The 144,179-nt window shown below is 42.2% G+C and overlaps 1 protein-coding gene and 1 pseudogene across 1 annotated transcript; one reads left to right on the forward strand and one right to left on the reverse strand.

The window, feature by feature from the left end:
* Positions 1-2,373: 2,373 nt before the first annotated feature.
* slc30a6 (solute carrier family 30 member 6) lies at positions 2,374-70,604 on the forward strand. Its single transcript, XM_072437262.1, has 12 exons — positions 2,374-2,396; positions 3,594-3,665; positions 8,540-8,605; positions 15,830-15,910; positions 25,312-25,347; positions 35,001-35,095; positions 40,772-40,820; positions 47,655-47,774; positions 49,064-49,166; positions 49,255-49,302; positions 50,560-50,628; positions 69,540-70,604. Exons 1-12 carry the CDS (start codon positions 2,374-2,376, stop codon positions 70,089-70,091), a joined length of 1,314 nt encoding a protein of 437 aa, XP_072293363.1. The 3' UTR covers positions 70,092-70,604.
* LOC140351423 (uncharacterized) lies at positions 57,227-62,665 on the reverse strand (annotated as a pseudogene).
* Positions 70,605-144,179: the final 73,575 nt, after the last annotated feature.

The raw sequence follows: 144,179 nt of genomic DNA on the forward strand, positions 1-144,179 counted from the left end.
TATCACAAAAGACGACAAAGTTATTATAATAAATGCAACGCGCGCATAAAAGAGCACATCTTTTTTCACACTTTTTTATGGAATTGAAATGATCATAACTTTGGTTTTATTTGGCGGATTTGCACGGTGGCAAAGGCGGATAGCGCTCTTGCCTCCCAAGAAGGAGATCATGGGTTCGTTCGATTCCCGGACCAGACCAACATCACATGATCTCTCTGGGTGGAGTCTGCATGTTCTCCCCGTGTTACCGTGGGTTCTCTCCGGGTTCTCCGGCTTCCTCCCACCGTCCAAAGACATGCATGTGTTAGGTAAAATTGGTGACTCTAAATTGGCCCTAGTGAATGAATGTGAGAGTGAACTGTCTGTAATGTCTATGTCTCTGTGTTGGCCCTGCGACAAGTTGGCCACTGTCCAGGGTGTACCCCGCCTAAGGCCCGAAGTCACTGGGATAGGCTCCAGTCACCCGCGACCCCGAAAGGGACCAAGCGGTAGAAAATGGATGGATGGATTTGCATGAAACAATCACTCAAATGTAGCTTCGGGTCTCTACTTCTGCATGACGTCGACTCCGAAGGGCTAGCATGAAGGATGCGGGGGTGGGCGTGGTTTTGGCTCGGGCTCCCATTCATTGAACTCTTGTTCGAACGAGGAAATGAAGAATACGCGTCTTGACCGATTATATCAATCATTTTGTCATTGACATTTAAGTAGCACAAGTCCTACTCATGTCCAGCTTGTCTGTGGAGTCACGCGTTCTCTTCTGATCGCATTGTAAGGACGCTACTTGTCCCGATGATCTGAGCTGTGTGTCCACGACACAAGCATGTGAAAAATTACTACGCCGTTGGATCAAATCATTGTGGCCAAATTTAAGCTAGCTCAATAAGACATTTTCATTCATTGCACACTTTGTGTTCCTGTCAAGACTCAATAAAATATATCAAAGCGACTTGTTTGGTCACGGGATGATTCATTTTCTGAGAAGCTGTCAGTCTGGGACTACTTTCTGTCTGATCACTGTGAGTTCCACCTTCCATTAAACAATTGAAGGTATTTTTGTACACCACAGTATAATAAGAGTCATTTTCAATGTCTTGCATTGATAGCTATAATTATGTAGATAATGTAGAGAGGTGGGAGTAGGGCCTATATTTTAAGAATCCAAGCACATTATTTAGAATAAAAAAATATTTTTAAATTCAACTCCGACTTTTGGATGGTAGAAATGTGATTTGATCATGGGAAAATAAAATTGTATTTTTATTCCTTTTCAGGAGATCAGACATTTTGTGAGCAGAGTTCCTTAAGAAGTCACAAAGGATTGTTCATTAGCAAGGACCACGCAACCACAATATATGCAAATAACAATTATTTAATCAAGTGCAAGCCTTGAAATAATTGTTTTTATGTCCCTGTCAACATGACAGGTACCGATCATTTGGTCCCTGTCAACATGACAGGTACCGATCATTTGGTCCCTGTCAACATGACAGGTACCGATAATTTGGTCCCTGTCAACATGACAGGTACCGATCATTTGGTCCCTGTCAACATGACAGGTACCGATCATTTGGTCCCTGTCAACATGACAGGTACCGATCATTTGGTACCTGTCATGGCTAATTCTGAATCGGTCACAAGGAAAGGAACTTCTAAGAAACTTTTATTAACATGTCTCGTTATCATTTACAGGCTGAGAAATAGATTTTCAAAGTTAGGGGCCAGGGGGGCCCCTACCTAAAAAAGTTAGTGGCCCCCCAGCAATTTCAGGGGCCCACAAGCGCGCGCGGCATCGCTGCGTCATAAGAACAAGATAAATGTGTTGTTTTAACCTGGTTATTAGCATGTCAAACAATTTAAAGTACTTTTATCTGTTATTTGATATAAAGAGCACAAATACTGAATTTCTATAAACCAGAGATCATGATCTTTAAAACTGTTTAATTTAATATAATAATGTTCTTTAGATACAAAATAAATACTGTTTACAGCATTTGACACAAGGAGATCTTGTGGAATATATAAAATCACAGCCTACAAAATAAACTGCTAACAACTCCAAAGGGGGCGGGGCCCTTGGGGCCCTTGGATACTTCCACATTGACATTGTTCCTAATGTGCAAAATTACAGTTTTTGTTGCAAACAACTTTAAAAAGACTGAATTGCGAACTGAGGAGAGATTGACGCCCGCCAACCTCGATATCACTTGTGGCGCAAAATTAGAGCGGCATTTCCGAGTACAACCGAACGCAACCGAACGCAGCGGCCAATCAGATGCCCGCTTTCATCGACATTAGATCACGGACACCGCTCGGCCAGTGAGAAGCGAGAAGACTGTGAAGTGGCATGTCTGTCGAAACGAAACTTAAGCGATGGAAATGCCCGCGCACATGCGGTCTGTAGTATAGCGCGCCCGAGTTTGTGCATAGGAATCGCTTTGGGCATGTTCACCGCGCTGTTTTTGCCTATTAAAAATATATATTACGGCGAAAAATTTGCGTCGGTCATTATGTCCGGAGCCTTGATTTTGGAGTCGGTCAAAACTGATTTTTGCGCCGGTCATTGACCGTGTCCGGCCCATTATTTCGAGGCTTGCAAGTGAGATAGACACTGGTGATCCATGGTAGCTCGAACTGCAGACCGATGGTTGGGATGAGAGACTCCGTGTGGGGGCTCCCTTTGCAGTCTGCCCAGTCGGTTCAGAACATCCCTCTTATGAAGACTGAATGCTGAAAGAAAGCATATTACAAGGGGAGAGAGGGTGGGCCGAGAGAACAGTCAAGCAGTAAATGAGGTGTTAGTATTTTCCGGATTATAAGTCGCTCCAGAGTATAAATTGCACCAGCCAAAAAATGCATAATAGAGAAGAAAAAAACATTTGTCGCACTGAAGTATAAGTTGCATTTTCCGTTCCATTGTTTTGATGGTGGCGAGAACCACCATTGCTGCTTGCGGCTTTTATATTTATATATTCATACTTTTATGTATACTTTTATATTCATATTAATTTACGAAATATATTATTCATAGATGACTTACACACTTTCATTTGCAGATAGACTGTGGAACAAGAACCACTCAGGAGGCTGGTTCATTTGTCAAGCATTCCTCCAGACATGCTTAAACTGGTCTTCTATCAGCTTTCAATCCATCATGTTTTGTCCAGTTAAAGACCTGTTGCTGTTCGCTGTTGTTTTACCTACTCTCGCTATGTATTGTGGTTTATATTGGCACTGTCCACTTCCTTTCAAATTACGTTGTTGGAAATTTTGAGAGCACAACATTTTCAACTGCTGGACATTTGGACAACACCAAAAATGGCGTGACCCTTAAACGGTGCCTATTTAGGGTATAGTGTTGACATTCTGACGCTGGCTTAAGAGTACTTTTCTGTTGCTCGTCACTTTGTTTTCAAATCAAATCAAATCAAATCAATTTATTTTTGTAAGGCCTTCAGGTTTTCAATAAAATGTTTAAATATTGACACTCGTTTTCTGCCCTTTGATATTTTTTCTACCCTGATATATTTCACAATAGCAACATATTGACTGACACTTACTTTCTATATCTGTGTAACTTCACTTGTTACAAGACTGTTATTTATTTTTTATGTCTCCACAGCCTTAACAGCCTACACATATCTCACCATCTTCGACCTGTTCAGGTGAGTACATGCTTTGCCCAGTTAAACTTGGGTCTGTCTGAGTGCCAGCATGCATTGGAACTAAATATACCCGTACCTGTAAAAAGCCTTTAATCAATCAAAACTATTACTTTTATTTGCTATTATTTTCTAAACCCTTCTATCTTGCCTTATATATAAAATAATATAGTAACATAAAATGAAATATTGGAAAAAATTTATTAAACAAATTAAGACTAAACTGGCAGTGGTTTGGCAATGGGTCTTTGGTTATGTATGTAAATAGATCTTTAATTTCATAGTTCATGTTTTTAATTTCAATTTTTTAAAAGCTTTTTTTCATGGCTGAAACTACAAACTACTTTAATTATTTTCTGCACAACTTTTCTTCTTTTCTTCTAAACACTGATTCAATAAAATGTACTTTTCATCCACTCATTGCTTTACTCATGCAGAAAGCAATTAATCTGTTAACAACAGCTAATGCCACAATACAAGCTTATGGGTTTTTAGTTGTTAGTAATAATATTTGCATGGACAAATTAAAACTGGTAAACTGGAAACCTGTAAAAACAACAGCAGCAAACCCTGTAATAGGGCCTTTTTAATAAAATTAAAAAGGCCCTATTATAATCAATAGGACAATTTACCCGTGAAAAACAACAACCTCTTTAAGTCCAAATTATACAAGAACAACAAGTATCAAATGTGATGCCAGGAATCAGACCACCAATGCGACAAATATCCAGAGAAAAGTGAAACCTATGAAAGTGCCAAAAAACCAACATTCCCCCATTATAAGAATTCATAAGTTATTTGTTGTCATCACCATTTTGCATGCTATTGCCTATGCCTGCTTGGGATGTTATGGTAGCATTATAGATCTTTTAAGTATTATATCAGTTATTGGTAAGATGAGCCCCAAGGTAACTCAGGGGAGAGGCTTGAGACTTTGCGAAAGTCACTTTCCTTTGGCTCATGTCAACAACAAGCAGAATAGAACAACATTTACAAGTAGGATTACGCTCTGGTACTACCTGTCTCCTCTGTTCCCCTCTACTCCTCCTTATTTGTGCTGAGTGGCCACTTTGCACTGTCTAGCACTGTCATCGGTGCACAGTCCCTCGCTCTGCCCCATGTAAACTCCATGAAACAGCGGTATAAAACAACTTAAGTTGCACTGACTGTAGGTCGCACAGTTGACTTGCACTAGGGTGGACGGTCGTTCAGCGCGTTTATCCACAGTCGCGTGTACGCCGGACAATCATTATAAACAGATAGGACTGTTGATGCGTTGGGCTCCCCTGCATCCGATACACACGTGTGCGCACGCCGGCCGTAACTTGCACTAGTGTAGACTTCAGTGTGTAACGTACTGGTCGTTCAGTGCGTTGATCCACTCTCGTTGACACGCTGGGCTCCGTCCGACACAAATATATGTGTGCACGTCGCCTATAACTCACGTTGCACCTGGCGTTACTGCAGGTTCCAAAAAAAACACAAATAACCTACCCTGGCCATCATCATCGTCATCGCGGTAATTGAAAAAATATTTTAATCTTGACGTCTTTAACCTGTTATCATCCACCTATTTCGCCCTGTGCACAATGGTTGGACATACCCAAATGGCATTGCTTATTAAAAGAGGATCTTACAGCCCACATGCAAGTGTGATGCATCATTAGAAAGCTTAGGCCTTCTAGTTTCTGCAGATGTGCACATGAACACTGTCAGGGCTTCAGAACTTACACTACAGAAGCCCAAATATAAACAAAACATCCTTTTTTTAGTCTCACCTGAATATTGTCAATTTGTAATGGTCCTGAGCATGACATACTTCATTGTGTGCTTATGCTGCTCACTGCACATGATGTTTATCTTGTTGACAACAACTGTGTAAAGTTTCAGATCTCTGGGAACAGGTATTTTGGTGCTGTTGACCTTTTTGTATCAAAAAGTATATTCAGAACAAGTGATCCAAATATGTGCCAACTGTGCCAAACTGTTTTATTACAATTTTAGCTCCTCTATGATCATAAAACATACATTTTGATGTATACGTGACTAATACCTATTATAACTGCTAAAAACAATGTATGTGAAAATGTATGTGAAAATGTGTAAATATGAGTTTACCCATGAATTTCCCATATAATATTTTTATTTTATTTTTGTATTTGGTATAATAATACATATATCTAACAAAATGCGCGTCCAAAAGGCTAATAAAATCAGAAAACGTTATGCGTAAAATCTAGTCCGCTCCTGCCGAAAAATTTAGGCTCATTACAGCCTTACGCACGAGAATAGAGAGGATTCTCCCCCATTCTAAAGCTATTCTTAGAATAATATGTCAATCAAAGTCTGCCAAGTCACTGCTGACGTTAGCTATGTGGCTAAAAACAAGTTAGCTTCGCGCGTCGGAAGCTGCGCATTTTTTTCCTCCGGAGGCTGTAGAGATGTGGATGGTCTCATTCTGTAGGTAACAGTCTGAGGAAGAGATCGATGCCAAACACCATCTTATAAGTCAAACAGGTAATTTGTTATGGACGGAGAAATGCGCCGGACGAGCCTTAATCCTATCGTCAAAGAAGAAAACTTTGTTTACTTAACAATATCTCGAAATCGGATAACTTTAGGAAAAATACAAGTGGATATCGTTGTTCAATGTTTCCTTACGGACAGACTGAGTACAAGGATGTACAGAATTAAAGCCGTTTCGCCCGTCATAAACAGCAAAGAGGTAGGACATGCATTTGTAAAAGTTGGGACTTTCTCACAAACTATTGGTAATTGCTTATTGGGCGATTTATTCAATGTAAATCAATGAGATATTCGTTTTGTTGAGAAAATATGCTTTAAAATGATGGATGGCTTGCTGGTATTGACCATGGAAATAAAAGTGATGATGTAAGAGAATATTTGAGATATGGAAAATGCGCGCCGGCGCGCAGGTGGATGGTAACAGGTTAATCCCTGCTGTTAGATAGTCATAAAGTCTGTGCCAAATTTTAATTAATTCAAATGGTTAGTATTTACTGTAGAGCCTCCCAAAAAATACAAAATAAAATGGTCGAAAGCTGACCACCCCGACACGCCTTTTACCCCGCCTGACCACCAGCATTGATGTAGATTTTAATTTTGACATGCAGATAATGCCGTGGTTGAATCTAGTTTTGATCACCTCTGGCTTTTGTCTAGACTCAAATCGGTTTTATCTTTTAGCGACCTGGAAACGTGCTTTTATCTCTACACTTTTTGACTACTGTAATGCACTGGTATCAGCCAAGCTAACCTGTCACGCTTACAGTTAGTTCAAAATTCCGCAGTACATATTTTAACTGGCACACGTCGTAGAGAACATATACCTTTCATGTTCACTGCACTGGCTTCTCATTCATTGTAGACTTGATTTTAAAATGTTGTTTGTTTTTAAAGCACTTCAAGGACTGTTCACCGCGTACATTTCAGTCCTCATTGTTCCCAACACTCCTACGCACTCACCGAGGTCTGAGGGCCAGTTCCAATTTCGTCACAGACCGGGCCTTTCCTGTAGTCGGCCCCAGACTTTGGAACGCTCTCCCCCCCACATAAAGACTGCATCTTCAGTTAATACTTTTAAGTCTTGTTTAAATATGCACTTTTATTCACTAACATTTAACCCGGCATGAGAATTGTGTGGTCCTCTGACCATCTTTTATAATTTTGTATATTTTATTTATATTTTATTTTGTTTCAATTTGCTTTGTATGCATTCGTTAATGCGGCTGCTCGAAGCTGTGTTTGCAAGGTCTCGGGTTCCTGTCATTGCGGCAACCCTGAACCCGGGATGCCGTCAGGCTGGAGAAGGAGGCCTATCAGCCCTCTTTGGCTTGTAGGACTCCTGAAGCCGTTGATCGGCAGCCCAGGGGTGCCACAGCTTGTGCTGTTGCAGAGGCAAAAACCCAGGGCTGGGAGGAGTTTGAGGAGGCCATGGTCGGGCTATCGGTCGGCCCTAAAGAAATTCTGTTAAACCGTCCAGTGCCTCAGCAGTGCTTCACCAACACAGTTTACAGTGCGGGTGGAGACCTGCTGACCACGACTTGGGATGTCGTCGGACGGTGGAAGGAATACTTTGAGGATCTCCTTAATTCCACTGTCACGTCTTCCGAAGAGGAAGCACCCATCACCCAGGATGAAGTCACTGTGGTTGTTGGCAAAGTTATAATGGGATGGAATTTTGATACCTTCCATATTTCAAAACATGATAAACCATGGTTTGTGGGCAGCCCTCGCGCTGAAGCGCCCTTCCACAGTCGCAAGGATTGCGAGGGACTTTTATAACGGCTTGCAGTTTTAAATATCATTATTATTTATTTATTTTCTCAGTTAAATAAATAGGAGTTTTGAAAGCCTTAACATGCGTGAAAAGTCTTGAAAATTGGCACAAAATTAGAACTCTGCACAAATTTACGTTCCATGAAGTCGCTAAGAATCTACATTACAAAATGGCTCAATCGCGCCCTGTTGAATATTAAAATACATTATGTTAATTGAGGGGCGGAGCCTATATTTTCATTGTAGACAAATAAAACTTGGCCGATACATAGAGCATCTCAAGATAATAAAAAAAATATATATTTTCAGTGTTGTATCTTGTAGGTAGTTTGAGTATCGAATTTTAGTATTAAATGTATTATTTTTACAACCCAGTGTTTGAGTACATGAGAGGATAGTCTAAATGTTCTTGAATGTGCAGCTGTGTTGAACTTTTACTGACCTGGTGATGTTTGTGTTCCTGATGACTCATTGTCACTCACTGATCTCTTCTTCTCTTTCTGGCCATCAATCTCGCCCTGTCTGCAACCTGTCCGGGGCCTTGTCCACACCTCAACACCTGCATCCGCGTCCCACAGTTTGATCACCTGTCTGATCAGCTCCTGGGTCACCATGAAGAAGCCCAGTCAGGTCTACTCCTTTGGGTGAGTTCTCCTGTCACACTCTGCTGCTCTTCAGGCTCTGACACGGAGTAAACATCTCTCTTGTCCTTGAATGGCTTTCTTTTATTTATTTATTTTTCTCAATAAAATCAGTCAAATCAGATGCCACTGTATGTACTTGTCTTGAATCCGTAGAACATTACCTTTTTCTGGAGATAAAATGGACTCCGTTAAAGTAACAATCTTGATTAAAATGACTATAGAAAAAAGGATAACAAAGTAAGTACGAGCAGTGAGCGTGTTTGGAGAGCAGGGAAAGGTAGCCAAATGTCAATTATATGGTTGGGGGTTTTGAATCTAGAGGTCCACAGCCAATACACTGTCAGTAAAAAAAAATGGTTTGTAACGGAAGTCAGACTTAATTAACCTGGCCAGCCATTTGAATTCTCGCAATATTTGTTTCAAAAACTCTTGAGAATCCATCTGGTCAGGCTCTTGCTGTTAAGCTTGAGTGGCTGACCAATTGCAATGCATTGTAGTTTGGGCAGAAGTCAAAAAGACAAACTCACATACTTTGACCTGATTTAGCAGATTTACGGACAGTTTTTAAAAGCTTTCACATAGAAGCGCTTTGTGTACACTGTACAGTATTTGTAAAATCTATGTATAGGACATGGAAAAAGCTCATCAAAAAATAAATTAAACAAAGTTGCACCGCCCCGAGATTTAAGATTAGGATAACAGAGGGCTTTGATATGTTGAAGGAATCCTTCAATTTGGAAAAACAGAACTTTATAAGGTATTTACAAAGAGTTGTTAAACAGTTATTATAATCCCATGTTTGTAAGGAATTATGTTGTAAGAAAGTGACACGTTTTTTTTTGCCAGTGCTCATTACTAAAAGGGAGGTGCTGAATGTTGGAGAATGGATTGCCAGGAGGCACATTATTATCATGTGTTCTGGGACTGTCCTGTTAAGTATTGGACAGAAAATAACAAACATTGCAGACTGTTTTTGACGCTACCATCCCACAACATTTTATAACTATGTATTTGAGCCTCAAAACCCCTGCCACGGACACAATAAATGGATATCTTTGGAACCATATTGTGTTCATGGCACAATAAATAACTATATAAAAGGGTTAATTTCTTAAGACAGAGCTTCTCACAGTGTGGGCCGTGCCCGTTTGGGGGGGCTTAGAGCCGTGCTAAGCGGAGCGTGAGAAGAGCAACAGAAAAACGCCCAGTACCAGCTAGGGATGCATACCTAAACCCACGTTCGGGTTCAGGTCCAGATTCGAATCCAGAGGTTTAGGTTCAGGTCTGAACCTAATGAGTCCAGACCTAAACCTATGCCATATTTGCATAATGTTATAACAACATAACACAACAGCTAAATTAAACTCAACTTGTCTGGTTTATTCACTGTTTTTTAACAGAAGTTAGTTGACAGTCAGTCTGGGTCAACCGGTCAAGGTTTAATCCAAATCTCCCGAGCAGTTTCAGTAATTCACAAATGGCCGCATGGCAGTGTTTACGTCTTTTCCAGCGCGAATTCTGCGATCTATGGAAGGTTTAAGATGGTCTAGAACGAAAAAGATATATGTAACCGGTATAATAAGTTGATGTAATTAGATTGCTATGTAATGTATACAGTACAGACAAAGTTTGGACACACCTTCTCATTCAAACAGTTTTCTTTATTTTCATGACTATGAAAATTCTAGATTCACACTGAAGGCATCAAAACTATGAATTAACTCATGTGGAATTATATACTTAAAAAAAAGGTTTCTAGGTTCTTCAAACTAGCCACCTTTAGCTTTGATTACTGCTTCGCACACTCTTGACATTTTCTTGATGAGCTTCAAGAGGTAGTTGCCTCAATGGTCTTCCAACAGTCTTGAAGGAGTTCCCAGAGATGCTTATTAGCACTTGTTGGCCCTTTTGCCTTCACTCTGCGGTGTCTGTGTCCAAACATTCTGTACTGTAAGTTGTATATTGTATATTTTATAGCAGATCGTTGGTTGGAATCAGAAGAACATATACGACTCTGAAAGAGAGAAGACGGAGAGTATTAAATTATGTTTTAAAGTGGTATCATATATTAAATATTTAGAGTAGACAAACGGGACAAAACAATTAAACAGAATGGCCATTCACAAAAGTAGCTGTAACAAGAGTGTCACTGATTATTATTATTATATAGTATAAAAGTTTTTTTTTCCTAAGAGCTTTTTCTATAAGAGTGTTTTTTATTATTAAGTTATCTGTTATTCTGTTTTTATTCACTTCTGGGTATTGCCAAGACCCTCGCGATACGATACCTATCCCGATACAGGGGTCACGATACTTGTATATTCCGATACAATTCCCTCATTACGATACGTATCCCAATACATTTTTGAAAAAGGGTCTTAAAAATTTACCAAATGGGTAATGTTTTTACTCTGGATAAGAAAATGTATGAAATTTCAAGTTAATCCACAAAGCACTTATTTATAAATCCATTATGCTCTTATAACTTAACTTATACATCCAACCAACCGATCCAAATATAAATATATGGAACACATCCTAGGTAAGTATTGCATGTTTCTTGCCAAAGAATTGGCATGGTCTGAACATGCTGCAGTAGTATCTTCTGCACAGATCAGCTTATGATCAGGTCCGCAGCTCCTTCTCACCTCGGCAGAGAGGAGCGCAGCACAAACAGTAGATCAACAGTACTAGTCCACCTCGTTTAAAGCCTACGGGCCACAAAAATCTTCAAAAAAAATAAAATAAATATCCATACTGACTCAGACTCTGTATCGATACGCGTATAGTTCGTTATGGACAATCCGTGGTTGGCACAGAAGTCCAATAACTGAACACCGTTCGGGTTCAGATCGGGGAAGCCGTTCTTCCTGGTCACCCCTCTCCTGACTGTCATTGCCCACGTGGTCGTTGACGTCCCCCAGTAGAACAACGAAGTCCCCGGTCGGTGCACTGTCCCAGTACCCCACTCAAGGACTCCAAGAAGGCCGGGTACTCTGCACTGCTGTTCGGCCTGTAGGCTGACACAACAGTGAGAGACCTGTCCCCAACCCGAAGGCGACCCTCCCGTTCACTGGGGTGAACTCCAACACGTAGTGGCTAAGCTGTGGGGCCATAAGCAAGCCCACAGCAGCCCGCCACCTCTCCCCGCGGGCAACAGGAGATGGTTTCCAGAGCCCAAACTGTGCGTGGAGGTGAGGCTGACTATATCTAATCGATACCGCTCAGTACAGCTTGTCCTGCACAAGCTCAGGCTCTTTCAGCGAGGTGATATTCCATGTCCTCAGAGTTAGTTTCCAAAGATCTGGTCGTCGAGGCCCCTGCCGTCGACTGCCGCCCAGATCCTCCTGCAGTTGGTGGGTCCACGGGAGGATGGCCCCACGTCACTCGTTCGGGCTGTGCCCGTGGGGAAAGACCCATGGCTCGCCGTGGCTCTAGGATGGGGCCCCGGTAACGCCAATCTGGGCAACGTAACTGGCCTTGGTGACTCTCTATTCATAAGGGGCTTCCGAACCGCTCTTGGTCTAACCCGTCACCTTGGACCTGTTTGCCTTGGGAGACCCTACCAGGGGCTTAGAGCCCCCGACAACATAGCTTCTGGGATCTGCTGCAAAACTAATACAATCTTTTCTCACCACAGCAAAAACTGCTGTGGGCCCCGCCATGTTTTTTTAAAAGTTTTTTTTTTCCTTTCATGTTGGTCAATTCTCTAACTGACCTTGAGCACCCTCTGGTGGTCATGTACCAGAACACAGCCTTAACATTAGAACATTTTGGAAGTATAAGAAACTACGGTAAAGACGCTTTGAACTGTTACGAAAATGCGAAGCACTCACGAAAATGGAGCCTTTAATTTATTTGTCATTGTGACAAGCCTACTTGGAATAATATTCCAAGTAGGCTTATATATAGCTATATTATAGACAAGGGGTTAGGAGGGCCTGGAGGAGGGTTAGCCACCTGCTTGTCTCCATGGAGATTTAATAACTTTTAATAACTTTTTTAAAGTTATTAACATATTTTCCAGATTACAAGTCGATCCAAGGTATAAGTCGCACCAGCCAAAAAATGCATAATAGTCGCACTAGAGTATAAATCAAATGGGGGATATCAGGGCTCAGATTAAGAATTTTCTCTTTTATAGCTGTGCTGCTAAACAATCCGTTATTTTTTTCAAATTTGTATAACAATTTGATAAGTTGCTTAGTAAAACACGAACCAACCAACCAATATTTTCCATTGATGTAACAAGATTATTTATTTCAAATGTATTTGTAAATATTCTATTTTTTTTTTTAAAACACAACAAATTAACTTTTAAACGCTTACATTTTTTCAAAATAAAACTGAAAACTTGCAAATAAAATTACTTGTTGAACAAATTAATTAACACAGTCAGATGGCCTTCTTTACAACTTTCTTCCATATCATCATCACTCAGATGACTATTTGCATGAGCCACATTTACATATTAATTGTCTTTACACTCACAAGTTGTTGTTGTTGTTGTTGTTTTATGGCGGTTGGCATCCGAGTGTTGCATTACCGCCAGACTTTATTCCTCAGACGTTTCGTAGTCCTCAGACTCTGTCGTAGTCCGTTATATATCACCACCTGACTCCTCATCAGATGACGATGAGCTGTTTGTATCAGAATGAAGCTTGTTCTAGTCTGAAAACGGGAGAGCGGGAGGAGCCACCGGGAGAGCGGGAGGAGAAGGCGAGGGGCTTTGACAAGCGCTGCGTCTCGCTAATCTCGCATAGTTATGTGTTACACATAGTTATTGTGTAACACATAGTTATTGTCATGAGATTAGCGAGACGCGGCGGCGCTCGTCAAAGCCCCTCATCGACCTCTCCTGATGGCTCCTCCCGCTCTCCCGTTTTCAGACGCGGCAATCAGCGGGACCTCGTCTAGTCAACACAGAATCCTACTATCCTATCCTATTGTGTCATGCCGTTGTTGACGATCGATTGACGATCGATTGACGAGTGATCAGTGCTTTTTTAGGCGCTTTGTTTATACAATTGAACACAATTTTTTTTATCGCAAAAGCTGCAAATCAAAAACACTTTTCTGACTAATGCATCGCATTTGAGATAAATTGCGTCGCATTTTGCCATGCTTATTCTGAGCCCTGGATATTGATTTGATAAAATCCAAGACCAAGAACATCTTGAAATGCAATTTAAAATAATAACCGACTAGACAACATGGTGAATAGGTGTACGTATGCTAACGTAACACATTCAGCTACATGATGCACAGACGGACACAGACATTAACAGTGGCAAATTACCCACAGCGGGCCGGCAGCTCCACACTCATTCGGTACCATCGACAAGACAGAGATACTTTACGCAAAGTATGAACCATCAATACTGGAGCACAACAACATGGTAAATGGTGTTAAAAAAGTGTATGTATGCTAATGTAATACCTTCAGCTACATGACGCATAGACAACAAAAGTCGTAAGTGTCTGGTATGTTACCGCAACATATTAACAGTTATTCAGATAACTATAGCATAAAGATCGTGCAAACAAGTTTACCAAAGCATCAGTATTACCCCAAATTCCTCTTCCTCTGTCACTTCTAGTGACACAGAGGAAGAGGAATTTGGGGTAGTGCCCGCATTCTGTTCTTCAACGCCAGACAATAAAAGCACATGTATCGACCGAGTTCAGTTTAGTTGTGCGCTGAAGAAAAAGCTGCTTTCATACCTCATACATCATCCTTGTTGAACACTTTGGTTTGGTCCTCATCTAGTCCTGGTTTAGTCCTTCTCCAGTCCAGGTTTAGTTCCCAGATTAGCCTCGGTTTAATTCCAATTTTGATGCAGTGTTTGCGAAAGTGTGAAGGCAGCCTCAACGTTGTTTTGAGTAGTTTTGACTAGTTCCGATTTTACTTGTACATACATTACTGCGCGTGTTACTCTGCACAATTAATCACAACCTTGGTGTCACTTCTAAACTACTTTGCAAACTCCGGAGGTAGAGGAAGTGCCGGTTCTTCTTCTGCGTTGCTTAGAGCGTTGCTACGTCGCTTTAGAGCCCTCTTGTGGTTGTCATTTGAAATGCGGTTGCCAGTGTGAAAATAACCAATAATATCAGAAATAAGTCTCTCCAGAGTATGTCAGCCAAAACTATGTAAAAAAGTGTGATTTATAATCCGGAAAATACAGTATATCTACCCCTCAACCCATCATTCACCAACATCCTACCCCTTGCTTGCTTTTGGTTTAAAAAACAGAGTCAAGTATAAAGTGAACAAATTGGAACAACTTTTTACAGCCATTCTGCTTATGCTATTCGGGGTTCATGTAACAGGTGGTCACTGTAGAAAGCATGGCACATCTCATCAGTAGTAATCCATAATGCACTTGACATCATTATGCTGCCCATCAGATCACTGACAGTCCACATGGTCTCTAGCCTCTTTATGAGCAGTGAGCTGCTAACACGGCAGCTCCCCCACACCCAGCTATACCACAGCGCCCCTATCTGCTTTAGGCCTAAACATAAACACTCAACTGCAATCTGCACGTGTATGTGTGTGGGACTAACATGTGTTGGATAAGCACTGTTCTTAGAAGGTCATGGGTGCAAGCCAAAAGAGATTAATGGACATATGGGGTTTAAGGCTGAGCAATATGACCAAAAATATTAAACACGCATTTTTTAAAACAAATAAAATGTACTTTCAATGTATATTTTCTGAACAGAAACAATACGGACCTTTATCATTGCACAATTGTCTAATTTCTTCCACCAAAGTGTGTTCTCTGCTCCAAACCAAAGCCTACATATTTGCACTTGACACTATTTCCTAAACCATCGCACAACTCTGTATATTTGCACACCGCTGATCACACTCCAATCGAAAAAAGCAATTATTTAAGTAACTGACTACCCTAGCACTTCATTAAGAGGAGCTGTTTCGCAAAATTGATAATATTGCAATGGTTATTTTGGAGATCTGTGTGTATAATCCAGAAAACATTTACCATTTTCAAAGTTTGATTACAATTATTTTACTTTATAATATGTACTGTGAAGTGAATCTTGGTATGAAAACATCTATCACAAGTCTTCAATTGCAATGCTTCTCTGAAACACTCAGATTTGGGAGAAGTGTTGCGACAGAATTGTCTAAATGTCTTGTGTGTGCGACATTGTGAATATCTCCTGAAACTGTCAAGTATGTGTCATGTGTGTCTGCAGGTTTGAGCGTCTGGAGGTGCTTGCAGTGTTTGCCTCCACTGTACTGGTGCAGCTGGGGGCCTTGTTCATTCTTAAAGAGAGGTGAGCTGCAACACGCTAACGCCTTGTGTACACCGACTCCGGTCAGGGTGCGGTCGAGACCCATGCGGGTTACTTGCAAATTACCTTTTACACCACCTCCAGTCCACTGCAGTCCGTTTTTGAGGAACACCATGCAGATTCATGTGGTTTTGGGCTAGAACTGTTCCTGGACTGGAGTCAGTGTACATCCGGCGTAGGTCAACAGGAACACATTACCCATACACCTCAGAGACTCCCATTATTACAATTATCTTATTGTGCACTTCACCTGAAAGGGAAAGGTCCAAACTACCGGTAGTAAGAAACCTCAATTTTCTTTGAGCTAGATCACTAATTCTCAAAATGTTCTCAACAAGTACATCAAAGCTAATATTTGTCTTTCTGAGTACCACCAGATCAAAGCTCAGACTATATAAGGCCTAAATTAAGCTAAACTAGGTATAAAATTAAACTAAACCATGGATAAGTTTACCTGGGATCCAGAACACACAATTATTTACAAAAAGTGAGTAAAAAAAGAAAAGAAATGATCCCATTTATTGTAGCGCTTTTTTATCATCAAGGCACTCAACGTGTTAGTTTGTTATGTTTCCCTTCTCATGCCTGACAGCTAGGGGGCTCTACACTTCTTATTACACGTGTTACATGTCTGGGTGGAAACCTAGGTAGACGTTGTTGTTGCTGTTCACGTAAACATAGTGGTTGCTGAATAAATCTACCAAATGTAAATGTGGAGTTATCATTTGAACAAACATTGGTAGCAGAGGATGGTTTGTAACTTTGGAGTCCCACCATTGTTTGAAGAGGGAAAACCCTACGGAAGCTGGAAGAATGAAGTCAGTATGAAGGTTAGAGTTACGGATTTAGAGAAAATAAATGAGCCCTTGCTGGGGCTTTGGCGCTATCAGGGAGGGCACGGGAGACTGCGATGGAAATTATGGTGACGATTTAAATAAAGTTACAGGAATTGCCAATTCTGTTGAACTTGAAAGTGTATTCCTAAATTAAGAGAAAATTGGATCTATAAACACAAACTTTGACCGCTTTATGAAAGGCGGAAATGTGCACATGGTGGACTATATTATTTATTTTGAACAGCGATATTCATATAGTTTGGGCGGTGGTCAAACTGTACTTTATGCCAAAGTACGTTTCATTGGGCAAACAATTGTCCAAATTGTTCAAATAACTGAAGAAAAGACAAACATATAAAGAATCGCCAACATATGCAGAATTATTCATGACTGAATGTTTTGGGTCGGCTATAATACACACTGCTTGCACTAGGACAGTGTCAAAAACTTTAAGATACCAGCTAAGATTGGCACCATAAAGTGTAATTTAGAAACTGAAGTGGTCCCCATTAACATCCCCCTTCTTTTGAGTAAGACAAAAGGGCAGGAACAGTCTTGGACATGGAAAATGACTGCTGTGATATTCAATCAACTTATCAATCTGGACTTTACAATTTCGGGACATTACTTTGTGAACATTGTCGACAGTGAAGATAAATGTTCTTTTAATGCTGTTCAGATATGAGAAACAACTGAGGAAGAAGTGCTGACGAGCACAGACAAAATGAACTCAAGTGAGAAGATAAAAGTTTTAGAGAAACTTCATAAACATTTAGGGTTTGCTTCTGCTGACAAACTACAAATTCTTTTAAGTAGTTCTGGAAACAAATACTGCATTGGCTTACTACAAAAGGTTATAGGTCAGTGTGAAGCATGTCAAAAGTACTGTAAGACCAAACCCAAACCTGCAGACCACTGGTTTCAACATATAATGAGACTGTAGCTGTAGATCTGCATAAGTGAGGCTGTGGTACCTACATATCATTGACCAGATCACTCGATTTAGCGTAGGAAGTGTCCTGACCACCAAGAGATCTTCTGAGCTGGTTGAACATTTTATTCATGATTGGATCAGTGTGCACAGCCCACCACAAATTTCCAGTGACAATGGTGGGGAGTTAAATATTGAAAAAGTGAGAGACATGGCCAGAAACGTTAATACTGAAGTAAAGACCACACCAGCATACAGCCCCTTGAGTAATGGGCTGTTAGAACGCCACAAACCAAACTTTAACAGAGACCATACTCAAAGTGAAAACTACTACTAGATATGACTGGAGAACTACAATGGACTGGGCTCTCATGGTGAAGGACTGTATGCAAATTGTCTATGGTTACAGCCCACATCAGCTTGTGTTTGGGCAGAATCCAAACCTACCTTCTGTGTTGATTGACAGACCACCTGCTCTAGAAGGCACCACCAAAAGTGACAAGTTGCCAAACACATTTCAGCTCTGCACACTGCAAAGAAGGCCTTTACAGAAGCAGAATGTTCTGAACAAATATGGAGAGCACTAAAGAAACACTTATGTCAGAACAAGAGGTATGAGCAGGGGAGACGATGTGTGGACTGTCCAGAGTGGAAAAGCCTGCGGTGGTCATTGTTGCAGGACGGTGCTATTGTTTGTTTGGCACGATGGCACCTGTGTCAGAAATCACCGACTAGCTGTGACAAAGAAAACAATGAGGACGAACAACACTCATATGACAGAAATAAGGATACTGAAGAGACAAATGCAGAAAACATATGCAGGGGCAGAGAGACAAGGTGCTGGAAATATAAAGACTGGTCAAATTGTGACATTCAGAAACACAGACAGTGGTGCTTCACGTACAGCTGAAGAGTTAGGGTGTACCGGAACTTCGAGCTGCTTGACCCTGCTGAGGTGGCAGGAAACAATGAAGCAGTGGATCTGTTGCAGCTGGAATATCTTCATGTCCAGGTATAGGCTCCTGGTGATGACCAATGTTCCCTCTAATTTTGTATGTGTCTGGGCAAACACACTAGCTTCCTCGGCACACCAAGGACCACTGTGAGCAACATCAGATGTGCACGCTGTGGCCACGCTTTACTTGTGGGATATAATTGTTTTATGAGCAAACATCTTCCACAAACGTGGCGTGAGTTCAGTGCCAGATTAACTCGGGGGAACTTGCAGCTGTTCAGAGCAGCGACCAAAAAGTGTGGTTTGTCTCCGTGAGCAAACCAGCAAGAACTCATCATAGAGCGGTGTTGCGTTGCCTGTGATAGCACGTGTGAACGCAGTGATTGGAAACATTTGTGGAAACTACAAAACCAAACAATCCCGTGTTCGCTCATTTCCTCATCGGAGCCAGGCCACGGAGTGGATAGAAGCCGAAGCCTTTTGACTCTGTTCCACTAATTATTCACTACACAATTGTTACCCGATTCCTTTTCCATTTGCATAGGTTTAATAGAGTGTTGGGCAGGTTGAGGCCCTGTGATTAGTTAGTGTTTCTTTGAGCATAGAGCTGCATTACACAGGGAAGCACTGAATCTCCATATGACAAACTCTAGATGATACCACCCAGTTCCTTAAATAGTATAAGTTTTGTCTCCTGACAGATGTATCAGTTGTGGTTGTCCAAGAATTCACGTTGTTTCGTTTTGTTCTCCTGTAAAGGCGCTTTACCAACACCTGCCTGTTTATATGTCTGTCCACAAAAATCTATGAACAGCCTTGTCTTGTACTATCCGGGAGCTTGAAAGGGGTGCTGATGGCTTTACTCTTAAAGGGGAGTGAGTGTGAGAAAGGCAGTGTCTCAGGCTGTCCATCACACACAGATACACACAAACATGTAAACACACACACAGAGCTGGAGGGGGTGGTATGGGGTTGTCTTGCGGTCACTTCTCGAGGACAGGAGGGGTGCTTCCACGTACAGGTCAAACAGTCAGTGTGCCACAATAACACATGTTTTCTAGTAGTACTTTAAGCAGCGGAGTGCCAAACTGCTACATTCTACTGTAGAGGTTATGCTAATGATATCACAGCATTCAGAATTTTAGCAGTGAGAAACGAGGTGAGAGAAACGCTTATTTGTTTGCTTATTTAGAATAAACAGAGAGAATAAACAGAGAAGAGAACGCAACACAACCAGAGAGCAAAATAAAAAGGTATAGAAATAGATATCAACCAAGCATCAAATTAAACAAAATCACAGTGCATTTAGATTAAAGTAAAAGTCCCATTTTGTCCAAAGTCAGTCAAATTTGTCCATTTCCAAATTAAGTCTGAATATCTGTTACTGTCAGTTCAGTCCTTGATCATTGGGGAAGTTTGTGTCATCCATTTCCTTGTGATTGCCTTTTTTCCTGTCGCCAGAAGTACGTTCCAAAGGTATCCATTTATTGTATCCATGGTAGTAGTTTTTAGGCCCAAATACATGGTTGAGAGAAATGAGAGGTATGGCATTGTCAAAAATGAGCCGCAGTGCACTGTTCATTTCAGACTTGGAATCAGAAAAGGTTTATTGCCAATGAACAGAATTCACATTACATTACATTCACAAACATTAGTCCAACGGTAAAGAAATTGTTCTTATGGCGGAAGGTTCTGGTCCGGATGGACCGTAGCCTCCTACCTGAGCGGACTGCCTCAAATTGTCCGTGTACAGGGTGAGAAGAAACCTGCACGTCCCAGAGCCCTGTAGACGTACAGGTCCAATATTTTATTTCTCAACCATTTTCATATAGTTAGTAGAGCAGCTGTCCATATTAGCAATGCATTGGTATAATTTTGATATTCCTTCTTCTTGCAACTTCTAAGTTAAGCCTTGATTAAAAAAAAAAAAAATTAGGTTATGATGGTCATTACTTAGTAATGACCATCATAACCTAACCTAGTGAATGAATGTGAGAGTGAACTGTCTGTAATGTCTATGTCTCTGTGTCAGCCCTGCGACAAGTTGGCCACTGTCCAGGGTGTACCCCGCCTAAGGCCCAAAGTCACTGGGATAGGCTCCAGTCACCCGCGACCCCGAAAGGGAACAAGCGGTAGAAAATGGATGGATGGATGGATGGTCATTACTTTGTTTAATTTATTGATTATAAACTCCTTATTTGTAAATACCTATACAAGTCCTGTTTCTCCAAGTGTCAACATATTCAATTTCTTTTTCTTTTTTTTCTTTTTTTTTTACAACTGGTAGAAAACCACCTTTTGCTATCCAGACTTTAAATCTAAAATCTGTGATGTTCGGTGTAAAATTTTGATCATACGCCAACCAGCTTAAGATTTTTACATTTTTGTTTACGTTATATGTTTTGATTAGTTCTTTCCAAGTTGTAAGCATAGATTTTACCCAAGTGGTCCAGCTCCTCCAAGTGACTCAACTGTTTATCTTCTGCCAGTAAGACCTATAGAACTCATTCACGTGTCGTCACACGACCGCCCCCAGGCTTGTTACGCCATATTGTCCGTCAGCTGATCGTGTTTACCACTACAAGCTAATTCAATACGAAACATGGTTCGAAGAGGCCCAAAACCTCATTCATGATATTTTACTATAATCAAAATGGTGAAGGTATGCTTGGCAGTTGGGTGCAGCAACCGGGAAAATAAACTGAGAGATCTGAAGTTCTATCGGATACCGAGAAATCCGGAAAGAAGAGCGCGATGGACAGCTGCGATAAAACGTTCAAACTGGGAACCAAACGACCGTCACAGACTATGTAGTAGTCATTTCATATCTTTTAAGTTACTATTTGTAGTTGAATTGAAATCGTCACTCACTCGTGCGGCGGAGGGAGCTGACAGCTGTTCAGCCCCATGCAGGTGTGCACTCACCGCACCGCTGCCTGCGCTGGAGCTGCGGATATATCAAGTCTATCATTATTGAGCTTGTCATAAGGGGCAAGTGTGACCCGTCACATAGGACTTGTTTGCCAACATAGCTCCTTGGATGATTCAGGTGCTCAAACCCCTCCACCACTTTAAGGCGGTTCACAGTGTCTAAGAAACTTCATTCCCAGGCCTTGTGGTTTGGACGTTGAGGAAGCCCTCCATCTTGTCCCCCTCCTCGACCTCTGGGACCCCCACAAGTGTGAGATTGTTTCTGCCGGACCTGGACTCCAAATCCAGAATCTTGCTTTTCATATTTTTGTTCTTCACCAGGAGTTTAATTGCCTCAGCTTTCCACGGTGTTTAAGTTATGCTTCTCTACAGCACCTTTCAGCTCCAGTATTTCTGCTTCTATTCTGGAGAATCAGGGTTTGTTGTTCACCTCAGCTCTTAATGACACCATGTCACGCTGCATTTCACGCAGCATAAGGGCCACCTGTTGTAAAGTTATGTTGTCATCTCCTGTGTGGGCCCGGGAGTTCACTGCCTGGGCCCACACAGGAGTGGCTTTGTGGTGGCAGGTGGCCCCTCAGGGGGCTGCATTACCATTGATATAGTCCCTCAGTTTTGATTGTTTAGCTCCCATGTCTTCCCACATGGCTGTTTCAGAAATGTGTAGCCACTCACTGCATCAGTCGAGTTTAAATACATGTTGTAACTGAAAGATTATCACCCATGCAGCGATTAGACAGTACGAGACTTGTATCTACTGTATTTACTTGGGGATCTGTATTATATCACTTGTTAAGCTTATACTATGCAAAGTCCACGGTAAAAATAATAAGTTCCTGTTAGTGCCTCCTGGAGGATGGGCTGAAACGGCGTGCTGCGGCACTCATATCATGTGAGTAGGCTCCCAACCGCCATTAAAAGCAACACAACAACAACAAAGACAGCTGCATTGAGGTCCTACGGAACCAGGATTGAGACAATTCAATTACATTTATTTTTTTAATGCCCAAAGTCACAACAGCGGTTGTCTGGGAGGGCGACAGTGAAAAACTGACTAAACAATGTTCATAGGGACTTGGCAATGTCCCAGCATCACTTGTCATAAAATTTCCCAAGCTCCCCTGTCCTTAGATCCTCCTTCTCAGCCAGGAAAAACTACACAACCTCCTTGGGAAAAAGTAGAAACCTGGAGGAGTTCAACAGTGAAGGAGGGATCCAACTCCCTCAGACGGACAGGTGGACACCGAGATAGACAGTGGAGCGGGACCCACTCATAAGGAGAACCAGTTCTTCCAGGCAGATGAAGTACCAGTCCAGGGTCAGAACCCTGCTCTGAACCCTGACTGGAAAACTTAAAATAAATTATTGTCCTGTAGGTGGTGAAAAAGCTAATAAACTACAACTCTTTAAAGGATACTTTTTTAAATAGGTCTGTAGTTTACCAACCGGTCAGGATCAAATTTAGGCTTTTTCAGAGGTCATAAAAAGACTGTGGAACATAACCACTTTCTAATGAGGTATTAATTATATTAAGAATATATTCTATAAATAGGGGGAGAATGTCTTTGAGGAGTCTGCTTGGAATTGGGTCTAGGATACAAGTTGAGGTTTTAGAGGACATAGTGGCTGAAGTTATCTCTGCTTGAGCAACAGCAGTGAACGTTTCTAGTGTTACTGATGGATTTATATGGGACACTAGTTTTACAATTTGGGCTGATATTGTTTTATTTTATATTCGAAAGAATATCAAATTAATCAAACTATCCAATTTGAATAGTATATGGTTTGGGTCTTACTTGCATATATGACAGAATTTCCATGCTTTGCTTATTTGAACGCAGTTCTTTTCCGTACCATGGGGAGGCGTGTTTTTGCCTAATTACCTTTTTTAACTGAGCTGCAACATCAAGAACAAACTTCTGAGAATTCATGGTGGAGTCAAATTGATCACTTACTCGGACTACAGCTGTTCTCAGCAGGATCACATGACATGTCACTGGCTATTGGCTCCATTATTTTTATAAACTTTTCAGATATTGTCCTTTTCATTTTAACTTTATTCTGTGCGGCTGGATAGTCTTTAAATAAAATAAACTGAAACTTAATTTGTGACAGGACGGGCAGGAGCTCAGCAACAACACTCATCTTAAGGCCCGGTCAGGCCACGGTTTCAAAGCGTTCAGTTTAATTCAAAATCTATGTGGACGCGCGTCTTGGGCGTTCAGCGTTTTTGTGGTGCTTTTTGAGCATTTTTGCGGTGCGAATCCTGCGTTTTGAGCTTCGGCCGACGCAGAAAAGTCTGACAAAGCAGATTTTTTTTGCAGAAGACGCAAAGCAGCAACCAACCAGAGATTATGATGTAGTGACGTGCCTATGCACTACCCGGAAGAAGGCCCAAAACAAACCCCTCAATGATTACAAAAAATCCTCAAGATGCAGCTTGGAGCAAATAATGATATTCACTAAACTCTGCTCACCTCTGAAGTATCTGCTGTACCCAGACAAGCCGCCGAGCCAGTCACCTCCGTTTTTGGACTTAATACATTAAATACACCAAAGCCACTTTCTCCACCTGTTCTGCCATCGCACCAAGAGAACAGCAACACTGGGAAACACAACAACTCCTCCAATGCGCACGTGCGCTGAATGCCTAAGATGCTGGTAAGTTTATTTTTTGGACGTCTGCCTTCAAATGGACAGGCGTCCAACTCGGGCATCCGGGGCGAATTTGGACTCAGTGGTTTGAACTCAGCTTTACGTCTTTGCGGCCGGTCTCTCCTCTCCTGGTGGTCACTTTAGACGATCTCTCAAATTCTGAACTAAAAGGGATGTACCCTCCAAAGTCCGATGGATGCCATCCCTGCTTATGAGCATTTCCCCAAAATGCACTTCAGTTGTCAACAAAGACTACATTGTTTTGATAGCACCAACTAGATAACCAGCAGTTGAATGCTGAAAAGTGGCTGTACAGTTCAGCATTGATCCGATTTGGCAGGGGACCAGAACATATTAGTCTCTGACATCGACTTTGCCAATTCACACACTGTACCATGCTTTTAACATCAGTTGAATCAGTTGTTAATGCAATTTATGTTTAAGACTTTATAGTCCTGGTTGAGATTCTGTGGTCCTAGTTCAAGATGTTGTTCAAGCCTGATGTGACCTTCAGTGTTTAGTTCATGTTTAGTCTTGGTTCAGGCCAAGGTCTAGTTCTAGATCTGCTTCTATGCTTTCGTTGTCTTTTCTTAATCCTGCTTTAGTATTGTTTTTATTTCCAGAGCAACTTTATTTTTTTGTATTTAACTTAGTGATACAATCCATTTCTGTTGAATAGTACCATTGCAAGCTGTTTGTGGATATTGGATACAATTGTTTTGCAGTTTTAGTTCGGCCCCCAGACAATAGCCCTCCAAAAACTCTGGCCACATGGAAAATAATATTGAATAGCTCTGCTTATAGATCCTTCCAGGATTGACATGTTTAGAACAGTCTGGTACTGATGTACATTGTCTTTCTATCCCATCATTTTAATGAGCCAGCAAAATAATTTTGTTTGTAGAGGGGTCAGAATAAGTCTATTTGGCTCAGGTAAAATGAGTCTTGCTGCATGAATAGCCGATGACCCTGTGTTTGTTGTGAATGTACTCTCTTTTTGTGTGCTGTGAGCAACTGTGATGAGGGTGAGGAGTCCCACCAGGCCAATTTTTGTTGACCGTGTTTCTGTTTGCAGTGTGGAGCGCTTCATGGAGCAGCCGGAGGTTCACACGTAAGTATTAACATCCACACACCCACGCACGCACTGCCAGCTGTTGTCAGGACGGCGACAATATTTGGGTCAACCCCCTCACAGATGGATACAGAAGAAGCCACTTACAAATATAGACCAAATAACACTTTAGGAGCATCAACAGTGAGAGAGTGAATTAAATTTTTTTTGAATATACATGTTTGTTCAAATGTTTTTAAAGAAAGAAAAGTTTTCTTTTTTGTCAAACTGTTCAAAAGACTAGATAGGAGAAAAAAGTGTTGTTGTATCGCAGCTTTTGCGATACAGAAAATTGTGTTCAATTGTATAACCAAAGCGCCTAAAAAAGCACTGAGTTTTCAGACTTGAACAGGCTTCTGAGAACATGTCCAGGACAAAACCAAGACTTGTTGTGTCTGGAAAAATCCAAACATATATACAAATAAAAAATAAATACAAACATCGTCATCTGATGACGAGTCTGGTGGTGATATGTAACTTGTGAGTGTAAAGACAATGGATATGTAAATGAAACTCATGCAAATAGTCATCTGAGATACATATGGAAGAAAGTTGTAAATCTGACTTGGTGTTAATTAATTTGTTCAACAACTAATTTTATTTGCAAGTTTTCTGTTTTATTTAGAAAAAAATTTAGTATTTAAAAGTTAATTTGTTAAGGTTTTTAAAATAGAATATTTACAAATACATTTGAAATAAACAATCTTGTTACATAAATGGAAAATATTGTTAGTCATTTTCGTGTTTTGCTATGCAACTTATTCCTATACAAGAGAAAATCCTTAATCTGAGCCCTGACGCCCAAAATCACAACAGCGGTTGTCTCAAAGGGCGAGTGTGTTCATGTGTTCAGACTGTTCAAAAGACTGACTAACTTTATCTGACAAGGATGTCCATATAGAGTTTTTTTATTTAGCCCTCCAAGGACTCTTCGGTAAAAATACTCTGAAACCTGAGCAATGATGCATTAAAAAGCGGCATTAATGGGTTGAGTCTATTCTGTTTGAATATGTAAGCAAAAATGTGTTTAATGCCGTTCCAAATAACACGTGGTTGCAGGTTTCCCCCAGGATTTCAGAAGGGCGTAGTGGGATTTTAAAAAGGCCGTGGCTGGAGAGCCGCGGCGCGGTCAAATTGCCGCGCAGTTTCCCTTATCGCCCGTTATAGCCTCATGGCTAACCCTAACCTTAACCCTAACCTTAACCCGGCGCGGTCTAAAACGCGATCAAATAGCGGCGTAGTTTCAGGAGCCGCGGCGCGCGGCCGGCACAAAAATAACATGGCAGTTTCGGCCGCGGCACTGCAGACACTCCCTTTTAAAAAAGGGCAAACCTCCCTACAAAAAGGGCACATAGCTACTCCTTAAAAGAGGCACACAAACAAAGAATAATATAACTTTATCAACAACAATGTATTCATATACATGCTATATTTGTGGTGGGTAGTGCAATAAAAGGTATTTGTATTTCAATTCTTCTTCTTCTTCAAACAGCTTTGTTATAGTAGAACTTATCTGGTTCAGGCCCCTCAACGGTCAGCAAAATCAAATAATTCAATGTTCTCTGGGACATCTGGTTCCTAAGGTCTCTCTCACAGTCTGGAAAAAAGAAATGTAATTGAAATAATGATGCATGAATACTTTTGATCTACTATGATACCTTCTTAGCAGACAACTATATTTGACCAAAAACAAAACATACCAGCAGTGGATGCTGGAATGAGTAGCCCAACTTCTGCCAATCTTGATAATGAAGGAAGGTACCACTCATTTGAATGACTTAGGCCAGTCCATCCAATTAAAACCACTTGTTCTTGTTCTTGCTTTTTTTTTTTTTTGTTTCTGGTGCCTGCGGCTCATTATCTGCTGGTAGTAGTATGTCATCTTCCACAACATCATCTACATCAGAGTTTGGGGCCTCCTGAGAGGATGAGCCAGTTGCTATCATCTTTTTCATTTGCTATTTCACCTGTTGTTTCCCTATAAAATAATAGAAGATTGCATCAAAAGCTTTTTTCACATTATGTCTGAAGAAAAAACTACAAGAAAAGGAGTGATGCTTTAGGGCCACCAGGTGGCATTAATTGTAAACTGATAACCTTGTTTTACTCCGCCACTAGGCAAACATTAGTACCTGCTGTTTGAGAGCCTGGGTAACATGGAGTAGCGCAGTAGTTCTCCCACAATTTTGCAACCAAGTCCTCAGAATCGACAGAGGCTTTGCTTCTAATTAGACTTCAGTCTCAGAAAATATTTGTAAAACATTTTGATAAAGTTACATATCAAAGGCTCCTATGCTTTGATGACAACAGCCCAGACTGACGATTTACGTAATGGAAAACATTGTCAGTGTCACCACGGAAAACACTACCAGTAATCTAAAATGCCCAAAACAAAATGTTTTACTTACCTCTCTGGTTTGAAGTAATCAAACAATGACTTGCTCTTCTTTGCAACTTTTTCAATTCAGTACAAACCCATCCATCCATTTTCTTCCGCTTATCCGGGGCTGAGTCGCGGGGGCACCAGTCTAAGCAGGGACTCCCAGACTTCCTTTTCCCCAGACACTTCCTCCAACTCCTCCGGGGGATCCCGAGGCGTTCCCAGGCCAGCCGAGAGGCATAGTCCCTCCAGCGTGTCCTGGGTCTTCCCCGGGGTCTCTTTCCGGTGGGACATGCCCGGAACACCTCCCCAGGGAGGCGCCCAGGAGGCATCCAGAACAGACGCCCGAGCCACCTCAGCTGGCTCCTCTCAACGTGGAGAGAGGAGCAGCGGCTCTACTCAGAGCTCCCCCCGTGTGGCCGAGCTCCTCACCCTATCTCCAAGGGAGATAGCCGCACGGCGGAGGAAACTAATTTTGACCGCTTGTATCCGCGATCTTGTCCTTTCGGTGATTACCCAAAGCTCATGACCATAGGTGAGGGTATGAACGTAGACCGACCGGTAAATCGAGAGCTTTGCCTTTCGACTCAGCTCCTTTTTACCACAACAGTCCACTGCAGCCGCTGCACCGATCCGCCTGTCAATCTCACGCTCCATCCTTCCCTCACTCGTGAACAAGACCCCGAGATATTTGAATTCCTCCACTTGGGGCAAGGACTCCCCACCCACCTGGAGAGGGCAAGCCACCTTTTTCCGGTTGAGAACCATGGCCTCGGATTTGGAGGTGCTGATTCTCATCCCAGCCGCTTCACACTCGGCAGCAAACCATCCCAGTGCATTCTGCAGGTCTGATGGAGCCATCAGGACAACATTGTCTGCAAACAGCAGAGATGAGATCTTGTGGTCCCCAAACCGGACACCCTCCAACCCTTGACTGCGCCTAGAAATTCTGTCCATAAAAACTGTGAACAGAATCGGTGACAAAGGGTAGCCCTGGCGGAATCCAACATGCATTGGGAACAGGTCTGACTTACTGCCCGCAATGCGAACACAGCTCCTGCTCCGGTCATACAGGGACCGGACAGCCCTGAGCAAAGGGCCCCGGACCCCGTACTCCCGGAGCACCCCCCAAAGTACACCCCGAGGGACACGGTTGAAAGCCTTCTCCAGATCCACAAAGCACATGTGGACTGGTTGGGCAAACTCCCATGAACACTCGAGCACCCGATGGAGAGTATAGAGCTGGTCCAGTGTTCCACGACTAGGACGAAAACCACTCTACTCCTCCTGAATCCGAGGTTCGACTATCGGTCGGATTCTCCTCTCCAGTACCTTGGAATAGACTTTACCAGGGAGGCTGAGGAGTGTGATCCCTCTGTAGTTGGAAAACACCCTCCGGTCCCCCTTCTTAAACAGAGGGACCACCACCCCGATCTGCCAGTCCAGAGGCACTGTCCCCGACCGCCACGCGATGTTGCAGAGACATGTCAGCCAAGACAGTCAAGACAGTACAACATCCAGAGACTTTAGGTACTCAGGGCGGATCTCATCCACCCCCGGAGCCCTGCCACTGAGGAGTTTGCCAACAACCTCAGTGACTTCAGCTTGGGTGATGGACGAGCCAGCCTCTGAGTCCCCGGTCTCTGCTTCCTCTTCGGAAGACGTGACGGTGAGATCCTCAAAATATTCCTTCCACCGTCCAACAACATCCCCAGTCGAGGTCAGCAGGTCTTCACTCGCACCGTAAACGGTGTTGGTGAAGCACTGCTTCCCCCTTCTGAGGCGCCGGACGGTTTGGCATAATTTCTTTGGGGCCGACCAATAGTCCTCCTCCATGGCCCAGGGTTTTTCCTCTGCAACAGCACGAGCTGCGGCCCGCTTGGCCTGCCGATACCTGTCAATGACCTCAGGAGACCTACAAGCCAGAGTGGCCTGATAGGCCTCCTTCAGTCTGACGACATCCCTTACTTCCGGTGTCCACCACCGGGTTCAGGGGTTGCCGCCACGATAGGCACCGGAAACCTTGCAACCACAGCTCCGAGCAGCCACATCAACAATGGAGGCGGAGAACATTGTCCTCTCGGACTCATTGTCCCCAGCCTCCCCCGGGATATGGGAGAAGCTCTACCGGAGGTGCGAGTTGAAGACCCTACTGACGGAGGGCTCCGCAAGACGTTCCCAACAGACCCTCACAATGCGCTTGGGTCTGCCAAGTCTGTCAGGCTTCCTCCTCCGCCAGCGGATCCAACTCACCACCTGGTGGTGATCAGTTGCCAGCTATGCCCCTCTCTTCACCCGAGTGTCCAAGACACGCAGCCGGAGGTCAGATGACACGACAACAAAGTCGATCATTGACCTCCGGCCTAGGGTGTCCTGGTGCCAGGTGTACTGATGGACACCCTTGTGCTTGAACATGGTGTTCGTTATAGACAATCCGTGGCTAGCACAGAAGTCCAATAACTAAACACCGCTCAAGTTCAGATCGGGAAAGCCGTCCTTCCCGATCACCCCTCTCCAGGTGTCACTGTCATTGCTCACGTGGCCGTTGAAGTCCCCCAGTAGAACAACGGAGTCCCCGGTCGGTGCACTGTCCAGTACCCCTCCCACGGACTCCAAGAAGGCCGGGTACTCTGCACTGCTGTTTGGCCCGTAGGCCGCCACAACAGTGAGAGACCTGTCCCCCAACCGAAGGCGGAGGGACGCGACCCTCTCGTCCACCGGGGTGAACTCCAACACGTGGCGGCTGAGCTGAGGGGCTATAAGCAAGCCCACACCAGCCCGCCGCTTCTCCCCGCGGGCAACACCAGAGAAGTGGAGCATCCAGCCCCTCTCAAGGAGATGGGTTCCAGAGCCCAAACTGTGCGTGGAGGTGTGGCCGACTATATCTAGGTGATACAGCTCAACCTCCCGCACAAGCTCAGGCTCTTTCCCCCCCAGCGAGGTGACGTTCCATGTCCCCAGAGTTAGTCTCTGTGTCCGGAGATCTGCCGCCCAGATCTCTCTGCACCGCTACAAATCTGCCATCTTTATTTTCTGTTCAAAATTCTGATCAGAGGTTGTTCTGCTTGAGATCAATATGGCCACACCCCTTGTATGTTTGCCCCTGTAAGTGGAATAGTAAAGTCAGTTATTATCAAATATGTTTTTTTAATGTTTTTTTATTCAACTAATTTAAATGGGTTTCTTGTAGGTATATCATATGAATTCTCTCTTTTGTCATCTTTGTCAATATGTTTGACCATTTAATTTGAACTAATATTCCATTAACATTAAAAGATTCTATACGTAATTTATGAGATTAAGAATAATTAGAATGATTAATGCAATGGGTATTAATCATTCTTGCAAATGTGCTTTTGTTATACAGCTGTCTGGTCGCCAATATCACACAAACTCCCATGGCAGCTTGGATAAATGGACCATAAACAAAAAAGTTATTTTTGTAAAACCACCAGTAAAATGTGCTTTACGATCTTTGTGAGGGTTCGCACAGTCAAATGAGCGACAGAACCTTCACATGCAAACGCATGCACGAGGAGCATCACACACTCGCTTAATGCAAGCAGACCAGTCACGTATTTTTAAGTTTTCCTTCATTGCTCGTCTGTTCAGATACCCTCCCTCAATGTCACAGATCCTTAGTGCTCTCCCTTCTCTGAAGATCTCCCCCGCTCCCTTACTCTCCCCTGCTCCCTCTGCTCTCGCCTCTTATCTCTTCCCCTCTCACTCACCTGACACACGGGGCTCTCGAGTTTGGCGCTCCTCGTCTGACATCTCATATCAAAGGATTTTGTTTTGTGTCCTTAAGACATTTTTTTCAGTCTGGCGGTTTTACTGTTACATTATTACGATTGAGTCCTTAGATTGATCACTTTGCGCACAGGACAATTATTACGCAGGCCAGTGTGGGCTACAGTCAGATCTGTGCACATTCGGCACAATCAGGCTCATATTATGACAGATTACTGATAGAGGAGAGAAGTCTTGTTTCCACTGACCATCTTGCCCTTATGAATATGCTAAATATGTTAATTTTGTGATTTGCATAGCTATATATGGTATATCAGGGAGGGCTCAGGGCAGAAACTGATGAGGAATTGGCTGCGCCAATTTGGAAGAGAGAAGTATGTACAGGTGTGCTGCGCAGTTTTTTATAAATTGTCTTTTTTTGTGGTCGTTAAATTTTTGCTTTCCGGTTCGCACTATTTCAAGCACAATTTGACAAACTCTTTCATAAATGAGGTCCCTTTCATTGAAATAAAGGAAAATAAAAAAGAGTATGTCGGACTGAAACCTGTATTGAATTGGCAAATGCTAACGCCACAATAGGGTGAATCTTATTTTTCCTTTCTCGTTGATCCTAATGGTACGTACACACCACAGACGCCTAAACGCGCCCGACGCAGAATTTGAGCGCGTGTACGACGCCCCGGCCACTGTACACAGGCACGCGTAAGGCGCGCTCGAGCTGTCTGCGCACATGCGCAGTAGAGGTGTTGTCGCATGAGCAGTGGAGTTGTGGTCGGTGTGGCCTTTCATTGTGTAAAATGGCGGATATCGAGAGCATTGTTTTCACGTTTTTGGTTTTCAAAACTCTCACACGGAGGAGCCGGGCTTATTTCTGTCTCTGTATTCCACCGTGAATACATCATACAGTTCCTTTCTCCCACAAACAGCCACAATCAATCGTTCGTCTGCCATTGTTGACGAGCAAGGAAAAAGTGGCGCTTCTTGGGGAATTCCACGGAGAATACCGGAAATGCGAGGGGCAATACGTACGAACGTACGTCACTGGAGCGTCAGCTCTGATTGGCTGCTGCGGCAGCTGCTACGCTTCAGCTGCAGAGACCTAAACATATCTGAACGCGTTGCGTAAGCCGCTTTCGTCGCCTCGGTCGGCTCATACGCGCGCTCAAACACCGTTTTTCTTGTTTTTATTCTACATGTTCTCAAAATAAGTGTCCAGTTTCTTCATATATCTGCTCCCATGTAAAAATATTGAATCTCCCCTGGACTTTGCAATAAAGATGAATTATGTCCATGGGATTGACCACAGCCAGACAAGTCAAATCCGAACTCTGCAGCAATCATCCCGGAAGTCCAAAAACTCAAAATCTAAGGAATCATTCATGCTGGACTCAGGTTTATTGCCATTGTCATTGAACATAGTTTGCAAAAATAGGATTTTTTTTCTGGTGCTAAGTTGCAACATAAAACAATTAATAATAAATAATAATAATATAAATGTCTATAGAATGGGGGGCTTTAACTTTCCTGAAGTCCACAATCATCTCCACCGTCTTCTGAGCATTGAGCTCCAGGTTGTTACCAATGCACCAGGACACCAGCCAGCCAACCTCCCTCCTGTATACAGACTCATCCTTGTCCAAGATGAGCCCGATGAGGGTGGTGTCGTCCGCAAACTTGATCAGTTTTACGGAGTCATGGCTGGAGATGCAGCAGTAGGCTTGTAGTTGGTGAGAAGTCGGGGTTGCTGTTAGAGAAATGCTGCTTCAGACGCGTATTGTACTGAGATCCAGCGCTCGACAACTCCCTGCTACATCCATATGTTGTGACTTTGTATCGCTCTCTGTCACCAGCTCTGTGCGCTGCCTCCGTCTGCTGCCTTAACTGGCTCAGTTTGGTTGTGAACCGGGGTTTGTCATTGTTGAAAGTGACTTTGATGTGTGATGGTAAATTGCTGTCCTCACAGAATCGTTAATGTTAATGAAAAGATATTCCAGAGTTGGAGAGCAGTATTTGGAGATCACAGTTATATCGGAAGACCAGGCGTTGTTAATGTAAAAGCAGTCACCTCCGCCTCATGTTTTCCCCCCAGAGAGATCCTTGTTTGTCCATGTGAAGCAGCTGGAAGCCCTCTAGGTGTATGGCGCAGTCCAGGACTGACTTGCTGAGACACGTCTCCTTGAATTACAAAACAGGATTTTTTTTTGTCTCATCAGCAGTGCTAGTTAATCCGTTTTATTGGAAAGTGAGTTCACATTAAAAAGGAAAATCCCAGGTAAGGGCATATGTGCGCCCCTGCTCCCTTTCTCACTCTTTTGGCCAAAAAAAGGACTAATTTTGCAGCAGAACTAGATCCGTAGGAGTTGTTGTTCCGATAGTTGTAAGACTGGCCTAAGAGCATGCTGACTCACGATTTGCACACAAGAACAGACAAAACAAAGTGCACCGAAACACCAGGGCATCCATCTGCAGTCCCTTCTTTGCGCACAAAGCGACACTACGTCCCATCACTAAAATGATAAATGCATTTTTTTGACAATCTTTATGCCCTAAGGCCATAGTTATTTTACTTGGTTTACGGATCCGCCGCACTTAGATTATTGATTTCTACAATATAAATAAAATAAATTATTAAAAAAAAAAGTTTCATAAAGTACAGCCGACAAGGCAAAATAGCATTAAATGAAATATAAAAAGCGGTAAGAGCGCATGAAGCAATTTTTCGTCAAAATCCTGCGTGAGTCTGTGACGGAGCAGGTTCGTCCCTGCACACGGCCCCGGGAGAGCATGAGAAGACGCGCGCGCCCGTTTCCTTGTTTGCGACGCGCAGCGCTAACTCCTTTATATCGCAAATACACATTTGAAACCCATTTAACACATTTTCTCCAGCGCGTTTTGCCGCGACTAAGACTGCACACTTAGAAGCGTCAGTTCTACCGATGCAAAACACGCTAAATCTACTGTTACACGCTCCTGCGCGTCGCGTCTCCCCCCCCCCCCCCCCCCCACCTCCCCCCTCCCGTGGTGCCTTTTGGGAAAACCCGGAAGAAAAAATGTTTTGAAATTATGTATATATTTATATTTCGCCCGCCTGTTCAATATATTTCATGGTGACGCGTGCCTGGGGTTATGACGCGGTCTTGCAACCACCCCTTGTCAGTTTGCAGATCCGAGGAAAGGAGATAGTTTGTAATATAGCTAAAAACTGCGTGAATCAATCAAAAAAACACTCTGGGTACATTTATGAAGCACAAATAGCAATGTAAGAAGGTTAAAAGCTCTGAAAAGTCGATTTAGCATGTTATGGGACCTTTAACAATGTGTGTAGGCTTGTAAATGGATTTCCCACTGTGAAGCTTTGTCCAGCCGTTTATGATACAACTGAAGAGGAAAAGAGGAAAACATGGGTTGAAACATAGCTCAAAAAACATTTACTTTGGGATGCCCCAAAATCAATACCGTTAATATTTTTCATACATGTTTTTTTTTTTATGTATTTTTGACTGTAGTTTCTCTGTGTCTGCAGTGGCCGTCTGTTGGTGGGGACGTTTGTGGCGATTTTCTTTAACCTGCTGACGCTGCTATCGGTCAGGAACAAGCCGTTTGTCTACGTTTCAGAAGGTAATTTACACAGTCAAACAGGCATGTACCATAGTCAAAAGCAGACAGAGTTTTTACCGTTATTTGGAAGTTTACAACATTCTCACTTCTAATGAGCTATTTACCTTTTTCATAGTTTGGCCGGGGATGTGACTTATACTCCGGAGCGACTTATTTGTGATATTATTAACACATTATTATATAATTTTGTTTATTATTTTCACACTGGCAACCGCATTTCACATGTTGATTTATTTTTTTCACAAGGACAACCGCAAGCAGAGCGCCCTAGGCTTGTGCACCTGTATGGTACTTGCTACTCCTATACCACTGAAAATTTGAGATTTCAGTATTACTGGTAACTTATAAAGACAATTGAGATGGGCTGAACAAAAATGCCACCAAAAAGAAAATCATATTCCGCAGATTACAAGCTGCAATTAGTGAAATATGCAACAGAAAACGGTAATTGAGTAGCAGCAGAAAGAAAGTGTGAAGGAGAAACTTGCGAGGGACTGGCGAAAAGGCTACTCTTGCTGCAATGGAGAAAACAAAAAAAGCTAATCACAGACTAAAAGCTAGGTGGCAGCTAGCTTTTAGCTAGAGGAAAGAGTTCGCACATGGGTGATTGAACAACGTGCTGCCGGGAGAGGCTTGTCAACAGTGCGTCTCCACACTCCGGTAGTTCCCAAATAGATTAATACAAATCACTTTACGGGAGGACCTTCTTGGTGTTACCGGTGTTGCGCTCTATCAGCACAAGGACAACAATGTCCCAAAAACTACCTGCAGACTTCCAAGCCAAGGTTGACTGTTTCTGTGAGTTCGTTGAAAAGCATGTAACTGAGCACAAAGTGAAACCGGATTATATTATCAACATGGATGAGGTCCCCCCTCACATTTGACATTTCCATGGGCCAAAGTGTTATGGAGAAAGGGGAAAAGAGAGTGAATATATTAATAACTGGTCATGGAAATCACACTTCACAGTGGTATTGGCATGTTGTGGAGATGGCTCAAAATTGCCACCAATGGTCATTTTCAAACAAAAAAACATTCCAAAAATATGATCCCTCTCAGTTGCAGTGACCGTGAATGAGAAATCACAACAGCGGTTGTCTCGTAGTGCGTGGATGGATCAAGACGATAGCTTAAGAAGTGCTACACCAAGCATCCGGATGGCTTCTTTCGAAGACGCAAAGCCCTGCTTTTGATGGACAGCATGCGAGCGCACTTCACACCACAGTTCAAAGATAAATTAAAAGTTGTCAACTCCATACCTGCCGTCATCCCTAGAGGCTTAACCAAAAATACTACAGCCACTTGACATCTCTGTGAACCAGAGCTTTAAGGCAGCCTAGCGTAACCTGTGAGAGAGGTGGATGGAGAGCACAGCTTCACGGCAACCGGGAGAATGTGTCACGCAACGTTCTTGGAACTCATTGGATGGATCGAAAAGGCATAGGCTTCAGTGATAAACAAAACCATCCTGTCAGGATTTAGAAAGACCGGAATAATTGGAACTGCAATTGCGACAAAGAGTCTGACGAAAGCGACGTAGAAGAGGGAGTGGCGCTTCGTCTACCTCCGGAGTTGGCAGGTTTGTTTAGAAGTGACACCAGGGAGAAATGCAATGGATTTAGTGATTTGGGGTTATACTGATGCTCTGGTAAATTTGTTAGCATGTTATATGCTATAGTTATCTGAATTGCTGTTAATGTTTACTGAATTGCTGTTTATATTTTAGGTTAACATACCAGACACTTGACATTTCGTTGTCTATGCATCATCTAGCTGAAGGTGTTTTATTAGCATAGGTGCACCTCTTCTGTTATTCTCTAATCTGTTATTATTTTAAAATGTATTTCAAGATGAAATGTCTGTTTTTGGTCTTGGATTTCATCAAATACATTTCCCAAAAAATTTAACTTATATATGTTTTTTCTTCTCTATTGTACATTTTTTTTCTGGTGCGTCTTAAACTCTGGAGCAAATTCTAGGCCGGAAAATCCAGTACCCAATATTCAAAATATGCATATTTACAGATGTTTCTGAATTTAAAGACATGTTTTAACGCACACATCCACACCACCAGGATCTACAGCTCAGATATTGGAATGTCATTCGGACTAGAGAAGTGTGGGCGGATGGTGACTAAGAGAGGGAAGATAGTCCACACAGAGGGGTCTCACTCCCAGAAGGGTAGATAGCAGAAATGGAGGACAGTTATAAGTACCTGGGAATCCCACAGGCAAATGGCAACCCCGAAGAGGTAACAAGGAAAGTGGCTACGGCCAAATACCTACAACGAGTGAGGCAAGTCCTCAGAAGCCAGCTCAATGGCAAGAACAAGTCCCGGGCAATAAACAGCTACGCCCTGCCAATGATCCGATACCCCGCAGGAATAATCAGTTCGCCAAAAGAGGAGATACAGACCACAGATGTTACGACACGAAAGTGCCTGACCATGCATGGAGGGTTCCATCCCAAATCCAGCACCCTGAGACTCCACACTAGCCATAAGGAAGGAAGCCGAGGACTAGTGAGCGTCAGAGCCTTTATCCAGGACGAAACGTCCAAGATCCATAAGTACATCAAGGACAAGGCTCCTACAAATGACATGCTCAGTGAATGTATGACCGGAACATAACTGAAGTGGCTGATATTAGGAAATCCTACCAATGGCTAGAAAGAGCCGATCTGAAGGACAGCACAGAGGCCCTCATCATGGCAGCACAGGAGCAGGCCCTGAACACCAGATCAATAGAGGTCCAGATCTACCACACCAGACAAGACCCATGGTGTAGGCTGTGCAAAGGGGGCCCTGAGACAATCCCACACATCCCGCACATGCAGGGTGCAAGATGCTGGCAGGGACGGCATACGTGGAGTGCCATCACCAGGTGGCTGGCATAGTGTACAGAAACATCTGTGCAGAGTACGGGCTGGAGACCCCAAGGACAAGGTGGGGAACACCTCCAAAGGTGGTGGAGAATGACCGAGCCAAGGTCCTCTGGGACTTCCAGATACAGACAGATTGAATGGTAATGGCGAACCAACCGGACATAGTGGTGGTCGACAAGGTGCAGAGGAAAGCCGTGGTGGTGGACATTGCAGCACCATGGGATGGTAACATCCGGAAAAAGGAACATGAGAAACTAGAGAAATATCAAGGCCTCAGAGAGGAGCTGGAGTAGGCCTGGAGCGTGAAGGTATCGGCGATGCCCGTAGTGATCAGAGCACTTGGGGCAGTGACCCCCAAACAGGAGGAATGGCTTGAGCAGATCCCAGGAAAAACATCAGACATCTTGGTCCAGAAAAGTGCAGTGCTAGGAACAGCAAAGATACTGCGCCGAACCCTCAAGCTCCAGGCATCTGGTAGAGCAGGGGTCCCCAACCACCGGGCCGGGGACCGGTACCGGTCCGCAACGCGTTTGCTACCGGGAAATAATGTATCAGTGACAGCATCTTCTCCGACGTAACTTTGGTCTGTTCCTCATGACGCTAATGAGCTTGTCTGTGGATATATAATGAAAAGCCTAATAGGAAATTGCCTATGAAATCCATTAAATATAATGGAAAGTATATTATATCTCTGCTCTTGTCCTGCGTGACAACATAACTGATACGTGCATTATACGCAATACTTCATCGCGGATGCGTCGCATCAAACACGCTGCCCAAAAGTAGAACCACAAGCCAGCGAAAATGAGTAAAAAACAGTCTTTGGAGAGCATTCTGGCAAAGGGGAAAAGGCCAAGTGAGGAGCAGACGAGGAGTAAGCGGGGATTTTGGAGGACAAGTCACCTGAGCCAGCATTCTGCAACTACTACGCGATCACCTGTTTTTACTTTTACAAGAGTTTGAGCGGTACTTCTCGTGCCGTGACGGCAACAAGACAGAATTACGGAGCAGACTGGACTTAAACACACTGGGACCGTCTCATTGCACAGAAACACGCGCAGGGTTCCCACTGATTCAGCGTGTGGTGAGTTGTAATTTTTATGCACTTATTTTTGCCATATTTATCTGATGAGCTTCCACGAGTCAGAAGAACATTGAGGACACGTGTAATTGTACGTTATGTTACTCAAATTCGGATCTTTTGGTGTGGTATACTTAATATGTACAAACGCGTCTTTTCCGAGCTGAATCGAATGGAAACCTAAGCCCCGCCCACTTCCGCGCAAATTAACCTGACCGCGACATAAACTGGCACAAGGTTTGGGACCCTTGTGGTAGAGGACCCGAGCTTGAAGGGGGAGAAATAGAGACCGCCCGCGGAGGGTGAGAAAGAGTTTTTTGTTTTAATATATATCTCAAACAGCACAGAAACACATTTGATGTTTGAGAATAATTATAGCTTCAAAAAGGGCCTCAGACAATGTATGTTTGGGGGAGATGAAGTGTTCTTCGGTTCAGACCCCTCTGAGTCTTTTTGTGCATCAGTATCCTGATAAAAGCAGTCAAAACTGCCACTCGTGTCTCTAAATCATTCCTCACATTTATGGCACATTCCCTTCTGTTAATTGACATGAGTATTGCACACTTAACACTGCCGGTTGTTCATATTTTTTGTCAAATGATTCTCTGTGATTTTAGTCCTCACAGAGCTTGAGATCTGTGTCGCATCTGCGCACATGTCTGTGTGTGTGTGTGTGTGTGTGTCTGTCTGCTGTAGCGTTCAGCGCAGTCTCAACAACGCTTAACATCTGACATTTTGGGACGGGAGAGGAGGAGGGGGCAGACGAGATACACACGAGCACTTAACTTTTGGTACAACACACATCCCGCTCATTCATTACACTCCCTGCCTCCTCTCTCTCTCTCTCTCTCCCCCCCTCTCTCTCTCCCCCTCTCTCTCTCTCTCTCTCTCTCTCTCTCTCTCTCTCTCCCCCCCTCTCTCTCGCTCTCTCTCTCTCTCTCTCTCTCTCTCTGTCTCTCTCTCTCAGTCTCTCTCAGTCTCTCAGTCTCTCTCTCTCTCTCTCTCAGTCCAAAAGTGCATTACGCAACCATGTTCCAGACAGCAGTAATGTAGTGTGCCAACAGGGGCAGGCGGGCACGCAGACATGCCCTTCTACGCACGCACACACACAAGTCATAAATAAACCAGTCCATTAAAATGTTTGTTTGGATTGACTAAGCCTGCTAGCAAAAACAAAGAGTCACACATGCATGCATGTGTGCACAAACAAAACAGACACGCACAGGTCAGAAGGAGCGCCGGGGATGTGACGAGCTCTTGACCCGACACCCATCCCGACGTCCACGCACATTAGACTCAACAGCACACACAGCTTTTTATAAACCCAAAAATAGTCTGCGTGCCATGGTTTAATTACAGCTCTGGTAATTAAATATTATACAACATTGTCAGATACACTCATCTCGGCTGAGGAAAGAGTCAAGAGTGGGATGTGAAATGTGCCGTGGAAATGGGAGCACCACAATATGTTATAAGACCAACCAAACCCAAAATAAAATAATGGATTCAAAGGGCTGTGAAGTTTGGTAGTGGGTGTCACACACAATTTACAGATGCAATGTTCATTTGGCAAAAGAAATATTGCAAGTTACCGCAAGGTATTTCCTTTTAAGGTTCCGCAATGTCTTTCTATCACTCTGTATGTCAAATACCACAATATATTCTTCTGATTTTTTTGCGCGTATTCAGTTACTTCACTTTTTTTTGTGCAGCTGCCAGCAGCAGTTGGCTCCAGGAGCATGTGGCTGATCTGAGCAGAAGGTAAGTGCTCCTGGTCCTCCTCCTCCTCTTCCTCTTCTTCCTCCTCCTGGTGTGTGGTCATCAGCATATCTGCAGTGAGCTACAGAAAGCAGGAAGGATCCGCTTACCCTGAGTCAACACCCACAGAGCCAATGACACTGCACAGACAAACTATCTACTCCTCCTCTGTCAGCGCACACACAGCACCAAACCTACCCTACCTCTTAGGTAAAAGGTCACAACTGGTCAATTCTGCACACTGGTTTAGCCCAATTTCTTTCTTGGAACCAGATTTGAGATGGGTTTTCTCAATGTGGACTAGAAATCTGGGGTTCAAAAGTCACAGGTCGGTGTCCCTCAGTAGACTGTGGCCTGTAGAAAATATGTGAATGTGACTGCCCTGAAGATAGGATACTGTAACTGTAACTTTTAGTGCAAGCAGTGCTCAGGGATCATCTCAAAATGGGTTGAAGCTGAAAAGACTTAATATTTTTCATCTCTCTCTGGACCCCCTCCCCTCCTCAAAAGACTTTTTAAAAAAAAATCTGGCTTCACATAAAATTGTGCCCATTTTGAGATGATGAAGTGCTTTCGGGGGATTGGATATGTGTGGTTGTAAGCAGAAACTTTGCTCCAAAACAAGTCATGTTGAAATAAATTGATTATCTTGCAAACTATCTTTCCTAATCTAAAACCAAAATCTGTGCAAGGATTTGGCACGACGTGCCAAACTTTTATTTGTAGTGAGTGAAGAAGTAAAGACTGCGGCAAAGGTACAAGGCTGACCTGGCATTTAGGAATCGTTAACGGAGGAGACATATGATTCCGATGGATTGCTAACGATAGAGCTGGTTCTCATGTGGAGTTGGGTTCTTGATACCCATCCCTATTGGGAGTAGAAATGTAATGCCCAAAGAAAAAAGTCACTTACTTGATTATATATTTACGCTTAAATTACAAGTTAAACACTTGATTGCTTGATATTTTTAGCTAAAGATTCATATTGCAGTGCAAATAAGATTAGCTCTGCTCAATAAAAAAACACTCAACTTCCCCACTTGGACTTGATTAATATCTCTTCTCCAAAGAAACTTCTCTTGAACAGGCAAGTAGCGGAGGGCCGGCCCGCGATCATTGGTGTAAAAAAAAAAAAATCAAACAAATGAAATATCAAATAAAATATAACTTTTCTGTCAAATATAGGCTATTGAATCTATTATTTAATTCATTTCACATCATATTTATTAAAGACACAAGTGCAGACAGATGCCTGAGGGCAAAAAAGGAAAAAAAATAATACAATTGTGTTTTAAGTATTACTTGGCATGTTTGACTTGGCGGGCCGGATTATAAAGACAAACGGGCCACATGTGGGCCGTAGTTTGCCCACCCCTGCTCTAGAATATACAAAATAATTTCAAATCCATCTCAGACCATAAGCCTACCAAAAATAAAAAGAGAAAATTACCTTGGAATTACTCCTGATGCCAACTTCTGGACCGAAAATGTCCAAAAATGCCAACTTACAATTAATACAATACAAAACACTTTACATAACACAGTACACAGCTAACGGATTAGCTAAAATGGGTTTCACATCAGAGATTTGCACACATTGCACTCTCACAACCTGGCACTGCACTCCAGTCAAACACTTTTGGGATGAAGTCACACAGTCACTATCCACTATAGTGGGCTGCCACATCCCATTATCCCCCTCTCTTTCTGCAAGGGGGATTTTACACAATAATTACTGAAATAACGATAAACTTCAAAACACCCCTCACTGCTGTTGCTGTTGTCCTCACTGTTACTGTTTTGTATCTATAAACTGAAAAAAACAGATTAGCTCTATTTTATCAATCTGGAGGAAGGACTCAGCGCTTTAGCCAATCACAGCAGCCTAAAATTGCAGGCACATTTTTTCGTCTGCTCGTTACTTTTTACCTATGTTTCTACTTTCTACTCCTTACTTTATAAAAACATACTTTGTTATGCTCCGTGTGTTGCCTTGCATCAACACTTTTTCCTTTCATTTTTATGCTCGATACCGTGGTACGGACTACTGTGGTAAGAAATAAAGGCTAACTGAACTTGAGGCCCTGGCGAGAACAAAAGAAGAATCAGAAGAGAGGGAAAAGAGAGTAGTGGCGCGCAAGGTGAGATAGGATGAGCGCTTTCATGAGGTGATGGCACCGGCAAATGCAGAAACACTGGATCATATTTGTGACGTGTTTGACCGTGTGTTAATGACCACAGGCCAAATTTTGCCCCCGGTCTTTGTATTAACTTTGGAGAGGTGGGATCATGCCAAAATATGAGGTGTAGTGAAGCAGCTTGAGGCCATGGTGTCCTCAAGCATAAATTACTAATATTAACCTGTGTGGGTTTTATATTTTCAGAATCAGAAAGGATTTATTGCCATTGTCAATGAACAACATTCACAAACATAGGAACTTGTCTTGGTGATTCGGTGCAACATAAAACAATAAACAATTAATAATTCAAAAGAGGAACAATTTAAATCTACTACTATCTACTTAAAATAGGCCTAATATGTACACACATTTACACTTGTACAGATATACATGTAGTGTGTAGAAGTGAACAGTGCAGTGAGTGATTAAATTATGGTTAAAGTGACAGTGTCATGAGGGGAGTGGCTCAAATATTACTTGTCAAGGGTGGAGATGTATAGGTCCTTTGAGGAGAGAGCGATGCAGATGAGGGGAAACTTCCCTCTGTCTTGCCTGATACACGGCCCACACACCGTGCTGACCGTGTCTCTTAATAATCTCCACAGTGTGGAAACAGTTGTTAGGGATCACGGGGGCGGGGTCTAGAGGAGCTCCGCTGCGATGCTTCAGTTGATGTATGAATGACAAAACAAACTTTGTTCTTGTTCTGGCTGCCCTGTAAGTAAACGAAAAAACGTCTTGCTTCTGTTACTGGGCACCTGTTACTGCGTGGTCTGGGCCAGACTCATGCACAGCTTAGAGAAGAATGTCTATTTGGAAAACCGGATAAATCCCCACTGTCACATCACATTCACCCAAAATCTTTTTCCCAGTTTGCGTAAAACTGGCACAGACTGACCGCACAATGCGAGATCCACACATACGATCAGACTGAGCTGACCACCGTGTGTGCTCCGTTCTCGCACCCTCTGTGTCTGATTGTGCGTAACGGTGTGGTCTTGTGCTGCACGCGACTCATGCAGTCCGGTTAAATTGGCACAAGCCCATCTCGAGGACATACGCTCCAAACACCGGGGAAACTGGGACTGAGTTTACGACAGGGCAAGTACCACCTGATTACGCACAAGAAGTCCGCTCACACATCTCTGCCTGTAAACTCTCCACACTGGGTGACCACCATCACCGAGGACTTAGAGGCCTGGCACTGGGACTAATGTGGGTTCTGGGGTGTGCAGTAGTCTGGGGGTCTGCGCTTCGGGATCATCCCCTCCTGTAGGTAGATGTAGGCCGGGGGTAGAAGGCGGGGGGATTAAAGGTGTGCTCTTCTCAGTGGCTCGTACCCCGCGGTCACAAAGGGGTGGGGGCGAGAAAAAGAAAATTCTAAATTTTGAGAACAAATTGAAAAACTCACTTCTTTCATCACCTGTATATGAGGCCATTACGGCAAACATCTTCCACACAGGTGGTGTTTTTGAATGCCACAATAATCAGTGATTGGTTCAAACACTATCACAATATTATGTTCTTGGACCATCCCACTCCAGCGGCCAAAGACAAAGATGGGAGAATGAATAGAGCAGCTCTAGGGGTCTCCTGAAAAAAACTTTGCTCAGTCAGAATTGTAATTGCAGTTGTCATGCAGGTTTGACTTACATTTAATCTTCATGTAAATGTAGAGACAAATAAATATTTTCTAATCTCCTCTCAACAAATATAATTTTACCACTTTATAAACTACCATTTCTTTATGTTTTTTATTATCAGTGTCACTTTTACAGACACCGGAAGTGAGAAAACATGGTCCGCTCAAACAAGTGGAATGACCTTTTCGCCAAATTATCTTCTATAATTGAAGTTGCAAAATAATTAATTTAGTCAGCAATTTTTTTTTTATTAGTCGACTCGTCAAATGATTAATTCTATTGCACATTGAGACTTTTTAAATACATTAACAACCAAACAAAGGTTAAAATATGGTCAAGGATTTTAGATGATGAATATTTACAATTAAATGAATATCATTAATAGTTTATTGACATTCGATTTAATGATGTGTTTACATAGTCCACATAAAAATTACATTGATCAAAATAGGACTACAATGTATTCTTTATAGTCGACTAGACATAATAAGTCAATACATTTTTGCAGCCCTACAAGATGTCCACAAAATCAGGTGAAATCCCAAGATAACTAAGCATTTGTGGTGGATATTTGATAGACTTTGCAAACACATTTGACCTGAGCACAAAACAAGTGCTAGTAGACAAAAAAAGCTGTCTACATGGTGTGTGCTGGAGCTGTGCGGACGCTTGTGGCTGCATAGGCTTTATATAACCTCTCTGCCCCCAGACCAGAGGAGGTCAAGTGGGGACACGTACTGACACATACACACTCCCAATTAAAACATGCACTATCTGACTTTAATGGCTCTCCCCCTCTCTCATACGCATTCCGTACGCACGCACGCACACACACACACACACACACACACACACACACACACACACACAGTGACACACATCTAGAGAAACTAGGCTGGGACGTCCTGTTCATCTCTGCTCCTCTCGGCCAATCGGAGCGTGGTAATGCGGTTGAAGTCTCTGTGCTGTCGCCCCGAGTAACTGGCCCCGCCTGACTGCTGACTCCCGAGCCTGTGTGTGTGCGCGTGTGCAATATAGTGGTGACTGTAGATGTGGGATTACACAGGATGTAATATTCATCAGCACAGACACAGCGCAGTCTGCTTTGTCTCACATATTCACTTCTAGAAAACCTACACAGTATCACAAAGCCTGGTGTAGTGCTGTAGAGAAGAAGCTATTAACGGGTGCACAGAGTGCAATAATATCATGAGATTAAATATTCTATACACGTAATTTTAACATTGCTTACAGTACACATGCTATGATAGAGATGTGACTGAAATTTCAAAAAAGGGAGCTAGTGATGCACAAAAAGTGTAATTTTATGTGCTACTATAACTATTATGTGTGATGTCTGTGTAATCCCAGAGTTTGCCAGATACTTCCATCGTAAAATATGCACAATATCTGTCTGAGGAAAGGAGCTAACTAGACTGTTCTTTATTTTGGTTTAAAAAAAAAAAATGGAGGGTTAGCCCGATTAACATTTTGATCTGGCCTGAGGACCCCTACCAGCTTTTATTGAAACAGTATTAATATTGATAAGCCCACAATGTGCACATAATAGAAGAACAACGTTGTTGGTTTTTAAACAGTTTTTAAACTAACTCCAGTGTCCAGTGGAGGACAGACAAATATGGACCAGACTTTGGCCCCAAAAAGCAAGTAAAGTAGCTGTGCCGTAAAGTGGCTCTAAGACTGTGTTCGATGAGCTCAGAGAGCGTGAGTCGAAGATTTACATTTTCTTTTGCTAGAGACATCTTTTCACCACAATATTCCAGCAATAAAGAATTAGAGCTCATTGCAACATTGTTGTTGTTTTTTTGGACATTTCCAGCTGATCTGTTGAGTTTTCTCAATAAAAACCTTTTATTCCTACTTGCTTTGCAAAGTTAGCAAAGGTCAAAAAACATAGGAGTATTTAGCTGAAACAAATATTATTTTAATATTATATGCATGTAGAGGTGGAAAAAATACTGACGTTCACAACTGAAGTATAGTTTGCATGTTTAGTCTAAAAAAATGACTATGGTAAAAGCAGCTAAAACTCTTAAGTAAAACTACAAAAGAACGCCATCGTAAATGTATGTTAAGGAAAACTGTATGGGGATGGGTGTAGTTCTTTTTTAATTTAATGAATTCATTACATCAAATTTGACTTATTAGCTGTAGATGTAATTTGCTGTAATATGAAAGGTGTGTTTGACCTGATTTGTGTGACATGTTTGCTTGTGTTAACCTTCTGAAACTTATCCTATGACAACACCTCCAGGCTCTGCCCCTCTCCCTTCGCTCAAGTCTGTCTGTCTCTGTCTCTCTGTCTCTGTCTCTCTGTCTCTCTTGTCTGTCTCTGTCCATCTGTCTGTCTCGGTCCGTCTGTCTCTGTCTCTGTCTGTCTCTCTGTCTCTTTAGTAAAGCTTTAGTAAAGCTCCCATGGCTTTCTACAGGTTAGAAATTCAATCTGACACGCAGTTGAAATGATCCGCCACCAAGAATTGACCTGTTAACCAGATCAGTCTTGGTCGAATAAGCTAGTTCTGTGGCGTTAAACAGTTTTACAACCAGTTAGTCAACATTAAAGGATATGCAAAACCAGGTTTAATGAGCTTTTAACCTCATTATAACAGTGTTTCCTCATTATTAGTTTACACAAATTAGATTTTTTTTTAAATTCCTACATTCTTGAGTATTCTTGTATTGTCCTGCAACTGAGGCTCAAGTGCTCAGAAAATTCTGTTTTCACCTACCCCGTTTCCCCACTCACATCCCTGTACGTAGTTCAAATATCCCAAAAATGGTCCCAAAATTTCATGTAGTCATAAAGTAACAAAAAAATCAAGGAAAATCAATGGACCTGTTTCTATTACTGAGCTGTTTTTGATCAATATTGTGTTTTATAATGAAAAAAATGTAAAATAATGACTGTTACCCTATTAATGGTTTTACACTTTGGAATTGTAGGTCTGGGAACTATATTGCTGATGCATGTTGTATGTGTTGTTTCTCTCTAGTTTGTGCGGCATCATCCCCGGTCTAAGCAGTGTGCTGCTGCCTCGCATGAATCCTTTTGTCCTGATCAACATGGCAGGAGCCCTGTCCCTCTGCGTCACCTACATGCTCATAGAGATCAAGTACAAACTGTTTTATTTTGTAGGCTTGGACAGTATGTGAAGAGGAGATAGACTGTGAAAAGATTTGGAAGACACACATTTGTAACCATGTTTTATCATTGTTCCCTCATCAACAACATACCTGGGGTTGTATTTAGCTTCAGTCACTCTTGGTTCATTAATCCTTTTTATGAGATTGTGTCTAGTTTTGATATTCCCTCCCTGGATTCTTATGTCGCAGGTATAAAAATCCAGACTTCTGTGCAGCTTTTAAGCCCATAAACCATCACTGTCAAAATATGTTCATCATTTATTTATGTTTTCTTTGTTCATTCACACTGCTGACAGCAGAGGGCATACCAACTCCTAAATACCTCATTGGACATGAGGGTGCAGTTTGTAATATACATTTCATTACAAAATGTGTACATTATTTTAAGTTACAAAATGTTAACTTTCTGGCAGTGGTGTCTCTAAAAGCCTTTTGGACATCTACCACTCCCATGCACATTGTATACTACTGCTGATTATACGGTTTAATTTTATTTTTTGATTATGACACACTTCTATTAATTGTGTTTTGATCTTTTTAAACAAGTGCTAAATAGATAATTAGATAAATAAATAACGTTATACTTAGCAAGGTGACCAAAAGCATGTTTAACAGCCAATAAGAATGCATAATACACACAAGGATATGTCAGATTTCTATACCTGCTCATTCCAGACACTCAGAGTATTAATTGGCAACTCCCAACACAAATATTAATACTTCCATACAACAGACACACTTTAAGCCAATTGCAACCAAAACCTTTTATCAAATCTAAAATGTTTTATATGGGACACAATAACCGATTACTGTGTACTTTCTCATTATCTATAAACTGGTACAAATAATTTTGAGGCTGATCTCACATGTGATGCAAATAACAGCTATTTAAACCACAGATAAAATGCAGGAAGACTGACTCGGAATGAAGACGGCACAAAAAGCTGTGCTGATTTGCCTGTTTTCCCTAACTCTTGGATCATAGTCGAAATGTCTTGTTTTTCTAAAACAATTTCCTGATGACAACAACTGAAACCTTTTCTACGATGTTTTACCTGTAGGCCTCAAATAAAAACAATATGGTTATTGTGTCCCATATGCAAATATACCACATAATATAAACAAGATGGATGCCTGAGCTATAAACAAGATGGTTAAATGAGAATATTTAAGCCAAAGTTCACCTTCCCCATTTTGATTAAGATATTAGGCATATACTTGTACATTATCAAGTTGACTTTTGTATGTATTTGCTCAGTAACTACAATGCAGTGGACACAGCATCAGCCATGGCCATTGCACTCATGACTTTTGGGACCATGTATCCTATGAGTGTGTACAGCGGAAAGGTGCTGCTCCAGGTGGGTCCTGAACTAACCTATTTGGATCTTTACATTAGCACTCTACTCCGAACACGATGTACTGAATATATGTATGTTTGTCCTTTAGACCACTCCTTCACACATCATCGGACAGCTGGACAAACTGCTCAGAGAGGCAAGAGAAAATCATATTGTTTTCACTTTATGTAATTATATGAAGATTTCTTTCTTTTTTTCTTTTTTATTACAGTAATCTATTGTACTAATGGGCTATTAGCACCCAAGTTGCTTAAATACGTACTACTCCTTAATAGCATTTTCTTATAAACTGCACCAACATTTAAAAGAGACATGTCATACAACATGAACATTTATGAACTTATAACAATATTAAATTGTGTTGTTTCATCAAATTCTTACTTAAAGTTGTATCCAGATTGATTCTTTTATGTTTGAGTAGTTCTGTTTGTTTTTTACATTTGGGGTTTTAGTGTTTTCACCTATCCCTCCCTTACTTTCGATTCCGGACTATAAGTCGCACCTTTTTTCATAGTTTTGGCCGGGGTGCTTATACTTATATTTATACTTATACTCCGGAGCGACTTATATGTGATATTATTTGTTATTTTCACACTTGCAACCGCATCTCATACTCCAGTGCGACTTATGAATGTTTTTTTTTCCTTTTCTATTATGCATTTTTTGGCTGGTGCGACTAATACTCCGGAGCGACTTATAGTCCGGAAAATACGGTATCTAATATTCAAAAATTAAAACTGCTACATGTCATGGTGAAATGCCATTATGAAGTTTTGGTAGTAGTTTCAGTTTAGAACAGGTCAACAGACCAACGTCTATTAGCCCACCTTTACATTGAACAAAATGTAAGATGAGATCTAAATGATTTTAATTTTTAGTTCCAGAAAAATACAATCTACTTTTAACAGAGAGTCTTATTGTTGAGCGTTTGACCATCTTCTTCAAAAACACAGTTGAAGTTGTGTTGTGTTTCATTCATGCTTGTTTACACTTGATTTCAGCTCTTATACTATCTTTAAGCGCTGGTTAATTATGTCTTAAACGTGAAAGGTATCCCTGATCAATTTCATATGTACGTAACAATCTGATGGAATGTCCACTACCTGCTTATCTCCAGGATTATGTTATTGCTTTGCCTGGAATGTTTCACTGTATGGCACTGAACTTACCGTGGGACTTGGGACTAGTAGGTGACCTACTCCTGAAAAGTTTAACGTTCTTACTATCCACAAACAATATATGTGGCCTGCAATGTTTAACTGATATGGGAGCAAGCTAAATCACTGTTAAAGTTGAATAAATATTGCTGCATAGCATTTGTCAACAATAAAATCAGATTCAACATTAGATACAGCAATAGTCTTGAGTTGCATTTCTTTCTGTGTCCAATCAGGTGTCGACTCTAGATGGGGTGTTGGAGGTCCGGAATGAGCACTTCTGGACTGTTGGGTTCGGTTCTCTGGTAACTTCATGCACACATCTTAAGTTTCCACACATTGGCTTCTTTTCATTTCCTGATGACTGATCCCATCTAGGGATGTCATGATATCAAATTTTAGTGTAACAATTATTGTGAAAAAAAACATCACAATTTATCAATCTTTCACGATGATTAAGACTGTGACCAAATCTTTAATTTTCCTTCATTCTCATGGGTTAGGGTTAGCGTCGAACACATTACTGTTCCCCATGTTTGTGACCAGCTTTACAAAATTGAACTATCTGAAAAACAAAATAAAGTTAAATGTGACAGAAAAAGACTTTTATGTCTATTTTTGGACTATATATTGAACAAAACAAAAAAATAAAATTTTCTTCTAAAATTGTCACGATTATTTTTAATTATATTTTGGTTCTTACTTTTATTTATTGTGACCTGAATAATCATGATTATCGATTAACCTAACAATTCTGACATCCCTTAACCATAATTAATCCTTTTGACTTTAACCCCAATTTTACCCTATATTTTAAAGGGTAAAATATATTGCTTGGACTAGCAAAAGGTTTTGCTAGTCCAAAGGTTTTGCTAGTCCAAACACATTGCTCACTTTCTGAACACATTCTGACCAGTTTTTTGGCTTAAAGTGTTGCCTGGTCTAAAATAAACAGGGATTTCGTGCTGTCTTAAGATGCTTTGTAGTTTAAGGATAGAGACGCCATTCCTTTTTTTTATTCACCCTCTTAACTTTGTTAAGAGCCCCAGCAGGATAGCCAACCTCTGTGTTGTAAAGTCTTGATCACCCCCCAGCTTTTCTTGTAGTGGATGGTTAGAGTCAAAGTGCAGTTACTGATCTGTGTGTGTAGGTTTCCTATATATTTCTATTTGGGACTTCCCGTTGTGTGTTTTCCACATGATGTTCTGTGTTCCCCACCAATGGTGCCAAAATTGTTGTTAAATGCTTGGCCACATTGTATGTGATGGACATAATGGGTTGAAGTGGAACATTCTCTTTGTGAATTTTAGGAAAGCCATAAATGCATGGAATAGCTTCCCCAGGGTAACAGTCTATAATAGCCTGTCTATAACATCATCCTTCTCAAGCTTCTGTAAATAGTCTCATCACCTACTTCTTTTAGCCCCTGGTAGGGTCTCTTTTCAAACGTTGGATTTGGTAGTGTCCTCGAAGAGGCTGTTGACTTTGGCTTCACAGTGCAGTCCCTTGCTCCCTTGTCTGCTTTTGTAGTCCCTTGCTCCCTGCTCCCTTGTCAGGTGTAATGTTTGAAGGAGGCGGCTTTGCCCCGTATTTTCAGCTCTGCAGTCATTTTGTTGCTCCTAATGGCTGTTTCCGGTGGCTGTGTGTGGCTGCAGCTGCTGCTGTTCACACGTGCTGCAAAAAGACTCTAGTGTTATCCTTCTTTCAGCAAGGGAAAGGCTGAAAACAAAGTAGAATTGCTCTCGAAGTTCATAAGCAAAGTGCTTAATGGAATGTACAAATATGTTTTTCTTAATGAAGCACTTTAAGAAAGCTTGCTCTTTTTAGTGTGAATAATACATAGAATAATACATAGACTAAGTAAAAGTTGAATATAAGTTTAAACTACATTTCCGAACTATACTGTAGGGGTGTCAAACTAATTTTGGGCCGCAGGCCAAATTTCAATACTTAGTCTGGGTCGCAGGCCGATGAAACCATAAAAAATAAAATACCTTTTATATAGCCTAGTAATAGGTATATGTGGACACTGTTGCACAAATATGCAGCAGGTTAAAGACTGAGTCCATATTCATGCATCAGCAGCAGAAACTAGGGAATATGAACTTGTGATATGATTTCTGATATGAAATATCACAGACATGTTGGTTGTCGCTGCACAACTCAATATGGGCTCACTATATTGTCGATTATTTTAGTAATCGAGTACTCTATCAATTATTTTCTTCGATTGATCGAGTAATCGGTAATTTTTTTTTAACATTCCTTCTAAAAAACATTTAAAAGCATAATAAATCATTTAAATAAACGTTATAGTTCATAGTAGAAAAAGCTTCAGTTGTAGTCATCTGGACTCAGTTAGAAAAAATATTTTATATTTTTTCTAACTGAGTCCAGATGACTATAACTGAAGCTTTTTCTACAATGGAACATGCCTGGACGAATGAGGGATTACACCGACATGTTATAGTTCATAGTAATAAACAAATTATGTTTTCACATAAAACGGCAACATTTCACTTCACCAGTCCAAACTGCTCTGTTTTTATATATAACGATTATATATAAAGGATTAATTCACTTGTCACAGACTTTTGTAAACAATTACAGTAGCTATAAATTTGCATTTCTGTCACATAACTTCAAATAAGAAACTTGTTTTTAAAACTTTATGTTGTGTGAGACCAGTGATCCCTTGTGTTTTGAGCTGTAACTCTGCAGTCATTTTGCTGCATTAGCTCTGTGAGCTCTTCACTTGAGCCGCCGCATCATCGCCCTGTTAGCGTGGACTTTCTCTTTCACACTCGTGGTCCTCCGTGCTGTTTTCATGGATGTATTGGCTGTTTCAAAACACAACAGAGGAGAGAGCGGCATATATTAAACGTTCGAATGTGACTGGGAAGCAGAGTTTTGTTGTGCATGAATGACTTTAATACGAGTATGTAACAGAAAGTCTGCAATGATGGGGCAACGACACTGAGGCTAAAGTGAACAACACATGTAGTTAATACTGCAAAATGATTGCAGTATTAAGCTCAAAACACTGTGCTCTTTCACACAACAAAACTTCCCAGTCACACTTGTGAGTTTAAAATATGCTGTTCTCTCCTCTGTTGTGCTTTAGTTGCTGCAGGTCAGCGGCCCACAGATTCGCATGTTTTTAATTAAATATGTAAATTACACAAATCATCGAGATTTACTTGATTAATCGTTGCTGCCCTAAAATTAGTGCATTGTGTTTGTATTCACAGTCACATTAGTTTAGACACAGTCAGAGCTCACAGCAGCTTCACTCTGTCATGTTCATACTTTTACACTCTTTCCTGATCTGTCCAGGTTTGCACTGGTTTGGATGTTTTCCTCAAAGTGCTGTCATCACAGATGTTTGTTTTCTTGTTGTTAGCTCCACATTAGCTGGTGCTGATATCCACAAATTAGTCTTTCTTTTTCCACATCTTTCCCCGCCCAGACCTCGGCTCTAGTCTACTTTATTCAATACAATTCAATTTATTTTTGTAACGCCCAAAATCACAACAACAGTTGCCTCTGAGGGCGACAGTGAAAAATGAATCAACAATGTCTGTGGTGGCGAGGGACGATGTCCCAGAGTCCTCTGTCCTTAGACCCTCCTTCTCGGCCAGGAACAACTACAAAAAACCTCCTTGGGAAAAAGTAGAAACCTGGAGGAGTTCCAGAGTGAAGGAGAGATCTGACTCTCAGACGCGAGGGAGACTGAAGCTGGACCCACTATTCAGGCAGATGAGGGACCGTCCATACGGGGTAGGGACCGCTTCACCAGGAGAGGAGCATCTGGGTCCACAGGTCCTCGGAGTGAAAAAAAGAAAAGGCAGTGAACAGTTTGCAAGTGGAATTAAAAATTAAATATTGTTTGATAGAATAAGTAGTCAGAAGAAGAGGATAGTGCTCAAGCTGCCATACTTCCCCCAGCATAGTTGCTCCTAGGGCAGCATAGCTTAAGCTGTGGGTTTATATTTCTGTTCCTAACTGGCCTGACCATAAGCAATTTCAAATAGGAACGTTTTAAGCATGGTCTTAAATGAAGAGACTGTGTCAGCATATTTAATATGGACCGGGAGCTGATTCCATAACACAGGCGCTTGTTGGCTAAACGCTCTACCTCCTACTGTACTTTTAGAGACTCTTGGGACCACCAGAAGGCCAGCATTTTGAGAGCGAAGAGCTCTGTTTGGATGATATGGTTCTATAGCATCTTTGAGGTAGGATGGGGCCATGTCATTTATGGCTTTGTAGGTCAGGAGTAGAATTTTAAATTTGATTCTAAACTCGACGGGGAGCCAGTGAAGAGACTCCAGCACCGGCGTAATGTGTTCTCTTCTTTTAGTTCCTGTTAGTAATCTTGCTGCTGCATTTTGAACCAGTTGAAAGCTTTTCATGGAGCTTTTAGGACACGCTGCGAGCAGGGAGTTACAGTAGTCTAATCTCGTCGTTGCGCAAATGGAAATAGGCGGTTTTACAGGCTTGATTTATATGAGTTTTAAATGAGAGCTCCTGGTCAAATAAGACTCCAAGGTTTCTTACAGTAGAACTGACATTGTCCAGTGTGACTATCTGCTCAGATAGAGCGTCTCGTAGATGCTTAGGGCCAAGCACAATGACCTCAGTTTTTTCAGGGTTAAGAAGCAGGTAGTTTAGTGTCATCCAGGTTTTTATCTCCTTCACACAAGTACTAAGTCTGTCTACTTGATCGCTCTGATCAGGTTTCATTGATAAATACAGCTGAGTGTCATCTGCATAGCAGTGGAAGTTAATGCCATGCTTTCTGATAATGTTGCCAAACGGCAGCATATAAAGAGTAGACAGAATTGGACCGAGTACCGAACCCTGTGGCACACCGTAAATTACTTTAGAGCATGGTGAGGAGCTCTGGTTTACATTAACAAATTAGTACCTATCAGATAAATACGATTTAAACCAGCTAAGGGCTGTTCCTCCGACACCTACATCACATTCTAACCTCTGCAGTAGAATGTTGTGGTCGATGGTGTCAAACGCTGCGCTGAGGACCAACAGGACCAGGATTGAGACCAGTCCATCATCAGCGGCTAATAACAAATCGTTTGTGACTTTAACTAGTGCAGTTTCAGTGCTGTGGTGGGCTCTGAACCCTGACTGGAAGACTTCAAATAAGTTATTGTCCTGCAGGTGGCGACAACGTTGTTTTACTACAACTTTTTTCAAGGATTTTTGAGACAAAGGGAAGATTTGAAATAGGTCTGTAGTTTACCAATAGGTCGGGATCTAGGTTAGGCTTTTTCAGAAGAGGTTTAATGACTGCATGTTTGAAGGACTGTGGAACATAGCCACTTTCGAGGGAAGTATTTATTATATTAAGAATACGGTCTATAATTAGGGGGAGAATGTCTTTGAGGAGTCTGCTTGGAATGGGGTCTAGGACACAAGTTGAGCTTTTAGAGGACATAATGGCTGAAGTTATCTCTACTTGATCAACAGCTGTGAACCTTTCTAAATTTACAGGTGGATTTATATGGGACGTTAGATTTACAGCTTGGGCTTGTTCAGGGCTAATAGCGGGGGTAATTTCATCTAATTTATCTCTGATTGTTTTTATTTTATTGTTAAAAAATAGGAGGAAATCATCAGAGCTGAGAGAAGCTGGGATTGAGGGCTCTGTGACAGTTTGTTAGCCTGGCCACAGTGCTGAAAAGAAATGTAGTGTTACTTGTGTTGACTTCTATTAGATTTGAATAGTATCTGGTTTGGGCCTTACAGGACAGCAGGCAACTTTTCCATGCTTTTAGGGATTCTTCTGTGTGGGTGTGATGAAATAATCCTTCTAGTTTTCTAACTCTGTTTATGTGAACGCAGTTCTTGGTTGTACCATGGGGAGGCGCGCTTTTGCCTAATGACCTTCTGTTTTAGGTGCTGCAACATCAAGAGCAGACTTCAGAGAATTCATGGTCAAGTCGACAAATTGATCACTTATACTGGGACTAAATCTGTTCTCAGCAGGATCACATGACATGTCACTGAATATTGGCTCTATTATTTTTTTGAATTTTGAGATTGATTTTTCAGATATCGTCCGTTTCATTATAACTTTATTCTGTGGGGCTGGATGATCTTTAAGAATAAACTGAAAGGTAATTAGGAAATGATCTGACAATATAGGGTTTTGAGGGAAGACAATGAGGTCACTAATCTCTATTCCATACGTTAGGACAAGATCCAGAGTGTGCTTATGAGTGTGAGTCGGTTTATTTACATTTTGAGTGAAACCAATGCTGTCTAACAAGGCGCTGAAGGCATTACTGAGAGAGTCACTCACGTTCACATGGATATTAAAGTCTCCAGCTATAACTATTTTATCCCAGGCTAGCACTAAGTTTGATATAAAGTCAGAAAACTGTGTTAAAAAACTCTGAATAGGGACCAGGAGGTCGGTATATAACTATGAACAAAACTCCTTTTTGGTTTTTCATATTTGGACATGTGATTGACAGCATGAGGCTTTCAAATGAGTGAAATGCATTGTTAATTTTAGGGCTCATGAATAGATTTGAGTGTGAGATCACTGCCACACCACCACCCCGGCCTGTGCTCCTGGCGGTGTGAAAGTTAACATGGGTGGTAGGGGTGAACTCATTTAGTCTGACATGATCGTCTTGTTGAAGCCACGTTAGAAGAGCAAGAAGATAGTCACCAATTAATTCATTAACTAAAAGCGATTTGGAGGAAATTTCTCTAATGTTTAGCAGTCCACATTTTACGTGCTTATACATTTGTATATTTGTGATTGTTATTTTTCTTAAGTTATTTGGTCTGACGCCTGAAATAGTTTTTCTTAGATGTGACTTTTTTGCATTATTTGTACGATGGACACTTAGTCTCTATCTGTCTTGAATCTGAACACTTCACATGTGACAGAGCGGGCGAGAGTTCAGCGACAGAGAAGCGTCTTACACTGCTGCTCTGCGCCCGGGGCTCATCCCTAGGTGGTCACTTAACACGACAAAGACTATCGGTCAAATTCCGAACTAATAGGGATGTACCCTCCGAAGTCGGATGGATGCCATCCCTGCGTATGAGCCCCGGCTTTCCCCAAAATGCACTCCAGTTATCAACAAAGACTACGTTGTTTTGAGGGCACCATCTAGATAACCAGCTGTTGAATACTGAAAGACGGCTGTAAAATTCAGCATTAATCCGATTGGGCAGAGGACCAGAAAATATTACAGTGTCTGACATTGACTTCGCCAATTCACACACCGCAACTACTTGAACTTTGAGTACCTCTGATTGTCACCGCCGGGCGTCGTTACCGCCTGCGTGAATCACGACTCGACGGAACTTCTGTCTACTCTGCTTTAGGAGCCTAAGATTTCCTTCGATGTCACCCATTCTGGCCCCCGGGTAACACCTAACGCTAGCAGCTGGCAGCTTCACGTCTCTGACTATAGAACTCCCGATTACAAGAGTTTCTCTAGTCTGTTCAGCGGGCGTGTGATCGCTGAGGGGAGAAAACCTATTGTAGACGGGAAGCTTACGGTGCACTACGGTTCGGCGTTTAGTGCTTTGCCCCCTCCGAACTGTCACAAATTGGTCTCTATTCTATTCCTGGTCTAGTCCCGGCTGCACGGGAGACGCTGAGGGGCTGAGCTCAGCCTTACTGCTAATGCTAATGCTAATGCTACGCCCTATAGCGCGGTCCGGTAAACCTGATGCTAGAGCCTGGCTATAGATGGACTTTAGCTCCTCTAAACGGCGGATCCACGCTTCTAACTCCGTAACCCCTTTAGTGCGTGATGCGCGTCGGCACTTCTCAGCTTCTCAGCTCTCCCCCAGCTCTCCCCCACCCTTCTCAGCCCTCGTCACTTGCTCCTGCAGCGCTAAGCAGCACGGGGAAGGGGTGGCTGCTTCAAAGGACAGTGAGACTCGTTGTTCTAGCGATAAAAAAGGCTATATATCCATCAGAAATTAATAAATACAAATTAGAAATGTTTTGCGGGCCGGATTAAAACGTCCCAGGGGCTGCATGTGGCCCATGAGCACCCCTGCTATACTGTAACTAAATGGGTTGAAATTTAACATTTGTAGTCTGTTTTATGTTCAGAAATCAGTGTAAAAAAAAAGATATATATATATATGTGTGTGTATATATATATATATATATATGTATATATATATATATATATGTATATGTATATATATATATGTATATATATATATATATATGTATATGTATATGTATATATATATATGTATATATATATATATATATATATATATATGTATATGTGTATATATATATATATATATTGTGATGGAAGGGTGGGGGCTGTGTCCATCCCAGGGGCGTCCCGGAGAAAAGCTCTGTGTTAGTCTTAAGCTACGTACAGACCGCCGCGGCCTAATCGCGCCCGACGCAGAATTTGAAAGGTTACGCACCGGACACGCGCTATTGACGCCCTGGCCACTGTACACAGGCGCGCGTATGGCGCGCTTGAGCTGTCTGCGCACATGCGCAGTAGAGGTGTTGTCGCATGAGCAGTGGAGTTGTTGACGGTGTGGCCTTTCATTGTGTAAAATGGCGGATATCGAGAGTGTTGTTTTCACCCTCACACGGAGGCGCCGGTCTCTGTATTCCACCGTGAATACATCGTACAGTTCCTTTCTCCCACACACGGCCACAATCAATCGTTCGTCTGCCATTGATGACGAGCAAGGAAAAAGTGGCGCTTCTTGGGGAATTCCACGGGGAATACCGGAAATGCGAGGGGCAATACGTACGTCACTAGAGCGTCAGCTCTGAATGGCTGCTGCGGCGGCTGCTACGCTTCAGCTGCAGGAGACCTCAACATATCTGAACGCGTCGCCAATTAGATACAGACAGCACACAGCGGTGCTAAGAGCTACTTTTACAATATATTTGTTCTAAGGCAAGCTATTAATTAGATGAAAAAAATCTGGTACAGTCTCTTTAACTTTAAGCAATGTCATTGATTTAATACTGAAGGATTTACCTCCCCCACAAAGCAAATATACAGATTTCAGTCCCTGCATTGTGATGAATACCTACTACAGTCTAACGTTCATGCAGAGATATTATTTGGCCCCGAACCCTTTCTCTCCACTGGGCTGAGTCAAAGAGCGTCTCCTGTTTTCTATCTGCTCATTCAGATGGACACAAAGAACAAATCATTCATGCAAACATCTCCTAATCTTCTATCAACTTTTCAAAGTGACAAAAGGGATCTGGAATAAAAATGGGTGGAAATAACAAAATGTATTTCTTAATCTATTTCCCAATTTTTCGTTTTTATCTGTATATAATTGAAAGTGAAAATCTTCACACATTTTGTTACGTTAAAGGCATAATGGACGATTTTTTGCCTTGTTTAGAACTCAAGCGGAAGTGCGCATGCGCACTCGCCCCCGTGCGGAGGCACACAAAAGCCTCGCTGCGAACACGTGCGTTTGTTTATTAGCGCGATGGATCGCATCTCTCGTCTCCGTAGATTTCCGTCTCTTCGGAGCCAGCTCGAACTGTCTTTCTAAGTCTTAATTTTGTCCTGTACACTGAGGGAACTATATGATGATAGATCAATGCGCTTAGACACAGGGAAACGTGCTGCTCTCCTGGGGACGAGCCAGAACGAGGCTGCAGGTGAGCAGTAGGTGCATCCTATGATTAATACGTGGCAGGACTAATCGGCAGTCCACGCCACGAGGAAATGAGATTCAGATTTGGCGCCAAAAAATGTATTACATTCATTCATTATTCATGAATGAATGATTCATTATTTGCCTCAAATTTCAGGCTGTTAACAAACTACATATCCTCGCAGTCATCAGTCAGGTTGAATCAAACAGTAAGAAAAGTGCCTTTTACTTCATGCGCAGGTGCGTGGCGGGTGCGTGCGTGGCGGGTGCGTGCGGGGAGCGTGGCGGGTGCGTGCGGGGAGCGTGGCGGGTGCGTACTGGGGGAGCGCGGCGGGTGCGTGCGGGGGAGCACGGGAAGCCGTGGCCCGTGCGGGGGAGCACGGCGCGCCCGAAGCGGGGTGGGCGTCGCCGTCGTCAACGCGGCTGGTGCAGAAAAGTTGGAAAAGCTTTTTTGCGGCAAGACGCGGCGCAGCAAATGATCAAGAGATTTTGCTATAGTAACGTGCCTACGCACTACCCGGAAGAAGGACCAACACAAACCCCGCATGAGGTTTCGACAAATCACAGAAGACGTGAGATTCTCACTGAGACGAAAGCACGTGTACCGCTTCTGTCATTCTGACAGCATGTCTAAGGTCTAAACACAGGCAATTAACAATTACAGGTTTTGACAAGAAACATTAGTTTCTCACTAGAGCATCCTCTTGAGACTATCTCAATGTGGTAATCTCACAATTTCGGTTGAATGGGATGGTCGTAGGGCCCGTGGACCATGTGGATTGAGTAAACAAACAGTTCATAACTTCTACTGATAAACATACCAAAGGATGTTCAGGGATGTTCACTAGATGTGAGCAAGGTCTATCAAGCTACTATCGTTTTATCAACGCGTAAATTTTTGTGATGCCACACATTTATTTTTTTTTGTCTTTTGAGGGGGGGAGGGGGTCCAGAGAGAGACGAAAAAAAATTTTCTTTTAAGCTTCAACCTATTTTGAGATGATCCCTAACCTGTTGGAGGTCCTGTTTTTCTTAAACTACAGAGACATGCTATTATGCTACTTTCTTCCAGAAGCCCGTCTGGGCGCCGCCATTCCAACTAATCCTCCTTCTAGTTGTACTAGTCAACATAGGGCTGCCGACCTCAAGAGAAAATAAGTTCTACTACACAGACTAAAAAGCAGTTTTTGGCCAGCCCAGGGTATCTGTGCATTGTGGACTTGTTGGTGCACATGAACGTTTTTTTACATGAACGGATATTTTACACAAATCAATCATTTTTATGCATATTTAGGGTTTTCGTGCATGAACCACCTTTTTAAGGTCATGACACAGCATCTCAATAGGATTCAAGTCAGGACTTTGACTAGGCCACTATAAAGTCTTCTTTTTCTTTAGTCAGTCAGAGGTGGACTGGCTGGTGTTTTGCATCATTGTCCTACTGCAGAACCCAAGTTGGCTTCGGCTTGAGGTCACGAACAGATGGCTGGACAGCAGAATTCATGTTTCCATTTATCAAAGCAAGTATTCCAGGTCCTGAAGCAGCAAAACAACCTTAGATCATCATACTACCGCCACTATCATATTTTACTGTTGGTATATGATTATCTTTTTCTGAAATGCTGTGTTACTTTTACGCTAGATGTAATAGGACACACACCTTTCAAAAAAGCTCATCTTTAGTCTCATCAGTTCAGAGTCTTGAGGATAATCAAGATATTTTCTGGCAAAAATGAGACACGCTTGACTTTGCCATGCAGGCAATTTTGGCCCAGTGTCTTATGGTGGAGTCATAAACCTTAACTGAGGCAAATGAGGCCTGCAGTTCTTTGGATGTTGTTGTGGAGTCTTTTGTGACTTCTTGGATGAGTCGTCGCTGTGCTTCTGGGTCAATGACCTGAAGCACACAGCCAGGATAACCAAGGAGTGTCTCTGTAAGATCACTGTTCTGGAATGGTGTAGTTAATCTCCAGACCTAAATCCAATAAAAAAATCTTTGGAGGGAGCTGAAACTCTACACACCTGGTTAAGAATTACAGGAAATGTTTGACCTCTGTAATTGTAAACAAAGTATTCTGAACCAAATATTAGCATTGCTTTTCTCAGGTGTACAAAATCAGGATATTTCAACATCTTAAATTGAGCAGAGTTACGTGTAAATTGTCCTCAGGGAGGAGTTTCCTAATAATAGCCTATTTAGTTAATCTATTTGTTTACGCTGCCTTAGTTTCACCTTAAACTAATCTTCTTTGTTACCCTGTCAATAGGTCATAACAATCATGTTGTTTGCTGACTGTAGCTCCCTCATCACTGATGAATACCCGCTTATCATATGACTGTTCTGTACTGTTTGATGCAACCAGTAAATTGAACCTTAAACAACAATTTCTGATTACAGAGGGATTCTCTTTTATAGCAAAAATTGCCTCCATAACTCCTATTTCAAAGCAACTCCTCTCCCTGCTTAGAATCTTCACCTCACTGACTTCAAATGAATGTTTTTTGGCTTTCCGATAAAGATGCACGGCGCTCTGCTATCCCGACTTTAACCAGTGAACTACACAGTGCTAGAAAGATTACATAAAGAGTTCTACTTGACTTACGTTCTTTCATATACAATTGTAATTATGCACTCTTAGCATCTGCCTCTAGGTGGCGTTGTGCCTGTACCTGACCCATGCTTTTGCAGACATAGGATGTTTTGGTTCTATCAGTGGAGCTCCTGTTGTTGTGGCCCAAGTTGTTGTAGTGGCACAGTGTTAGTTGTTGGCCCACTGCTGTTGGAGCGCTGTCCAAACTGATCTGACCTTATGAGTGCACCATTGCCCTGGGGAGCAGCCAGCCCACACTCCTCTGCAGAGAGAGCAGGCTGCTCTCAACCAAGTTTGACCAAGACCCAGAGTCTGAGAGGGAGGAAGGGTTAGCTTAGAGGAGAGGAGGCTTTTAGAATAAATATTACAGTGTGTGGTTTTTAACTCAGGGAAATGTACTAGCCATTAAAAACCAAAAAATCTCTTAAGTATATATCATTATTTCCCTGCCAGCCCTGTTCGAACAAGACATTTAGCCTGCCAGAGTTTTAGCTAAATTTAAACAATACTCATAGCCCCACAGAAAACTTTATTGGACCACACGTTGATACATGCTTGGGAGCTCCCCGCCAGAGACAGAGCTCGGCTGTGTGGTGGCGGGCAGCCCCACAGGAGCATCGCTAGCATTAAAATGATTAGCTTGTGGTTTTCTTCGGTTTTTGATTGTTTAGCCCCCTTGCCTTTTCCAGGTTTTGTCATCTCATACAGTGTTTTGCACCTCGATTTGTGGATAAAAAGGAGATTTTAAAGGCAAATATTGGCAGCAGACTGTAGCAGTACAACTAGTCAGTCGTGAAAGTCTCTGAAAACATGTAATTTTCGTCAGAATCAAACAATTTGGGGCAAAAAGTGGAGAAGAGCAAACTTTTATTAAACAAGCTTTTGTTCAGTTTTATGTGCAATTGCAATTAAATTAAGCCTTTACAGTGATAATTTTAGCTGTACCTTTTTTTTTTTTACATCTTCTAACAAACAAAAGCAGAATTACAGACCATGAGGGGCCATGCGAATTTTCCCTTTTATGATGCACAGATTATATGTGCAGCTAGATGCATGGGTAAATTAAATAGTTTTACTTACTACTACTTCTTTGGGCCACATGCCACAGTTGCACTCTCATGCAACTGTCTGTCACTGTCTTGTTCCTGTCTTGATGTCCCGATCCTCTTCACCAAACTTTGATCCTGTATCATGCTTTTCCTTGTTTGAAATATCAAATATCTGCTTCAAAGCTTGCTAAACAGTAGCATTTTTGTTTTGCCAGAGATCCATTCAGGAAGAAAGCAATACAATCTGTTGTAAGCATGTGTGCGTAGTATGCAGATTAGACAACATAACATCATACAGGCAGTTTCCCCAGCCTTTGGCCCTAGGGCACACCAAGTTACCGCATCTACAGCTTGTTTTGCACGTGAATGGTTAATGTACTGGGTGAACATGTGTGTCAGGGTGCCCCCTTTCACGTGATAGAAAAGTCCTTAAGACTGTAATTTCTGTCCATGGCTGGCTATGGTTGAGATTTATAACAGAGAAATTTGCATTAATGGCAGGCAGTTTATTGGTCCTTTATTTCAAGTTGAATTTACAATTGACTTATAATTCCATATGTATAAAATATTATGGAATATATTGTCCATCCATTTACCCTCTCTATAATCAATCTTTTAAAACGGAAATGGTCCCAAACAAATGAAAATTGCAAAAGTTATCCTCCACAAAGTTTTTTGTTAAAAGATTAGATCATTATATTGATGTATGTGTGTGTGTGTGTGTGTATAATATATATATATATATATATATATATATATTATATATATATATATATATTATATATTATATATATTATATATATATATATATATTATATATATAAACAATGCCTCTGAGCTTCCAAATCAAGCGTCTCAGACCACGTCGTTCCTGGTCACCAAAACAAACGCTTCATTACTCCTCATAACCTGCTTCATCACAAACCGAAGGAGAAAGTTAGAGAACATTGTGAACACCTCAGAGCAAAGTTCTGTTCAGTTCTGTTTTTATTATAGATGTGGGTTGTGTGTGTTTTATGGTGCTTTGTGTTGGTTTTCGTGGCTAAACCGGCTTTTAGCCCCGGCTAAATTGGAAGCTAAACTTTGCTATCACCATGTTATCGGGTTATTTTTCGGCGTTGTTCTGTACAAATTATATACTTATGTAGCATTTCTTGACCCGTGGGTCGTGTGGGTCGTGCTTTATGTGTGTTTTATGGTGTTTTGCGTTAGTTTTCGTGGCTAAACCGGCTTTTAGCTCCGGGGGCCGTGGGCTAAGTTGAAAGCTAAACTTTGCTATATATATTGTTATCGGGTTATTTTTCGGCGTTTTTCTGTAATCTTATAAATATATGGTATTTCTTGACCCGTGGGTTGTGTGTGCCTGCTTTATGTGTGTTTTATGGTGCTTTGCGGTTTAGTGTTGTTGTTTAGTTTTCATGAAATCAAAAGTTGGCTAATCCCCCAATGCTGAATCAAAAGTAAATATTTAATTCAACTCCGACTTCTGGATGGTAGAGATGTGATTTGTTAACGTGAAAATTACTTTCACATTCTTGGATTAATACATTTTTATTATGTACTGAATCACCTGTGAATTCTGTTTATCGACAAATGGCAATAAACCCGATTCTGATTCTTTGATGGTATTCAGGGCCTTTTGTAATCCAAGTATTTCCATTTTAATAATGTAACTTCTAATTCTGATTCAAGTCCTAATGAAAATAACACTACATCAATAACAACACAGCTGTAGGGGGAAAGTGCTGTCAGTGTGACAGGGGGAGGGCTTATTTCAATGAGGTGCAAATGAGCCCCCCTGTGACTCTGGGCTCACTCAGGTGAAAAACTTTGAGCCCCGTTTTCTCAGTGAAAGGTTTTGAGAGTTGTATACATTCAAATGACCACAACTTACTCAAATATGATCAGATGTGCATGAATGAGACATCATTGGATAGCTTTGAATTCACACTTTCAGAATATGTTAATAACTCAAAATGTCTCTGGGTGGACTTGTGACTGGTTAATCCACGGTCAGTCACATATTTAATGTTTATAACCCTTTTATATTATATAAAAATGAGCATCCTTTTGGTTTTAGAGCACACATTTCCTCAGCCTCCCCGGTAAGGTCTATTCCAAGGTACTGGAGAGGAGAATCCGACCGATAGTCGAATCTCGGATTCAGGAGGAGCAGAGCGGTTTTCGTCCCGGTCGTGGAACACTGGACCAGCTCTATACTCTCCATCGGGTGCTCGAGGGTTCATGGGAGTTTGCCCGGGGTGTCCTTTGGGGCGTGCTCCGGGAGTACGGGGTCCGGGGCCCTTTGCTCAGGGCTGTCCGGTCCCTGTATGACCGGAGCAGGAGCTGTGTTCGCATTGCCGGCAGTAAGTCAGGCCTGTTCCCAGTGCATGTTGGACTCCGCCAGGGCTGCCCTTTGTCATCGGTTCTGTTCAGAATTTTTATGGACAGAATTTCTAGGCGCAGTCAGGGGTCGGAGAGTGTCCGGTTTGGGGACCACAGGATCTCATCTCTGCTGTTTGCAGACGATGTTGTCCTGATGGCTCCATCAAACCCCGACCTGCAACATGCACTGGGACGGTTTGCAGCCGAGTGTGAAGCGGCTGGGATGAGAATCAGCACCTCCAAATCCGAGGCCATGGTTTTCGACCGGAAAAGGTGTCCTTGCCCCAAGTGGAGGAGTTCAAGTGTCTCGAGGTCTTGTTCACGAGTGAGGGAAGGATGGAGCGCGAGATTGACAGGCGGATCGGTGCAGAGTTGTGGTAAAGAAGGAGCTGAGTCGAAAGGCAAAGCTCTCAATTTACCGGTCGGTCTACGTTCCTACCCTCACCTATGGTCATGAGGTAATGACCGAAAGAACAAGATCGCAGATACAAGCGGTCGAGCCACCGCCGGGTGGCTGGGCGCTCCCTTAGAGATAAGGTGAGGAGCTCGGCCACAAGGGGGGGGCTCGGAGTAGAGCCGCTGCTCCTCCACGTCGAGAGGAGCCAGCTGAGGTGGCTTGGGCATCTGTTCCGGATCCCTCCTGGGGAGGTGTTCCGGGCATGTCCCACCGGGAAGAGGCCCCGGGGAAGACCCAGGGCACGCTGGAGAGTCTATGTCTTTCGGCTGGCCTGGGAACGCCTCGGGATCCCCCCGGAGGAGTTGGAGGAAGTGTCTGGGGAGGAGGAAGTCTGGAAGTCCCTGGTTAGACTGCTGCCCCCGCGACCCGGCCCCGGATAAAGCGGTAGAAAATGGATGGATGGATGGAGCACACATTTCCACAACAATGGTAGTTATTAATCTGGTTGAAAATATTTCCCAGTCATTAGATCAAAAACTCTATACAATTGGATTTTTAAAAATATTTACAGAAAGCATTGACCACACAATTAAAAAAGAATTAAAATTTAAAATATGGCTTAAAAAATATTTATCAGATGGTCTCCAGTATTTTCATACGAACTAGGGTCTAGTTCGTAGAGAATGAGTTGTGGCGTACCACAAGGCTGTGCCATTAGGAATCTTATGTTCTGAATTGCATCCTGTTTGCAAACAATACCACAGTTGGTAAGAGTCAATTATATTACATTTCTTAGAGTGATCATTGATTGCAAAAGTACATGGAAAGCACAAAATGTACAGAAGAAAGTGTCAAAATTAATATGCAATCCTATAAAAATTGCTGTATATTATATATATATATAATATATAACCAATATGCTTTATATTTACTTAATTCTCTCATCAAACCATACTTACATATATATCAATTCTTAAATTATTGAAGACAAAGTTCACCCAGAGAAAAAGTATATTATATATACGAAACTTTTCAGACTTTAAGCCGCTTTTTTCCCCCACTCTTTGAACCCTGTGATCACGGAGCTGTCAACTTATCAAGGAGGCTATGAGTGAGATTTTACTAAATTAAGACAGATTATGAGTGAGATTCTACTTTTAAGAAAGATTCAATGAAAATAAAGGGTAAAACAAGAATTCTTCATATTTATTCACTTTTTGTGCATCTTTTATAATCATGTACATGTATACAGTGTAATCTCAACATTACAGAAAGTCATAACAACAATAGGTCTATTTTAATGATTCTTGTGTCTCTGATTATATTCTTTGGTAGCTGTTTTTGCCGTCTTTAAAACTTCCTGTGGGGGTTCCCATTTATAGCATGGGTTGAGGGATTCAGGATTTGACATCTTCACTATCAGCAAAGAAGTGAGGGTACCCTCCAATGATAAGCGCCCCCTAAAATCTGTCTTGTTTTTTCTTACTAAACATAAGACTCTTTCCTCTCCTGAAGCGGTAACTCGGGCGCTGAAACATTGATTTGATTGTTGTGACCTAGTTTTATGTCAGCAGTTAGATCTACGGTGGCCTGTAGGAAGCGTTAAAATTTCCTGACGATAGTGACAGTGCTTGACGCGTTCGGGAAGGGCATTTTTTTTTTTTTTATGTACAATAATTTGAAGGTTTTATTTTTTTTGCGTGAGAAAAGGCCATGAGGCAGGTCATAAATGTGTGAGTCTCACACCAAATGCGTGAGACTTGACAGGTCTGTGATCATTACAACAGTGATGTTCATTTATAGATTTTTACTGGCTAACGGCCACCGGGGGGCAATCTAGCAGGAAGTATTTGACACACTGTAGAAGATGACGTTGTTGGACAGTGGTCTGTGTATTTCTAGCTTCAGAGTCAAATGAGGAAGTGAATCTAGACGCGGCTAAACACGAAGACACACGCGTAATGCGGACAGGCAATATACGGCGGTCTGCAGTTTAGAACCTGCTGTAGTGAAATTAGACTTTAAATAAATATTTTTCAGAATAAAAACACATTTTATCATAGTAAAACTTGGAATGCTTGAGGACATCCTGTGCAGTATTATGTAGTTTTGTTGATAAATGTTCACTGGTGTACTACAATATGACAACTGTCCACCAACGTGTTTGAGAGAAGGGTACAATAAGCCTTGGCCTACACCTGGTCAAATTACAGTTTTATTTCTTATCTTGTTTTGTGCTTGCATGTGGAGCACTAAATTCATTCATTATTGACATTGAGTAAACTTGTTCTCTAAGCACACCAGATAAAAAACAGACATAGACTGTAAAATTATTATAACACACTATAACTTGCGTAAAGTGAACTCAAAATAAAGATGGATAAATCTATTGGATTTGACCGCAGCGCGACAGACACAACTGAGCTCGGAAGCCATCATTCCGGAACGCGTCTCTTCCAATTATTTTTATTGGCTGCTGGGCTCTGTAAGTGCACAGGAGAGTCAGCAAACATCCCGCTGTACTGGAGCACCGCAAAAACCAGGCTTTTAATTCAACATGTTTCAATGACTGCGACTGGAGTCTTCAACTAGTGATGACTAAGCGTGACTGAAAATCTGGCTTAAAGTCATGTACTGTGTCCTCAGCTTTAGTCTTTCCAAAGTATTCAAACAATGAGTTTAAATTAACCTAATTAAATTATGTTACTAAATGTAATGTTAAAGACCAATTCACACTGGAGCATGTGGTGGCCCATAATTTGCCTCCTGCAGCTCTCGTCCCTCTTATTTTGAAACTTTACAACACTGATTTTGTCAGTCACAGTGCAGAGCCCATCTTTACTTACTGCAGAAGTGCAAAGAGATTTTCAGCCACTGTGTCACGTCCAAATTCTACAATTTCCAATCAAGGTACAAGCACCTTGTGTGCATGCTCATGGAATATAATGGAGGTGGCTTTTTTTGCTTATCAAAATTTACCTTTGCGCTTTGGTCTTTATGGTCACTTACTGAACCTAGAGCTTTCATTGAAATGCAAATCAATGCTTTCCTGTATCACAGCAGCAAAAGCAACTTGAATTCATGAAGTCTAATATTTTTGTCTGTCTTTTTCGCCCCTCCCTCTCCTCTAGGCTGGCTCTGCCCATGTTCGCATTCGTCGTGATGCCAACGAGCAGCTTGTCCTAGCGCATGTGACCAACCGTCTGATGCCTCTGGTGTCCACTCTGACAGTGCAGATCTTTAAAGATGATTGGAGCAGACCACCGCTCACAGGGGCTCTGGCCTCTCCCTCTTTGCCTCCTGTGGGCCCAAGTGAGGGTTACAGTCCCCTGCCCTCCGTGGACCCTCTGGAGCTGGACCCTCTGACCTCCACCCCGGCCAAACAAACTAGCCCCCCTCCAGAGTTCTCCTTCAACACCCCTGGAAAGAACGCCCAGCCTGTGCTGCTGTCTGCCCCAGGACACCACATGCAGCGGCCCTACACTGTGGGCCTGGGGTACACAGGCTCCTCTTTCACTGGGCCGCTGGGACAGGGGCTCACCCGGCCCCTAGAAACGGGCTTTGGGCTGGGGCTGTCCTCTCAGATCTACAGGACTGCTTATGGAGGGGCCATAACTCCTCTGAGGTTCAGCGGATCTACTCCTCTGGGCTCTCAGGCTCAGTACAGGCAGTACAGGCCCTGAACTTGGACTTGAGTATTTTTTCATGAAAAAACGTAGCTATTTATTTGGGTGCAAGGGGAACCTGAACGGAAAGAGGTTGTTACGATTTATTCTTAATTTTTTTTTATCAGGATGTTGAGAGTGGACCTCAGTATGAGAGCTCTAATAGAGCTTATTTGTTACAAAGGAATATATATTTTGAAGTGACACATGCTGCATTCCATTATCTTTATACTATACTTTATTCATTGAGTTGACTATAATTCCATCTGGATTGAGTTTAAACAAATGGGGGTTTTGTGTCTAAAACAAATGAAGCAAGATTCTTTCATTTCATAGAAAGACGTTAACGATGGTTTTAAATGCATTGCAACAATGTGTTGATCATTGTAAGTCAGATCATTGTATTGTAAGTAAAACAATATTTCTGGACCATATCATTATTTCTGATCCATATCTTACACCAAACCTTTGTATTTCATAGCATTATTGCAAAATCAGATGTGTTTTGATTCGGCAGATAATGGTTCAGCAAAGTAATTCTAAACCAACTCACCATGCTCCTATTAACAAAGACAACACTATTTTTAAATCATCATGTAAAATTAAATAAACAACTTCTGATTTTCATCTGTAAGAACTTTTTATTATTATATTTATAATATTCCAACCTTTTATTTAGTTTTTTTTAATGATTTGGTCCCTGTGGGCCCAAGTGAGGGTTCCTCTTCGTCAGGCAGGGGAGCATTCGGACAAGTGCGTGGATCGATGGATGGCGTGTGTCTGACTGCAAACAGAGCAGACAGGCCAGGTCTACCATGTGTTGAAAAGCTAATTCTAACCTCCACACCAGGGCACCACCAAACGAAACAAAAGAGGAGAGGCGTCATCTTTGTTTGTGCAGGTTTGTGTGTTAGAGGTGGACAATATGCTGTGTCATAAGGATGTTCTAGATGTTCCAGAGGCGACTGGAGGCAAAATTAAGTAAACCATAACGCACTTTCAAATATGCAAAAAAATAAAGGATAATAATAGGATTTTAATAGGATTCTCTTTTCTTTTATCGTTTAGAAACCGCTTAGCGAGACCAGTCCACTTGAAGGGAGTTCCAAGATGCAGGAGCAGTCAGTACTTAGACGGGGTACCAACAAACTACATATCCGAGTGCGGATCATAACTCTCTGCACGAGGGCACACAAGTAGATAGGGCTCACATTTACATATTACTTCATACACTAAAACATTCAATGTGTGAATGGCATCCAAAGAAGGCTGTAAGGCGGCTGTAAGGCTTATGTCTTGTATGGCCACAGTGGTGGATGAGCCGGCAACAACCTGTTGTGAATTTCAAAGCCCACTATCATAGGATTCCAGATATTTTGCAGTAGCATTTGTATAAAGAGCATCGCCATAATCCTATGAAGGCATAAAAGTGGCCAATACCAGACATTTACGAGCTTCAAGGGTAAAACAGGCTTTATCACAATAAAGGAACCCGAGCTTTACCTTCAATTTGAGTAAATTTTTGTATGATCTAGAATAAAACCAAGGTACCAGTATATATAATTTGAGACTAATTCAATATAGTTTTCCTGAAAGGTCTTAAGGGGGTTACTCTCTGTTAACGCGTGTCCATGTACCATAGCTTTAGTTTTTTCTGAATTCCGCTTAAAACTTAAGGAATTTCTATACTGCATCACTGAGAAAGCAAGCTATAAAGACTCAGACAATGCAAACAGTAAAGTACTGTGTCGTCCACATAAAAATTATACTTCACACTTGACGGACAGATTATTAATATAAATGGAGAGTAAAAGTGTACCTTAAATGGAGCCGTGAGGTACAAAAAAGAAGCAGAACTTTTCCAACTGAATTCCCTCCAAACATGTGATCCTGTGGTTCTCCAGTGAGATGTAAATATACTTTCCCACTCTTCATCATTCAGAACAAAATGGGCCTCTCTCCCATTTACCCTTAATGTAATCAGTAGGGACTGCCCAGACTATTAATACAAATACATTTGTATAATTTAGATATTAGTCTCCTCAAAAGTAAAATTTTAGAATCTTTAATGAATGTTTCAGTCAAAGGGCTCTGATGGTCATCATTCTTTTTGATTTATTAATTGAGCGTCTGCGTGATGTCACGCAGGCACTATATGTTCTTGTATTTTGAGTGATGTCACGAATTTTTTATTATTATATTTTCCATGATTTTCCATTTAGCCAGTTTCAACTCCTTAACGCTTCAACCGATTTCATTATGATGGCTTTCACAGTAGTACGTGTGCTATTACTTTTGACATTTGAACAACTTGTACTTTGTGCAGAATTGTCAAAAGTATTAGTACTTTTTCCCCATTTAAATGAGTGTCTGCGGAATTCTTTAGACTTTATTCTTTAGGCTTTTGTGACGGAGCCAGTCGAGCGAGAGAGAGAGAGGGAGGGAGTGAGAGAGAGAGAGGGAGGGAGAGAGAGAGAGAGGGAGGGAGGGAGACATACACACCTACACACACGGGAGGGGGAGGTTGGGGAGAGGGAGGGGGAGAGAGAGGGAGATGAGGAGAGACGCAGACACTCTAGCAATGGCTTCAGCCATTGCAAATTTTCTAGTTATAATAGCTCCTTATTTCTAAATATCTAAAAAGGATTCTTTGAACTCATCAAAGCTTGTCAGATGATCTTCTTTTACAATCTGGTAAAAAAAAAAAAAAGAAGGTACACCTTTTGTTGTCCAGACCTTAAATCTGTCTGTCTGTGCTGTTGGGTGGGACATTTTGATGATAATTCAACCAATTTACGATTTTAACCTCTTTGTTTGGTTTTTATCAGCCACCTACCCCAAATGACTCAACTGCCTGTTATCTGCCAGTAAGGCCTGCACAGGAGCCACCGGCGCAACACCAATCTCAATATTATATATATATATATATATATATATATATATATATATATATATATATATATATATATATATATATATATATATATATATATATATCGTGGTTTAGCTGCTGCTCCTGAAAAGCTTTCTGTATCCTGTCCTTCTCCCTCCAAGACCCCCAAAAGCCGAAGGCTTGGACAACGTGATCTGGACTCCAAATCCAAGCGCTTTTTTTTCATATTATTGTCCTTCACACATCTCAGCGCTTACTGTCTGCAGATCGTCCGCATTATCTGAACCCTTTGTTTTGTTTTTTTTGGTTACGTATTGTGCTTTCCTTGTTTACGCATCCCTTGGTCTTCTTTGGTATTAAGTGGGTCAAATGATGATCTCTCTTTCTCTTTATTTATTTCAAAATTGTTTGGACGGTCTGGTGTGGAGCAGGTGCGTTGAAGACGTACAATTACAGTAGGTGGCGATAATGTAACACTTGGACACCAATCGCCGTTAAACACCAAAGAAGAAGATTTTAAAGCCAAATTTTGCAGCAGAAATGTGGGTGCATCAGCTCAAAGCGCTGCCGTAGCCTGGAAGTCAGAATCTTCCAATTTCCATCCCCAACCGGCTGTTTGATGAGTGGATTAAAGCAATCTCAAGATTTGAATGGGAAGGCAAAAAAACATGTATCTGGTTAAAAACTTTAAAATTATCAAAAGGAAAAGGTGACCGAGGTTTGTCTTGTTGAATAAATTACTTAGTTTCAGCTTAGGTCAGAGCGTTGCTATACTCGTTAGACAGAATATTAACCTCAATGGAAAAATATTGTGAATAACGTGTTCCTGCACAGGCCTTACTGGCAGATGACTAACAGTTGAGTCATTTGAAGGAAGTTAAGAATCCTTGGATAATACTTCTCGTTTGCTAGACTTCCTGCGTACATGTGCTGAGAAGGGTTCTCTGGTTCTTTTGTTCTGTTTTATTCTACAAACTGCAGATTTTCTGCTGCTTTTGGCCCCGGCTCCTAATTTGTTATTCCCTAATAGCCTAAAATCTGTAGCCAACGAGCCATGTGCCGCATAATCTGCTGCCCCTGCATGCTGAGGTCAGGCAGCCGTGTCGGAGGGCACACAAGGTCGTGGCGTCTGCTTCCATTGCGTTAAGTAGAGCAGAAAAGCGAGGGTGGCGGAGCATAGTCTTCCCACCAAAGGTATATAAACGTGTACAAGGGAAAACGTTGCAGTGTATGTGTGCCGCGTGCAAAGCGGCTGGGATCACTGGATCTGTTTACAGCGATTTAAGGATTAGACAGGCCCTCAGACTTCAACTAGAGAGTTATCCGTACATGTGCCTTGTGTGGACATCACATAGACATGCAGTACATTTCTAGAGGGTGCTTTTAAAGATGACATGCTTTTTATGATATCAAGTAGTAAATTATAAGGCATATTATACATTCATTTAAAACCACTTGATATTTAGCAGAGAACATTGATTCTCTGCTGCTAGCCTCATAGTTGTTTTAGTGAAATGGGGTTTTAAGGGTTGTGTTGAACTGAAATTACCGTATTTTCCGGACTATAAGTCACACTTTTTTACATAGTTTTGGCCGGGGTGTGACTTATACTCCGGATGGACTGATTTCTGATATTTTTCGTTATTTTCACACCGGCAACCGCACTTCAGATGCCGACAAGAAAACGACACAGAAGTAGAGGCACTTCCTCTACCTGTAGAAACCAGATAAAAACAACCATCACGGACGCGAAGAGGTGACCTGACCCTTAATCCATGTCCTGACGCAAGACTCCACGATACAGAGTATGTGCCGGACTACATTTATCAGTAACCCATCCATCCATCCATCCATTTCCATCCATTTTCATCCATTTTCTACCGCTTGTTCCCTTTCGGACTGGAGCTTATCCCAGTGACTTCGGGCCTTAGGCGGGCTACACCCTGGACAGTGGCCAACTTGTCGCAGGGCCAACACGGAGACATAGACTTTACAGACACCATTCACTCTCACATTCATTCACTAGGGCCAATTTTAGAGTCACCAATTTTACCTAACACATGCATGGTGGCAAAGGCGGTTAGCGCTCTTGCCTCCCAAGAAGGAGATCGTGGGTTCGATTCCCGGACCAGACCAACATCACATGATCTCTCTGGGTGAAGTCTGCATGTTCTCCCCGTGTTACCGTGGGTTCTCTCCGGGTTCTCCGGCTTTCTCCCACCGTCCAAAGACATGCATGTGTTAGGTAAAAATTGGTGACTCTAAATTGGCCCTAGTGAATGAATGTGAGCGTGAACTGTCTATAATGTCTGTGTCTCTGTGTTGGCCCTGCGACAAGTTGGCCACTGTCCAGGCTGTACCCCGCCTAAGGCCCGAAGTCACTGGGATAGGCTCCAGTCACCCGCGACCCCGAAAGGGAACAAGCGGTAGAAAATGGATGGATGGACATGCATGTCTTTGGACGGTGGGAGGAAGCCGGAGAACCTGGAGAGAACCCACGGTAACACAGGGAGAACATGCAGACTCCACCCAGAGAGATGTTGGTCTGGTCCGGGAATCAAACCCATGATCTCCTTCTTGGGAGGCAAGAGCGCTAACCGCCTTTGCCACCGTGCACCCCTATCAGTAACCCATATTCTTATATTCACATTTATCATCTGCACTCAGAAAAACAGCATAGATAGGTTTGACGTGACATGGCCTATTTTCCCAGTACTGTTATGTTACTGTACAATTATGAGAGCCTGGCAGTTTATATAACATCAAGATCATGTCAAATGTAACTTTGTTAAATTATTGCAACCACACAAAGCAAAGTGATTAACAATGGGGTAGGAGTTTATATGTTTTTGTTATTTTCCACTCAATTTCAAGCTATTGTCTATTATTATAGTATAACATCTCATCTCTTCTCAATGACTTAAATACTGTACACATGGTGGTCATTCAAATGTATATGAGGCGCCGCAGCCTTAATGCCGGTACATGAAACTGAGATAAACCCAAAAAAAGATTTTTTTTTAAAAATGTGTGATTTTCGTTTTTTTGCAGAATGTGCTAGTTGAAGTTATGAATAAGCCCCTGTGTGCTTCAGATAACACTATTGGTTGTCTTAAACGTATACATTAAGCTGTTAAAAATGTGGAGTTTTCGGGTCTTTTTCCTGCTCTCCTGGGGGGCGTCACCTTTTTCTAGCCAACGTATTGTTTACATTTTCCACCAATCAGCTGTGATCCGCATGGCCAGCTGCGTGCTCTGCGTGCTCTCTGTGTTTTCCTCTCATTACTCCAGACCGTCTTCAGAGCACAGTCTTCAGAGCTTACATTTCCTGGACTACATTGCGACAGAACTGTTTACTCAGGTACACTTTTACTTTACTACTAAATTATTGCTTTAACGCTGTGTTTTAAGGCGGTCTCGTGATCACTTTAGAATCTTACTTGTCTGCTCCGGTAGAGCTAATGCTAAGCTAAAATGTTGCTTCAGTGCACTCTGCAATACGGGCTTAATGTGACTACTTGCTGTTATCACCATGTTATCGGGTTATTTTTCGGCGTGGGTTGGCCCGTGGGTTGTGTGGGTTGTGCTTTGTGTGTGTTTTATGCTGCTAAACCGGCTGTTAGCCCCACAGCCTGGAGCTAAACGCAGCTATTCGGAGCTAAGTTGTAAGCTAAACTTTGCTATGTTATCGGATTATTTTTCGGCGTTTTGTCTGTACAAATGATATACTTATGTAGTATTTCTTGACCCGTGGGTTGTGTGGTTTGTGCTTTGTGTGTGTTTTATGGTGTTTTGCGTTATGTTTTAGAAAATAAATAAACTAGAAATAGAAAAAAACTACAACTCCCGATACCACTTCTGGTCACGTGACTTACGTACGTCACACGTCACGCACGCACTGCGTCACTCGAACCAATCACGCGCTTGCCTGGCCATTATCAGCTTCCTGTGTGTCTCACTGTGCACGGTGTTGGGACGACAGGATGGCTGAACCAGGTAAGCTTTGCGACTAAAACACCCGCTTTTAATCACTTTAATGTGCGCCGGTTTTAAACTCGAGTGTATGTTCATGTTTTGGTTTGCTGTTCTGCAAGTGTTTTGCTTTTACGAGCCGTGTTATCTCAAGTGAGCTAGCTAGCCCCGCTAGCCGAGGGCAGATGTCCCAATATCTCCGCGTTTTGCATCTTAAATACACCGTTAACGTCACAATGTGAACTGTTATCTGTGAAGCGTGTTATTCCCATATTACTGTTAACCCTAATCCTTTTTTTCCCCTTTTCAGAATTGTCAAAGACACCCTGACTGACATAATCAAACACTATGACGAAAATGGAGCAACACCACGGTTGAGGAAGAAGCGCGCACAGCCACATTCACGCAGGTTCATCAGCCATGACCTGATTCACACCGTTGTGGAGTTTATCAAAAACTATGCAGAAGTCTATTCCATAATGCTACCTGGTCGACATCCTGGCCATAAGGACTGGCATGTGAAGTTGCTCCCAACCCATGTGACTAAGGTCTCTACGTGAAGTCTGCTAAGGAGCTTGGTAAGTGTAAAACATTATTTTGGTGATTTTCATGTTTTAATTATTAGAGTATAATTAACCATAAGCAACATCTGTTTTTCAAGTGAGTCTGCAGTTTGTAAATCAAGCTTCAGATCACTGTGGAAACAGCTTCTCCCACACATCAGAAGCTGCAGGCCACGCACAGATCTCTACAACAGAATCTAATGTGCTGTCTTTGGACCCTCACCGCCAGCAAGCAAAGACATCAGGATGCATTACAGCTTTGACTTTGCACAGCAGGTACTAATAATAGTGCAAATGCAGAATAGCAATTATAGAGACATATACGTCTTAATCAAATGTCATATGTATTAATCTAATCTCCTTTCTCTCTCTGTCTACTACAGATACACTTTCCGTCCAACCCTCTGCAGCCGGGGCCAAGCTTCACTACACAATGGACATCCACTTCCTCATTGCTGGCCACACCAAATTCTCCCCTGATTGCGGCTTTGGACTTATCAAGCGAGCATACATGAAGACCAGGGTTGACACTTTGGAAGACATCGCTGAGGTTAGTTTATATTATTTGACTACTGTAATGTGTAAACATTAGCCTGGCAAAACTTCAGTGCTGCTCTCTGTTCTGCTTAAGATATGTTTCTTCTGTTTTTTTTTTTACATTGTCGCCCTTGTCATCAGGTAGTGGAAAACAGCTCTCCTGAGTCTCACTTCAATATCCCACAGCTTGTTGGAACGGCGGATGGCAAAGTGTTTGTCAAGAACTTCGACTGGCAGAAGCATCTGAGTCCCTTCTTCAGATGGCTTCCAAAGATCAAGAGTTATCAGCACTTCAGGTATTTATATTGAAACTCTCAAATTGTGTTAAAAAAAAAAATAGTTAATGAGTGTTATGTGAAATAGTTAGCCATTTCTTAAATGTCCTGTTATTTGTTTACAGCTTTGATGCCAAGAGACCAGGTGTGGTGCTTGCGAAAAGTCACTGTGAAACAGAACCAGTGGAATTTCAGCTGTTCTGCCTCCGGTTGACAATCTGAAACTTTGAGCCCCGTTTTCTCAGTGAATGGGTTTGAGAGTTGTATACATTCAAATGACCACAACTTACTCAAATATCTACATGAGTGAGACATCATTGGAAAGCTTTGAATTCACACTTTCATAATCTGTGAATAACTCAAAATGTCTCCGGGTAGACATGTAACTGGTTTAGCCACGGTCAGACACATATATGTGTATTTCATATGAACTTGTTTTTGCACCTGTATATTGGTAGAGATATGCAAATATCTTATTATTGTAAACCTACACTATGCTAATCAATTAATCATAAAAATATTATATTACTAATAACAGGACATCAGCACAAATGACCTAAGACCAGGTTCAAACTGAGACTAAACAAAATATATCTACCAGAAAAAACATGGATGAGCTATAAAGCAGGACTAAAGCAGCTCTAAAGCAGGACTACACCACATGCACAGTATCATGCATGTTTTTGGAGTTGTCTGACTCACAGCAGCCGCCCCGCAGCGTCTATTTTTTTCAACCCCCTTCAAGTCTGTTAAAAATAGCCCATACTGAGCATTGAAATATATGCAACGTAATGAAATGGGCATTGAGAAAAGTTCCTGAAAGCTGGTAACAGCGAATCTACACCTTAGAAATACAGCACATAATGGTCCTCGTTAACAGACTTCCAAAAAGTCAGATCACATGGTCCTATGCATATTACATTAAAACCAAATCATCAATGAATCTGTTATTTACTGCAGCATCATATGTTTGTGCTTTGAGGGAGCAGTGTTTCAGATGAACTCGGGCCCTCTGACCTAACTGATCAGCAGCGGAGCTGCCGCAAAGCAGTGCGGAGCTTTGTGTTGTGCTGTGAAGAAAATATTAAAACATATTGCAGCATTCTAAATTGGCCGCAATGGTTATCGGGAAGTTTTTGGGGGGTCGTCACAGTTGCATCACAAGGAATTAAGTTGTTGAGAGAAAATCCTGTACTGCCTGTTCTTGAGGTTGTTGTCGTTTAAAAAATTAAAGCCTAACACGAGCGAACCTGTTTCTCGCGACTTCTTCAGGCACCACTCGTCACATTGGTGTCAGAACGGGGATTTACGATGACAACTTTTCAAGAAATACACTTCTTAATTTCCTGTTTATAGGCTGTAAAGGAGGAAGAAGAGTACCAGGTGAGTTCAACATCAGTGGCGGGAGGAGCAGCTGGCTAGTACGCCCAGACCGGCTTACCTTGACGAGAAGACGAGGGCCCCTACGCCGGGGAGTCCAGGGCACACAGACAACACAACCAAAGCACACGGCAGGCAGAGCACCGGGAAGACACCATTTTGTTGGTAAGACCCAGAGGAATGGACCGCAGACCCGATGAGCTGCTTCAACATCGTCCCCAATCCGTGATCACGCTTCACCGCTACAACAGGGAGAACTGGCCGACACGTACCTGCCACAGGTCCAGCTTGTTTCACAAATTAATGGGTGGTCGGCTGAGGAGATTGCTGGATCTGTCGCGCTCTCCCTGGAAGAACAGGTATTACAGATTTTTGGGGTGGGAAACGGGGAAGAGTGGAAGAGAAACAGAGGGAACAGAAGAACAAGGAAAAGGCAGCGCACTTGGAATAACCTCTCCTGCAGGTGCAACTTCAGGCTGCCTACTCCGAGTAGGCACATGTGGTGGAGTAGGAGGCCGAAAGGGCAGAACCCCAGACAAAGCCGTAAGGTGAGGAGCTGCTGAAGGTGTAATAGTCAGTCCGGGTGAAAATGTCCTGTCCATATTCTCAACAGGCTGCAAAGCTCCTTTGAACACTTTGAGTCTATTGTGGTGTACAATCCATGTCTGTGAACGTGCTTTCTTAGGATCCGTTATCTCATAAGTCACACCTGGGCAACCAACTTGTGTCACATTGTTGTGGGCTTCTTTAGAAAAAATACAATGGCCGAGTCAAAAATCCAGTTTTTGGTGATTTATTTTGTGCATAAAGTGAAAAAGAAAAAAAAAACCTCATGGTATTTACAAAGTGACAAAAAAGGACAAAAACATATCATTACAACCGTCAAGACTTCCAGGTTTTAGGTTTTTATTTTTGCTGTCCAGGTTTGGCCCACTCTACATCCACACACCATCTATCCTGGCAGCTAGAATGGCCCTGCTTTTATACTCTTATGCCCCTCCCACGGGCATACATTACCCAACCAAAATACAGTTACAGAAGAACACCATTTTCCCCAAATACATACATAAAAATATACCCCAGATAAATCAAAACATTACTCAACCATTCCTTCATTGAATGGGCAACTCTACTAAGAGAAACAAAAAGCCAAAGAATAAATACCTATGATCACATGATCATACATTACCGCGCGCAACTGTATGATATGATGTGCCCCGTACCGTTGCCTCTGTTTGGCCAATCAGCGGGAGCTATGAGAGCGTGATGCGGAAGTGGACAGGAGCGAGGAGTAGGCTCTCGGCGAGACCAAGTGTGCACTCTGGGTCACACCGAAATGGAGAAAAATAACTGTCTGTATTGACATGGGGAGAGTGAAAGGTAAATGTGCCCATTTGTGATATACGCTCATCCCCACCGGTTTAAACATTTACGCGGTTAGTGTGTGTTCAGCGCAACAAAGATAGGTCCTTCATTGTCAATGCAGTGAGTGGCACAGCAATGGACGCAAACGGCGGGTCAAAAACCCAAGAGAGACTGCACTTCTTTTTTGGTCCACGGTCTTGGGCAGTTGCAAAGGGCCTCCACTTTGTCTACTTGGGGACGCACTTCAGCTCGACCGAGGCAGTAGCCCAAGTACTGGGGTTCCTCCTTGGCCCATACACATTTTGAGGGATTCAAGGTCAGTCCTGCTTTCTGGATCTTGCCCAGGACTACGGACAAGTAATGAAGATGCTCATCCCAGGTGTTACTGAAGATCACCATATCATCGATTCTATGGCAACTAGGATTAGCAACCTGAATTCATGCTTATGTAACACTTGGTTGTAACCAATGGCAGTAATTACAACTGTATTAACATTTCTAGATTATAAATGGAGGATTGTATGCACAAACAATTTAAGATTTGACCAAAACAGGACTTGTTTAATCCAAAATAATACAATTTAAACATTCCACATGTATCTCTGTTTATAACATAAACTGTCCACCTTTTTTCTTTTTGTTTGTGTAAAACAGGTAGTGTCTTCCTTTTTCTCAGTCAAGTTTTACTATGTGGTTTAGTTGGTGACCACACAGTTCCTTAGTGTTCTTATCTGCAATCCAAAAGGGCCTCGTTGCGATGAGGAGCCCAAGTGTTCTGGATCTTATGGTTGTCCCCGGTCTCAGTGTCGAGGAAAAGCAGTGGGCAGGGTGATGTGGTCCTCAGTTGCAATTATCTCTCATAAAAAAAACAACCTGCATATTATGAATCATACATTACTGTCACAATTCATATGCAGGGCTATTTACAAGCTTGTATTAATCTCTTATTAACCGTCTTAGTTTACAACAAAATAAAAAGCATTGGCCAAATGCTAAATTTAACAGCAAACCACAGTTATTACACAAAACAATGTTCTGGTACATTGTCCCAAAATACAGTAATCTCCAATTGTTTTTTTCCCTTTCTTTCAGTGAATTAGCATTCAGTTACCTAGCAAGATTAGCTCAACTCAAAACACCTGAATTGACTCACCGGAGAAGATCTCTGCAGATCTGCATCTCTTCACCCTCTACACTGCAGACCTCAGACACGACACGGACAGCTGTGTCCTGCAGAAGTTCTCTGATGACTCTGCCATCATCGGACTCATCACGGACGACGATGATGAGGAGTACAGAGGACTGGCGCATGACTTTGTGGACTGGTGTCAGCGAAACCACCTCCTCATCAACGCGGGTAAGACCAAGGAGATGGTGGTGGACTTCCGCAGACGCCACTCCACTCCTCCCTCACCAGTGAACATCCAGGGAAGGGACATTGAGAGCGTGAACTCATACAAGTACCTGTGTGTTCATCTGAACCACAAACTGGACTGGACTCACAACACAGACGCACTGTACAGGAAGAGCCAGAATCGGCTCTACCTCCTGAGGAGACTCAGGTCTTTTGGAGTGACAGGGCCACTCCTGAAGACCTTTTACGACTCTGTGGTGGCATCAGCCCTCCTGTACGGTGTGGTCTGCTGGAGCAGCAGCATCACAGAGAGGGAGAGGAAGAAGCTGGACAAAGTCATTAAGAAGTCCAGCTCCGTCCTGGGCTGTGCTCTGAACTCGGTGCAGGAGGTGGGAGACAGAAGGGTCCTGGCTAGATTCACATCTATGCTGGACCATGAGTCTCACCCCCTGCAGGACACTCAGCTCTGGAGAGCAGCTTCAGTGACAGACTAATCCACCCTCGCTGTGTGAAGAAGAGGTTTCACAGGTCTTTCTTGCTGTCAGACTTTACAACAAACACTGCTAGCCCTGAACACGTGCAATACTGACTTAACCATGTGCAATACTGACCTAATCATGTGCAATACCGTCATACCGTCATATTCATGTGCAATTACTGTCGTACTCACATGCAATAATGTCATATCCATGTCCATATAACTGATGTAAATGTGTGTGAGTGTTTATTTTATCATTATTATTAGTATTATTTTGTCTTACGCTAGCTGTTTTATTTTATTTTATCTGTATTTTTCCCCTCGATTCCTTATTAAGAAATGAGGTTCTGTCTATAGGAGTTTTGTTTATAAGAGCTTTTGTTTATAAGAGTTCTTCTATTAAGAGGGTTTTTTTAAAACTTCCTATAAGTTATCTGTTCTTTTCCTCTGTATCTACCTGCATTGCAATAACAAAATTTCCCCATGTGTGGACAATAAAGGCATATCTTATCTTATAAAACAGTAACTGCAGGGATGTATACATGCGTTCGCTCATCCTGGAACTTGTACAGTAGCAACCGAGTCCGCCATTTTGAAAGGGGCACAACAGCACGTCTACTACATACAATATCCAGGATATATGAGGCCAAAATGCCCAAAAAACTGCTCTCTGTAAGGACATTACTCTGTTGTCAGACCAAGGAATTATAGCTTTGTCGTGTACCTTAGTTTGCCATTATCGTCTAAGGAATCAAAGTATTCGTAGGGTTATGCCGTAGAAAAATATGTAGTTGTGGTGGTTGCTAGAATATCTGTGTGAAGGAGAGGATTTGCAGGTCTTTCCTGCTGCTGTCAGACTCTACAACAAACACTGTTAGCCCTGGACACGTGTATACTGTATACTGTCATTATCATCAAATCAAATCAATTTATTTTTGTAAGGCCCAAAATCACAACAGTTGCCTCTGAGGGCCACAGGGAGAAATGAATCAACAATGTCTGTGGTGGCGATGAAGTCAGACAATGTCTGTGGTGGCGAGGGAGTCGGACAATGTCTGTGGTGGCGAGGGACGATGTCCCAGGGTCCTCTGTCCTTAGACTCTCCTTCTCGGCCAGGAAAAACTACAAAAAAAACCTCTTTGGGAAAAAAGCGTAGAAACCTGGAGGAGTTCCAGTGAAGGAGAGATCCGACTCTCACAGACGGGCAGACGGACACGAGGGAGACTGGAGCTGGACCCACTCTTCAGGCAGATGAGGGACCGTCGGAGGCGAGCTGGACCCACTCTTCAGGCAGATGAGGGACCGTCGGAGGCGAACTGGAGCCACTCTTCAGGCAGATGAGGGACCGTCCACACAGGGCAGGGACCACTTCACCAGGAGAGGGGCATCTGGGTCCACAGGTCCTCAGGAGTGAGAGAAAGAAAAAGATCATATGCAATACCGACTCAATCATGTGCAATACTGTCATATCCATACGAAATGCTGTCATATTCATGTGCAATACTCTGACAGAATGTCAATCATATTGGTGCAATATTCCCTGTCCATACAACTGCTGTAAATAAGAGTGTTACTTACTATTTTCTTATTTTATTTTTACTTTTATTATATATAAGGTTTTTTTTTAACGAGATTTCTCTTTTCTCTTTTGTAAGAGCTCCTCTATTAACAGTGTTTAAAAAAAAAAAATCTGCTATAAGTTATCTGTTCTCTTCACTTCTGTACCTACTTGTGTGAAATTTCCCCTTATCTTATCGCGTGCCCCTTTCAAAATGGCCGCTATTGGGAAGTCCCGGATGTATGACGTGAATCTTTCTAGCAATATTGATGGATTTATATGATACTAGTTTCACAGATTAGGCTTGCTCAGTAATATTGCAAGTAAATTGATTTAGTTCATCTCTAATTGCTGTAAATTTGTTGAGTTTACAAGACTGTCTCACAACTTAACAAAGGAAACAAACATTAGCATGCTAACAGTGCACTACCTGCTTTGTGGAGAATAAAGCGCTCTATAATTAGATGCAGACCGCACAGAGTGGTCTCATTTTGACCCTAAGAGCTGCTATTACAATATAGCTGTGCTGGGGCAAGACACATTTCACTTCATTACATACAAAATAGGGTACAGCCCCTTTATTAAAACAAACAGAAAGTTATCCAATTTCACCCATTTTTTTTAAGACAGTGCAACTGATCATGAAATGGGGATGAGAGAGGGAGGAGGACATGCACTAAATTGTGGAGCCTGGCAAGTGTGCTTCTGCTTCGATCACTCGATCATCGAGCAGCACACATTTAGTATTTTCATACTAACTTTGATGACTCCATTTGTCACTTAAAACTTGAAGTACTGTTGCTCTTTTTTTGAGTATAAATGTTTTACTATTAGACTACCCATGTTTCATCATTTATAGAAACATGATCTGGCTGACATTCCTTGTTCTGGTCTTGCTGATTTCTCTGGTCCAGGCTGTAATTATGTCTCTAGACCAGGACTTTGAAGTTGGTACACGTCTTCTGTCTGGGCACAGTATACAGTTTGTAGTGGCTGGGCAGTGATGAGCTCTTCCTCTGAGTGTCATTGATTCCATATGTCTATTTAAAAAGGACCAGGGTCTGGAAATGATAAACTGTTTAATTTTTTAATAAAACAGTAGTAATTTACTGGATTTTTCAATGCGTTTTAGTTGCATTTATTGCTGTTTTGCCCATGTTATACAAAATCCGTAGTAGTAAGTTACTACTACGGATTTTGTATAATATGGGCAAAACAGTAACACAGAGTACAATAGAGAGTAAAATAGAGTAAAATATAGAGTACAAGCAGGAAATGGAGAGAAACTTTTGTTCTGGCAACATGGGTGCATGGGAAAAATAATGGGCAGGGAGTCCAAACAAAAACAAATCCGTCTCTCTTGTACCTCACCCACAATGGCAAATGATCTGAATGCATACTATAAATACAGATTTGACACAATTCAATTTCACTGCAGAATGTGATAAAAATGTAGTTTGATCCCAGAATGTTTCCATGTTGTTCTTAATGAACATGAGGTCACAGCTACTCTGTCTTGCATCAAACCTAGGAAGGCCCCAAGCCTGAATGCCCTCTCGGGAAAGCTATTAAAACATTTTATACAATTAAAAGGGGTCTTCATACTGCTCTTTCAACTTCTTCTCTGAACACACACATGCTCCAAGTCTTGGAAGTTTTCAAATATTGTGCATGTATCTAAAAAAACATGTGAATAATTTTCACCCAATATCACTTACCTCCATTTTATTTAAGTGTATGAAGAGAATTGTGAGTAAATACATCTTGTTTGGAACACTTACAGTTTGCATATACAAATCAGAGAAGTACATAAAATCACTTTATATAACACCTCAGCAAAGCCCCTTCAGGCCACTGACCATTACGCTAGAATCTTCTTTGTGGACATCATCTTTCAATTCTATGCGTGTACATATTTTACTGAACAGGGTTGTGGACCTTGGTCTTATTGGAGGCATTATCAAATGGGTCGGAGACGTTTTGTTCTACTGCCCCCAAAAAGTGACTAATGGTTTGAACATTTCAGGAAGTACTGTGTTGAATACCGATATATATATATATATATATAGTCCCAAAACACCTAATGCTTTACCTACTGACACAGTTTCTCCAACAATTAGCTTTTCATTGTGAATAATGAGCACTTTGACATGACACATTTTTTCCAACAGAATTCCTCCCAAACATTTGACCTTGTGGCTCTCCATTGAGGTGCACATATATTTGGCTCGCACTATAAAATGGCAAGAGCCAATGTTATTTGCCGGTTTCTTATTATTATTATTATTATTTTGTTGTTTACATTGTCAGATTTGTCTTAAATTCAGGGGTTATATTCTTCTCAGGACGCCAAAAAAAAAATAGTTACAATACATAAGTTGTGTATTTTTCACTACTGGCCAGCAGGGGTGCAATTATTGCTCAAAAACACATTCATCTGATTGGGTTGAAACTTTAATAATTTGTACTTCTCCTTAGGCTGCGGTTATTTTATTACTTGGTTTACGGATCCGCCGCACTTTATTGATTTCTACAATCAATTCTACAGATTATTGATTTCTACAATATAAATAAAATACATTAGATAAATCCCCGCCTAAGGCCCGAAGTCACTGGGATAGGCTCCAGTCACCCGCGACCCCGAAAGGGACCAAGCGGTAGAAAATGGATGGATGGAAATTGTCTGTTTGCTGTAACCCGACCCAACATTTTTCAAGTGGGTCGGTCGGTAGTTAAATTCTTATTTTTTTACTTTAAAGGCAAAAAAAAAGGCCAAATTTTGTCATTTTTTGACTCCGAGTGACCGCCAGGGGTCAGGCTTCAACAGTCAATGACGGAAAACAAAACGTCTCAATCAACCCGATCGGGAGACTAAATCTCCCGATTTTTTAGATATTTCAATCGACCTTTTGTACGGCGTTATCCTTTATTTTGGTAGCAAAGGCGAGCGGGGGGAACATGCGGGGGACACGTCGCTGCCATGTTTGTTGTGATGACGCTGCTGGGCGTGTTTCACACCCAGAATGCATTGCGCAAGTCAAATTTAAACTAAGCCAAACCATGAGCGGTGGCCAGGCCAGTGGCGCTGACAGAACTCAATCAACAAGTAAACAGACAATATAGGTTCCCTCCAGCATGGTCTGTTTAATACAGAAGCATATGGAGAACCGAAAATGAAGACGCATGTGAGTTGCGCAATGCGTTATTTGTCCCTTGGGATGAAAGATAGGTTTACCAGTGCTATAAAATTATTCTACACAGCGCTTTAGAAAAGACTGGTCGGTGTGTCGGCGAAATATTTGAAAAATAAAAGAATTTGACGTTATTTTAACAAAATGCTCTTTTTTTTCTTCTTCAGTCGGGTCGGTCGGGTTACGGCAAACAGACATATTATTTTAGTAAAAACCTTGGTCATAAGCCATAAAGTACCGCCGACAACGCAAAATAGCATTAAATGATACATAAAAACGGTATTACGTCAAAAGATAAGAGCGCGTGAAGCAATTTTTCGCTAAAATCCCCCCCCCCTCTCCTCCCGTGGTGCGTTTTGGGTAAACCCGGACAAAAAAATCTTTTGAAACCGAAATTGTATTTATATTTCGTCCACCTGTTCAATATATTTCATTTAAAAATCCATAAACCAAGTAATTAAATAACTGCGGCCTTACATTGATTACAATAGTGAGTTAGCCATTATGATTGGTGCTCTATGGCCACCTGCAGGAAAGCCTCGTGCATCAGGCTAGAAAGCTGAAATTGCAACCACTGGTGTGGCATGAACAACGTAAGAATAAATTAATGAGCACACGGACACTCACAACTATAGCGCCCCCACAGTTCACTTAAATGTTCCAAAAATTTCCAATCTCCACAACATTTGGGGAGATGATTGTATACATAAAAAGGTACATGTTTATGTCTTATTTTGTACCATTTGGCCACTATAAACAGATATATTTCCTATACAAATCCTGTCAGACTTGTCAGATATAGACAGTAAAAAAATATTTTGTGCAAAGTGAGTGAAAGTTGACATTACAACATATCTGTATTATGTACGGGTTGCCGGTGTTGTAATTAATAAACATTTAATATTGTAATGCATCAATACACCTTTCATTGTTATGCATCCTATACAGGACACACGCACACACACACTGCAAATACATTCTTGCTCTGTCTTCCAGGGTCTCTGTCTGGGTCCAGGGTCTTATCTCATGACCATATTAGGATGTCCATGGTACAGGCTGGTGCCGATACGGTCCACCTTCTTATGAATATTCATATCCTTTCTTTGTGAGAGAGAACACCGAGACCGGGGGCAGACTGGCTGGTGGAACTTGAGGGACAGGACATGCGTTCTTTAATCTGTTAGTTTTGTAATTGTTAGGGAATAAATTATTTTGATCTATACGACCACGATCCTGTCTTGTTTTTCTCAGTTATATTAGAATCCGACACCAGTTCAAAGCTATGGTTCTCTAGACTGAAATGTCTCTGCTATTTGACACTTACAAAATAAAGGCCTCAGATTTAGAAGCAGTTTTATTTTGACATGGCCTGACAGTGACAGATGATTTAACGCTGCGCAAATAACAAATACAGACACATAGAGCTATTGTCACAAATATGTTCACTTTTTCATCTGTTTGCTTACAAACCTTGATATGACATGTGCAAATGTGCATAAAACAAATTCATAACACAACTCCTTTGGATAATTTACACTATTAAACTGGAAAATCCATCTAATCCAACTTTATTTGTATTGCACACTTTACCAACACAAAGTCCTGCACAAAGCATATTTTATCTATCAAGCACAGATGAAATGTGTAAATATATCGCCCCAGTTTTTGGGACAAGAAATTGGAACTGTCCCTCAGACCTCAGCAAGCGCGCAGGAGTGTATGAACGAGGAGCCAGTGCAGTGAGCACAAAATAGGTAATATGTTTTCTACAACTTGTGCCAGTTTAAAGACGTGCTGCAGAATTTTTAACTAACTCTAAGCGTGACAGGTTAGCTTGGCTAATACCAGTGTCCAGTGCATTACAATAGTCAAGACTTGTAGAGATAAAAGCATGGATCACCCGCTCCAGGTCGCTAAAAATAAAACCGATTTGAGTCTGGACAAAAGCCTGATTTAACCACAGCATTTATCTGCTTGTCAAATTTAAAATCTACATCAATGATGGTGCACTTGGTTCCTGGATGGTGGTCAAGGGGAAAAAGGTGTGTTGGGCTTTCAATGGAGGACAAGCGGGAAGGCTAATTTCCCAAGTAAAATTACCATCTCTTTCCCATAAAATGTTATTGTAATTACCAGTGGCTGCCTGAGTCATTAAAACAATTATATAATTTAGATATTATTCCCCTTTAAAGTTCTGATTTATAAGCCTTGATTAAAAAAAATCCCTCAGAGGGTTCTAAGTACCGGTAATAGTAATGGTCAATACTTTTTTTAATTTCTTGATTATAATAACAACTCATTTGTACATACCTATAAAAGTCCTGTTTCCCCAAGCCAGGGGTCAGCAACCCTAAATGTTCAAAGAGCCGTATCGGATGAAAAAAACCCCAAAAAACGAATGTGTCTGAAGACTTATATGAAGGAAACACAGACTGTAAGTGTATATTAGCTATTTTAGCCTACTATCAAAATGACTAGGCTACAAATACATAATGAGCATTCCTGATTGAATGTTTATTTAACCACGTGACAACTCTGCTTTACGATATTTGGTGCTTTAAGTTTAACTTCCATTACAATGTTGATGTATTATGTTTTGATTCATTGATGAAAATATAGAAAATAAGAAATCAGATTTTCTGATGTCATTTTTATTTTGAGGATAAAAAAATAAATAAAAAAAACGCTCTTCCAACCTCAAAAACAATACAATCCTCTTCTCTTTTCCTCCATATCTGGGCAACAGTGGAATTGAACATAGCCTGCAATTATATCAGAATCAGAATCAGAATAAGTTTATTGCCATTTATCAATGAACAGGATTCACGGACATAGGAACTTGTCCTGGCGGTTCGGTGCAACACAAACATAACACTGAACAATAAATACAAAAACAATGGACAATAAATAACAAATAACTACCGGGTATTAAAATTAGGTAGAGTTAAAAATAGACATGATATGTACACAAAATAAAATATGTGGTGCAATAAAAGTGGACAGTGCAGTGAGTGCAAATTGCTTAAGAAGTGTTCATGAGTACAACGGCAGAGGGAAAAAAACTGTTCTTATGACGGGAGGTTCTGGTCCGGATGGACCGTAGCCTCCTGCCTGAGGGGAGTGGCTCAAATAGTCCGTGTGCCGGGTGAGAAGGGTCGGCTGTGATTCGACCTGCACGTCCTAGGTCCTGCAGAGATGGAAGGTTGCGGCCGATCACCTTCTCAGCGGAGCGCACAATGCGCTGTAGTCTCTGCTTGTCTCTGGCTGTGGCTCCAGCGTACCACACTTCGGTGCCTCCATCACCGTGGTGAGAATGGACTCGATGATGGCCGTGTAGAACTGCACCATCATCTCCGCTGGCAGCTTTCCTTTCTTCAGCTGCCGCAGGAAGTACATCCTCTGCTGGGCCTTCCCGGTGAGGGAGCTGATAGTGAGCCCCCACTTGAGGTCCCGGGTGATGGTAATACCAAGAAAGCGGAGGGAGTCCACAGTGGAGATGGGGGAACCCGAGATGGTGAGGGGGAGCTGGGGGGCTTTACCTTTCCTGAAGTCCAAGACCATCTCCACTGTTTTCTGGGCATTGAGCTCTAGGTTGTTACCGCTGCACCAGGACACCAACCGGTCCACCTCCCTCCTGTAGGCAGACTCATCCCCGTCCGAGATGAGCCCGATGAGGGTGGTGTCGTCCGCAAACTTGATTAGTTTGACGGAGGCGTGGCTGGAGGTGCAGCAGTTCGTGTATAGGAAGAAGAGCAGGGGAGAAAGTACGTAGCCCCGTGGTGTTCCAGTGCTGATAGTCCGTGTCCGAGACATTCTTCCCCAGCCGCACGCACTGTGTCCGATCCGTCAGGAAGTTGGTGATCCACACTACAGGTGGAGTCGGGTACGTTGAGCTGGAGGAGCTTGTCCTGGAGCAGAGCAGGGAGGATGGTGTTGAAAGCCGAGCTGAAGTCCACAAACAGGATCCTGGCGTAGGTTCCCGGGGAGTCCAGATGCTGCAGGGTGAAGTGGAGTGCAAGGTTGACGGTGTCGTCCACAGACCTGTTGGCTCTGTAGGCAAATTGCAGGGGGTCTAGCAGGGGGGAGGTGAAGGACTTGAGGTGGGGGAGGACCAGGCGCTCAAATGACTTCATGACCACAGACGTCAGCGCCACAGGTCTGTAGTCATTAAGTCCAGTGATCCGAGGCTTCTTGGGGACAGAGACGATGATGGACGACTTGAAGCAGGCTGGGACATGGCATGACTCCAGGGAGGTGTTAAATATACCAGTGAAGACAGGGGCCAGCTCGCCTGCGCAGTGTCTTAAGGTGGCCGGGGTGACACCGTCTGGTCCAGCAGCTTTTTGCGGGTTGGATTTGTGGAATAGTCTGCACACGTCCTGTTCCTGAACTGTAAGAGGGGTGGGGGAGGTGGGGGGGACCGGGGTTGGGATGGCAGAGGTGGCCACAGTGGGGGAGGGGGAGTCAAATCTGCAATAGAAAGTGTTAAGTTGTTGTGCCAGTTTAATATTGTCCACAGCAGGGGGGTCGCGGGGCTTGTAGTTGGTGAGAAGCCGGAGCCCACTCCACACAGACAGGTTGTTGTCAGAGAACTGCTGCTTCAGACGCGTACTGTAACGGGCTCTAGCTCTCGATACCTCCCTGCTAAACCCGTACTTTGCCTCTTTGTAGCGTTCTCTGTCGCCGGCCCGGTGTGCTGCCTCTTTCTGCCGCCTCAACTGTCTCAGTTTGGGTGTGAACCAGGGTTTGCCATTGTTGAATGTGACTTTGGTGTGTGTTGGTATGATGCTGTCCTCACAGAATTGAATGTATGATGTCACAGTGTCCGTGTACTCGTCCAAACAGCTCTGAACACCTCCCAGTCTGTAATATCCAAACATGCACGTAGCTCCTCCACTGCCTCATTGGTCACCTCTTGGAAGTACTCACTACAGGTTTACAGAGTTTTAACCTCTGTCTGTACGTGGGGATCAGGTGAATCATGACGTGATCTGATGCGCCCAGGGCGGCTCGGGTCACAGCACGGAAGGCGTTATTGATGGTTGTGTAGCAGTGATCCAGCGTGTTCTGCTCTCTGGTCGGGACTTTAATACACTGTCTGTACTTTGGTAGTTCATTGGTGAGATTCCCCTTGTTAAAATCGCCCAGGACACACACAAGAAGGAGTTTTCCACGCTCCGTACCTGCTCCGCGTGCGCGCGCTCCGCCTCCTGCGTGCACGCGCTCGGCGGGATGTAAACAGCACCGAGGATAAACGAGGAAAACTCACGTGGACTGTAAAATGGTTTGGAGTTGATGAAGAGGTATTCCAGATCGGGAGAGCAGAATTTGGAGATCACAGTCACATCTGAAGCCCAGGCGTTGTTGATGTAAAAACAAAGGCCGCGGCGTTTTCCTCCAGAGAGGAGCCTTTGCCGGTCCGCCCGGTGCAGCTGAAAGCCCTGTAACTCCACGGTGCAGTCTGAGACGGATTCGCTCAGCCACGTCTCCGTAAAGCACAGCACGGGGGAAGCGGAAAAGTCTCTGTTCCGTCTTGACACCAATTCGTCCAGTTTTTTTGGTAACGAGTTCACATTGGACAGGAAGATCCCAGGTAAGGGCGTACGCGTGCCTCGCTTCCTCAGCCGCACGAGCACGCCAGCCCGTCTTCCTCTTCTGCGGCGTCTCGCGGCTTTAGCCACAATACTGGTTATTGCTGCAGCTGATGTTAAAAAAGCTGGAACAGTGTCCATAGGAGTTGTGGTCCGAATGGATAGGAGCTCTTCCCGGGTGTAAGAGCACGCAGACGCACAAATAACTAGCAAAAACAGACAAAACAAAGTGCACAGAAACGCCGAGGCTGCCATCCACGGCGCCATCTTGGATGCGTTTCTTCTTGCGGCCCATCAGAGTTCACATACCTGCATAATGGCCCGTTCAAACCGCAAACGCCTATTTGCGCGTTATGGCGAAGTTGGACGCAAGTACGCATGAAGAAAAACGCAAATACGCCGCGTTCTCGACGCAGCGGAGCAGAGACGAAATATAGTAAGTAAACGCGCGTTTGCCGCGTGCGCATGCGCAGTGGAGGTGTTGTCAGTCTGGCTTCTCTAATGGCGGATCAAAGTTGAGAAAGTGCCTTTTGCTTCAAGACTGGATAAACATCGCTCTCAGCTGTAGTTTCGTTTGTCCCGGGTCCTGTTTGATGACTTGTTTTCCCGCATTGGTGCGCGGACATGTACCAGGACAACAACTACATACGCCTGTCCATCAGGTCAGTACAGAAATATTCATGTCTGAGCGTAATAATAAAGTGTATGTGCTGTGTATGTGCTGTGTGTGTGCTGTGTGTGTGCTGTGTATGTGCTGTGTATCTGCTGTGTATGTGCTGTGTATGTGCTGTGTATCTGCTGTGTGTGTGCTGTGTATGTGCTGTGTGTGTGCTGTGTATGTGCTGTGTATCTGCTGTGTGTGTGCTGTGTATATGCTGTGTATGTGCTGTGTGTGCTGTGTGTGTGCTGTGTATGTGCTGTGTATGTGCTGTGTATGTGCTGTGTGTGTGCTGTGTGTGTGCTGTGTATCTGCTGTGTATCTGCTGTGTATGTGCTGTGTATGTGCTGTGTATCTGTTGTGTATGTGCTGTGTATGTGCTGTGTATGTGCTGTGTATGTGCTGTGTATGTGTGGTGTATGTGCTTTGTATCTGTTGTGTATCTGCTGTGTATGTGCTGTGTATCTGCTGTGTATGTGCTGTGTATCTGTTGTGTATCTGCTGTGTGTGTGCTGTGTATCTGCTGTGTATCTGCTGTGTGTGTGCTGTGTATGTGCTGTGTATCTGTTGTGTATGTGCTGTGTATGTGCTGTGTATGTGCTGTGTATGTGCTGTGTATGTGTGGTGTATGTGCTTTGTATCTGTTGTGTATCTGCTGTGTATGTGCTGTGTATCTGCTGTGTATGTGCTGTGTATCTGTTGTGTATCTGCTGTGTATGTGCTGTGTATGTGCTGTGTATGTGCTGTGTATCTGCTGTGTATGTACTGTGTATGTGCTGTGTATGTACTGTGTATGTGCTGTGTATCTGCTGTGTATGTACTGTGTATGTGCTGTGTATGTGCTGTGTATCTGTTGTGTATATGTTGTGTATCTGCTGTGTATGTGCTGTGTATGTGCTGTGTATGTGCTGTGTATCTGCTGTGTATGTACTGTGTATGTGCTGTGTATGTACTGTGTATGTGCTGTGTATCTGCTGTGTATGTACTGTGTATGTGCTGTGTATGTGCTGTGTATCTGTTGTGTATCTGCTGTGTATCTGCTTGTGGTTGTGTATAAAACCAATGAAAAGTACATAGTTAAAAAAACATAGTTTTCATAGCGTTCATTTTGTTCTAGTGCACCATTTAAAATTCGATTGTGGTATATTTAATGAAAGTACAAGTAAACTAATTTTAGGCTATATAGTTATTTGTTTGTTTTATTATTCAGATATCTTGCCACTGGGGATTTCTACAGGACAATCACCAGCAGCTTCAGGTCCACAACAGAGGACTGAACGTCCACAACAGAGGACTGGACGTCCACAACAGAGGACTGGACGTCCACAACAGAGGACTGGACGTCCACAACACAGAGGACTGGACGTCCACAACACAGAGGACTGGACGTCCACAACACAGAGGACTGGACGTCCACCACAGAGGACTGGACGTCCACAACACAGAGGACTGGACGTCCACAACACAGAAGTGTTTTTGATAAAGGGATTTTCATATTTATAGCAAAGACCACATGCTCACTCAAGATTGAGCCCAAATGTCTGGTTGTTTACACAGAATGAGATAAAGTTAAATGAATAAAACAGTGAGAAGCTTCTCAGCTCTTAAGTTCTCTGTTCTCTTTACTTCTGTACCTACTTGTGCGTTGTAACACTGAAATTTCCCCACTGTGTGGACTAATAAAGGATTATCTCATCTTGTCCTTGTTTGTTTTTGTTTATGATCTTGAATTGTGGTAAATTAAATAAGTACATCTTTAAATAGCCACTGAATTTCCCACAGACTACCCAGTATTATATATATGAAAAAGATATGCATGTAAACAGGATACACATTTTATAATATAAAATAATTTATTTTGTGGAAAAATAGAACAGTAAATAACGATATATATAGATATATCTATCTATATATATATATATATATATAGATAGATATATCTATAGATAGATATATCTCTATAGATATATCTCTATATATATCTATCTATATATCTATCTCTATCTATCTATATATATATATATATATATATATATATATATATATATATATATATCGTATGCCATTGTTGTGGTGCCGGTTCTTCTCGGAGTGAAATGTGTACGTACTCCACCGGAGCGTCATCTCTGATTGGCTGCTGCACCGGCGCGCCGCAGAAAAGCTCAAAATTCTGAACTTATTTGCGGCGAACCGTTTTGATGCAGTGATGCTTATACGCCCGTCAAAGCGTCTCGAGCGGAAAACGCAAAAGCGCGCCCGCCTCGCCGCGCTCCTCGGCGAATCGCGCCGCAAATAAGCGGAAGCCGCGCCGCAAAAACGCAGGAGGTGCTCGACGCGCGTTTACATAGACTTTGAATGTAAACTGGACGCTTTTGCCGCACCGGTCTGAACGGGCCATAACAGCGCTGTCTGTCCGATATCGATCACACGACTCATCATAGGCACTTGAGTATGCTGGAGATGAATTGACTTTCTTTATTTGCCGATTGGTGATGTTGCTAGCCATTTTAATGTCCCTTTCCTTCACTGTCTTTGTGGAAAATCCTTCATGTTATCCTGGAAATGTCTTTCCAAATTACTCTTTTTGTTATTTAACAAATTGTTTCTCATTACAAAGCAAACATGCAGACAATCCTTCCGCATTGGCAATGGAAGCAAATGATTTGGTCCATCCTTCCTTGAATCCTCTGCTCTCATCAGCTTTCTTTTGTTTCGTTCTGATTGTTCAAAAAAAGCTGCGCCGCCCATGTGTGTCACAGGCTATGACGTAAATCTTCGTTGACAGAAATGTTTGAATTTAATATTAGCATTAACATTATAGACATTTTTACAGCACTGGAAAACGTTAAGAATGATTGCGTCATGTTTTTCCTCCTACAGAAACCATATTAGAACAACAAATATATCCCCCCCATCTAGTTCATAATTTTTTTAAAAAGCTCCAGGGAGCCTCAAAGAGGATACAGCAGAAACGAACAGCCACTGAGGGACGTCCTCACCACAAACACCAAGATTGTCATGCCAACTACAGCTGAAATGGACAAACTGGAGAAGTTGGAAATGCTACTGGAGCCTTGCAGGTATGTTTTACATCATCTTTCTCACTATCCTATCTGAGTGCATGTAAGAGAGAAATAGAGTAAATGTGTAAATGCAGCATTAATATGTAGAGGATTTTTTTTTGTGTATACTGTAAGTGAATGCAATTTATTTTTGACTGGAGTTGATTTTCTGTTGCAGGTATTTGACTGAACTTTTGGGAGGAGAAAAGTATGTCTCATGCTCTGTGTCTCTGCCTGCTTTTTGCCATCTGTCCCGGGTGATGGAGAGCTCAGATGATGACCCTGCCTACGTGACCAAGTTCAAGTCTACCTTCAGAAACTACATAGAGACACGCAAGGGAAATACCAACATTGCATATCTGAAGATTGCTACGGCCTTGGACCCTGGAAGAAAAAACCTCAAAGCCACCTAAGAAAAAGCTAACCCTATTGGCTGTCTCATCTGAGTCTGACTTTGAGCAGGGAGAAGACTTAATTGAGAACTGTGTGCGTTGCTACAGAGCAGAGCCCGCCATCATCTCAGATTCCTGCCCCTTAGAGTGGTGGTCTAAACATGCAGGCTCACACAGCAGGCTGGCCCCCATAGCGCAGAAGTACTTGGCCACACCAGCGACCTCTGTCCCCTGCGAAAGATTGTTTTCTCTTGCTGGTCATATTGTCCAGAAGAAGAGAACGTCTTTATCAGCTGAAAACGTGAATAATCTGGTGTGTGCCTTAGCAACTGGCTTAGTGCAGAGGAGTAAAAAAACACCCAGTTTTAGGAATCTACAAACTTTTCTGGTTCTTTTCAATGCCCTGGCAGTGGCAAAAAGCTTTAGTTTTGTGTTTGATAACATTGTTTAAGTTAAAAAATGTACACAATGTATTTATTTTTATTTAACTGGTTAAGTGTTTGTTTGCACAACTAATGTTATGGCGCTTTAGTGTCAAGTTCTATGAATGTACAAACTGTACTGAAGTGTTTTCTGGTTTAGGGACATTTGGTACTGGACTGGTTTTGCTGCTCCTAAAATGTGTTTTGAGTGTCTAATGTTTAATGAGATTACAATGTTTTAATGATTGTGGCTCAGGATTTTGTGGCAAGTGAATACTTAATATTTGATTTAACTGCTATTGAATAAAAATGCTGATGCACTTTACACTTCTTTTGAATTCATTTTGAATTTTGCATGTAAAAATGCGATTAATCAGGGAAATAATGCGATTAATCGCGATTAAAAATGTTAATCGTTGCCCAGCCCTAATATATATATATATTTTTTTTAAATAAAAAATATCGATACTGTGACTCACGGAGTCCGGGACAATATATCGCCATATCAATATTTTGAACACAACCCTAGTTCAAACCATCTGAATTTGTACTCGTTCTGTCCGTAAGAATCCACAGAAAAACAATATCCACTTGTATTTTTCCTGAAGTAATCCGCTTTGACGAAATTGTCCAGTAAACGGCGTTTTCTTCTGTGAAAATATTCACAACTAACGCTCGTCCGGTGCATTTCTCTGTCCATAACAAATTACCTGTTTGAGTTATAAGATGAGACCATGCACACATTTGTTTGTCCACGGGTTTGTTTTTTACAGCCTCCAGTAAAAAAAATATGTTGTTTATCTGCACCTAGAAACGTGTAAAGATAACATAGAAGATTTTGAGCCAAGCTTTCGAACGGTGGGTGGGTTTTAGGACTTCCCCAGACGGAGACTTCACTAGGCTTATGCGCGAAGGCAGTCAAGAGACAGTTTTTAGTGAGGCGACAAGATTTTACACATCACGTTTTCTGATTTTGTTAGCATCTTGGACGCGCATTTTGTTAGATATATGTGACTCGCCACGGCAATTGTCGGACCATGTCGGCCTCGGTGAAACTGAGAAAAACAGCATTTTACTTTTTTTTCCCCAAATTTGTGATTTTCATTTTTTTGCAGAATGTGCTAGTTGAAGTTATGAATAAGCCCCTGTGTGCTACACTATTGGTTGTCTTAAACATATACATTAAGCTGTTAAAAATGTGGAGTTTTCGGGTCTTTTTCCTGCTCTCCTGGGGGGCGTCACCTTTTTCTAGCCAACGTGTTGTTTACATTTTCCACCAATCAACTGTGATCCGCATGGCAGCTGCGTGCTCCGTGTTTTTCTCTCATTACTCCAGACCGTCTGCAGAGCACAGTCTTCAGAGCTTACATTTCCTGGACTACATTGCAACGGAACTGTTTACTCAGGTACACTTTTACTTTACTACTAAATTATTGCTTTAACGCTGTGTTTTAAGGCAGTCTCGTGATCACTTTAGAATCTTACTTGTCTGCTCCGGTGGAGCTAATGCTAAGCTAACATGTTGCTTCAGTGCACTCTGCAATACGGGCTTAATGTGACTACAGATTCACAGTAACCCGATAACATGTTATCACCATGTTATCGGGTTATTTTTCGGCGTGGGTTGGCCCGTGGGTTGTGTGGGTCGTGCTTTGTGTCTCTTTTATGGTGCTAAACCGGCTGTTACCCCCACAGCCCGGAGCTAAACGCAGCTATTCGGAGCTAAGTTGTAAGCTAAACTTTGCTATGTTATCGGGTTATTTTTCGGCGTTTTGTCTGTACAAATTATATACTTATGTAGTATTTCTTGACCCGTGGGTCGTGCTTTGTGTCTGTTTTATGGTGCTAAACCGGCTGTTAGGCCCGGAGCTAAACGCAGCTATTCGGAGCTAAGTTGTAAGCTAAACTTAGCTATGTTATCGGGTTATTTTTCGGCGAGGGAAGAGAAAAAAACTACAACTCCCGATACCACTTCTGGTCACGTGGCTTACGCACTGCGTCACTCGAACCAATCACGCGCTTGCCTGGCCATTATCAGCTTCCTGTGTGTCTCTCTGTGCACGGTGTTGGAAGAGACAACAGGACGGCTGAACCTGGTAAGCTTTGCGACTAAAACACCCGCTTTTAATCACTTTATTGTGCGCCGGTTTTAAACTCAAGTGTATGTTTATGTTTTGGTGTGCTGTTCTGCAAGTGTTTTGCTTTTACGAGCCGTGTTATCTCAAGTGAGCTAGCTAGCATCGCTAGCCGATGGCAGATGTCCCAATATCTCCGCGTTTTGCATCTTAAATACACTGTTAACGTCACAATGTGAACTGTTATCTGTGAAGCGTGTTATTCCCATATTACTGTTAACCCTAATCCTTTTATCCCCCTTTTCAGAATTGGCAAAGACACCCTGACTGACATGACCTGTCTCTACGTGAAGTCTGCTAAGGAGCGTGGTAAGTGTAAAACATTATTTTGGTGATTTTCGTGTTTTAATGATTAGAGTATAATTAACCATAAGCAACATCTGTTTTTCAGGTGAGCCTGCAGTTTGTACATCAAGCTTCAGATCACTGTGGAAACAGCTTCTCCCACACATCAGAAGCTGCAGGCCACGCACAGATCATCAGATTATCAAGCGAGCATACATGAAGACCAGGGTTGACACTTTGGAAGACATCGCTGAGGTTAGTTTATATTATTTGACTACTGTAATGTGTAAACATTAGCCTGGCAAAACTTCAGTGCTACTCTCTGCTTAAGATATGTTTCTTCTGTTCTCATTTTTTTACAGTGTCGCCCTTGTCATCAGGTAGTGGAAAACAGCTCTCCTGAGTCTCACCTCAATATCCCACAGCTTGTTGGAACGGCGGATGGCAAAGTGTTTGTCAAGAACTTCGACTGGCAGAAGCATCTGAGTCCCTTCTTCAGACGGCTTCCAAAGATCAAGAGTTATCAGCACTTCAGGTATTTATATTGAAACTCTCACATTGTGTTAAAAAAAAAATAGTTAATGAGTGTTTTATGTGAAATAGTTAGCCATTTCTTAAATGTCCTGTTATTTGTTTATAGCTTTGATGCCAAGAGCCGAGAGTCACAGCACTGAAGAGTGCACAGACGAAGAAGAGGATGAGGATGTGATCTCTGATGTAATTAGACTCTGGTGGTGTACATATCATATCTATTATCTCATATCTCATATATTCAAAGCCATGGACCCGTTGCAGTTCGTATACCTGGCCCTGGCATCTGTTTATAAGAGTTCTTCTATTAAGAGTGTTTTTTAAACTTCCTATAAGTTACTGTCCTTTCCCCCTGTATCTACTGCGTTGTAACATTAAAGGCTATCTTATCTTATCTTTTGTTGTTTGTGTTGAATCATTCAGTGCACCATTGTTGGTGCACTGAATCACCTGTGAATTATGTTTATCGACAAATGCAATGAACCCTATTCTCATTCTGATTCTTTGATTCTATTCAGGGCCTTTTGTAATCCAAGTATTTCCATTTTAATATAGTAACTTCTAATTCTGATTCAAGTCCAGTTACCATCAATAACAACACTCCTCTTGAGTCTTCAGTGACAGCTGTAGGGGGAAGGTGGTGTCAGTGTGACAGGGGGGAGGGCTTATCTCGAAACTTTGGAAGCCGTTTTCTCAGTGAATGGGTTTGAGAGTTGTATACATTCAAATGACCACAACTTACTCAAATATTATCATCTACATTAGTGAGACATCATTGGAAAGCTTTGAATTCACACTTTCAGAATCTGTGAATAACTCAAAATGTCTCCGGGTAGCCATGTAACTGGATTGGCCACGGTCAGTCACATATGTATTATTAGGTGGCTGCCCACGAGTCCGAAGGTTTACTGGTCCGAAGGTTCACGAGTCCGAAAATTCAGAAATTTTAAGGTTCACATGTCCGAAGGTTTATTAGTCCGAAGGTTCACGAGTCCGAAATTTCACCGAAATTTTAAGGTTCACAAGTCCGAAGGTTTATTAGTCCGAAGGTTCACGAGTCCGAAGGTGTGAGTCCGCGCAGCGGGCTCTACTCGCGGCTCTCCTCACCAAAGCTGTGTCTCCGTGCAGCGGGCTCTCCTCGCCTCCCTTTGCCCCACACACTGCTTTTTGGACTTTTCTAGTGTTGATGCACTTTTTATGATTAAACTCACGTATTTTCCATAACCAACTTGTTTCTATACATAGCCTGAGCTCCTTATCGTATTATTAATGAATGAATTAACTCAAATAGCAGCAGTTTTGGCCGCGCGCCGCGGCTCTGTAGACACTCCCGTCTTGGCCAGCTGAATTTCCTTTTTGACTACCAATCCTACGGTGATCGGATCACACGTTTCTATATATACATATATCATTTCTATACTTTGATCAAATGAAAGCATAGAGTGGAGGATTCTGATCACACATATTTCTATGATAAAATGAAGGCATAGAGTGGAGGATTCTGATCACGCCTATTTCTTATGATAAAATGAAGGCATAGAACGGAGGATTCTGTTCACGCATTTTTCTTATGATCAAATGAAGGCATAAAGCGGAGGATTCGAGATGTTCCCTTGTTATTTTTATATACACAGTACAACTTGCGGTGCCTCCTGTGAGCAGCTGGTGCACTAATCGTGCTTCGTGCGCATTTTACAGACTGACTACATCCCGATGCCGTCTGCACCTTCACTTTAGCCTATGAGGAACTTTCGGACTAGCGAACCTTTGGACCAGTTAACCTAAGGAATAGCGAAATTTCGGACCAGTGAACCTTCGGACTAGCGAACCTTCGGACTAGTGAACCTTTAAAACCTTCGGACTTGTGAACCTTCGGACTAGCGAACCTTCGGACTAGTGGGGGGTAACCTATTATTATACCAATAAATATATATTTTTTGGGAAATTTTTCACATACATTGTTTTTAGCAGTTATCCAAATATGTGCCAACTGTGCCAACTATAAATTTCTCCCATTGAATACACAAAATTAACCTGGGTTTGGACCCAGGTTAATTCCACGTTCGATTTATCAATTTAGTCAGTATTTCAATAAAGTCACCTTTAACTTATTCAACATCTGCTATCCAATGTCAACAGCCAATAATATCACAACAGCATTGCAAAAAATCGGAAATCCCACATTGCAAAAAATAAAATAATCAAAGAAAGAAAAAGAGAAAAGAGAGGGGGGAAAAATTCAAGAAAAAAAAATTAAAGAAAAATGTCACAGTAGGTCTACTGTTTCTGTTCCTCGCGCTCCCAAGACACACAAAAAAAAAATGAATATTAATGATGGTTGAATATCTGGCCTGCCCCCCCGGCTTCCACCAAAATCTTTTTATCAATCAGCCCGGTTTTCCTAATATATGGTCTTGTTTAAAGAGAAACAGTCTAGACTGAGGAAAGAGTGTTATTATTCCGAGACATCAAGACACAGACTGCATGGTACATAAACCAAACATACATGGTATAAACACAAGTGTACATATATCTTCTAAGAGTTAATCCTAAATGACAGGTGCAACAGGGAGTGTAAGAGACAAGGCACACAAAGAAGCAATATATATAAATAAATATTTGCAGTGTGCGTGTGAAGTTATATCAATATTAAAGGTGCAATACACTACGCCGTCCCGGTTTAAAATCATGCATAGAAAGCACCCCTGCTTAAGTCAGCACATGTCCAGGTCCATCTCAAGTTTACCAATGACCATCTGAATGATCCAGAAGAGTCAAGGGAGAAAGTCATGGGGTCAGATGGGACCAAAATAGAACATTTTGGTTTAAATTCCACTCGCTGTGTTTGGAGGAAGAAGGATGAGTACCATTCCAACATTACCAGCCCTACTGTGAAGCATGTGATGCTTTGGAGGTGCTTTTCTGCACAAGGGTATTAAGGTGAAAATTGATGGGACCATGTATTGCAACCTCCTTTCCTCAGTCAGAGCAATGAAGATGGGTCTTGGCTGAGTCTTCCAACATGACAATGACCCAAAGCACCTGTGTGGATTATCAAGGAGTGGCTCCTTAAGAAGCATATCAAGGTTCTGGTGTTGTCTTGCCAGTCTCCAGACCTAAATCCAATAGAAAATCTTTGGAGGGAGCTGAAATTCCATGTTGCTCTGCGACAACCCCGAAACCTGAAAGATCTGAAGAAGATCTATGTGGAGCAGTGGGCCAAAATCCCTGCTGCAGTCTGTGCAAACCTGGTCAAGAACTAACTTAACAAATAATTATTTGCAGCAATAACATACAAATAAATTATTTACAAATCATACAATGTGAAGTACGGATTTATTTTTAAGATTCTATTTCTCACATTGGAAATGCACCTATGATGAAAATATTTAAGAGGGGGAATTTGCAAAGTCGTCAGGTGTTCAAATTCTTACTCTCCTCACTGTATATCTGCCTCATTGTTTTTTGATCTGACTTTATTGAATATCAAGACAATTTCTACTGAAATATATTGTATGTGGATAAGAAAAATGTGTGTACTGGCGTAAACTAGGGTTCATCTCTCCCTCCAGATGTCAATCAGTCCTATATTCTTCATGAATTTACAGAATTTCTTATTTATTGTTTCTCCAGTGCCTCTCGACGTTGACACGTCCAGTGTAGATTGGATGCGGAAATTACAATCGCCGCCACAGGCTAGTGTTCCCTCAGAGTGGTTTTACAATCAGGTCCAGAAGTGATAGCACCTTTATAGAATAAAAACCTTTCCATGAATAGTTCCTTTAACAAGTACATATCTGCCCTCTTTGTCTTTACATTCAAAAATGTGTTCACAAGCTATTCGGTGCAATATTGCAACTCCCCTCATGTGTATGATTTTAATAATAAAATGTAGTTAGTTTTGAATGGTCAATGACGTTCAAATGTGTCTATTCTCTCTTTTTAAATTTTTGTTCACATCATTTATCGTTTGGTTAGGCACAGTATGCCATTCACATTGAAGGATGCTATCTGTATCTGTAACACTTCCAATTCATAGTTTTTAAACTCTCTGGTTGAACACAACATACAAACACAAGAACGACAAGAACACAAAACAGCTGAAAAAATAATTATGAAAACAAGCACCGAACCAGAAACTCGATCATATAAATGATCATAAAGAGATAGTCCATTCATAATGAAGGGCCCCCCCGAAAAACACCCCGGAGACTCCTGGCTCCAATCCTCCCAAAGAACTGGATACACTACCTCTCCAGCTCACTACGCCCCCCTGCTGCCCTCTGCGTGTAATTTCCAAACTCAAACTTTTGGCACTCAGATGAATGGATGCAATTAAACACAGTTTATATGCTGAAGCAGACGGTCAATGTGGAGCATAAAGTCTGATTTTAAAAAGACAAATCACATCACTATCATCAATCTCTCTTCAAATCAACAAAAATGTATTACCATGTGACCAGAATTGTAACCCACGCTGGTGGCTCCATCCCTCATCACTGTTCAGTTCTCTGTGTTTTGCATCTTCCTGAGAAGGACCTCTGCCTTTCTCGGTTTTCTGAGTACATGCTTTTTACCTTCGAAAGTCATCGGAAAGAAAACATCACTGGGAAAGAAAACCCATGTGTCTATTTTCTCCTCTTGAGCTCCTCACATGTGTGCCAAAACGCCGGAAATGTCGGACCATGCCGGCCTCGGTGAAACTGAGAAAAACAGCATTTTACTTTTTTCCCCCCCAAATTTGTGATTTTCGTTTTTTTGCATTATGTGAAAGTTGAAGTTATGGACCAGCCATTCGATGCATCACGGAAGTCTGCAGAAGTACTTTCCTGTTCCTCATGGCGTAAGTAATGATTAATATTAAATACGCCTGTTTTGGTGTGCTGTTGTGGTCGTGTTTGTGTTGTGAGTGCCTGTTTTGGTGAGCCATATCACAAGCTAGCTAGCCACGTAGCGCCGCTAACCCAGAGTGTCCCGCTCCTCCGCCTTTTGAGTCTTAAATACGACGTAAACGTCAGAATGTGAATAATGCAGAATAAATGGCATCACAAACACGCTTGAAAGTGCCTGTTTTGGTGTGCTGTTGTGGTCGTGTTTGTGTTGTGAGTGCCTGTTTTGGTGAGCCATATCACAAGCTAGCTAGCCACGTGAAGCGTTTTATTCCCATATTACTGTCAACCCTAATCCTTTTTTTCCCCTTTTTCAGAATTGGCAAAGACACCAGGGTGTCTTTGCCAAGTCATCGGAAAGAAAACATCACTGGGAAAGAAAATCCATGTGTCTATTTTCTCCTCCTGAGCTCCTCACATATGTCATAATTAAACACAATGACAAAAATGGAGCAACACCACGGTTGAGGAAGAAGCGTGCACAGCCACAGCCACATTCACGCAGGTTCAGCCATGAAGTGATTCACACCGTTGTAGAGTTTATCAAAAACTATACAGAAGTCCATTCCATAATGCTACCTGGTCGACATCCTGGCCATAAGGACTGGCATGTGAAGTTGCTCCCAACCCATGTGACTAAGGCCTCAGTTTAGCGTCTCTACGTGAAGTCTGCTAAGGAGCTTGGTAAGTGTAAAACATTATTTTGGTGATTTTCATGTTTTAATGATTAGAGTATAATTAACCATAAGCAACATCTGTTTTTTTAGGTGAGCCTGCAGTTTGTAAATCAAGCTTCAGATCACTGTGGAAACAGCTTCTCCCACACATCAGAAGCTGCAGGCCACGCACAGATCACTGTTAGCAGTGTCAGAGCAACAACGAGCAGCTGATACGAAGTGCAAATGTCCCAGATGAAAGAAAATCTGAAGTTGTCCAGAAGCAAGTGCATCATCTTGCCCTTGTGCAAAATGAGAGGACTTTTTACAACACTTTGATTGCTGCCTGCAGACTGACAACAGAATCTAATGTGCTGTCTTTCGGACCCTCACCGCCAGCAAGCAAAGACATCAGGATGCATAACAGCTTCGACTTTGCACAGCAGGTACTAATAATAAATGGTCACATTTATATAGCGCTTTTCTACCGTCAAGGTACTCAAAGCGCTTTACATCAAGGAACCAGTCACCCATTCACACACACATTCACACCCCAGATGTACGCAGACACTGGGGGGCAAGTTGGGTTAAGTGTCTTGCCCAAGGACACAACAGCAGTATTCACATGAGGCAGCTGCGATCGCACCGCCAACCTGCGGGCCAGTGGATCTGACCGCTCTGACTGAGCGGGGAGTCGAACCGCCGACCTTTGGATCAGAAGACGAGCACTCTACCACTGAGCTACTGCCGCCCAGGATAGTGGCTGCGGACGTAATTGGACTCTGATGGTGTACCTATGATGATCTATTATCTCATATTTCATGTATTCAAAGCCATGGACCCATTGCAGTTCGTATACCTGGCCCTGGCATCTGTTTATAAGATTTCCTCTATTAAGAGTTTTTTAAACTTACTATAAGTTATCTGTCCTTTCCCCATGTGTGTTTGTGTTGCACTGAATCACCTGTGAATTCGGTTTATCGACAAATGGCACTATTCTGATTCTGATTCTTTGATCCAAGTATTTTCCATTTCAATAACAACACTCCTCTTGAGTCTTTAGTGACAGCTGTAGGGGGAAGGTGCTGTCAGTGTGACAGGGGGTGGGCTTATCTCAATGAGATACAAATGAGCCCCCCTGTGACTCTGGACTCACTAAGTTGAGGATCTTTAGAGGCCGTTTTCTCAATGAATGGGTTTGAGAGTTGTTTACATTCAAATGACCACAACTTACTCAAATATGATCAGATGTGCATGAGTGAGACATCATTAGATAGCTTTCACACTTTCAAAATCTGTGAATAACTCAAAGTGTCTCCGAGGTGACTTGTTTCTGCTTTTCCCCCGGTCGGTCACATGTGGTGGAACTTTAGTCGTTGTTGACAAACCTCATATGGAATATCCGGGGCAAAGAAGACGTGTTTGCCTTTATACTGGAGGTCAAGATACGTTCCTTCACACACTCATCAAGAAACCTCATTATTGCTATAAATCCACAAATTCTGAGACAGACTAAATAAGCATCCATAATGCTTCTCAAACATGGAGCATCTCCTCCTACAGTTTACATTGAAAACACTTACAATGTGGTGTCACAAGACACAAAACCCATGTGCTATGAAATGTTATAAGTTGGAAGTTGATAAGCCTTCAGGAGTGGAAAATTAAAAAAATAAAATAATTCTTAAACATTGTTTTATTGGGAAATTTTAACATTTTTTTTGTGAGGACTTCCAAGCTGAACGCAATGATATGCAAATGTAGTGGCTATCTAGGAAAATGACTCTCTAGCGCTCTCTCCAAATTAGATTTTTAACAATTCAAAAAAGACAATCTATTTGTCATAGACAACTGAAATAATTCATAAACATTTATTTTGTGACCGGTCACAATGTGACAAACTCACGTGACTCTAGCTCGAGTTTTAATAGCCAAAAAATAAGGTGGAAAAAATAGTTTCCGTTATTAGGACAAGAATCGTCACGGCAAGGGACTTATTAAAATTGTTAAGGTCATAGGGACTTGGTAATGTCCCAGCATCCCGTGTCCTTAGACAAATGTCCAAATCTCCCCTGTCTTTTGACCCTCCTTCTCAGCCAGGAAATACTACCAAATTTCTTTGGGAAAAAGTAGAAACCTCGAGGAGTTCCACAGTGAAGGAGAGATCCGACTCCCTCGGATGGACAGGAGGACGCGAGCTAGACAATAGAGCTGGACCCACTCAGGAGGAGAACCAGTTCTTCGAGGTAGACAACTGTTCAATGGAATGTAGACTGTTTCTCCAGGCAACCATTCCTCCAGGGAGTTGAGGAGCATCTGGGTCCACAGGTCATCGATGTGCCTGTCCCACTCCCGGCGGGGAAGAAAGAAGAAAAGGCAATGAACAGTTTGCAAGTGGAGATAAATATTAAATATTGTTGATGGAATAAGTAGTCAGAAGCAGAGGATAGTGCTAAAGCTGCCATACTTCCCCCAGCATAGTTGCTCCTAGGGCAGTGTAGCTAAAACTGTAGGTTTATTTGTCTGTTCCTAACTGGCCTGACCATAAGCGATTTCAAAGAGGAATGTTATAAGCTTGGTCTTAAATGAAGAGACTGTGTCGGCATCTTTAACATGGACCGGCAGCTGATTCCATAACATAGGAGCTTGGTAGCTAAACGCTCTACATCCTACTGTGCTTTTAGAGACTCTTGGGACCACCAGAAGGCCAGCATTTAGAGAGCGAAGAGCTCTGTTTGGATGATATGGTTCTATAGCAGCTTTGAGGTAGGATGGGGCCATGTAATTTATGGTTTTGTAGGTCAGGAGTAGGATTTTAAATTTGATTATAAACTCGACAGGGAGCCAGTGAAGGGACTTGAGCACCGGCGCAATGTATTCTCTTCTTTTAGTTCCTGTTAGTAATCTTGCTGCTGCATTTTGAATCAGTTGAAAGATTTTTATGGAGATTTTAGGACACGCTGCGAGCAAGGAGTTACAGTAGTCCAATCTAGATGTTACAAATGCATGGATAAGTTCAGCATCGTTTTTAGGCAGGATTCTTCTGATTTTGGCTATATTGCGCAAATGGAAATAGGCGGTTTTACAGGCTTGGTTTATATGTGCTTTAAATGAGAGCTCCCGGTCAAATAAGACTCAGGTTTCTTACAGTAGAACTGGAGGCTAAACTGACATTGTCCAGTGTGACTATCTGCTCAGATAAAGCGTCTCAAGGATGTTTAGGGCCAGCACTATTACTTGGGTTTTTTCAGGGTTAAGAAGCAGATAGTTAAGTGTCATCCAGGTTTTTATATCCTTCACACAAGTGAAGGATATAAAGGTGTGTTCCAATTTTAGTTTGTAAATGCCCAGGTGATATAATTATATCAACCCTACTGGTGAGGTGAAGATTTTAAGCAGGGAGAAAAGATGGTTTGAAAGAGGAGTTAAGGAAGCTATTTTTGTTTTAAAAAAAAGAAATACCTTCTTTAAACAGAAATGGAGGGCTAAGATTCAACCTTCCTGTAATCTATAATGGAATATTGAACCCCTGGAGGGTAGAGGACCAGGACATTTAGATGCTAATCAGGTACTCAGGGTGAGTGAGCCAGGGTCTCACAAAGACAAAAAGGATACTAATCGCCCATTAAAGGTCTGAATAGGCTAGCTCGGTAGACACAAAGAGGGTAAGTTTCGGTTGAAACAAACAACTCTTTCCACTTCAGGAAGGCTCCGCCCAATGGGCTGGACTTACCACAGAATAGTACAAATATCGGAGTTCTCGACCTAAATTCTCTTTTTGACAATGACTCTTGGATGAGAGCCGAAACGTGTATTTTTTCTAACTGAGTCCAGATGACTACAACTGAAGCTTTTTCTACAATGACTTTACTACTCCTCATACAGGGCCAATTATAAGAGGTGTCTGGCAAAAATTATCTCAAGCAGAATAGCCTTTAAACAGAGTTTTGAACACAAAGATTAAGATGCCAGATTTGCACTGGTTAAAGGAAATATTGATGGAAGTGTGTTTACTTTGACATGTGTATATTCTCATCCTAGAAGTGACCTCAATAATGAAGTTGTGGATCTGATTGCGAATTAATCTATGAGAACCCTTGTCTGTGGCGGCAACTGGAACTTGCATGTTCAGCTGACATTGGATGTCTCAAGCTCACAAAGTACTGGTAAATCTGGAAATAATACATTTTGTAAATTAATGCATAATGTGGGGCTGATTGATATCTGGAGAGCAATTAATCCTAATGTCCGCCAACATAAAGAAATGTCCAACCCACATAAGATCTATCCTAGAATAGACTACTTTTTATTTTCAACAAAGTTAGGTCCAAAGTTACAGGGCCAACAGATTTAAGTGACCATGCTCCTATTTACATCACTGTAGATCTGGATCATAAACACAAAACACACTTTGGAGATTTAAAGCTAATTTATTCAATTACCCACAATTTGTAAAAAAGAAATGTGATGAAGGACCTTGAGACGTATGTAGAGGAAAATGACTATGTTTACGTTTCTCTACCCATTCTCAAAGGCAGTTTTGAGGGGCAGGGTAGTTGCTGTTGCCTCTGCCCAAACGAAACAATGGCAGAAAAATTAAACAATTTGCAGAACAAACTAAAGCTGCTGGAGCCTAAAGATGCCGAAAACAAGGATCCTCAAATGCTACAGGAAATTAAAAAGACAAGGGGTGATATTAATTACCTAACTTCACAGGAAAAATAAGATAAAATAAAGCTCTTCAACAAACACAGGGAAGAAAAATACAAAAATAAAGCTCTTCAAAAAACAAACCAAACAAAGACATTATGAAAGCAGTTCAAAATTCTCAATATGCAGATGATGTCTTACTAAATTCAACCAAACCAGAAATTTCCGTACCTAAAGCGATGCATTTCCTACATGATACTGGTCCAATTTCTGGATAAAAATGTAATGTACAAATAATTGAAATTCTCTTTTATCTGTCCTACCCATTGAAATGGCAAATGGAATCTCCTAATTATAAAACTATCAACAATCTTAGAGAAAAACTACACAATTTTTTTCACCACCATAAAGAAAGATTATTGATAAAAATGTATAAACTTTATTCCATACTTAAGTCTAAGTCAAAGGAAACTATAAAAATGTATGTTTTGCCCGGATTGTTCTATCTATTCCAGTCTCCCCTAACCCTAACCCTGTTATATGATTGGAATGAGTGGAATTTAAAAAAAACACTCAAGATTTGTATGGCAAGGCAAGAAATCTTGATTCAAAACAATTATAAAAAGAAAAAGGAGGTTGGGGTTTACCTTTTGTGGAAAAATGACTTTAGTTCCGCTCAAATCAGAGCGTTGCTGTACTGGTATGATCCAGGTCATGAAGCTCAATGGAAACATATTGAGATAAAGGTTGTGCCAGGGGTCATTCTACGGGCCTTACTGGCAGAGGACAAACGATTGAGCCATTTGGAGGAAGTTAAGAATCCCTGGGGAAAATCTGTGCTGGCAACATGGAAAAAGCTAATCAAAACATACATTCAAAACAAAGATGTTAAATCCTTAAACTGGTTGGCTTATGACCAAGGTCTTGTACCAAATAGAACTGACCTTGAATTCAAGGTCTGTATTACAAAAGATTTTTCACCAGATTGTAAAAGATAATCACATGAGAAGCTTTGATTTGTTGAGAAAATCCTTTAGCTTGGAGAAACAGGACTTATATATGTATTTACAAATGAGAAGTTATTATAATCAAGAAATTAATCAAAGTAATGCCTATTCTAACCCTCTGACTGAAATATGTATTATCAGATGATATTTATCATCAGAACTTTCAACTGGAATAATATCTAAATCATATCAAGGCATTTCTGTGTCAATCCCAGTGGAGGCCTTCAAAATCACATATCTTTTTTCATAACATCATGTCAAAATGCCCATTATTCACAAGGAAACGCTAACTGTTGGAGAAACTGTGCCAGCCATGAGGCAAACCACTATCACAGGTTTTGGGACTGAAGTTCACAATGCACTACAGACTGTTTTTGACATTGCCATCCCTCTGAACTTTAGAACTTTGTACTTGGGCCTCAAAACTCCTGCCATTTAACGGATACCTTTATATACATATACTTATACTTTTGGCAGCAGGAAAAAAGGCCATCACTAAGAAATGACTGACACAAACATAACCAACCAAACCATCAAGGACTGGACGGACATTACAACAGACATTAGACAAATGGACAAACTAACATTTGGACTTAATTTGGAAATGGACAAATTTTAATTTTATTTTAATTCATGTTTTTTATAAATGTGTTTCTTTTGTTGGTAAATGTCTTTTTTATTCTTAATTTTGCTTTCTGTTCCCGTTCTGTCTGTTATATGTTTTAAACTTTAAAACATTGAAAAAATATGAACATATTACCTGCTTGTCCCTTCCAGGAGCTGCTTTAGCTCAGTGCTGATAACCCTCTCCTCACACTGTCTGTCCTGGGACAAAACATCAGCAGCAAGCTTATCCTGAAAGTTATTTTCTGTAGGCTATTGCATTTGAAAACCTGTTAAGACTTTGATAAAGACGCTCACTTTTTTCCGTAAACGGGCACAATTTGAGGAAAGACTACGTCTGGTCAGCATTTTAAGAATATGCCATTTAAAGGCAACTCTATACTGAACTGCCCAAATGCTGTTTTTTTTTTACATCTAACGACCAATCAGTTGACCTAAACAAAAAATCCTTACCAATAACTAAACAAATCTATTTTACCTATATTTTAAATGTTGTCAGAATGTCAGCTTTGAAGTGACTAAGCCACAAGTTCTTTAATATGGGATAATTCAGAAATAAATCAAAACATCCATAGACTTGAAGAAAAAAATCTGTGGTTATTTTTCTGAAAGACACATTCCTTCACACGATCGTTAAGATGCCTCATTATCAGGCCTCGTGGTTTATCAGCTGCTGGTCTTGGTTTGCCCAGGCGATGTGCTCGTTTGATTATGATGGGAGGGACTTCAACTCCTGAGCCATCAAGGAGCTCAGGAATAATCTCCAAAAAGCTTTCTGCATCCTTTCCTTCTCCTTCTTCTACGCCCACAATCCTCAGGTTAGACGTGACGTAACGTGATCTGGACTCAAAATCCAGTAGCTTATTTTTCATGTTATTGTTCTCCACCTCCAGCGTTGTCACCCTGGGCCGCAGCACCTCCATCTCGGCCCTTATTGTCTGCAGATCGTCCGTATTATCTGAAAAACGCTGTTAAACTTTGTCCATGGGTGCTCCGGTGAGTCCGCCTACACCTCCGCGGCTACAGCAGCAGACACCGCAGAAGACACTGCAGCAGACACCGCAGCAGACAAGTCCAGGGTAATGACCGCTATCATTTCCGCTCTGAGAGACTCTATATCACGCTGCATTTCGGGTTTTATTTCACACATCATGAGCAATATCTGATGATTCGTCTCATTCTCTCCCCCTTCTGATGCAAGGTAGTCACGAGAATCTCCATCTGGCCCGGCGGGACCCCGCGTCTCTTGCATACAGGGACTGCATTTCTCAGTGGTGGTGGGAGGTGCGTCAGCTCAAAGTGCCACTAGAAGTCGGGCTGGGCCTGGTTTCAGGTCAAATTTAGGCAGTGTAAACAAATAGATTAACAAGACGGGCTATTATCAGGAAGCTCCTCCCTTAGGGCAGGGCTTACACAGCAGAGTAGCATAAAATCTGAATTCTCAGACCAGATCCGCAGATTGAGTATGACTTTCCGAGGAAAGTGGACATGGTTTAATTTTCAAAACAGTGTCCAGATGACTACACTTTATTATTTTTCTATGATGGAACACTCCTGCACAAATGAGAGATTACATTGACCTGTTTCTAAAATGTACTCAAGGTGGATTTGGATGTTGAGGCCAAAGCAAGCGGCTGTGGTCCCTTAACCCACATTTTCTTTGCGTCTAGTTTTCTTGTGGATTACCCCACGCTGTATTATCAACTCATCCGGTGTTGTGTGGACTTCATCAATTGTTCTAACTTTGAGCTCAGCCTTGTATGTTTTATTGGGCACCTGTTGAACACACAAACAGTTCAAATCCTATTGTATGTACGTGTGGCGTTGACCTCAGCAGCCTCTCATCTGCTCACATGTCATTTCTAATTTCATACATTACACACAGTTACGTGTAAACCGTTTACAGTGAGACAATCTTGTCAGGCCATGGTGTGTGTAAGCCACTGTCTGGACAAGATTAGTGTGACCCTGTGCAGCTTTTAATTCCTCTAAAGTACACACTATTCCCACAGTAATCCTGCTATAGTACCATGGACGTTTAGATCAGTACTATGGACTTCTACCACAGTACTATGCAGTCATATGGACTTCTTTGCTGTGGATTTCTACTACTGTACTATGGACCTTTACTACTGTAGTATGGATGTCTACTACAGTACTATGGACTTCTACCTCAATACTATGGAGTGGCGGCACGGTAGCGCAAACAAAATACAAAATATGTTTGCTACAGCAGTATGGACTTCTACTTCAGTACTATGAACCTTTACTACAGCACTATGGAGTGGCGGCACGGTAGCGCAGCTGTGAGCGTGCTCGCTTCACAGCAAGAAGGCCCTGGGATTGATTCCTGGCACGGGGCTGTGTGGAGTTTGCATGTTCTCCCCATGTCTGCATAGGGTATTCCAGTTTCACCTACCATTAAAAACATGTCCATTCCTGAAAAAGAATTTCAGGAATGGACATGTTTTGTCCCAGTTTCAATAAATAAACAAACGAACAAACTAACTACTATGCAGTCCTAGGTGCTTCTACTACCGTACTATGGTTGGCTACTGGAATACCACTGTCATCAACTGAAGTGCTACAATCTTTTACTGTAGCACAATGGTCCTCTACACTGGCGGAGCTAAGGCCTGGCTTTGGGGCTTGAGCCCCGGATGTTTTTCCAAAAACAACAAAAAGTATCTTTTTGATTCTTAAAAACGCATTCTGCCACCACTGAATGGTTAGTTCAACAGGTAGAGCATTGGGTGCGGATTCAGGGGACCAGGGTTTGAATTCTGCAGTGGGTTGCTTTAATCATGTTGTACTTTTTTAAATGTTTTAAAAGTGAAACGTGTCATTTGTGCTAAGCGGAGGGTCACTCTCCTCTGCGCCGTTCCCTTCTCTGATTGGATGCTTGTTCTCTTTACCCATATCATTGGTTATTTTTGTTGAACTGGTGTATGATTGGTTGCATGTAGAAAGTGGGCGGAAGTGTAGCAAGTGCGCGGTGTTTACAACAGACAGCACGCCATGCAATCTGACCATGGAGCTAACAAAAAGGCCTTTTCTACATCATTTAACTGAGATTATGTGGTTGTCAGAGCAACAGTGGCTCAGGTTTTATTCATCTACAAAGCTAAAGCAGAGAAACTACAGGACAAACAGCTCATTGAGGCAAGTGTCTGCTAAAGGTAAAACTGACTTTTACTTTCAACAAAAATTAAACTACATCATATTAGAAGGAGCAGTTCATAAAGCACTTTATAAAAAAATGGTTGTGAGTTCGAGCCCTGGTAGGGAGCAAAGGTTTTTTCATGTTTGTTTTGTCATTGTTTGTTTTAAATCAGAACACCAAGATGTACAATTTCTTGAAAAAATAAATGTAACTAAATGTTACCACCTCTGCTGTTCTGTTCTCTCTCAGAAGGCAAAAAGGCCATGGTCTTTCTTTGCCTTTGGAGGGTTACTGTATATACAGAAAATACAGTATTGAGGCCACTAAAACCACATAATATCGACCCGAATGAACCTCCTCCCTTTCTTTTTGGGCTGTTTAGAATGTCTGGTCCTCTTCCGCAGTTTTTTATTTTTTTCCCATTGAGGTGGGAATCAGTCAGTATGTTGATGTTACCATATCTGTGCTGACGTTGCTGGATATTGGCAGGAAGTGAACCCACTGTTGTATACGCTGTTCCAGTGCATCCCAAACATGCTCAATGGGTGACATGTCTGGTGAGTATGCTCGCCATGCAAGAACTGGAATGTACTCAGCTTCCAGGAATTGTGTACAGATCCTTATAACTTGGAGCCATGCATTAGAGGTTGTGGATGAATGGATGGAAACAAAATGGAAAGATGGATTTAAGAGGGCTTCTTACCACACCACTCGAGCTCTTGTCAATAGAGTTGCATGCAGAAATGACTTTATATCAGCTTAAACCCAGATTAACTAGAACTGTGTCAGCGATCCAATCTGCTGAGTGAGCACAGACACATTTGATACACAACAGTCATTACTACATGTAAGCTGTATATTAAGAGTAATTTATATGAATATTGTGATTTTTAGTGACCTGCAAATAGAAGGCTGGATAGAAAGATTGTTTTTAAGGATCGCATAGCCATTAAGAGCCCACTAGCTCAGAGGGTAAAAGGAAGGAGGAAATACACTCTCATCCTTGGGCTCCGCTTGGGCCTTTTTTCCCCCAAAACACCTGACTAAAATGAGCCCCAATTAAAACTGAAGCTGCTCCTGAACCCTTTGGAGTACAAACAATCAGCTTTGGGAAGCTGACACTGTAGTTTTGTATTCTCTCTTCAGTCTGGTTTACTGTAGAACCAAGCTCTGCACTGGAAAATCTGATTTTTAAATTCTGCCTAGTTTTTTTCTTTGTTATAAATGAGTATAATGTATGAATGAGTATAGCTGGTGTCCGGAGGGATGGCCGGATTGACACTAGTTTTAGCTTTTGTTGGGTTTTGACAATTATTTTTTAAAATCTGAAGGTAAATTAACTGAAAATTTGTTTTAGGGACTTATAAAAAATAAATGAATCTCCTATTTTTATTTTAAGGTATTTTTTATTTGTGAACAAACTGACCACTTCTTCCCAGAAGTATTTATTAGAATAAGTGGGTTACAGCTTTATCTTTAAGAACAACATATCAATCAGCTTGAGAGTTCCTTTCTATTAAATGGTGGATAAAATGGAGTAAAAATTGTTAAATTCCAATGTCCCACGGGTGAAATATCAAGCGTAAATTAAAAGAGCAAAATAATAATAAAGAACCCAGCTAAATGGCAAGAACAAATCATGGGTAATAAACAGCTATGCCCTGCCAGGTCTTGTCTGGTGTGCTAGATCTGGGTCTCTATTGATCTGGTGCTCAGGACCTGCTCCTGTGCTGCAATGATCAGGGCCTCTATGCTGTCTTTCAGACCGGCTCTTTCTTGCCATTGGTAGGATTTTGTGATATCAGCCACTTCAGTTATGTTCCGGTGGTACATCCCATGTAGGGGCTTGTCCTCCCATGATGGTCCCTCCAGCACTTCATCATCCTCTGTTCCCCATTGTCTGAGACATTCACTGAGTACGTCATCTGTAGGAGCATTGTTCTTGATGTACTTATGGATCTTGGAAGTTTCGTCCTGGATAGTGGCTCTTACGCTCACTAGTCCCTGGCCTCCTTCCTTACGGCTGGTGTCCATTCTCAGGGTGCTAGATTTAGGATGGAACCCTCCATGCATGATCAGGAGCTTTCATGTCTTAATCTCCTCCTGTCTGTATCTCCTCCTTTGGCCAACTGATTATTCCTGCACGGTATCGGATCACTGACAGGGTGTAGCTGTTTATTGCCCGGGACTTGTTCTTACCATTGAGCTGCCTTCTGAGGACTTGCCTCACTAGATATTTGGCCATAGCCGCTTTCCTTGATACCTCTTCGAGGTTGCCATTTGCCTGTGGGATGAGCGGGTTAAGACCTATGCAGAGAACAGCAGTGAGGACAGTTCATCATCTTGGTATATGCCACATTTGACGGACACTTGTGCAAGTGGCTTGCCATTGGCCTCAAGGGCGGTTTTCCACAACCTCAACGAGTTACCTATGAAGGCTCTTGGAGCCCCATTGATGCAGTACAACTCCAAGCATTCAATGATCCAAGTATGTGGCACTGAGTCATATGCTTTCTTGTAAACAATCCAGGCAGTGTTCAGGTTGGTGTGTCGGTTCTACAGTCCTGTGCGACTGTTCTGTCAACCAGGAACTGATGTTTCACAACTCTGGTATTTTTGCTAATGCCTTAAGCAGTGCTCACTCGTTGAGGGATCCTTCTGGATCAGGATCATACGCCCTTCGGTTAGCCAGTCAGGGTGAGTTCCGTTCCTCAGCACTGTGTTCATTTGGGCTGCTAGGCGCTCGTGGAGTGAGGTGAGTTTCTTAAGCCAGTATGCATGTATCATGTCAAGGCCCAGTGCTATACACGTTTATATGAAAGAGGAACTTCACGAACGATCGGGACACGCACTGGAATCACTTTAAATTAACTTGTTTTGACTTTATTCGGCTGGATTGAGTGTTCTCGTCGTGTCATTGCGATGTGTCTTGGCTCTGAGTCCCCCGGCTCCGGCCCCGCCCCCTGGCTCCGGCCCCGCCCCCCGGCTCCGGCCCCGCCCCCCGGCCGGCGCCGTACCGCGTTTACACAAAGGAGGAACTCATGAAACTGCGGAGAACAGTCGTCTTACCCGGAGATCGTCACGTTATCCCGTCGCAATACTGACCTAACCTAATACTGATGTGCAATTCTGTCATATGTGCAATTGCTGTTGGAATTCATGTGCAATTCATGTACAATTACTGTGAAATTCATGTGCAATCTATGTGCTATCGTGACACATATTCATGTGCAATTACTGTTGGGATCACATGCAATGGTATTTATTTATTTATTTGTCTATGGGAGTTTTTGTTTATAGGAGATCTTCTACTGAAAGTGTTTTTCAGACTTCCTATAAGTGATCTGTTCTTCTGTATCTACCTCTGTATCTACCTGCGTTGCACCAATGAAATTTCCCCATGTGGGACAATAAAGGAACATCTTATCTTATCTTATCCAGTTTTTCATGCCTGAGAGCACTGTTCCCTCTAAGCTGCGCGCCTGCGCAATTGCCCACTGCTCGCACATAGTGCGCGCAGAAGGAAATCCATATTCATATCTAATATTAGACCTAATCTAATTTAATTACTAAATAGCCACCGAGGGCAATCTAGAATGAAGCGCAAGTGTTTGACACACTGTAGAAGACTCTAGTGGACAGTAGAAGCACTAGAGAACACTATAGAGAACACGAGTTGTGTAACTCGTGTTCTCCATATTTTTAGTTTCAAAACGCTGTGTTTTATTACAATCAGACTCATATTCACTGAAAAATTAGTCTAATTAGTTCCGCAGCGCAGCAGACCGCGGGAGCGCCGGTCCGCGCGCCGGTCCACGTGGACGACCGCGGGGGACGCTACACAGCCAATCACAATTGCACAATTGATAGTGCGTATTTTCCCTGCCCATACGCACCTTGCAGGTTCGCTAGCTAACAATAATGCGGCAGAGTAAACAAGGCGCAACCCCTTATCATGGCGAAATGAACGGGCAGCGCCAGGGACACATCCACTCACCAAGCCAAAGTAAAAAATAAATGTAGTTCTTTTAGGATGGAATGGCTTGTGCCACTGGACAACAGCCAGGCCAAAGCAGGACTCTCACAACTACTATACATCTCATGAACAACAGGATTTTTGTATTTTTCATTTTAAGTGGGCCTAATTTCTTGTAATAAAAGTAAACTAATGAAAATTGCTGCTGTAATTTGATTATTTTAATGTAACTTGCTATGATCCATGGTTTTGAACAGGCGTGCCGTGTGATACTGGTGTGTGGCCACAGGGGGCACATCTGATGTTGCTCACAGGTTTCCTCAGTGTGCTCAGAGAGCTTGTGTGTTTGCCCAGACACGTGAAAAATTAGAGGGAACATTACCTGAGAGTTTCCTGTATGTCTGCCACAGTGATGCTAACTGGATTCTGCTCGGAGATGTTGCTGTGGTCCTCTCTCAGAGCCATCAACCACTGTGCATCTCGGTTGTGGGATGCTTCCCTCTCCCATATGTGATGCCGCAGCCTTAATGCCGGTACATGTCGGCCTCGGTGAAACTGAGATAAACCCAAAAAAAGATTTTTTTTTTCAAATGTGTGATTTTCGTTTTTTTGCAGAATGTGCTAGTTGAAGTTATGAATAAGCCCCTGTGTGCTTCAGATAACACTATTGGTTGTCTTAAACATATACATTAAGCTGTTAAAAATGTGGAGTTTTCGGGTCTTTTTCCTGCTCTCCTGGGGGGCGTCACCTTTTTCTAGCAAACATATTGTTTACATTTTCCACCAATCAACTGTGATCCGCATGGCAGCTGCGTGCTCTCCGTGTTTTCCTCTCATTACTCCAGACCGTCTTCAGAGCACAGTCTTCAGAGCTTACATTTCCTGGACTACATTGCAACGGAACTGTTTACTCAGGTACACTTTTACTTTACTACAAAATTATTGCTTTAACGCTGTGTTTTAAGGCGGTCTCGTGATCACTTTAGATCACTTTAGCAGACAAGTAAGATTACTTGTCTGCTCCGGTGGAGCTAATGCTAAGCTAACATGTTGCTTCAGTGCACTCTGCAATACGGGCTTAATGTGACTACTTGCTGTTATCACCATGTTATCAGGTTATTTTTCGGCGTGAGTTGGCCCGTGGATTGTGTGGGTCGTGCTTTGTGTGTGTTTTATGGTGGACTAAACCGGCTGTTAGCCCCACAGCCTGGAGCTAAACGCAGCTATTCGGAGCTAAGTTGTAAGCTAAACTTTGCTATGTTATCGGGTTATTTTTCGGCGTGGGAAGAGAAAAAAACTACAACTCCCGATACCACTTCTGGTCACGTGGCTTACGTACGTCGCACGTCATGCACGCACTGCGTCACTCGAACCAATCACGCGCTTGCCTGGCCATTATCAGCTTCCTGTGTGTCTCACTGTGCACGGTGTTGGGAGAGACGACAGGATGGCTGAACCAGGTAAGCTTTTCGACTAAAACACCCGCTTTTAATCACTTTAATGTGCGCCGGTTTTAAACACCAGTGTATGTTCATGTTTTGGTTTGCTGTTCTGCAAGTGTTTTGCTTTTACAAGCCGTGTTATCTCAAGTGAGCTAGCTAGCCCCGCTAGCCGAGGGCAGATGTCCCAATATCTCCGCGTTTTGCATCTTAAATACACCGTTAACGTCACAATGTGAACTGTTATCTGTGTAGTGTGTTATTCCCATATTACTGTTAACCCTAATCCTTTTTTTCCCCTTTTCAGAATTGGCACCCTGACTGACATAATCTAACACTATGACGAAAATGGAGCAACACCACGGTTGAGGAAGAAACGCGCACTATACTAAATAAAACTATACAGAAGTCCATTTCATAATGCTACCTGGTCGACATCCTGGCCATAAGGACTGGCATGTGAAGTTGCTCCCAACCCATGTGACTAAGGTCTCTACGTGAAGTCTGCTAAGGAGCGTGGTAAGTGTAAACAACATTATTTTGGTGATTTTCATGTTTTAATTATTAGAGTATAATTAACCATAAGCAACATCTGTTTTTCAGGTGAGCCTGCAGTTTGTAAATCAAGCTTCAGATCACTGTGGAAACAGCTTCTCCCACACATCAGAAGCTGCAGGCCACAGATCTCTACAACAGAATCTAATGTGCTGTCTTTCGGACCCTCACCGCCAGCAAGCAAAGACATCAGGATGCATTACTTTGCACAGCAGGTACTAATAATAGTGCAAATGCAGAATAGCAATCATAGAGACATAATTTAATCTAATGTCATATGTATTAATCTAATCTCCTTTCTCTCTCTGTCTACTACAGATACACTTTCCGTCCAACCCTCTTCAGCCGGGGCCAAGCTTCACTACACAATGGACATCCACTTCCTCATTGCTGGCCACACCAAATTCTCCCCTGATTGCGGCTTTGGACTTATCAAGCGAGCATACATGAAGACCAGGGTTGACACTTTGGTAGACATCGCTGAGGTTAATTTACATTATTTGACTACTGTAATGTGTAAACATTAGCCTGGCAAAACTTCAGTGCTGCTCTCTGCTTAAGATATGTTTCTTCTGTTGTCATTTTTTTGTCGCCCTTGTCATCAGGTAGTGGAAAACAGCTCTCCTGAGTCTCACCTCAATATCCCACAGCTTGTTGGAACGGCGGATGGCAAAGTGTTTGTCAGGAACTTCGACTGGCAGAAGCATCTGAGTCCCTTCTTCAGACGGCTTCCAAAGATCAAGAGTTATCAGCACTTCAGGTATTTATATTGAAAATCTCACATTGTGTTAAAAAAAAAAAAAAAGTTAATGAGTGTTTTATGTGAAATAGTTAGCCATTTCTTAAATGTCCTGTTATTTGTTTACAGCTTTGATGCCAAGAACCGAGAGTCACAGCACAGAAGAGTGCACAGACGAAGAAGAGGGTGAGGATGTGATCTCTGATGTAATTGGACTCTGGTGGTGTACAATATTCAAAGCCATGGACCCGTTGCAGTTCGTATACCTGGCCCTGGCATCTGTTTATAAGAGTTCTTCTATTAAGAGTCCTTTCCCCCTGTATCTACTGCGTTGTAACATTAAAGGCTATCTTATCTTATCTTATCTTTTGTTGTTTGTGTTGCACCGAATCACCTGTGAATTATGTTTATCGACAAATGCAATGAACCCTATTCTGATTCTGATTCTTTGATTCTAATTCAGGGGCTTTTGTAATCCAAGTATTTCCATTTTAATGTAGTAACTTCTAATTCTGATTCAAGTCCAGTTACCATCAATAACAACACTCCTCTTGAGTCTTCAGTGACAGCTGTAGGGGGAAGGTGGTGTCAGTGTGACAGGGGGGAGGGCTTATCTCAATGAGATGCAAATGAGCCCCCCTGTGACTCTGGGCTCACTCTCAGGTGAAAAACTTTGAGTCCCATTTTCTCAGAGAAAGGTTTTGAGAGTTGTATACATTCAAAAGACCACAACTTACTCAAATATTATCAGATCTACATGAGTGAGAGACTACATTGAATTCACACTTTCAGAATCTGTGAATAACTAAATGTCTCCGGGTAGACATGTGCGTGCTTTATCCACGGTCAGACACATATGCCTTCCCAGTACTGTTCAGTTTCCAGCCTTGGTGGGTGTGCTCTGTTGTAATTACCCTGCCATGGAGTGTACACTTTTGCCTGGCTTCAGTCTCTCTCGTGTACCTCTTTAGGCTGCTGGCCAAGGCTTGGAGCCTTTGTTTGGAAATTTTGAGTGCTTCAGGTTTGGGCATCTGGTTGTACCTCTTGGGTACTTGCTTTCGCATTGCACTTTTCTGGACCTCAGACAGTTTGCTCACCTCTTTTTGAGCTGGCTTGATCTTAGACTCCAACCTCCTTTTCCATGGTGGATATTTTATTTCATGGTTACTCTTACGTTTGCTGAGTGTCTCAAGGATCACTGCTGCTGAGTTGTATATCAGCTCATTGGTTTCAGTGACGGTTGTCGTAGGGATACCTGTCAATGCTGCATTCACATCCTCTTGAAGACTTTCTGAGTTTCTGGGTTGCTTGTTGTTCATTCTCGCCATGATCTTATTTTTTAGGCCAGTCACTGCCGTGTTATATATGAACACGGCTGTGTATATATGTGACTCGCCACGGCAATTGTCGGACCATGTCGGCCTCGGTGAAACTGAGAAAAACAGCATTTTACTTTTTTTCCCCCAAATTTGTGATTTTCATTTTTTTGCAGAATGTGCTAGTTGAAGTTATGAATAAGCCCCTGTGTGCTTCAGATAACACTATTGGTTGTCTTAAACGTATACATTAAGCTGTTAAAAATGTGGAGTTTTCGGGTCTTTTTCCTGCTCTCCTGGGGGGGTCACCTTTTTCTAGCCAACGTATTGTTTACATTTTCCACCAATCAGCTGTGATCCGCATGGCAGCTGCGTGCTCTCTGTGTTTTCCTCTCATTACTCCAGACCGTCTGCAGAGCACAGTCTTCAGAGCTTACATTTCCTGGACTACATTGCAACGGAACTGTTTACTCAGGTACACTTTTACTTTACTACTAAATTATTGCTTTAACGCTGTGTTTTAAGGCAGTCTCGTGATCACTTTAGAATCTTACTTGTCTGCTCCGGTGGAGCTAATGCTAAGCTAACATGTTGTTTCAGTGCACTCTGCAATACGGGCTTAATGTGACTACTTGCTGTTATCACCATGTTATCGGGTTATTTTTCGGCGTGGGTTGGCCCGTGGGTTGTGTGGGTCGTGCTTTGTGTCTGTTTTATGGTGCTAAACCGGCCCCATAGCCCGGAGCTAAACGCAGCTATTCGGAGCTAAGTTGTAAGCTAAACTTTGCTATGTTATCGGGTTATTTTTCGGCGAGGGAAGAGAAAAAAACTACAACTCCCGATACCACTTCTGGTCACGTGGCTTACGTACGTTGCACGTCACGCACCCACTGCGTCACTCGAACCAATCACACGCTTGCCTGGCCATTATCAGCTTCCTGTGTGTCTCTCTGTGCACGGTGTTGGGAGAGACAACAGGATGGCTGAACCAGGTAAGCTTTGCGACTAAAACACCCGCTTTTAATCCCTTTAATGTGCGCCGGTTTTAAACTCAAGTGTATGTTTATGTTTTGGTGTGCTGTTCTGCAAGTGTTTTGCTTTTACGAGCAGTGTTATCTCAAGTGAGCTAGCTAGCATCGCTAGCCGAGGGCAGATGTCCCAATATCTCCGCGTTTATATTATTTGACTTCTGTAATGTGTAAACATTAGCCTGGCAAAACTTCAGTGCTGCTCTCTGCTTAAGATATGTTTCTTCTGTTCTCATTTTTTTACATTGTCGCCCTTGTCATCAGGTAGTGGAAAACAGCTCTCCTGAGTCTTGTTGGAACGGCGGATGGCAAAGTGTTTGTCAAGAACTTCGACTGTCCCTTCTTCAGACGGCTTCCAAAGATCAAGAGTTATCAGCACTTCAGGTATTTATATTGAAACTCTCACATTGTGTTAAAAAAAATAAATAGTTAATGAGTGTTTTATGTGAAATAGTTAGCCATTTCTTAAATGTCCTGTTATTTGTTTACAGCTTTGATGCCAAGAGCCGAGAGTCACAGCACAGAAGAGTGCACAGACGAAGAAGAGGATGAGGATGTGATCTCTGATGTAATTGGACTCTGGTGGTGTACATATCATATCTATTATCTCATATCTCATATCTCATATATTCAAAGCCATGGACCCGTTGCAGTTCCTATACCTGGCCCTGGCATCTGTTTATAAGAGTTCTTCTATTAAGAGTGTTTTTTAAACTTCCTATAAGTTACTGTCCTTTCCCCCTGTATCTACTGCGTTGTAACATTAAAGGCTCTTATCTCATCTTTTGTTGTTTGTGTTGAATCATTCAGTGCACCATTGTTGGTGCACTGAATCACCTGTGAATTATGTTTATCAACAAATGCAATGAACCCTATTCTCATTCTGATTCTTTGATTCTATTCAGGGCCTTTTGTAATCCAAGTATTTCCATTTTAATATAGTAACTTCTAATTCTGATTCAAGTCCAGTTACCATCAATAACAACACTCCTCTTGAGTCTTCAGTGACAGCTGTAGGGGGAAGGTGGTGTCAGTGTGACAGGGGGGAGGGCTTATCTCAATGAGATGCAAATGAGCCCCCCTGTGACTCTGGGCTCACTCCAGTGAGAAACTTTGGAAGCCGTTTTCTCAGTGAATGGGTTTGAGAGTTGTTTACATTCAAATGACCACAACTTACTCAAATATTATCAGATCTACATGAGTGAGACATCATTGGAAAGCTTTGAATTCACACTTTCAGAATCTGTGAATAACTCAAAATGTCTCCGGGTAGACATGTAACTGGATTGGCCACGTTCAGTCACATATATATATATATATATATATATATATATATATATATATATATATATATATATATATATATATATATATATATATATATATATATATCTTCACTTCAGTTATGTTCCGATGATACATCCCATGTAGGGGCTTTTCCTCCCATGATGGTCCCTCTAGCACCTCATCATCCTCTGTTCCCCATTGTCTGAGACATTCACTGAGCACGTCATCTGTAGGAGCCTTGTCCTTCATGTATGGCTCTTGGACATTTCATGGGTAGAGGCTCTCACACTCACTAGTCCCCGGCCTCCTTCCCTCCGGCTAGTGTACAGTCTCAGGGTGCTGGATTTGGGATGGAACCCTCCATGCATGGTCAGGAGGGTTCCATCCTGAAGTGGCTGATATCACGAAATCCTACCAATGGTTAGAAAGAGCCGGTCTGAAGGACAGCACAGTGGCCCTGATCATGGCAGCACAGGAGCAGGCCCTGAATACCAGATCAATAGAGGCCCAGATCTACCACACCAGACAAGACCCAAGATGTAGGCTGTGCAAAGGGGGCCCTGAGACAATACCGCACTTAACTGCAGGGAGCAAGATGCTGGCAGCATACGTGGAGCGCCATAACCAGGTGGCTGGTATAGTGTACAGAAACATCTGCGCAGAGTACGAGCTGGAGACCCCAAGGACAAGTTGGGAAACACCTCCAAAGGTGGTGGAGAACGACCGAGCCAAGGTCCTCTGGGACTTCCAGATTCAGACAGACCGAATGGTAATGGCGAACCAATCGGATATAGTGGTGGTTGACAAGGGTCAGAGGAAAGCCATGGTAGTGGACATCGCAGTGCCATGGGATTGTAACATCTGCAATAAGGAACTCGAGAAACTAGAGAAATACCAAGGCCTCAGAGAGGAGCTGGAGAAGGCCTGGTGCGTGAAGGTATCGGTGGTGCCCGTAGTGATCGGAGCACTTGGGGCAGTGACCCCCAAAACTGGAAGAATGGTTTGAGCAGATCCCAGGAAAGACAGCGGAAATCTCGGCCCAGAAAAGTGCAGTGCTAGGATTAGCAAAGATACTGCGCAGAACCATCAAGCTCCCAGGCCTCTGGTAGAGGACCCAAACTTGAAAGGGGACCACCCGCAAGGTGAGAGTTATATATATATAATATTATTTTTTCAAACATACAAGACTGTGATGTGTACAATATGTATCACACTGGTACCACTTTGTGATAACTACAGATGAATTAGTCTCAATAAAGTATGAACAAAGGCAAATAAAGTATTATTATTATTTACATTTTTTATATTAATGAAAAATATTGATTTATATTGTTTGTATATATATTTTTATCTATATCTTTCTTTTTAGCACATTCACTCCAAATTAATGTATTTAACACATTATTGATAACAATAAATGAAATAGCGGCGTTTTGCATCTTGTCAACAACCATATACAAGTCTGAGGAATATATTTTGCAGGAATAAATATAAATTAATAGATTTTCAATACAGAGTTCTAGTTTACAATTATTTTTATCTACACTCACATCAATAAAAAGATCCTTATATTTTTTTATGGATCCTCTCTTTAGGTAAGTGTAATATAAATGTGTGAACCATATGGACTATTGTGGATTATTAGCTCTACACATTAGTATTCTCCATCCACTATCTGTGATTAGACTGAGACGGCACATGATTTAATATTTAACACCATTTGAATATTAAATCCTCATGAGTTATTAATTGTAACAGTGGGAGGACACACAACATTATTTTTATGCAGACCAGCTGTCTCTAGCATAACTATGAATGAATAAATCATGTTCACAAGAATACGTTTGAACAGTCTGTGACAGTACAGAGTTAAATTGAGCCACCACAGAGACCAGGAAGCACCAGTCTGCACCAGATGCAAAGCATCCATTGGGAGGATGATTAATCAAATGACTAAATACTGATTACTTACTTACTGTTCACACTATATGTGTATTGTATTCTGGATGAAAAATACCAATATTAATAATATAGTGTTTTGAAACCACAGTTACAAATTGTGAAAAAATATATTAATTAATAAAAAATACATTTATATTTTTTTTCATTTTGAATTTCAAATTTAACCTTGAAAGGTCCATCTCCAGTATAAGTAACTTAAATAAATACCTTAAGGAGGAAATTGTACATTTTATTAATCAATTACTTTTACTATTATTTAATTATTTTACTGTGAAATTCATGTGCAATCCATGTGCTGTCGTGACACATATTCATGTAAAATTACTGTCGTGATCACATGCAATGGTATTTATGTATTTCTTTATTTTTATCTTTATTATTTTTCCCCTCCATCCCTTGTTGGGAAATGGGAGGTTTTGTCTATGGGAGTTTTTGTTTATAGGAGATCTTCTACTGAGAGTGTTTTTCAAACTTCCTATAAGTGATCTGTTCTTTTCCTCTGTATCTACCTGCGTTGCATCAATGAAATATCTTATCTTATCTTATTATCAATTCATTCATAAAATATATATGGATATCAAAAATGAATTATAACTACAAGCAGTGACAAAGGGCCCTTGCAACCCTTGGGACCTTGAAGGGTGAACTTCAGTAGGAGGGCTGTCCACCAACCCCGGCTTTCATGTTTTTAGAAATGACAGGTTTTGGAGATAAATGTTTCTGTGCCGTTATAACTTTACAGGGGCGCTGAGGAGCTGAAGAGATTTAAAATATAGAGGTATAATTTAATCATAAATATGTCAGGGGCATCTAAATACACAAGTGGAAAATGTCTGTCTGAATCCAATGTTGTTTGCAAAAGACCGAGCCCAGTTTGTGAGTCTGACACTCGGACCTCAGAAACGACACGGACAGCTGTGTCCTGCAGAAGTTCTCTGACGACTCTGCCATCATCGGACTCATCACGGACGACGATGATGCGGAGTACAGGGGACTGGCGCAGGACTTTGTGGACTGGTGTCAGCGGAACCACCTTCTCATCAATGCGGGAAAGACCAAGGAGATGGTAGTGGACTTCCGCAGACGCCACTCTGCTGCCCCCTCACCAGTGAACATCCAGGGAAGGGACATTGAGAGAGTGGACACATACAAGTACCTGGGTGTTCATCTGAACCACAAACTGGACTGGACTCATAACACAGACGCACTGTACAGGAAGAGCCAGAGTCGGCTCTACCTCCTGAGGAGACTCAGGTCTTTTGGAGTGACAGGGCCACTCCTGAAGACCTTCTATGACTCTGTGGTGGCATCAGCCCTCCTGTACGGTGTGGTCTGCTGGAGCAGCAGCATCACAGAGAGGGAGAGGAAGAAGCTGGACAAAGTCATCAAGAAGTCCAGCTCCGTCCTGGGCTTTTCTCTGGACTCGGTGCAGGAGGTTGGGGACAGAAGGGTCCTGGCTAAATTCACATCTATGCTGGACCATGTGTTTCACCCCCTGCAGGACACTCTGTCCGCTCTGGAGAGCAGCTTCAGTGAGAGACTGATCCACCCTCGCTGTGTGAAGGAGAGGCTTTGCAGGTCTTTCCTTCCTGCTGCTGTCAGACTTTATAACAAACACTGCTAGCCCTTAACACGTGCAATACTGACTTAACCATGTGAAATACTGACCTAATGTGCAATACCGTTATATTCATGTGCAATTACTGTCGTACTCAGACGCAATAATGTCACATTCATGTGCATATAACTGATGGAAATAGAGTGTTTATTTAACCATTATTAGGCCCGAGCGCCACAAGCTGGCGAGAGGCCTATTAATCTCGTAAGGCCGTGCGAAGCACGGCTGCGAAAGTGCGCACGCAGTGCGCACGAAATCGAGCGCGAAGCGCTCGCCCACTTCCAAACACGCCCCGTGCATACTAATTGGTAGTAGGAAAATGGAACATTACCGTTGTAAACGGGCGAAGCTCGTGCAAAAGTGCGCACTAAACGAGCATTTTACATTGAGATTCGCGGTCGTCATCCCCATATAAAGCACTCATTTGCGCTAAGTACCTCACGAATACGTTCCCCATCTCTTGCATGTTCCGTGCATATAAGCATGTTATGCAAAAATTGAACATTATTACTGTATAGAGGGCCAAAAACACAAAGTGGGCGGAGCCCACTCAAAATTTAACGAAAGTACCCGTCAGTGACGGTTTCGCTTTCCGAAAATGTATAGTTTATGATATTTGAAAAATGGGAAACATTGTTTTCGCATCGGAATATTATTAGGCCCGAGCCCCAGCAGGGCGGAGGGCCTATTGCTCCCGCAACGCTGCCGAAGGCCGAAGGCCGAAGGCAGCGTTGCAACTGTCTGACCAAACAAACCAAACAAACCAAACCAAACATGCCAAACATACCAAACAAACCAAACATGCGGGCGCAGCCCGCATGTTTGGTGCCCCGTCGCCCCTGGCAAGTACAGTGAACTAGCCCATGCCGAAGGCATGGATCATGCATACTTACTCCTGCTATGACAGAAATAGTCGACAATTAGTGAATGGGCGTAGCCCATTCACTAATTGTTGACAACAGCAGCGCGAAGCGCTGCATTCCTTCAAAAACCCTCCTGGCATTGTCCCGTATGCGAGAATCCATGCCGCAGGCATGGGCCATGCTTGTATCTGCTCAAATCAATGGAAGTCTATGGGGAGTGGGCGGGGCATCCCGACGGAATAGGGAGTGACGAGCGCGTAAGCGCTCGTAATGATGATTCCACCCCATGGCGGCATCGGGAAGGCTTAGAGCTTTCAAACGATGTATAATTTGTTGTTATAGTGGAAACGGCTATATTGTTTTTGCTAAAAATATTATTATTATTAGGCCCGAGCCCCAGCAGGGGGAGGGCCTATTGCTCCCGCAACGCTGCCGAAGGCAGCGTTGCAACTGTCTGACCAAACATGCGGGCTGCGCCCGCATGTTTGGTACCCCGTCGCCCCTGGCAAGTACAGTGAACTAGCCCATGCCGAAGGCATGGATCATGCATACTTACTCCTGCTATGACAGAAATAGTCAACAATTAGTGAATGGGCGTAGCCCATTCACTAATTGTTGACAACAGCAGCGCGAAGCGCTGCATTCCTCCAAAAACCCTCCTGGCATCGTCCCGTATGCGAGAATCCATGCCGCAGGCATGGGCCATGCTTGTATCTGCTCAAATCAATGGAAGTCTATGGGGAGTGGGCGGGGCATCCCGACGGAATAGGGAGTGACGAGCGCGTAAGCGCTCGTAATGATAATTCCACCCCATGGCGGCATCGGGAAGGCTTAGAGCTTTCAAACGATGTATCATTTGTTGTTATAGTAAAAACGGCTATATTGTTTTTGCTAAAAATATTATTAGGCCCGAGCCCCAGCAGGGCGGAGGGCCTATTGCTCCCGCAACGCTGCCGAAGGCAGCGTTGCAACTGTCTGACCAAACATGCTTTCAAACGATGTATAATTTGTTGTTATAGTGGAAACGGCTATATTGTTTTTGCTAAAAATATTATTATTTTTATTTTTCTTGTTCTTCTGCTTTTTGATCTCTAATTTGACCCCCTGAACATGCTCAAAAACTCACCAAACTTTGCCCAAAATTCAGAATCGGCGAAAAATTTGATTTTTTCTGGGCCATTTTTTTTTTCGTTAAAAAATGGCGCGACAGCGCCACCGACAAAAGTCAAAATACATTGCGCCTATGGGAGACGCCCCGAGGTCAACTTTGGCGTAAAGCTACGAAATTCGGGACACGCATTCCTCTCGTGAGGACGAACAAAAAAAATCATTGTGGCCACGCCCCCAGACTTACCCTATGGCCGCCATCTTCCTTTGAAAATGAAAATACGCTGTGTTAGTCATTTTGTTCACGTCAAACTTTGACGAACTCCTCCTAGGGCGTTTTGCCCACCGACTTCAAAATCGGCGTACGTCCTCTGGACAAGTGGGGCATCTAAAGTTATTCAATTTTTTGAGATACCTTTAACGGTCTGTGTGCGGCGCAGCCGCAAAGTTGGACAACTTATTTTGGAATATTGCAGATCTAAAAATTGCTCCCATTTGATCAAAACCAGTCCGATTAGGACCAAATTTGAATCAGTTGTTAAACTTTCTAGTTTGGACCAGTTTAGGCTGACAAAATTGAAATGGCCGCGATAGCGCCCCCTACAGAGTGACCTTTAAATTAACATTGAAGGTCAAAAATTAGTTTTACCAAAATTGTCTAAACTTTACCCAAAATTCTATTTTGCCGTCCCGATCACAAAAGCCAATCACAAAAATGCCTAAATTTTTACGGCGTAGTCGTAGCGATGACAGAAACCTCCCATGTTATCCCTATGGGAAAACCGCAAAATCTCTCAAATTACCACATTTTTATGTTTTACACTTCAACGAACTCCTCCTAGTGCGTTTTGCCCACCAACCTCAAAATTGGTGTACGTCCTCTAGACAAGTGGTGCATCTAAAGTTATCCAAATTTTAAGGATAACTTTTACGGTCTCTGTGCGACGGAGCCGCAAACGTTTCCCAGAATTCTGACTATTTGGCCTTCAGAGTGGCCTATAAACAATAGAGTTTTTCCAAATGACATGACATTTTGCACTAAATTCTAATTTGCCATCCTGATCATACAAGTATGAGAGCCAAAGTCATATTTTGTACGGCGTAACCGTAGCGTTGACAGAAACATCCCATGTTATCCTTATGGGAAAATCGTAGAATCGCTCAAATCACCACATTTTTACACTTCACACTTTAACAAACTCCTCCTAGGGCGATTGTCCGATCAAGCTCATATTTGGGGAAAATCATCTACACAAGCGGGCCATCAAAACTTATCCATATTTTGATTCTAAGTGCTACGGTCTCTGTGTGGCGGACCCGCAAATATATGTCAGAAATGGGAAAACAGCGAAATCTCCAAAATGACCACATTTTCACGCTTCACACTTTCACCAACTCCTCCTAGGCCGATTGCCCGATCAAGCTCATATTTGGGGAAATCATCTACACAAATGGGGCATCAAAAGTTATCCATATTTTGATTTTAAGTGCTACGGTCTCTGTGCCGTGGAGCTGCAAATATACTGTCACAAATGGGAAAAACGCCAAATCCTTGAAATGTTCACATTTATGCTTCACACTTTAATGAACTCCTCTGTGGGCAATAGCTCGATCAAGCTCATATTTGGGAAAAATAATCTACACAAGCGGAGCATCAAAAGTTATCCATATTTTTATTCCAAGTGTCACGGTCTCTGTGCGCTGGAGCTGCACATTTGACCGACATTTGTGTTAATTTGCACTGGTTAAGCACAGCATTGTACATGTCCAATGTGTCGCTGTCTTAGTTCTTAGACAATTGCGTTAGCGCCATCTCTGTAAAATGCAGAGAGCAGAGTCGGAAGGCCGGCGGCCCGCGAGGGCCGTTGGATGCCGCTTGCGGCTTTAATTATTATTATTAGGCCCGAGCCCCAGCAGGGGGAGGGCCTATTGCTCCCGCAACGCTGCCGAAGGCAGCGTTGCAACTGTCTGACCAAACATGCGGGCGCAGCCCGCATGTTTGGTACCCCGTCGCCCCTGGCAAGTACAGTGAACTAGCCCATGCCGAAGGCATGGATCATGCATACTTACTCCTGCTATGACAGAAATAGTCAACAATTAGTGAATGGGCGTAGCCCATTCACTAATTGTTGACAACAGCAGCGCGAAGCGCTGCATTCCTCCAAAAACCCTCCTGGCATCGTCCCGTATGCGAGAATCCATGCCGCAGGCATGGGCCATGCTTGTATCTGCTCAAATCAATGGAAGTCTATGGGGAGTGGGCGGGGCATCCCGACGGAATAGGGAGTGACGAGCGCGTAAGCGCTCGTAATGATAATTCCACCCCATGGCGGCATCGGGAAGGCTTAGAGCTTTCAAACGATGTATCATTTGTTGTTATAGTAAAAACGGCTATATTGTTTTTGCTAAAAATATTATTATTATTATTTTTCTTGTTCTTCTTCAGCGCTTTGATCTCTAATTTGACCCCCTGAACATGCTCAAAAACTCACCAAACTTTGCCCAAAATTCAGAATCGGTGAAAAATTTTATTTTTTCTGGGCCATTTTTTTTTTCGTTAAAAAATGGCGCGACAGCGCCACCGACAAAAGTCAAAATACATTGCGCCTATGGGAGACGCCCCGAGGTCAACTTTGGCGTAAAGCTACGAAATTCGGGACACGCATTCCTCTCGTGAGGATAAACAAAAAAAAACATTGTGGCCACGCCCCCAAACTTACCCTATGGCCGCCATCTTCCTTTGAAAATGAAAACAAGCTGAGTTAGCCATTTTGTTTACGTCAAACTTTGACAAACTCCTCCTAGGGCGTTTTGCCCACCGACTTCAAAATCGGCGTACGTCCTCTGGACAAGTGGGGCATCTAAAGTTATTCAATTTTTTGAGATACCTTTTACGGTCTGTGTGCGGCGCAGCCGCAAAGTTGGACAACTTATTTTGGAATATTGCAGGTCTAAAAATTGCTCCCATTTGATCAAAACCAGTCCGATTAGGACCAAATTTGAATCAGTTGTTAAACTTTCTAGTTTGGACCAGTTTAGGCTGACAAAATTGAAATGGCAGTGATAGCGCCCCCTACAGAGTGACCTTTAAATTAACATTGAAGGTCAAAAATTAGTTTTACCAAAATTGTCTAAACTTTACCCAAAATTCTATTTTGCCGTCCCGATCACAAAAGCCAATCACAAAAATGCCTAAATTTTTACGCCGTAGTCGTAGCGATGACAGAAACCTCCCATGTTATCCCTATGGGAAAACCACAAAATCTCTCAAATTACCACATTTTTATGTTTTACACTTTAACGAAGTCCTCCTAGTGCGTTTTGCCCACCAACCTCAAAATCGGTGTACGTCCTCTAGACAAGTGGTGTATCTAAAGTTATCCAAATTTTAAGGATAACTTTTACGGTCTTTGTGCGACGGAGCCGCAAACGTTTCCCAGAATTCTGACTATTTGGCCTTCAGAGTGGCCTATAAACAATAGAGTTTTTCCAAATGACATGATATTTTGAACAAAATTCTAATTTGCCATCCTGATCATAAAAGTATGAGAGCCAAAGTCATATTTTGTACGGCGTAACCGTAGCGTTGACAGAAACATCCCATGTTATCCTTATGGGAAAATCGTAGAATCGCTCAAATCACCACATTTTTACGCTTCACACTTTAATGAACTCCTCCTAGGGCGATTGTCCGATCAAGTTCATATTTGGAGAATATCATCTACACAAGCGGGGCATCAAAACTTACCCATATTTTGATTCTAAGTGCTACGGTCTCTGTGTGGCGGACCCGCAAATATATGTCAGAAATGGGAAAACAGCGAAATCTCTAAAATCACCACATTTTTACGCTTCACACTTTAACGAACTCCTCCTAGGGCGATTGCCCGATCAAGCTCATATTTGGGGAAAATCATCTACACAAACGGGGCATCAAAAGTTATCCATATTTTGATTTTAAGTGGTACGGTCTCTGTGCCGTGGAGCTGCAAATATACTGTCACAAATGGGAAAAACGCCAAATCCTTGAAATGTTCACATTTACGCTTCACACTTTAACAAACTCCTCCGTGGGCAATAGCTCGATCAAGCTTTACTTTGGGAAAAATCATCTACACAAGCGGGGCATCAAAAGGTATCCATATTTTTATTCTAAGTGCTACGGTCTCTGTGCGGCGGCGCAGCAAATTTGACTGACACTTGTGTTCATTTGCACTGGATTGGCCATGTCCAATGTGTCGCCGTCTGTCAAGTTCTTTTTGAATTCAACACAATAAGGGCGCCATCTTTATCAAGTCGAAAGCGCAGAGTCGGAAGGCCGGCGGCCCGCGAGGGCCGTTGGATGCCGCTTGCGGCTTTAATTTTTATTATTTTTCTTGTTCTTCTGCTTTTTGAGCTCTAATTTGACCCCCTGAACATGCTCAAAAACTCACCAAACTTTGCCCAAAATTCAGAATCGGCGAAAAATTTGATTTTTTCTGGGCCATTTTTTTTTTCATTAAAAAATGGCGCGACAGCGCCACCGACAAAAGTCAAAATACATTGCGCCTATGGGAGACGCCCCGAGGTCAACTTTGGCGTAAAGCTACGAAATTCGGGACACGCATTCCTCTCGTGAGGACAAAAAAAAAATATTATTGTGGCCACGCCCCCAGACTTACCCTATGGCCGCCATCTTCCTTTGAAAATGAAAACACGCGGTGTTAGCCATTTTTTTCACGTCAAACTTTGACGAACTCCTCCTAGGGCGTTTTGCCAACCAACCTCAAAATCGGCGGACGTCCTCTGGACAAGTGGGGCATCTAAAGTTATCCAATTTTTTGAGATACCTTTACCGGTCTGTGTGCGGCGCAGCCGCAAAGTTGGACAACTTATTTTGGAATATTGCAGATCTAAAAATTGCTCCCATTTGATCAAAACGAGTCCGATTAGGACCAAATTTGAATCAGTTGTTAAACTTTCAAGTTTGGACCAGTTTATGATGACAAAATTGAAATGGGCGCGATAGCGCCCCCTACAGAGTTGCCTTTGAGTGAACATTGATGGACAAAAACTGGTTTTACACAAATGTTCTAAACTTTGCCCAAAATTCTATTTTGGGGTCCCGAGCAAAAGGCCAATCAAACTTATGCCTCAATTTTTACGGCGTAGTCGTAGCCATGACGGAAACCTCCCATGTTATCCCTATGGGAAAATTGCTAAATCTCTCGAATATCCACATTTTTCTGTTTCACACTTTAACGAACTCGTCCTAGGGCGTTTTGCCCACCAACCTCAAAATCGGTGTACGTCCCCTAGACAAGTGGGGCATCTAAAGTTATCCAAATTTTAAGGATAACTTTTACGGTCTCTGTGCGACGGAGCCGCAAACTTTTCCCTGAATTCTGACTATTTGGCCTTCAGAGTGGGCTATAAACAATAGAGTTTTTCCAAATGACATTATATTTTGCACAAAATTCTAATTTGCAATCCTGATCATAAAAGTATGAGAGCCAAAGTCATATTTTGTACGGCGTAACCGTAACGATGACAGAAACATCCCATGATATCCTTATGGGAAAATCGTTGAATTGCTCAAATCACCACATTTTTACGCTTCAAACTTTAACAAACTCCTCCGTGGGCAATAGCTCGATCAAGCTTTACTTTGGGAAATATCATCTACACAAGCGGTGCATCAAAAGTTATCCATATTTTTATTCCAAGTGCTACGGTCTCTGTGCGGCGGCGCAGCAAATTTGACTGACACTTGTGTTGATTTGCACTGGATTGGCCATGTCCAATGTGTCGCCGTCTGTCAAGTTCTTTTTTAATTCAACACACAATAAGGGCGCCATCTTTATCAAGTCGAAAGCGCAGAGTCGGAAGGCCGGCGGCCCGCGAGGGGCGTTGGATGCCGCTTGCGGCTTTAATTTTTCTTGTTCTTCATCGCTTTGAACTCTAATTTGACCCCCTGAACATGCTCAAAAACTCACCAAACTTTGCCCAAAATTCAGAATCGGCGAAAAATTTGATTTTTTCTGGGCCATTTTTTTTTTCGTTAAAAAATGGCGCGACAGCGCCACCGACAAAAGTCAAAATACATTGCGCCTATGGGAGACGCCCCGAGGTCAACTTTGTCGTAGAGCTACGAAATTCGGGACACGCATTCCTCTCTTGAGGACAAAAAAAAAATATTACTGTGGCCACGCCCCCAGACTTACCCTATGCCCGCCATCTTCCTTTGAAAATGAAAACAAGCTGTGTTAGCCATTTTGTTCACGTCAAACTTTGACGAACTCCTCCTAGGGCGTTTTGCCCACCGACTTCAAAATCGGCGGACGTCCTCTGGACAAGTGGGGCATCTAAAGTTATTCAATTTTTTGAGATACCTTTTACGGTCTGTGTGCGGCGCAGCCGCAAAGTTGGACAACTTATTTTGGGATATTGCAGGTCTAAAAATTGCTCCCATTTGATCAAAACCAGTCCGATTATGACCAAATTTGAATCAGTTGTTAAACTGTCTAGTTTGGACCAGTTTATGATGACAAAATTGAAATGGGCGCGATAGCGCCCCCTACAGAGTGACCTTTAAATTAACATTGAAGGTCAAAAATTAGTTTTACCAAAATTGTCTAAACTTTACCCAAAATTCTATTTTGCCGTCCCGATCGCAAAAGCCAATCACAAAAATGCCTAAATTTTTACGGCGTAGTCGTAGCGATGACAGAAACCTCCCATGTTATCCCTATGGGAAAACCGCAAAATCTCTCAAATTACCACATTTTTATGTTTTACACTTTAACGAACTCCTCCTAGTGCGTTTTGCCCACCAACCTCAAAATTGGTGTACGTCCTCTAGACAAGTGGGGCATTTAAAGTTATCCAAATTTTAAGGATAGCTTTTACGGTCTCTGTGCGACGGAGCCGCAAACGTTTCCCAGAATTCTGACTATTTGGCCTTCAGAGTGGCCTATAAACAATAGAGTTTTTCCAAATAACATGATATTTTGCACAAAATTCTAATTTGCCATCCTGATCATACAAGTATGAGAGCCAAAGTCATATTTTGTACGGCATAACCGTAGCGATGACAGAAACATCCCATGTTATCCTTATGGGAAAATCGCAAAATCGCTCAAATCACCACATTTTTACGCTTCACACTTTAACAAACTCCTCCTAGGGCGATTGTCCGATCAAACTCATATTTGGGGAAAATCATCTACACAAGCGGGGCATCAAAACTTATCCATATTTTTGTTCTAAGTCCTACGGTCTCTGTGTGGCTGACCCGCAAATATATGTCACAAATGGGAAAACAGCGAGATCTCTAAAATGACCACATTTTTACGCTTCACACTTTAACGAACTCCTCCCAGGGCGATTGCCCGATCAAGCTCATATTTGGGGAAAATCATCTACACAAGCGGGGCATCAAAAGTTATCCATATTTCGATTTTAAGTACTAGGGTCTCTGTGCGGTAGAGCCGCAAATATATGTCACAAATGGGAAAAACGCCAAATCCTTGAAATGTTCACATTTATGCTTCACACTTTAATGAACTCCTCTGTGGGCAATAGCTCGATCAAGCTCATATTTTGGGAAAATCATCTACACAAGCGGAGCATCAAAAGTTATCCATATTTTTATTCCAAGTGTCACGGTCTCTGTGCGCTGGAGCTGCACATTTGACCGACATTTGTGTTCATTTGCACTGGTTAAGCACAGCATTGTACATGTCCAATGTGTCACTGTCTTGGTTCTTAGACAATTGCGTTAGCGCCATCTCTGTAAAATGCAGAGAGCAGAGTCGGAAGGCCGGCGGCCCGCGAGGGCCGTTGGATGCCGCTTGCGGCTTTAATTTTTCTTGTTCTTCATCGCTTTGAACTCTAATTTGACCCCCTGAACATGCTCAAAAACTCACCAAACTTTGCCCAAAATTCAGAATCGGCGAAAAATTTAATTTTTTCTGGGCCATTTTTTTTTTCGTTAAAAAATGGCGCGACAGCGCCACCGACAAAAGTCAAAATACATTGCGCCTATGGGAGACGCCCCGAGGTCAACTTTGACGTAAAGCTACGAAATTCGGGACACGCATTCCTCTCGTGAGGACAAACAAAAAAAATCATTGTGGCCACGCCCCCAGACTTACCCTATGGCCGCCATCTTCCTTTGAAAATGAAAACACGCTGTGTTAGCCATTTTGTTCACGTCAAACTTTGACGAACTCCTCCTAGGGCGTTTTGCCCACCAACTTCAAAATCGGCGTACGTTCTCTGGACAAGTGGGGCATCTAAAGTTATCCAATTTTTTGAGATACCTTTTACGGTCTGTGTGCGGCGCAGCCGCAAAGTTGGACAACTTATTTTGGAATATTGCAGATCTAAAAATTGCTCCCATTTGATCAAAACCAGTCCGATTAGGACCAAATTTGAATCAGTTGTTAAACGTTCTAGTTTGGACCAGTTTAGGCTGACAAAATTGAAATGGGCGCGATAGCGCCCCCTACAGAGTGACCTTTAAATTAACATTGAAGGTCAAAAATTTGTTTTACCAAAATTTTCTAAACTTTACCCAAAATTCTATTTTGGCGTCCCGATCAAAAAAGCCTATCAGACAAATGCCTTAATTTTTACGGCGTAGTCGTAGCGATGACATAAATCTCCCATGTTATCCCTATGGGAAAACCGCTAAATCTCTCGAATATCCACATTTTTCTGTTTCAAACTTTGACGAACTCCTCCTAGTGCGTTTTGCCCACCAACCTCAAAATCGGTGTACGTCCTCTAGACAAGTGGGGCATCTAAAGTTATCCAAATTTTAAGGATAGCTTTTAAGGTCTCTGTGCGACGGAGCCTCAAACGTTTCCCAGAATTCTGACTATTTGGCCTTCAGAGTGGCCTATAAACAATAGAGTTTTTCCAAATGACATATTTTGCACAAAATTCTAATTTGCCATCCTGATCATAAAAGTATGAGAGACAAAGTCATATTTTGTACAGCGTAACCGTAGCCATGACAGAAATATCCCATGTTATCCTTATGGGAAAATCGCGAAATCCCTCAAATCACCACATTTTTACGCTTCACACTTTAACAAACTCCTCCTAGGGCGATTGTCCGATCAAACTCATATTTAGGGAAAATCATCTATACAAGCGGGGCATCAAAAGCTATCCATATTTTTATTCTAAGTGCTACGGTCTCTGTGTGGCGGACCCGCAAATATATGTCAGAAATGGGAAAACAGCGAAATCTCTAAAATGACCACATTTTTACGCTTCACACTTAAACAAACTCCTCCTAGTGCGATTGCCCGATCAAGCTCATATTTGGGGGAAATCATCTACACAAGGGAAGCATCAAAAGTTAGTCATATTTGGATTCTAAGTGCTACGGTCTCTGTGCCGTGGAGCTGCAAATATACTGTCACAAATGGGAAAAACGCTAAATCTATGAAATGTTCAAATTTATGCTTCACACTTTAACAAACTCCTCCGTGGGCAATAGCTCGATCAAGCTTTACTTTGGGAAATATCATCTACACAAGCGGGGCATCAAAAGTTATCCATATTTATATTCTAAGTGCTACGGTCTCTGTGCAGCGGAGCAGCAAATTTGACTGACACTTGTGTTGATTTGCACTGGATTGGCCATGTCCAATGTGTCTCCGTCTGTCAAGTTCTTTTTTTAATTCAACACAATAAGGGCGCCATCTTTATCAAGTCGAAAGCGCAGAGTCGGAAGGCCGGCGGCCCGCGAGGGCCGTTGGATGCCGCTTGCGGCTTTAATTCTTTCTTCTTCTTCTCGGGACCAACCCCCCTATTTTTCACCCAGTGAACATTGACGAAAAGTCACAAAAATTTGCACACCTCTAAAAATCGTGCCTCTCTACATTCTGGCTATTTCCCTTTTCCAAAATAAAAAAAATTGGCGCGTCAGCGCCCCCAAATGTACCAAAAATGCATTGAGAGATGGGAAATGACCCAAAAAAAATCTGATTGTAGAATCATGAAATTTGGCGCAGAGGTAGATGGTGACAAGAGAAGTAAAAAATATTATCACGGCAACGCCGTCCGCCCAACCAAATGTCGGCCATATTGCTTCAAAAATGGCTAAACATGACTTCGGAGTTTTTCCAAACGTCGTACTTTTACGAACTCCTCCCAGGGCGTTGGCCCTAAAAAGCTGAAATTTGGTGAAAATGCTACTGAGGAGTGGGACATCAAAAGTTATCCAAATTACATTGATACCTGTCACGGTCTCTGTGCGGCGAAGCCGCAAACTGTAGCAAGAATTTCAGAAATCTCCCAAATTTAACATTTCTGCCGTTTGCGCAGATAAAGTCCGAATTGTGTCAAATTAGAATCAGTTGTTAAACTCTTTGCCCTAAACCTACTTGAAGTGAAATAAATTAATTTGGAGCCACAGCGCCCCCTACAGATTTTATATGGAGGTTATCTTATATCTTATCTTAAATATTTAGTTTTGCAAAATTATATGAAATTTGACACACAACTCAATTTTGGCATCCCCATCAAAAAAGTCAATGAGACCCATGTCATAATTGTTATGGCTTTGCCGTAACGATGACCGAAACCTTCCATGTTATTCCAATGGGGAAATCGCCAGAACATGTTTACACTTTAGACTTTCACAAACTCCTCTTAGGGCGTCAGCCCTATTAACCTGAAATTTGGTGAGACTCATCTTCAGGGGTGGACCATCAAAAGTTATCCACATTTTTATTCAAAGAGTCACGGTGTCTGTGCGGCAAAGCCGCACATTTTTCCAAGAATTCAAAATAAAATTGCTTTTTGATGGTAAAACAAAGAGGAGAAGATGTGACAGCGTCACAGATTCAGCAGTAGGCGTAATAAAAGGACAATTGGGGCGCGTTAGCGCCCCCTCCTCTTGCGGCGTGGCGGCGGCGTGGCGAGGGCCGATCATTGCCGCTTGCGGCTATATTTGTTATTAGTATTAGTATTTTGTCTTACGCTTGCTGTTTTTATTTTATTTTATCTTTATTTCTTTTCCCCTCCATTCTTTATTAAGAAATGAGAGGTTCTGTCTATAGGAGTTTTTGTTCATAATAGTTTTTGTTTATAAGAGTTCTTCTATTTTTTAAACTTCCTATAAGTTATCTGCCCTTTTCCTTTGTATCTACCTGCGTTGCAACAACAAGATTTCCCCATGTGTGGACAATAAAGGAATATCTTATCTTATCTTATCTTAAAATGTTTTGCTCCCATATTTGTCCTGATGCTGCTGCCTCAGTTGACCATTGGATAAAAACCCTAGAACAAGTTTGTTAAAGTGCGAGGGCTAGATTTAGGAAATCTGCATATTTTGATTCAAAATTGGTGGTTTCATTTTGAAGATAGGGCGTGGTCACAATAGACTTTTCTGCTCCTGGTCACATACACAAAACATGAACCACATTTATTGAATTACGACAAGCTAAAATGTTCACTTTGAGGAGTGTCCTTGTAAATGTGGGTGGACATTTGTATGGAGTCCTGGAGAGTCATTTTTACAGATAGGTGTTTAAGTCACATATCATTAAGTCCTCATTGTCCTCAAGTCTTGATACGATCATTTTTGCAAAAAGTTACAAAATTGCTGCTTCGTTAGGAACTCGCTATAACCACACCCTGAGACTTATGCAAACTCTTTTAATAACGTTTGATGCCACATTTGTCCTGATGATGCTGTCTTGATTTGGTGATGGTCGGATTGCTGTGACAAACCCTGGTTCACTCCAAAACTGAGGCAGTTAAGGCAGCAGAAGAAGGCATTGCACAGAGCTGGCGACAGAGAGCGCTACAAAGTTGCAAAGTATGGATTTATACATATACACAATAGTGAAAGTTTGATTTCTCCACAAACAATCCAGAGCCTCATACAGCTCACTTTGTTCAGTTTTTGTGGATTAAAACCACCCTCGCTCTCTTGCATCAGCCTGAGCTAGCCAAGCCTAGCGTAGTCACTAGCGTCATGGCTGAATCTGCCTTTACCTGCTCAAGTTGTCATATGTCGAGTCAGAACCCTGGCGCTTTCTCTGACGATTGGTGCATGAAGTGCACGGAGCTTTGGAGGCAGGGGGTTACGGGGTTAGAAGTGCGGATCCACTGTTTAGAGGAGCTGAAGTCTAGCTATAGCAAGGTTGAAGCTTCAGGTGTATCGGACTACGCAACAGGGCGCAACGCCAGCATTAGCAGTACTAGCGAGGCTAAGAGTAGCCCCTCAGTGTCTCCCATGCAGCCGGGACTAGACCAGGAACAAAATATGGATCAATTTGTGACAGTTCAGAGGGAACAATGCGCTAAACGCCAGCCTTTAGTGCAGTGTGAGCTTCCCGTCTACAATAGATTTTCTCCCCTCAGCGATCACACACACGTGGAATGAACTCAAGACACTCTAGTAATTGGAAGTTCTATAGTTAGAGACGTGAAGACCAGCATCTGCTAGCGTCAGGTGCTCTCCAGCGGCCAGAATGGGTGACATCATAGGAAACCTTAGGCTTTTAAAGCAGAGGAGACAGAGGTTCCGCCGAATCGTGATTCACGCAGGCGGTAACGACGCCCGGCAGAGACACACAG

This window comes from Eucyclogobius newberryi, unplaced genomic scaffold, assembly GCF_026437365.1.
Source record: "Eucyclogobius newberryi isolate DKJ021-1_F unplaced genomic scaffold, fEucNew1.0.hap1 SCAF_8, whole genome shotgun sequence".
NCBI classification, from domain to species: Eukaryota; Metazoa; Chordata; class Actinopteri; order Gobiiformes; family Gobiidae; genus Eucyclogobius; species Eucyclogobius newberryi.

Excerpts from the sequence above, each read along its gene's own strand:
- slc30a6 (XM_072437262.1), top strand. The coding sequence starts at position 2,374 with ATGGAAATGCCCGCGCACATGCG. Across the intron at positions 8,606-15,829 it reads AGTCAGGTCTACTCCTTTGG|GTTTGAGCGTCTGGAGGTGC; the intron begins GTGAGTTCTCCT and ends GTGTGTCTGCAG. Across the intron at positions 49,167-49,254 it reads GCGGAAAGGTGCTGCTCCAG|ACCACTCCTTCACACATCAT; the intron begins GTGGGTCCTGAA and ends TTTGTCCTTTAG.